General features: G+C 57.5%; 2 protein-coding genes and 1 pseudogene across 6 annotated transcripts; 1 reads left to right on the forward strand and 2 right to left on the reverse strand.

Annotated features, from left to right (window-relative positions):
- Positions 1–546, forward strand: part of LOC149861361 (perilipin-3-like) — an 8,623-nt pseudogene extending 8,077 nt beyond the window's left edge.
- A 9,159-nt stretch (positions 547–9,705) lies between these two features.
- ACKR1 (atypical chemokine receptor 1 (Duffy blood group)) lies at positions 9,706–16,408 on the reverse strand. Its single transcript, XM_090050779.1, has 2 exons — positions 16,270–16,408; positions 9,706–11,330 (listed from the first exon to the last, which is right to left on the reverse strand). Exons 1-2 carry the CDS (start codon positions 16,288–16,290, stop codon positions 10,401–10,403), a joined length of 951 nt encoding a protein of 316 aa, XP_089906905.1. The 5' UTR covers positions 16,291–16,408; the 3' UTR covers positions 9,706–10,400.
- An 18,005-nt stretch (positions 16,409–34,413) lies between these two features.
- Positions 34,414–83,776, reverse strand: CADM3 (cell adhesion molecule 3). Of its 5 annotated transcripts, XM_090050773.1 has the most exons (11): positions 83,596–83,740; positions 55,616–56,737; positions 48,098–48,238; positions 47,594–47,746; positions 47,015–47,152; positions 46,306–46,476; positions 45,462–45,552; positions 44,989–45,158; positions 41,159–41,281; positions 38,933–39,058; positions 34,414–37,874 (listed from the first exon to the last, which is right to left on the reverse strand). In XM_090050773.1, the coding sequence occupies exons 2-11, from the start codon at positions 55,692–55,694 to the stop codon at positions 37,756–37,758; spliced, it is 1,311 nt and encodes a 436-aa protein (XP_089906899.1). In that variant the 5' UTR covers positions 55,695–56,737; positions 83,596–83,740; the 3' UTR covers positions 34,414–37,755. The 5 variants fall into 5 exon arrangements, with proteins under 5 accessions (XP_089906899.1, XP_089906900.1, XP_089906901.1 ...); XM_090050774.1 differs by lacking the exon at positions 55,616–56,737 and having other exon boundaries at positions 83,596–83,776; XM_090050775.1 differs by lacking the exon at positions 41,159–41,281 and having other exon boundaries at positions 83,596–83,741.
- Positions 83,777–140,031: the final 56,255 nt, after the last annotated feature.

Genomic DNA, 140,031 nt, shown 5'->3' on the forward strand with positions numbered 1-140,031 from the left:
TTTTAATAAAGTTTGCTTTTGCACTCAGTCTGCTGAAGGACTTGCTTTGGTGGGAACAGGAGCTGTCCACATTTCCAAAATTCGTTTGTTCGTTGGTTCATTTATTCATTCATTCGAGTTATATGTTATTGCTCAGGTCTGCCTCAGCCTGCATTTTGAGGGGAGGCTTCAGAAAAGCAATTCAACCATTTCTGGAATAGGCACAGGGGCACTCCCTACACCTCCTCCACACACACACTCCCTGGATGGGCTCTCTCATGCAACTCCAGCATTACACCATCTCTGACGCCAGCCCAGGAGAAGCTGGTGCAGTAGATGAGACCCTGGCCCCTGGTTGCAGAGCCAGGTCAAACAAAGAGAGCACTAACCCATCCTTTCCCAGTGTACAAGAAAGTCATGGAAATGGAGGCATCCAAACTTTATTATAAAACAGGCACGTTTATCCCAGAAACACTGCAAAACAACTGCAGGCCTGTTACACTTGCCAATGTTAATTTTATCCCCCAGGCCCTGAGTGAAAATGTCGACCACCTCCGGGCAGTGTGAGGGGCCCTGGAACCTGACAGAACCAGGTCCCAGATGAGGGAGATACCTTTTGTTTCCCAGTGAAACTCCAGGCTGCTTTGGCCAAGGCTGATGCCCCTGGCAGCTGACTTCCACATGCTTCGTGGTGCTTGCTGAAGACTTGTTCCTGGGATCTTTGACTGCTGTCTGCATTGGAGTTGTTGGTTGTAGCTGTGTGGTCTAAGGACATAGGCAGGCAAGGTTCTTTAGGTAAATGTGATATCTTTTATTAGACCAACTAAATAGTTGGAAAAAAAATGTTCTTTATAAGCTTTCAGGTACAAGCAAACTTTCCCATGCCTGAAGAAGGGTCTTTGTAACTGAAAGCTTTCAAAGAACAATTTTTTCCAGGTATTTAGTTGGTCTAATAAAAGATATCACATTTACCTAAAGAACCTTGTGTAACCTGGGCGGTACTCCAAGAGGTACCCCCTCTCCAATTGAAGGGAATCAAAGCAGGGGCACAAGCGCTGTGGGAGGTGTAGGGACTCACCTCCCCCTATAGAGCAGAGCCTGGCCGGTCTCTTTAGGTGACTTGAACTGGCTGCAGTCCTGAGGGAGGGGGGAACCTGCTCCCTCTGCCTACAGGACTTGCATCAATTACCTGGGTGGGGGGTTTCTACCAGGGGAGCTGGAAACTGCCTGGTAACAGGTGATGTATTTCAAATTGGTTGGCTGACAGCCAACTGGGGCTGACCTCCACTGGCCCAGGTGAATGAGGTCACAGGGGCTATATAAGTTGGGCGGTGGGGGGGGAGAGGAGGCTCTCTCTCTTCGGCCATGAGGTGAAGCAGCAGCCAAGCAGGGGAGACAGAGAAGCCTTACCATCTGGACCTAGCTCTCTCTCTCACCCCCAGACTCCAGAGGGGAAACGGAAGAACTCTGGAAGATGCTTGTGAGGAAGCTACTCAATCGAATTAGATATCTAGCTGGCAGTAACACAGATGCGTAATCAAAAGGCTACCACAGCCACACTGTTTGCTCTCTAGGATTTCTAAGATATTACACAACCCTGTACCCTAGTTTCCCCTACCCCCTGTAATCAATAAAGTTCTCCTTTTTGAACGGTGTGGGAGACTTATTGAGGGGTGGGTCTAAATTACGCCAGAGAGACCCCTTAGGTCTGCGGACTAAGGGAGACTTTACTTTTTGCCCCCTGACTTGGGGAAGTGCCCCAAGTGCCTGTACTGGGTCAAGTACCCGTCGGACTATTAGGCCTGTGTTTCCCTGAGGACGCAGGGCCGAGACAGTCCCTTTTCGGGGTGGTGGCGGCACGTTACCCCCAGACTAGCAAGTGTGCTCTGGGAGAGGGGTCAGCCAAGCATAAGGCGCCCCTAGGGAGGCATTTGGAGTCTGGAAGGTGGTCGGGCGCAGGGAGGTGGGCAGCTCAACGCAGGAGCGCCCCCTACTGGCCCACCACATGTGGTGGGAGAGGTGGGATACAAATACCCAGCTGTTCTACCTAGGTGGGATCCCTGCACCCACCACATGTGGTGGCAGCGGGTGGGATCCGAATAACCGGCTGCTTTACAGGCATAATTTGGGAAGAGTAATAGAGACACTGAAATCCCTTGAGCAAACAATTTCTAATTTGGCATCGGGTCGACTGGATAGTGTAGATAGCCAGGATGGCTACACCGAAAAGACCGTGCCTGAACTGAAAGAGCTGGCGAAAGAGAGAGGCCTTCATGTGAAGAAAGGGCTAAAGAAGGAGGAACTGGTTAAACTCCTGTGTGACAATGACTCAGCCATAGAGCAACCTTCACACTCGCCAACTCCTGAGTCCTCCCCAGAATCACAGCGCTGCATGCCAGACCAAGTGGAAGGAGGCCCCTGATTGAACCAAATGTCCCAATTTGGAAAAGAGGGGGTGCTATAACTGCGGGGAGCCGGGCCACATCAAGCCCAACTGCCCAAAGTTAAGCAACAAACCCAAGCCCGTCAGACATGCAACAGCTGTACGCAGTGAGGGGGAAGGCCCGAGCCCCTCTGAGGGGCATGCCTGTTGCTACAGGATCACAAACCCGGAGGAGGTGATGGCCCCCCACCGGACCAAGATAACGGTCAATGGGAGAACCCTTATTGGGGAACTGGACACGGGGTCCAGCGTGACATTAATTGATGCCAACCTAGTTTCACCTGCAGATATAATCCCCGGGAAGACCCTTACCATTCAAGGGGTGGGGTCTCCACCATTTGAGATACCGGTAACCCGGTCACCCATCGAGTGGAGAGGCTGCTCGATGCATGTAGAAATGGGTGTGATGGAAGGGGCTCCAGCTCCCATCCTGGTGGGACGGGATATACTTAATTGAGAACTCCTGCACAGAGAGATGGACCAGGCCCCAGAGCTAGAGCCCTACCGCATTAACGCGGTGACTCGTCTGCAGAGCAAAAAGGCTAGGTGGGGAGGGTTAGAAACTCCCCAAGAGACAGCCACGCCATTGGCTGCACTGGGAGAGGCCCCAGTGGAGGGTGATTGCACACCAATTCCCGAGGGAACTAGCAACCCCGAGGGTGGGCTAAGTGACAGTCCCAGGGAAGTGTCTGTTCCATCAGTGGCAGAGGAAGGAGAGACTCTCAGGGAGGAGTCCAGCGAAGTCCCTGAGGGCGAAGGTGCACTGCTTGCAGGAGCCCCCGAACTCTCTGCTGATAGCTTAGCCGGGCGAGAGGAGTTCAGACAGGAGGTTCTGGAGGACCCCAGCTTGGAGGACCTCCGGCAGATAGCTCAGGAGCAGGAGAGTGAGTTTACCCCAGAGAAGAGGGAACAGGTGGTCTGGGATAAGGGACTTCTCTATCGGTTGTGGGTGCCCAGGAACTGCACCCAGACCTGGGAACCCCATCGCCAGATCATAGTACCTCACAAATACAGACAACGATTGCTCTCCATGGCTCACGATCTACCGTGTGCTGGTCACATGGGCAGGGAACGGACACACCAGTGGCTGCAGGCAAACTTTTATTGGCCCCGAATTGCCGAGAATGTGACGGACTATTGCAGATCTTGCGAGATATGCCAGCGGAAGGGCAAAAGTGGGGACAAGAGAAAGGCTCCCCTACAGCCCCTCCCTGCTCCCTTGTGGGACAAGATCGAGGCCATTAAGGACTGGCCGCCTCCACAAACCAAGAAGCAAGTCAGAGCCTTCCTTGGCCTGGCTGGATATTACAGACGGTTTGTCCCGGGATTCGGGGCGACGGCGGCACCCCTACACGAACTGACCAAGAAGGGAAGCCCTGATCCAGTGGTCTGGAGGCTGGGGTGCCAAGAAGCATTCGACACCCTAAAGGCCGCCCTGGTCAAACAACCGATCCTGAAGGCACCGCTCTTTGATGAACCCTTCTACGTCGCCACGGACACCTCTGACGCGGGACTAGGAGCCGTACTCCTACAAGAGCACCAAGGGACGCGACACCCCGTGGTGTACCTCAGCCACACTGTTTGCTCTCTAGGATTTCTAAGATATTGCTCAACCCTGTACCCTAGTTTCCCCTACCCCCTGTAATCAATAAAGTTCTCCTTTTTGAACGGTGTGGGAGACTTATTGAGGGGTGGGTCTAAATTACGCCAGAGAGACCCCTTAGGTCTGCGGACTAAGGGAGACTTTACTTTTTGCCCCCGGACTTGGGGAAGTGCCCAAGTGCCGGTACGGGGTCGAGTACCTGTCGGACTATTAGGCCTGTGTTTCCCTGAGGACACAGGGCCGAGGCAGTCCCTTCTTGGGGTGGTGGCAGCATGTTACCCCCTGACTAGCGAGTGTGCTCCGGGAGAGGGGTCGGGCAAGCATAAGGCGCCCCTAGGGAGGCATTCCGAGTCTGGAAAGTGGTCGGGCGCAGGGAGGTGGGCGGCTCAACGCAGGAGCGCCCCCTACTGGCCCGCCACTGGGCCTTAACCATATACTTTTTAATACTGGGAAAGTGACAGGCATAAATCAGGGGGTGTAGTGGACACTACAGTGCCCTGAGGGGGCAGGATTCAACAAAGGTCAGACACTTACAATCACTGACAAAACAAGGTTAACAAAATATAAAACTCAAACAGCAGAACAAACAATACGGGCTGGTGAAATATAAAAAAGGCACAAAATGTGAAATGTCAAGGAAATATAAGGCCTAGGTACCTGGAGGGGGAGAAAGAGGGAAACACAATGGCCCCTTTCCACTGCAAGATTTGCTTCTTGTCATCTCACTCACCCCAAATCACTTCAGCTGGGACTTGAACTCAGACCTCCCATGTGGTGGATAGGAACACTGCCACACAGCCACCCCCAGGGCCACTGCTCTGGTCTGCCAGGGGTCTTGACCTTCCCAGAGCCCCAGCCTCACATCGAGCTGCCTGGCCTCTCCCAGGGGATCCTGGAGCCAGTGGGGAGCCTCTCCTGCCAGCCACACGCTGCGCTGCTGAGGGTCCCACTGCTGCCTTCAAGTCCTGCTCTTTCAGGCTGTTTTCCACTAACTCAACTCTGTGAACATCCCCCCCCCCCCCCATTGTCCTTCCCTGGTCTCTCCCCTGAGTCACCCCACACTGCCCCTTTTATCCCCTCCAGGTGACCCAAGGGGCCAATCTGATCGGTGCAGAAAGGGAATCCCAGCTCCTCCAATCATCTTTTACCCCTTCAAAACCCCTGGGCCAAATCATTACCAGATTGGTGAGGAAAGGGAATCCCAAGTCCTCCAATCATCTTTTGCCCTTTCAAAACCCCTGGGCCAGGTCACTGCCAGCCCGTCACACTTGTCTGCATTGGGCATGCTCTAGCCCAGCCAACTTCCCACGTGCAGGAAGCCTACTCTGGGCACGCTTGCTGCGGCCAGGGCTGGAGTCCCAGGTGGGCTGCAAGTCTTGGCGCAAGGCCCACTGCGGTCCAGGAGACAGGGTGTGGGCTGGGAGCTGGGGGTACCCCTCCAGGTGCAGCTGGTGCCAATCAGTCTGCACACATCGCAGTTTTCCAGCGTGAACCCAGGTCTGCACGCCCAGCTCCCATGGCAGCCCGCAGTGGTAGCATGCAGCCTGAAGAGTGGAGCTCATCTCCAACATGGCACAGCTGGTTCTTCTTCGCTCTGCTTCCCCGGGGCCTGGGGATCCGGCATGATGACCTGCCCATGCCCATGCTGTACCGCAGGGCTGACCTCAGTGCTCCTAGCGGTGAAGACAAGGTCAGTGGGATGGAGTGGAAGGGTGGATAGCTCTTTCCCCGTGCCAGGGGTGCACATGCTGTCCATTCCTGGGCTTCTAGCAGGTCACAGCTCATGCCTGGGGATGAGTATCCCCCACCTGTCCAATTGCTGTCGCTCTTTACCCTGCCATGAGTGAGTGGTACCCTTCGTCCAGGTGCCATGTCTTGCCTTGGAGTATGAAGCAGGGACCCATGTGGCCTCTGGTGCTTGCTGCCCCATAGTCACTGAGAAATGCCAAGAGATGGGAGGTCCAGAGAAGTGGCCCATGGAAGTGGAGGAAGCTCTGTGCTTGCCATCAGGGTTCATCTGTGGTAGAGGAAGCTGCTTGCATCTCCCCATGAGATGGTGCTGGGTGGCTGGGCTGGGCTGGAAAGGGCTCACAGCCGGTGAATGTCTCAGAGTGCAGTTCAGGGCTAGGAACAGACATTACACATACACAGGTTTAAGTGATCAGAAACTGGCTTAAACCTGTAACAGAACAGATGTTCAGTGCACATAAACCAGTCTGAAAATGGCTGAAATCAGTTTAAGTTAAACCTGGTTGAATGTAGTATCAGACTTAACTGATTTGGGTCAAGCCAGTTTATGCAATGTCTGTCAGACTAACCTGCAAAGATTGAGTCAATTCAGGCTCTGGCTTTTTGAACGTCTGTCCCTAGCCTAGGCCTCCCAGGGCAGAGGCGCCCTCATGACAACTCTCAGGTGAGCTCGCTGGCTCTGGAGCGCAGGCAGCGGGAGCACAACGAGGCAGCCCCAGAGTCTTGGCAGCTGAGGGTTCAGGCCGGGCCCTGGCAGAGCCAGGTCTCCCCTGTGGGTCAGGGGTGGGTGCTGTCTGGGGTGATGGGGCTCTGGCAGGTCCTGCCTCCAGGCCTGCACATGTCTCTGGGCACAGAAGCTGCAGTCTGTGCCTTTCCTTATCCAATAGCTGTAACTGCTGTGGCACCATCTCATGGGCTCTCACCTACCATTGTTCCCCCTTCTCCCCTGGGCAGGGCAGAGCCAGCACTTACATGGGGCAGGACTCCCTGGGGAAATGCCAATGGGTCACTAAGCATTATTATTATCATTTAGATCTATATCCTAATGAACCCTGGAGTGCACCGTTGCTCCCACCTGCCCCCCCCTGCCTGTTGCCTAAGCGGTGAGTGTGTCCTGTCAGGGGGTGCACTGGCACTCTCAGGGGGTGCATGTGCACCCCCATGCACCCCCTACACATCGCCACTGCCTGAAACAGATCCTGTGTCCCAGCTGCACAGCCATGCCTTGCATCCCAACTATGGAAAATACCGGGACCTGTGTGCTCCAGTCGTGCACCCTGCTTGGGGCAGTCCTGGGTGCCCTTGTTCCATCCAGACCAGCATGAGGGTGGGTTGCAGTTGCATGGAGCATGCCTGCCCTGCTCTTGCCAGCAGCAGTTTTGAGGGCACAGACTGGGACAGCTGGGACTCTGGCTTTGTGTCCCCTGTGGTAACTGCCACCATCACATCCTGTGGCCCAGGCACTATAGGGCTCTGAGTGCGCTGCCTGCCCCTGGGCCTGGCTCTCTGTGTCTCCCAGGTCTGCCCTGCCAGCCCCATTCTGCAGTCAAATCCCAGCTCTTCTCATTGGGACCAGGACTGAACTCCTCCTCCTGAATTCAGACATCTCCATGGGGTGACTCAGGGTAGTACTTGCCCTTCTCAGAGAGCCAGCCCAGGCTGCACCAGCACCAGCTGACTCCTGGCATGGCAGCAAGGATGCCCTAGTCACAGAGAGCACCAGCCATAGCAGAGGAGCAGGCAGAGCTGAGGTGTGTCAGAAAGGCCACTACTAGCCTCCTGACCAGACAGCCAGGATGGGTTCAGCACTGGGGAAATGCAGTGTGGCACAGACAAAGTCAGGAGCAGCAGGTGCCCGGGGCATTGGACATGCCCAGAGGGCACATGGCAGCACCAGGGTGAGGAACTGGTCCCGCTCTACGCACACACCCCCTCAGTAGAGCTGTCTGACGTGGGTGCAGTGCTGGGACACAGCTGGCCACAGTGAGTTTGCATGGGCTACGTTGTGCCATGCTGGTGGACCCAGGTGACCAGGGCTAAGAGCAGCTCTAGGAGCACCTGTGTAGCGCAGGAGACAGGGCGACATCATGTCCCAGTGCACCGGGCAGGTGCCTGGTGCAGGGCTGCCAGGCTGCAAGGTTGAGGGGTATGGATGGGGGTAGCTAGCTGGAGCACGTCCCTCCACCAGGCCTATCACCAGTCCCCAGTCTAATGCTGCCCTTCCCTATGCCACGAGCCATCTCTTCCCCAAATGGTGCATGGGAGGATGTATTGTGGTAGAGGAGGCACGTTTTCCACTCTACCCATCCCAAAAATGCCACCTGTTAGCAAAGCTGTTTAGCCTTTATCTGCAGGGATCCTGGTTTTCTCTGATTTTAAAAAATCCCCAATTTTTGTTTAAAAAAAGTAACCCCAAATCCAAAATGTCCCACGGTTTAAAGGAAACGCCACTACTCTCTCTCTTTCTCTCTCTCCCCCTCCTTCTTTCTCTCTCTATATATTTATATATATAGTGATGTTTCATTTTAATCATGGATAAAATGTGGATTTGGAATGACTTCTTTTAAATTGAAAATTGAGGATTTTTTAAAATCAGAGAAAACCAGGATCCCTGCTTATCAGCAACCGCAAGGGGCAGACCCTGGTTTTATCAGTGACGTGCCCAAGCCAAGGTCAAGGATGGCACTGCCTGTGTGGTGCTGGCCTGTGCTCAGGCAGTGGCACGGGGCTGTGTCTGGGCAGCAGCTTGGGTAGGTGGGGTTGCTGCCAAAGGCCATTTCCATGGTGGTCCGGTGCCCCAAATTCCAGCAGCCCGTCAGTCTGTCAGGGGCCAGTGGACGTGGTTCTGCGGGCAGGACCTGGCCCCTGGGGTGTACGTTTGAAACCCCTGGGATAAAACATGGGCTTAGCAAGGGAACTCATTCACTGCTGGCTCAGGCGTTGTGTCGCCTCTTAATAAGCGTGTCTTATAGAGGGAAACGCTTGTCTCCTTGTGTGGCTCAATCCTGCCCACGCCTTAGACACACGTGTTTGGGCAACACCCCTGCACCCCACCCTGTCCTGGCCCAGATCCTGGCTATCAGAAAGCAGCAGCAGAATTGGCTCTGGTGAGCTGGTCCAAACTCAGCACCTGGGCCGCAGAGCAGAAAGCAAGGTAGCAGATGTGTGCTTGCCTCGTGCTGCCAGCCGTTTGCCTGCAGAGGCTACGTTGCCAGCTGGTAGACATGCCCTGTGCTGGGCAGGCAGCCCCAGCTCAGGGAGCAGCAGCAGCCCCCTGCCCTTTGCCTAGAGAGCACAGGGGGCACCAGTGACACAAAACAGAGGGCAACAGAAGGCATAAGGGCAAGGGCACTAGGCGGGCAGAGCTGGCACAGTGGGGGGAGTAGCTGAACTGGGGTCTGTCCACTAGCTTACACTGCACCGGGGTCCTTGGAGAGGTCTGGTGAGGAAGTGTCCCTTCTCTCATCTCCGCTTGTGGCCGTGCCCCTGCCAGCTGGGCTGTAGCGAACAGTGGGAGAGGGGGGAGCTCCTGGGCTCCACAGCTCCCTCCCAGGCTGACCGGCCCTACTGGCCCCCTCCAACTCACGCTGCCTCCAGCATCTCTTGCCCCTGCCCATCTCTCCAGCCTCTGGTTTGTGGGGGAAAAGGCCTGGATTCCTGGGGACATGCGCAGAACTGGGAGTCTGGGTGTGGGGCTCTTGGGATCCCCACGCTTTCCCTATGCCTGGGCACCAAGCAAGCCCCGAATCCCTCCGCAGGAGGCAGGAGCCCATCCGTCCCCACTCCCCTCCACAGAGCACATGAAGGGCTCCAAGGCCGGCATGGATCCCTGGGCTCCACCACAAATCATGCTCCTCTCACCACAGTGGCTTTTATTTGTATTACACCAGGCCTTGATCAGGTCCAGAGCACCCTCATACCTGCGACCGGGTGCACCAGGAGAGGGCTCTGCCCCATGAGGACAATGTCCCAGGAGCAGTGGAGGATGCAGACTGGAAGAGCAGGTGCCGGGTGACAGAGATGACCAGGAACAGGACAAGGGGCAGTCACAGCTGCCCACGGCCAGGCCTGCAGGGAGCATGGAGTAGCTGGGGGGAAGGAGAGGCTGAAAGGCAGCAGTTGCAGCAGCTTTGCCAGAGGTGTACAAAAGCTGCTCAGCCCTGCTGCATATCCGATGGGGGCAGGGGTGCGAAGGTGCCTCTGGGAAGGTCTGGCTCTTGGCAGGGCAATGGTCGAGGGCTGGGGACCAGGCCGGAGCTATTGGTCAGTGCAGCTTAGCTGTGCAGGCTGGAAGAGCAATAGCACATAGTGCAACCTGCTGCAGGGCAAGGGGAAGGGGAAGACCGGGGCAAGGACCTGGGGGTGGTCGCAGCAGCAGCAATTTAGGGGGAAGAAGGGCAGCCCTTGCCATCATGTGTGAGGGCTGTGACAGGAGCCGGCTGGAGCTGGGCCTAACCTCCATGGAGAGCAATGGGACTGGGATGGGCTGGAGGCAGGAGCAACCCTTAAGTCAGAGCTGGGGGCAGGGCTGCAGGGGCCCCGGCCCTTCCCAGGGCAGGCTGCACAGCCCAGTCCCCAGGACAGGCCCCCCAGCCTGCTCACGTGCCCCAGTGGCACATGGCAGTGTCACACCCGCTGGCAGAGCCCTGCCCCCAGCAGCAGCAGGGGCCCCAGGCAGCAGTGCAGCACCCCCAGGCCCTGGGACGCTCCCAGGAAGTAGTTCAGGCCCTCCCGGAAGGCGCAGGTGGGTGTCAGCAGCTGCCTGTTCAGGAAGAAGTCCAGGAGCAGGCCCACGGTGTAGGGTGCCCAGAGGAGGAAGAACACCCAGGCCAGACTGACCCTCGGCGCCCAGCTGCTCCGGCACCACTTCAGGGCCACCTTGGCCAGGCCCATCATGACCGGGAGCAGGATGAAGATGGCCAAGCAGGTGGTGACATGGGCCACGTACAGCGGGGATGGATTGTTGGTTCGAAGGACACAGGACAGATTCGTGTCCCCCAGCACCTCGCTGAGCATGACGGCTGGTATGGCCAGGAGGAGGGCGGCCAGCCAGAGTACTGTGGCTACTACATTGCTCCAGGCGCCCCGCTTGTCCCACAGGGTACTGGCTGTGCTGCCGGTCACCAGCAGCCCTTGGGCAAAGAGGCTGCTGTGCCACAGCAAGTATGCCAGCTGGCAGAACTTGATGCCGAAGACCCAGCCCTGGCTGATGCCCACGGTGAAGAAGGGCAGCAGGACTGCAAAGATGGCAGTGCTGAATGTCAGCTGGCATGCGAGGGCCCTGTGTCGGGGGTGGCCCCACATCTGAGGGTACATGGCTAGGGCCACCCCTGCAGCCAGGTTGCTCAGCAGGGCCAGGGCAGAGGTGGTGGCGAGGAACGGGGGGGCAGCTCTGCCGAGGAACGGGCAGAAGTAGCTATAGCAGGGCGAGGAGAAATCAGTATAGATCCCGTCGTCCCATGTGTAGTTTTCATAGTCATAATAATAAGAGGGATCTGACAACAGGCTCAGGTTCCTCAGATCAGATGAGCTGATGCTTGTATGGGAGCTGTTACCCTGGAAAAAAGAAGCATGATGAGGAGTTTGCTCTGTGCCCTCTCCAGTGCCCAGCACCCCGTCAGCAGAGCCCCTCAGCTGTTCCCTCTCCAGGCTGGGGTACATTGCACTTGCACATCAGGCCCTGGCTAGGCCATGCTGGTCCCACTGTCATCAGCCCTCCTGCTGGCAGAGTGTTTCCCAGCCGCCGGCTGCACGGCCCAGCCCAGCCCTGTGTCCTGCTGGGTGAGACGGTGGAGGTGACACGGGTGAGTGCCTGGGCGAGGGAGGGGGCTGCGCTCAACAAGTTGCTTGCATCACCCACATGCCCTGCTCTCATGCCCGTGCCCTAGCTGGGCAGGGCCCAGGAGGCCAGAGGGTTTCAGGGGGTGGGCTTTGCCTGCCAGAGCTGAGCGGCGCTTGGGGTTCGAGCCTTGTGGGACAGTCCAAAATGCCCCTTTGGAAATGCCTTTGTGCGGGGTGTCAAACTCACTTGGCTCCCAGGGGGGATCCAGACCCCTGGGCACCTCGTGGGCAGAATACAGCCCCACCTCCAATGGTGAGGAGAGCAGTGGCGGCAGTGAGTGGCAACAAGGAGCCACCAGCACTCATGCTCACCTTGCTGCCACGGACACATGTCGCCATAAGGCTCAGCCCTGCCCCTGCTCTCCCTGCCCCCAAATCCCATCGCCTCCAGGAGCCGCACAGACAGGGCGACACTGCTTCACAGGCTGGATCTGGCCCTGTGTTGGACACCCCTGCCCCAGCATGTTTGCTCTTATGTTGTTATCGCAGATGCATCCCCGGCCAGGGCAGTGAAATGTTGCTTTTCTATTTGTTGCAGTGACCCCAAGCACATGGCTTTAAAACATCTGGACAGTCAAGTCCCTCATCCTGGAGCCATGCATCAGCTCCCGAGAGACATCGGCCGGGAGCCAGATATTCCCTTCTCAGCTGCTGAGTAGGCGTTGTCTCATGGGAGGGTCAGGGACCCGACCCCACAGCCTGGGAAACCACAATGCCCACAGGCTGGCACGGCTGGAAAGAGGCAGAGACCGTGGTGGGTTATCTGGAGCTGGGACTGGGCAGCGACTGCCATAAATGCTCTGGTCCCCTTGGATGTTCCCAAGGGAAAATCACCTTTTTGACAAAGTCCAGATACTCTGCTGGGAAGTTTCTGTTTGCAGGAGCTCTGCTCTTTCACATCCTTCTGATGGGTGATTCCTGACCCGTCTGCTTTGCACAGACCATCCCTGAGCTCGCTGCTGTGGAGCCAGGGTGGCTGCCTCGTCCCACCTGTGCCTGCACAGACCCATCCTGTGCAGCGCGCCCAGTGGTGGGAGAGCATTCTCCGAGCGTGAGGGCAGAGGGCGCTGCTTTCTGGCCAGCAGGGATGGCAGCCAGGCAGCCCCAGGCTTGGGGTGCTGTGTCTGGAGCTGAGGTCAAGGAGTCATCTCCAGATGGGCCAGCAGTGCCCTGAGTCCCATGCCCATGGGCACAGGCAGGGCTCTGCCAGGGAGGGGAGCTGGCACCTAACTCCGGGACAGCACAATGCAATGGACAGTGAATGCTCTGTGTGTGTGACTTGGCTGCTTTTGATGGCCTACTTGATGAAGTCCCATGGCCACCTGACGCAGGCCAAATGTGGCAGCAACCTCGGCTGGCGCCTGGCGGTGCCTTGCCCTAACGACCCACAGTTCACCCGTTCTCTCTGTGGCATCTTTGGGATTCCAGCAAAGGTCCCACATAGGAAAGGTCCTTCCCTGTCTTGCTGCTTCTGTGCCACTGGGATGCTCCTGGTCCGCCCCTCTTAGGCTGCACGGTCCCAGGAGCTGCATCCCTTGGTGCTCAACACTGCCTGGACCTGGGCCTGGGCCTATTCCTGCCCAGGGGAGGCAGAGGCACTTACTGGCAAAGCTGCAAACAAATCTTTACTCAGAGGCAGGGGCAAGAGAAGGGTCTGTGGGCAGGGGCTGGGCAAGGACAAGGGCAGGGACAGGAGCTCCTACTGGCAGCCAAATTTCCAGCTTGTTACAGTCAACTTTGCATTCAGGCTTCTGCCATTCAGGCAAGGGCGCTTGTGCTTGTCTGGATGGGGGCAGGCCTGGCTAGCAAGAGGCAAACGTGTTCTGGACCCCTGGGGCAGGGGGCACCGGCAGTGTGGCACAGCAGGCACTGGGGCGGCCTCCCCATGGCCCACACGAGCAGCTCTCTGCTGTGGACCCAGCTGTGCCGGGGCCCGTGGCCACTGGGCGGAGGAGTTGTGTGTGGCAGACAGGTGTCTCCTGGGCTGTGGACCCTGGCATGACTTGTGCCACATTGGCGTGGCAGGAGTTTGGCCTTGACTTTATCCTTTCCCTGGCCAGGGCTCGTGGCATGCAGCAGGACCCCGGCTGTGCCATCTCTCTGGTCCCCAGCCACGCTCAGAGGAGGCTGCAGCTCGCATGTGTCCAGCCCCCACCTCGCACTGCCACACGCCTCCGGTTACTCAGCTGGGCCCACTGCCCCGGGCACCACCTGGGACCCCTCTTCTACCTGGTGAGTGGGGTAGGCACTGCCTGAGCTGTGGGAGGGACCGTGCCCTTGTGTCCTGCCTACTGCAAGAAGCTGGGGACAGGATGTGGCCCAGGGAGTCTCTGCCCCCGGACTTCCCCCCTCACATATGTGAGTGCTGGCCCCTGGGCCAGGATGCACCAGGCTGGGAAGAGCTCAGGGCTGGTCCCTGGTGGTGGGGCAGTGACCCCCATCTGCAGGGCACCACAGGGGCTGCGGGAGGCTTTCAGGGGGTGCAGGGAGCATGGGGAGGAGGAAGGACTGTGGTCAGTGTGCAGAGTGGGGGAGCGTAAGCTGCTGAGACCACTGAGCTGTGCTGGGCAGGGGTAGGGGCTCGCTCTAGACAGCACACTTGTGACCTGGAGGAGTGCAGTGGGGCAGTGCTGGGCTGTGCGCTGTGCCCGGCCATCACGGCTGTGACTGGGACCAGCCGGACCGCGTGCACTCCGCTGCCTGCGCGGGAGGGGTGGGCTTTGTTTGCAGCATCCTCTGCCTTAGCGAGCAGAAATCGCTTTCTGGAAAGGCCACGTCCAGACGGCTTCTGGCGGCGGCAGGGGCCTCCCACCTGTGACAAGGGCCAGACTCTCCTTTAGTTTACAATGAAATCTCACTGCAGCCACAGCCCAGGCACCCCCCAGCCAGGCAGGCAGGCAGGCAGGCAGGGCAGGGCAGCTCAAGCGCCATCTGGGAGCTCACAAGCCAGGCGCGAGCCTGCCAGGCAGACTATCAGAGAGCTGGAGCGTAGCAGAGGGCTGGAGCACATCAGGGGCTGGCAGCCTCCAGGCAATCAGAAATTCTCTTGGGGGAATTGTCTTTGGAAGAAGTGCTGGGATCCTGATGCAAACAATGGCCTGGCAAGGCCTCCCTCATTACACACTGTCTAAACAACAAGCTGCACTTCCAGCACGAAGCAGGCCCTCGGTCTTGCCCGGACGCTGGGCTGTGCGGGCAGGGAGAGAGAGGATGAGGCGGGGGCTGAAGACAAAATAATCCAGGGACAGTGAAGGGCCTGGCGGGCAGTCAGAGCTCCCTGCTCCCGGGGAGCCAAGGCCTAGGGGCGGAGGCAGGAGCGTCAGGCCGTGGGACGCAGGGTGCTGGGAAATTCCTGCTTCAGGGAGATTAAAGGCTCCTGTGTCCCTTCTCCCGTGGCAGAGCGACCGCAGCCAAACACAACCTCTGCAAGCCGCGCTGGCAGGACAGGGAGGTGGTGGACTCTCCATCACTGGGGGTGTTCAAGAAGAGACTGGGGATGACCTAGGTGCAGCGATGCCTGTGTTCTGCCTCGAGGATTTCCCAGGCTTTGGGCTTTGCTGGCTGCCAGATGGGGCTGAGGGGGTATCCCTACCCTGCTACCCTGCTATTACATGTCAGGGGTTTTTGAAGCCTTCCTTAGAGGCACTAGGTACTGGCAGGGACTTTGACTGAGCTGTGCCAATGCACCTGCTGAGACCTGAAGCTGGAGGTTCCTGGCCAGAGGGTCTCGCTCCTCTGCTCAGAGTCCCACCAATGCCGTTTGGGGACAGGAAGGCATTTTACCCCATGGTCAATTTGGTACAGACTCAGGGGGAGGATTGCCTTCCTCTGTAGTAGGGGTGAGGTATGGCCCTCTACCTGGGACCTCTCAAATGTATACTAGCAACTTTTGCAGGAGGATGTGGTCCCCTTACTTTACCTGAGGCAGGTTCGGATGTGCTGTGTTGTATCAGGGCTGACAGCAGTCTTCTGTAAAGTCTGGATTATAGTTGTATGGGATGGTTTGGATAGGGATGATGCTGCCTCAGGCAGGGGTTGGATTAGACGAGCTCTGGAGGTCCCTTCTAGCCCCCTTCTCTGTGATCCTATGATTCCTACGACATAAAGCCCAGGCAGACCCCCCTCAACCCTGCCTATGAAGCGCCAGCTCCCCATGGCCACAGCACGTGAACTTGGTCCTACTGCTGCTGCTGGCACGTGCCCGAGGGACGAGGCAAGAGGCCCTGCAGCACAGAGCCCAGCCCCTCTACTCCAGCATGCTGGGCACAGGGGGCTGCACACAGTGGCCACAGGGTGGGCAGGAACCTGAGCGCTCCAGCTCCCGCTGCCCAGGGGGAGTCGGCTACGCCTGACGCTCTGGAGGAGCAGGAGATGCCACCAGGCAGCCTCGCTCGTGGGCCAGTCACTGCCTGAGGCTGTGAAATGCCTGTAGTGGCAATGCCCTTGCTGGGAGCTTGTGCACGCCTTGCTGGGGTCCCGGGGCTCAGGAAGCAGGAGGGCTGGAGCATGCCCACCACGGCCCAGGGGAGTGCACCTCTCCATGGGGCAGATCCTTGTTGTTAGGGGGGTGAGTGGCTGGGGCAGCCCCTGCCTGTCATGGCCAGCCCCGTGCAGCCCTGCAAGAGGGAGCTGGGGTCGGAGGCCTTGGACTTACCAGAGAGTAGCAGTTCTCCATCCTGTCCACGTGCTGCGGGGGTCTGCGGCAGGCTCAGCTGGGCTGTCTCCCCTCGACGCTGACTGCCCGGGTCCGTGGCAGGCTCAGCCGGGCTGTCCCTGCTCACGGGAGCTGGAGGGCTGCACTTACCAGATAAGAGCGGAGAAGTCACAAATAAGCTGCCTGCTCCTGGTAATCCCCCTCCTAGCCCCTGCGTGAAGGAAGCGGGTGGAGGCAGCCTTCCAGTAAGTGCCTGGCACCCTGCAGGCAGGAAGCCCTCCTGCGGGGAACCCCTCCAGGAAGACCTGACAGTGCCCCTTAGGCAAGGGAGGCCTTTCCTTTCCTGGCTGGTGTCCAGATGCAACACAGCCCTTCCAGGCCAAAGGGCAGCCAGGCCACACCTAGGTCCGAGGGTGCCACCTCAGCTCCGTGACAGCAGCCCCACGCTGGCCTCAGATACAGGCTTGCAAGCCTCTCCCCTCCCTGAGCCGCCCTGTCCTCCTGCCCCTTCACTCCTCTGTCATCCTCACCTCTCTGGGCTGGGAGGCTTGGGATCGGTTTGCTTCATGCGTTCAGACCGTCAGGAAGGACACTGGCCCTGGACTGAGGAAGGACTTCCAGAGCATCTGGTCCCTGCAAGTATGTTTCTAACAGAGACACCTTTTCTCCTGGGAGTCCATTAGGCATTTAGGTTGAGACAGGTATTAGCAGAAGTAAGGATGACCAGCGCACTTCAAGCAGGCTGACTCCAGATCCTTCCCAGCCCCTCGATATCCCTTCCCAGGTGGGCAGAGCATGCAGCAAAAAATGTGAGAGAGAAACGCTCAGGCATTTACTGTGGAGGTCACCAGGGAGCAGTGAGCTGAGGCCGACAGCGCTGGCCCCTCTGCAGGCCGGGCTGCCGTTACCTTGCTGCACAGCGTCTGCCGCGTGTCGGGAGGCTGCTCCCAAGTTACTTATCAGCCCCCTCATGCTGCAAGGGGCCGGGCTGCTTTTCTGCAGCCATGTGAAGACAGCTCAGTAGACGTGTAGGCGCCACAGCTGGGCTGAGCCAAAGAGGCTGAAGTTGGTTCCTTGTTCTTTGTTCCTTTTTCAAAGCTTTTCCAAACACGGGATGCATCTACGTATGAAATTAGCCTGGCTGAATAAACTCCAGTGCAGTTTGCACCCAAGTTTATTGCTCCTGTGTGCAACATCTTCATGTACACCTGGGACTGCAGCACGTTGTGCTAGGGTGGAGTAGTCCTGGCTGGCAGGGCCCCGGGGGTCAGCCTGCCAGCCCAGGGCTGCCCCAGCCTGGCTCACCGCGCTGCAGAGGGGCTGGCCAGGGCATGAGGGTGCTCCAGTGCAGGGCCAGCTGGCAGGCAGCCCCCACACTGGAGCACCCTCGTGCCCCAGCCAGCCCTAGGCGGTGTCTACACATGTGTTGCAACAGAGTTAATGACTCCGCGGTACGCCAGTACTTGTACCAAGCAGTACCAAATTACAGCGGAGTTAATTCATTACTCCTGTCTAATAGCTTTGGATGGGTGGACAGAGACAATTTACTGTGGAATTAATTAGGTAACTCTACAGTTAGCGCCTTGTGTAGATGTGCCCAAGCTGTCTTTGGGCGCCATGTGGGAGACCCAGGTCCTATTCCCGGATATGTGCATAACGGCAGCCATTGAGGCACCAAATGTCTGGACTTGGTCTGGTTTTTGGATACGGTCTAACGGGTGGGGGGTTGGTGGAAGGTCGGCACTGGCAGCCTCCTCTCCTCCATGCGCCAACCTAGGCGTGCGTACATGCAGATAGTCATAGTGACTTCTCATGCATAGTACACCAAGATCCAGGACAAAGGCAATGAATTAGAAATGCTGAAGAATCGAAAAAGAAACCAGAAACTTGGAATAAGCAACTAACTTCAGCTTTGTGTTGAGCTGCAGGGTTCAGCTACCCTTTATTTTGCAGATCAGCAGGTGTTTCGAACCCCCCTGAGGAGCCCCTGCTGCTGTCCCCACCCAGGCTCCCAGGAGCAGGCTGCAATAGTTGCATGCTCCCCTCCCCGCCCCCCTGCTTTCTGCTACATGTCAGGATTTTTTATTTAAGCCATCATTAGAGGCATTGGGTTGTGACTGGGCTGTGCCAATGCTCCTGCTGGGACTTAAACAAAGAGGTTTCTGGCTACAGGATCTTGCCTCGCTGCTCAGGATGAAACCACTCCTTATATTTGGGGTCAGGAAGGAATTTTACCCCCTGGTCAGATCGGTACCAACCGGGGGAGGGGGGAGGGGGCAGGGAGGGGAGTTGCCATCCTCTGTAGCGGGGGGATCTCTGCCTGGGATCTCTGGAGCATATTTTGACAACTTTTTACAGTGCCTGCCATGATTCCCCTGCTTTACTTGGGGCAGGTTCAGGTGTGATGTCTGTGCTGTGTCAGAGCTGACAGTAATTTTACTAAGAGGCGAGACAATGGATTGTACAGGGTGGTTTGGACAAGGATGACCCTGCCTCAGGCAGGGAATTGGAGTAGATGGAAGTCCCTTCCAGTCCAACTACTCTATGATTTTGATGACCTGCTCATGCGCTCACCGGCATTGGAGCTGGCCGGCCTGGGCCTCTCAACAAGCAGTAAAACCCCAAGACAGGCCCTGAGGGACAGCAGCACCTGGCAAGGGGGTGGCCAGCTGGGAGGGAAATGCTGAGCTGGCTGTGGGCAGACACTGGCCCTTTCTCTGCTCTCAGGCCCTTGCTGCCCCAGTGACTGGCTGGGTGCATCCCCATGCCCCTGGGCCGGCTGCTGGAGCTGCCCAGCGCCCTTTGGGCATCAGGCCTATTCTCCAATCCTGCCTGCGGAGCATATAATCATTTTATATGCTCTCCCTGGACATGATGCAGAGGCCCATCTGCCACCTTCTGCTGGGTTTTAGAGAAGGAGAAATGCCGTTTTAGCTGGGAATCCAGTGGCCGATGAGACCCAGTGCCCATTCATCCTGGGCTCTCAGGAAGCCCTTTGCCATTGTGCTCAGTGCTGTTACGGGGCATCTGCCCTGCAAGGTCTGCGTGTGTGTGCGTACAGGAGAGGTGTGAACGTGCAGTTGGAAGCAGAAACCCAAATGTGGACTTGGGGGAGGGGGGAAGGGAGAGGGGGCTGCCAACCTTACTTCCCTAGAACCACTTAGTTACGTTTAATTACTGCTACCACATGACACGAGGATGTCATATTCCCCGGAGGCTGGTAAGAATCACTTCAGATTAATAAATAGATTTGGAGAATTAGCAAGACACTTGACAGCAATGCAAACACTCAGGTGGAGGGCAACACTTGATGCCCAGGGTGTCCCCTCTACTTCCCCTGCGGCGGCAACCCCCCTCCCCACCACCTCCCAGGGAGGCACAAAAAGCCCGGTGCTTCTTTTACCAAACCACTCCCCTCCCTAGGCGCCTACCCAGGGCGCTGGGGCAGGGGGCACTGGGCAGCTCCCAGGGTCCTTATTACTGACTGCCAGCCCCATGTCCAAGAAGCGAAGCAAAGACTTGACCAGGTCAGTTGCAATAACATTTAATTATTACACACAAATAACGGGATTATTTTGAAATCATTTTGTTTCATGCACTAAATGATGGACTCTTTAATTAGCAGAGAACACTAAATATTCCACTCTGTGCCATTTAAAGGAACGACTGCCCCTGACAGTGCACCAGTCCAAGCATAAAGAAACCTGCTTATAAGAAAGTGAATTATTAATTCCCAATTATCGTTAGATTTCAGCGGTTCGCTGCGTGCAATAAAATCGTAGCCATGAGACAGGAGCCTGACAGACGTCCCCATCTCCAGCACCTGATCCCATGATATATTTATGACACAGACAAGAAGGCAGCGAAGCTTTTACAGTCAAGTGCTCTCCAGTGAGGCAGTGCCAGCGCGAGGGCACCCAGGTCGCCTCAGTGCTGCGTTGGCGCATGTCAGCACTAACCTGGATTGTTCCCGGTAACCCACGGGGATTTTGCAGAGGCAGAGGTAGAATCCCTTGGGCCCGTGTCCTAGTCCAGTATCTGCCACAGAAGAATGTCCTTTGTCTTCTTACCATCCCCTGTCACTTCCCCCACCTGCCCTGCACATCGAGGCAGGGATCCGGGGAAGGAGGAGTCTGTGGCTCTATGGTCAAGGACGGTAATGAAATGCAGAAGCACTGTGCAGGCTGGTGGGAAGCAGGCCCTAGAGCTCATGGTCTCTCCCAGCGTCACGTGTCTTCTTGCAGTGGCTCATGCTGTACCTTGTCCCCAGGAAGAGCTCAGGCTCTGTCCAAGCAGTTTGGGCAGAGGAAGGGTAGTGGCTCTGGAAAGTCCCGGTGCTGGCATCCTGCCTGCGAGGCTCAGAGAGATTGCAGCCCCATGAACACCGCTGCCACGTGAACATTGTCAGAGCTTGCAGCTCACCCCTGCTGGCTGGACTCCCAGGGGGGCAGTGACAGGCACCTCCAGCCTGTGGCTAGCCAGGCCCAGCCCCTGTCCCATGCATCTGCTCCCCCTTCTAGAGCTCTTCAGATCGCATTCATTAGCATTAGGCAGTGATTAAACTTGCCCCTGCCTCATGGCGGATGGGATTGTTGTCACAGAGCCCTTGGCCAGGGCAGGATCTGGAAGTCCCCGTCTCACCCCACGCGAGTACCGGAGCGGATCCCTCTATGAGCTGCAGCATGAACTATGTTTGCCAGAGGACAGCAGCGGAGCATGGTGACGGGCGACTTACAAGGGACAGCGTCAGCAGCTGTGAGCTACAGGCCTCCTGCTAGCCGGCCTGCTGCGACACCCTGCAACTGCCCTGCTGCCGAGCTGAGGATCTGTGCAGGCTTGTAGCAGCTCCCACAGTAGCAGACCCTCTGCACACGTGGCAGGGAGAAACCAGGCAGGTGCGGGGAAATGCAGCTGAGCTCTGCCTGCTGCATCACCCTGACCGCTGGCTCCCTCCTCTCTGCCCAGCCTTTCACAGAAGCCCCCTCCCTTTGATGCATGGCCCTGGGGAGGGAGAGAAGGGCTGGAATGGTGTCGAGCTGGTGCTCTCACCTGCTGCAGGGTGGGGGAGTCTATCAGTGACCCGCAGGTGTGGAGGGAGCAGAGTATGGGGCCATGGGAGTGAGCAGGGACTGGACTGCATGGGGCTGTGGAGGCCAAGGTGAGCCCAGAGCACGTGGTTCTGCGGGGAATGGGGATGAGCACGGGGCAAGGGGCTGTGGGGACGTGCAGGGAGTGGTGGGAGACACACGGCTCAGGGGGTCAAGGCGTGTGATGACCTCTGTGGGGCTGGGGTAGGGGCAGCAGAGGCTGTGGGCACATGTGGGTGAATGGACAAAGCAGGTAGTCACTGATTCCTGGAGCTGCTTTGAGGCGCGCAAGGTGGGGTTGGACATCCCATCCTGCCGGGTGCAGCATGGACCAGCTCCCCGTGACACGTCCTTGGGGCTGAAACGGGAAGTCAGGCCAGGGAGTGGGACTGGTGCAACCTTGCAGTACCTGTCTAGGGGCCAGGATCTCTCTGAGACCACAGAAATAACTTGTGCCCTGGCCTGGCATCACAGCTTTGGGGCCAGTGATGGGCTGGAGAGCCCCAGGTGCAGACAGGTGGGAGGGGAGCTGCTGCCTCCTGACAAGAGAGGGGCACATGCCCATTCGCCTGGCAGCTGCAGGGTGGGTTTTGGAAGCTCCTGGGTGGGTGAGAACTTGTAGCAGGAGGTGCAGGGTCCCCTGGCTTTGTTGCAGGGCTGAGGTCCAGGCTGGCACATGCCTGGCAGCATACATTGCCACATACACGTATGCCAGGCACCAGCCTGCCCCACCTGGGGATGAGTCTAATGCCTTCCTTGCTCACAGAGGGAGAGGATGCGCCCTGTCCTCTCACCATGGAGAGAACTGGAGAAACACGACAGCCCCTCGCAAGGGCGCACAGCTGGAATTCATGCCCCCTTCCCAGCTGTGGCCAGGACCTGAGCTCCACCTGCGGCCAGTTGTGCCTGGGAGCAGGAGGGGCAGCGCCAGCTCCCCAGAGCCAGCCCCCGGCCCCTGCACCAGCTCAGCAGTGCTGGCACCCACCCCTGCACCAGGCACTTCCCCCCTACAAGTGGCCCCCGAAGCAGTGCTGGAGCAGCACAGCTGGGGTATGCCCCCCCCCCCCCGGCTGGACTGGGGGGGCACGTCACAGTCTGTGTCCCCATTCTGCAGGGAGCACGTTTCCTTTATGCGGGCAGGGCCCCCTGCGAAGCCCTTAGGAGGCCAAACAGCTCCTGCCCTTGGGTCTGGCGGGGGCTGCAGCGTGGCCACAGCAGCCTCTGCTGCCAGTGCCATTCCCAGCTCTGTTTCACCTGCCAGGGGTCGGTGAAAACAGGCAGCTGTAGCCGCAGCTGTGAGAAAGCAGGTCTGTAGGCGATGAGGTTACCACTAGGCCATGCAGTACCTGCCTGGACACAGGGGCATGTGCCTGATCACTGGGGTGCTGTTCTTTGTGCCTGGCACAGCCCCACGTCCCTGCCTGTGACCCGAGTGCTTGAGCCGGGCAGGTTGAGTGTCTTGTCCTCCGTGTGCATGTGTAACCTGGCCCCAGCCATCACCCCCTCCTACTTGGCCTTGACAGGACACAGTCCCCTGGGCTCATGCCCTGAGCTGGGCTGGCTCCAAGGAGAGGCAGCCTCTCTTCCCTCCCTGGGCTGGGTCCTGCCGCCCTGGCTGCCCAAGGTTTCTCAGGGAGGGCCCCTGGAAGCTGCCAGTGGCCCCAGGAGCCGGAGCCGCGGGGCAGAGCGCGGGGGTGGAAGAGGTGCTGAGCCGTGAGACGGGCAACTGCTTACGGTGCCCAGGCCCTGCCCCTCCTGTGCAGCCAGTCTCAGCATGACCCCTGGCTCTGCTGCCGGCAGGGGCAATGTGTGGCTGGGCTGCAGGGGCCAAGGGCAGCTGTGCAGGGGCAGTCTGGGTCCCCTGTTGCCTTTGATAATGGTCTGGCAGGGAGGGGCCATTCCCAGAGCTGCTACTCCTTACCCAGGGGTCAGCCCTGCATGCAGGCAGCACATCATTCCCTCTGAAAGCAATAATCCCATCAGAAGACCGTGCCCTTCAGAAGCCGCCTGCACTCACCAGGAGATTGATGGCCCCGGCACTGCCGAACGGCTGCCCATCACTCATGGCCACGCACTTCATCCTCAGGGTGGCAGGGGACACTCTGTCATCGTCCTCATCAGGCGGAGACAGGGGCTTCGTGTAGGAGCCAGAAGTAGGTGTATATGCAGGCCTTGGCGCTGCAGTCACCGTAGGGAGGAGTGGCTGGCACCCCACACTGGTCTTGGGGGCCAGCTGTGGCTCAGTGCCGTGACAGCCCCTCTCAACTGCTGTACAGGATACAGGACCCTGCTATGTCTGGGCACAGCAGGGTACAGGGGGGCAGTCGCTGTATAAAGGGGGTGCATCAGGAAGTGGGAGAAGGTCTGTTCACCAGGGCACCCCAAGGGAAGACACGGTCTAATGGTCACAAACTGCTGGAAAACCGTTTTAGACTGGACGTAAGGAAAAACTTCTTTACCATCCGAGTCAGGAATAGACTCCCCCCAGAAGTAGTGCACGCACCTGCTCTGGATACCTTTAAGAAACACTTGGATGCTTATCTTGCTGGGGTGATCTGACCCCAGCTGAACTCCCGGCCCTTGGGCAGGAGATGATCTAATGAGGTCCCTTCCAGCCCTACTGTCTATGAAAGCAATGAAGCTCCCCACCACCAGATGCTGGGTCCCAGCTGCAGCACCAGACAAAAGTGTCCTTTCCAGAGCATCAGTTGGTGGGGAAAGGGGGGTTGGCACCAGCCCTGTTGGGGATGGGCTGTGGGGGAGTGGGTCTGGGTGGACTGGGATCACTGAGCAGAGCTGTGCATGGCCCGGCCAACAGGAGCCCGGGATCCCTGCCGACTGTCTTGGGAGCAGGAGCTGGGAAGGGGCTGCCTAGGCCGGGAGAGGTGTCAGCATCACCCAGAGATGGTGCATCACTTGCACACACCACTCGCCCTGCTGGCAGGGGCCTCATGGGGACACCGGCCCTGCCCCTACCTGTGCTGCGTGCAGGGCCGTGCGGCAGCTACAACCATTGCTCAGGGTCTCTGATGAAGGATCTTTCTCCTTGTACTGCCCTGTGCCTGCCATGGGTCAGTCCTTTCACCAGCTCCAAGGCTGGGCCTGTCCTCCACCCCCTGGGAACCAGCCTAGGGATGTGGATTGGCCTTTGGCCCTCCTGCCTGCTACCAATGCAAAGGCACTGGTCCCTACACAGAGCAGGGGGCCTGGGACCAGGGTCCTGGGCTTGCCCCCCTCACCCATGGCTGGTGGACCATGCAGGGAGCCCTGTGTCATAGGGCACTGCCCATGCGAGCCAGTCCCAGGGGCTGCCCTGCTGCTGGGAATAGCTGGTGTGTAGGGCAGGCACACAGTTGTTGGACACAAATTGTGGTGTGTCCCGCTGCCCCTGCCCTGGCAGGGAGGGTGGGGAGCTCCCAGGAGCCCTGGCCTGGTCGTAGAGCCAGCTTAGAGGAAATGGTGCCTTGGGCAAACCTGGCAGCAGCAACACTCACCTCAGACCTTCTCTGAAGGGAGTGATATCAGTGCCACCCCCAGCCCCTGAGCACACCTGGAGCAGCCCACGGTGGGGACAGCTGCTGTCCTGCCCTGTCCTGCTCCTGCTTGGGGACGCGTTTTTTTTTAAAAGGAAATTTTTCATGTCCCAAGCCAAATCAGCTGAATCAAGTCCAAATCCATGAGTCAGTCCAGAACCATAACTGGCCCTATAACCGGCAAACATCCTCCACCCCCACCAGGGGCTTCAGATGTTTCCAAGGTCTTTGGCCGGCATCCTATGTGCAGGCTCAAGCCCGAAGGCTTGGGGTTCAGATGCCCCAAAGTTTTGCTTGCCCTCAGCCATATGGCTGTAGGAGCAAACTAGGGAGGAGCTTCCCATTTCCATAAAGCGGGCTTAAAGCCCCAAAATCTCGGCGGGTACTAAACCACACCAGAAGAGCAGTTATCCCCAGGCACACTTAAGGAAAACTCTCTTCATGGACCCAGATACATGGTGTTTCCCCTGCCTGGGGATGCTGCAAGGCCATGCAGACTGCCAGAGCCTGATGAGGCTGGGGATGCACAAGCAGAGACCATGCCCCACTCCCTCCTCCCTGCAGTGCCTGGGGGATCCTGGTAAGCCCCTCCTCACACACCGTTGGACACGATTACCCTGGTGTGCACGTCTGCGTGATGCTTCCCTGGAGCCACTGCAGAAGTGGTCCCGGCACGTCTCCAGTGGGGCCATGAGGATGCGGGTGTGCTGCAGGCACTGCTCCACCTCCACCAAGCCGGTCAGTCAGTGCCAGTCAGGCCAGGCCAGGCCTCCCCACCACTGTGGGCAGGGCAGGGCTGGGTGGACCCTTGTAGACCAGCTCATCCAGAAAGCCTCAGAGGACACCCCCTGCAGAAGCTATGTCCTCTCCGAACCTGCTGGTTGTGGAGATTTACCCCCAACCCCAGCCTCCACTTGCACTGCCGGCCGTCCAGCCCCAGTCTCCTGTCCCAGGACACTCTCCCCAGGCCTGCCCACATGGCAGGGGCCATGCCCACCCTGTGACGGCCCAAGCACGGGCTCCCTCCTGCCCTGGCAGATGGTCTGCCCAGACCCGCAGAACTGGGGGAAATGGCAATCCGCTGACCACGGCACTCTGGGTAGTTGTCCACCCCTAAGGCCAGCTCTGCCTGGCAGCAGAAGAGTCCTAGTCCTCTGGCACCTTGGGCTACAATGGCCCCGTGCTAACCCCGAGCCTGCGGCACTGCGCAGTGCTGCACACGTCTGCTCCCCCACGTGTGTGGCAGCACCTGATGTATGGGAGGCCATGTCTGGGTGCCCCAGCAGAGACACAAGGTTTGGCTCGAGCTGCCGGCAGTGACATCTTTCTGCCTCCCCAGGGGCCCCGCACAGGGCACTGGCCCCTTAGCTCCCAGCAAACTCCCACTGGGGACTGAATGGGGGGTAGGGGCTTCCAGGGGATCGCGGGGGACGGTGGGAGCTGAGCACCTGCCGCAGTTGGGCTTCAGGGAGCTCCCTGGCTGCAGAGCCCGTGACCACTCGCCCCGGCCGGCCTACGGCATCAGTGAAGCTGCCCCAGTTCCTGGCTCCCTGGGGCAGGGGCAGCCTCTGCGTCCACCAGAGCCCCGGGCCTGACCGAGCGGGTTGGCTGGACAAGGGGTGGCTGCTCCCAGCCTGGACTGTCCCCATGTGCTGGTCTGCAGAGCCGTTGGGCGACCCCAGCCGTTGCCCCGTTCTGTGGGTGGACAGGGGTCCTGTGGCACCTGTGGGCACGGGGATGCATGGCCACGCAGGTCCTCCAGTCCACTGAGCCGGTGCACAGCATCCCCTTGGCCTGGGCCTGGCGCTGTCTGCAGGGCCTGGAGAGGCACCCTTCACAGGGAGCAATGCCGGGCCTGTCCAGGCAGGGCAGGCAGGACTGGCAAAGTCCAGCCTCACTGGGGGAAGGTGGGGAGCACCCCCAGGAGCTAGGGCAGGAAATCCTGGAGCAAAGCAGGAGCGGGATGGTAGAGGCTGCATGAATGCGATGTCAGAGGTGTTTTGTACCACAAGCCGCTGGGGGCTGAAGTGACGGGGCGGGGGGGAGACATCAGACATCCCTGTCTTGTCCACATCTCAGGGCCAGCCCTGAGCTCAGTGACATGGCTGGGGTGCCGCCACCACCCACATCTGGAGGAGCAGAAAGGGGAGTACTGCAGTGGCGGTGGGGGGGCAGCCAGATGTGAGGGGCAGAGCCAGGGCCCTTGCACAGGAACGTCCCTGGGGAGGGAAGCTCCCAGTCCCCCGCTGCCACTCTTGCCCTCCTCCAGGAGATGGTGGCTCCAGCCACGGGTGCAAGTGAGGATGCAGCCAGCAGGATCATCGGACCACCGGACCCCAGAGGCCTGCCAGCCGCTGCATAGGCTGGGAGCTGGCACGGCTGAAGATGCAGGAGATCCAGGGCCCTACAGCAGCACCTCTCCTGCCAGCGCTGCCCGCTCCCCAGTGGTGGCTGCTTCAGAGGAGCAGGCAAGGAAGAACTGGGAGAAGAGCAGAGCAGAGCTCGGGGCTGGCCTGCCCACAGACCAGAGGGAGCATGGCCCTGCCACAGCCCAGGGCCAGCGCTCTGCTCTGGAAAAATGGTGAGATCAGGCTGAGTTTCCAAGGCTTCGGAGGGGAGCAAAGGCCCCGGGCACAGGAGACAGAGCTGGCACCCGGGCAGCAGGAAGGCACAGGCGGAGGGAGCAGGACGCCAGCAGGGGGCACTCAAGGCCCAGCCGCGGCCCGTGGCCTCCCAGCAGCCGGTCCTGGAGGCTCAGACACCTGCCACGTGGCTGCCAGTCCTGCAGAGTGGGGGCCCTGGCCCTTGGACCCCGGCCTGCCGCTGTGTTACCTGCACCCGGAGGCTCAGGGTTTCAGGCCAGGGCAGGAGGGAGGGAAATGGCTCTGCAGCAACGAGACACTCGGGAGCGAAGACCAGGTGCTGGGGCTGCTCGGCCGGGGCTCAGCCGGGGCCTGCGGGCAGGGGTGTCCCCCACACTGGGGGACCCTGATCTTCTCTCCACTGCCCAGGCTGGCTTTAGCCAGGGCGCTCACTCCTTCAGCAGCTGAGCCAGGGGCTGCCACAGAGACGCCTGCCCAGTGTGGGTGCCATGGTCTGCCCTGCCAGCTGCAGCTCCCGACGCTGGCTTGGTGCAGAGCCACGTGGAGTGGCCAGGCCCGGGCACTGCCACTGCAGCATGGTCCACAACCATGCACGGCTGCTCAACAGCCTTTGCAGAGAGCTTGGGGCAGGAAGGGGCTTGCCAGTGGCTCTGCCCCAGGTGGATGGGGCTTGAGACAGGGAGGAGAGCAGTGCAGGACACGGGGAACCCTGGGCATGGCAGTAGGCCGATGGGCTGCAGTGGAGGCATGGGAAGGGCCGAGCAGGGGTATGATGCTGGCAAGTGGCAGTGGTGTGGCTGGGCAGGAGGGAGGCAGCCGTTAAATCCCATTCCCCTGGTGATGTCCAGTTCTCTTCCTGAGCTCTGGTAGCAGGAGCAAGCAAACCGGCTGTGGAAGGCCAGTCCCGTGCCCTGCGATGGTCTGTGCACATTCACGTGCACACACACACATGCATGTGCACCCCCCCCCCCCGCCCCATGCAAACACCTGCTTGCTCACCCAGGCGCACACACTCACACGTATGCAAACCTGTTCTCACATATTCACAGCCAGGCACACAAACACACGTGCTCACAGATGCATGTGAATGCAGACTGCCATGCAGGGGGATGTGCACACTTTCTCCCACAAGTGGTGCCCAAAGCCCAACCCCTGTCTGCGCGCACATCTCCAGTGCCAGGTCCACAATATCTCAAGCCCAGCTGCCTGGCCTGGCTGGGGACGTGGGAGGCAGCCTGGGAGCTGCTGCGGCTGCTCAGACTGGTGCTGCCATGACCTCCCTGGACCATGGCGGTTGAACATGGGTGGGAGAGGGGGTGCAACCATTGGCTCAGCCCACTGCCTGGTGCCCACAGCTCCTGCACGCAGGCAGAGCCCCGCATGCGCTGCGTGGGCCGTGGGGAACAGGGCTCCAGCACTGCCGTGCCCTGAGCAGCTTGGAGCCTCAAGCCCCTGTGCTGCTGGGCTGCGTAGGACAGGCAGGCGGCAGGGACCGTGGCCGGGAGAGCGCAGGGGCGCGTTGCTGGCTGTCATGATGCATCTTCCCTGCCTCTGGCTGGAGTCTTTTACTCCCTGCTGTATTTGTGCTTCTGCTTCACTAGGACTTGCAGGCGCCCGAATGGGCAGTAATGGATTTCACGGCCTTTTATAGCCCAGCTGTCACCAAGGCAGAGCACTGATACTGCGCCGGCGGCTGGCAGAGGCGCTTGGAAATAAAAATTACCTTCCCATTTAATAAAAGGACACGGTATGCAAATGAGGCACTGCGCATTTTCACCATGCAAATCAGGTCAGTGCCTCATTTGCATACCCTCTCCAGATGACTGCACCTTCAGCCCGTGCAGCTGAGTGGCCCTCACGGGGAAGGAGAGATGTGGCTGTGTGGATATTAGACCTGCTTCAGGAGCAAGCTCTGGGATGTCCTCTGGAGCTGAGGAGGGGCTGGGAGGGCCTGGCTGCAGGGGCGGGGAAGGGAAGAGAGCAGAGAGGGAAGAGAGGAGGCCCGGGCAAGCCTGGCAGGGACGCTGGAAGATGTGGTGCTACCAGCGCAGAGGGCTGCTCAGGAGGGGAGCGAGGGGTGAAGACTTGCAGGCGGTGTCTTGGGTGTAGGCTTGCTGCTCAGACTCTGTCCAGATTTCAGCTCCCTCCAGATTTTCAGGGAACTCCTGCTGCCAGATTCGGAGCTGCTTTTTACCAACCAAGGAGCAAGCGCTCTGCCGATCCATGGCTGTCAGGAAGCGACTTCTCTGCTGATTCGTGGTCCCCATGTGCTGGGGAAAGGATCCCCTGCTGATGCGTGGCCGTGACCTGGGGAGTGAGCTCTGTGCACGAGCGAGCAAGCTTCCCTGCTGATCTGTGGCTGTGCCCTGGGGGGCAGATTCCCTGCGGATCAGTGGCCTGGTGCCAGGGAGGGCATCCCCTGCTGATCCAGGGCCATGCACCGGGGGGGCAAATTCCCTGCTGATCCGTGGCCACGTGCCGGGAAACGAGCTCTCTGCCGATCCGTGGCTGTGCGCTGGGAAGCGAGCGCTCTGCTCTGTGGCTGTGCGGGGGGAGTGCGTTCCCTGCGGGTCCGTGGTCGCACACAGGGGGGCATGGGCTGGCGGTCTCCCTCGGGCTATGGCAGACGTTGGGCAGGCGAGAAGGGACCACTGAGGAGTGGGGCTGTCTGGCTGCGGGGCCACTTCCTGCACTGCCATGTCATGAATTTCAGGCCACTCCTGGATCGGTGCCACTCCGGCTGTGTGGAGCTTGGTGCGCACCTGGGCCACTCTCTGCAGGGGCTGTGCCCTGGGCTGCTGCTCACCCTGCCCTAGCAACAACCTCCGTGTCTGCAGGGGTGTGCAACACACCCGTCCGTGAACAACCCCTATGGCAGAGGGAGACGGCTCATGAGAAAGCAGTCGTGCAAACGGGATTGGGGGCAGAGTGGGGGGACCTGGGTGTGTGCCTGAGTGTGCCAGGGAGCCTGGGCTGTTCCTAGGGAGCAGGATGGGGAGGACAGAGCCATGTGGGGGCAGTGCCCAGGTGTGTGCATGTTGCAGGGGCTGTGGGGCGTGGGCCGGGTGGGAAGCAGAGCCGCAGGCAGGTGACACGTGTAATCCATTTATATTTGTAGGATTATTCTCCAGGTGCTCACAGGCTATAAGAAAGGTTATAAAGTCACGCTGACATGTGGCCGCCCCGTTATGTACAGACAAGAACACAGCACAACAATCACAGGCCGCCTCGCTGTCCCCCGCCCCCCCGACCATGCCCTGCGCCAGGACGATATGGCTTTCGTGGACATGGAGCGTCCGGTGCCTCTGGCAGGGCGCAGGGCCTTCCCGGAGGGTCGCCAGCTGCCAAGTCCCGGGCACCTGGGCCAGTCTCCCTGGGGCTCCTGCCTTGGGCCGGGTGGGTCTCATGAGCGCGGGCAGGATCCAGGCCAGCGTGCGACTGGCATGGGCAATGCTGCTGTCATGCCCTGCTATGGCCGGCACTGGCGTGGCCCACGCCTCCCTGGCACCACGGCCCTAGCAGCTGAAGGGTCTGTGCTCACCCCAGTGCCCTGCCCCATCCCTGCCTCCTGCTCCTCCCTTTGCCAGGCTGGTCGCCCCTCGCGCTGGGTCTGCACCCAGGGCCTGGCTGCGCGGGGGGGCTGCTGCCGGGGTTCCCAGCCTGTTTGCACAAGGCCGGCACACTCGTCTCTCGCCATGACTCTGCAAGGAAGCTGCCTGCCCCTCAGATGCTGCTCGGCCCCAATACTTGCTGCCTCACAACCTGCCCTCTGCCTTGAGCCGTGCCTTGAGCCGGACTGCGCTGGTACGGGACGGCTGAAAAAGTGAGGGGCACAAAGGTGGAAGGCAAGGGGGCTTGAGGCTGGTCTCAGCTGCGAGCAGGGCTGCAAGAGGCAGGCTGGGGTGCCAGCGAGCCCCATGCCCCTGTCCCAGCCCCAGCCTGGATGCCAGGGCGCTGGCTGGCCACAGCACTCAGGGACGGGGCTGGGGCTGGCCTGGGCCTTCCCTCACTGGTGCTGGGAGGGAACGTCAAAGGTCCTGGCTTTGTCAAAAGTCCCGGCTTTGCTCCCAAGGCAAAATAAGCATCAGACCCTCAAACGTCCTGCTGTAAACTGGACCTTCGGCTTTCCCACAGCTCTGTCCCTGCACCTGCCGTACCCCTGCTTCGAGGCTGGGGAGGGTGAAAACTAGGCTCCTCCCTGGGCACTAGCGGCAGCCTTCACAGCACGTGGCTGCACAGCCTGCTGCATCTGGCCAGGCCTGGCCACTAGGCTCTGGATGCTGGCTAGAGGCCTCGCCTGCCCCTGGGGCTACGGCCCTGGCTGCAGCCCTGGGGCTGGTGGCTTGCTGCCATGTGGTAGGCATGAGCAGGAAAGGAGTGGCTGGGGACCGAGTGGCACAGAGGAGCAGGCTCACTAGTGCCATGTCCCCGGTGCCGGTCTCATGGAGGGAAGCCGCTTACTTGCCCACGCCACAGGGCATGTGGCAGCTCAGGGCAGGGCCGGAGGCCATGCAGTGGTGGGGGTTCAGGTGGCTCAGGATGCACGGTGGCCCCCATACAGCTGTTGTTACCCTGGCAGGGCTTGAGCAGGACTCTGGGTGCCAACCAGGGGCTCTTCCCATGTGCCCTTGGTCGCTCCCAGTCCCACTGTAGTGGTCTTGCAGGGAAGGTGATGGCCCCAGGGTGCAGCATGTCCCATGTGGAGCCTGGCCCCCAAAGCCCCTGGCAGCACAGCAGCACATGTGGACCCTCCATCAGCCGCATGGAGCTGGCGTGAGCAGGGGAGCAGAGAAAGGCTGGGCTCAGCTATTGGGGAACTCACAGTGCTGGCAGGAAGAGCAGGTGCTTCACCAAGGCAGCGGCTCCTGCAGTACCCAAACTTGCCAGCCCTGTGCTGGCCCATAGGGGTTGACTGGGGACATGTGAGTGCCCCCCAGGAGTGGCTGGCTCCAGAGCAGGAGATAAACTCCTGTGCCAGTGATTCTGACCCTGGGAGGGCCTCCTAGCTGGTGGGGACATGCAGGGTCAGAGATGGAGGAGAGATGCCATGATCCAACCTTTGATGTGATCCAACCTTTCCCCCTGGTTTCTGATGCCGGTGGTGGCCCAGCCTGTAGCAGCAGGAGCAGCGAGGGGACAGGAAGTGGCAGGGAGCCGGAAGGACGCAAGGGAGCAGCAGGGGCACTGAATAGGATGAGCTGCACCAAGCACCCCATGCACCGGCAGCTGCTGCACCTCCTCCCAGGCCCTTTGCATGTGTGGCATCAGGAAGCTGCCTGGGGACCAGCAACATGGGGGAGGACGGGGGAGAGAGGGGAAGCCTCACTGGGAGGAGGAGGATGGGGCAACGTAGGTCCTCCCTCCAAGGGTTCACTCGCCAGGGCTGCTCTTTTCTCCAGCTGCGCCTCCAGGAGCCCCCCAGGCCAAGAGGATCACTTGAGACAGGTTCGTGCCACCCTCAGCACCTCCCAGCCCCTCTCCAGATCCCACTGTCACAAGCACTGCCTCCAACCCCCGCAGAGCACACAGACAGACACAAGCTGGCCCATCCCACCTGCACACCCCGGATCCAGTGCAGCCCATCATTCATGCACGCTTGAGACACAGTCCTGGCACTCGCATGCCTGAGACCTGGCCAGAGCCATGCTCCACGTGCTCAAGGCACAGCGTCCCATCCCTTGCACACGTGCCTGCCATGGCTGCCCATGGAGGGGATGATGTGTCCCGCTGCGCCTGCACACTCAGTGCACCGGGTATCACTCGCGTGCCTGCCCTTGGGTGTGGTGCGCCTTGTCCCTGCTGCACGCGCCAGACCAGGGGTGTCCCATACTTTTGAGGCAACAGGTATCCTGTGCTCCCCTGCTCCCATGTGCACACAGGTGATAGGATTTTGTACGGCAGGCCCTATCTTTTCTGCTGCCCCAGGTGGTGAAGGAAGCAAACGCTTGCTCCTCCGTTTCAGAGCACTCTCCTGCAATATGCAGAGATGGTGGCTTCCCCGTGGCTTCCCGGTGGCCGTCTCAAAGGGAAGGTGCTCTCTGGGGGTTGCCAAGGATATTGCTGTGGCAACAGGCCACACTGGTGTCTGGCTGACAGGGTTGGGCATGTGGACACACATTCAACTTGGTGAGGTCTTCAGGGACAGGGCTGCCACTCATCTCTGGATGGTGACTTCTGCACTGTAGAATTGGCATTATGGGAACTTTTAGCTTGGTTGCTCAGGATCCCAGCTGGGCAGCTGGCCCCAGCTAAGGTTAGGGAGGGCACCCAGCACCAAGACGCAGGCAGGCAGGCCCTCTGGCCTCTGCCCCAGGCTCCTGAGTGGGGCACGGACTAGGGAGGAGCCGGTGTTGCCTCCCTCACCTTTGGCGGAGTCCAGAGTCCTCTGGGCTGATGCAAAGCCCTTATTCTCCCCCTTCCCCGGTGTCATTTTCCTTCCCCCCCCCCCCCCCCCGTATCTCTGTCCTAGCCTGTCATTTGTCCACATGTCACCGCAGGGCCAGGAAATCAAGATGCAGATGCTGGGCCAGGGCCCTTCTGTGTGCCACTGCACAACAACTTGGAAAAATCAAGTGGAGCGCTGCTCATGTGCGGCCACTAGCACCATCCCCTTAGCCTGGGGCTGGGGGAGGTGAAAGGCTCTGGGCTGGCCTGGGACTTTGAGAGGCCTCCCACTCTCCCTCCTTCTCCTCCTCCCTCCCTTCCTGTTTTCTTACAAAGATGTGGACTTGCACTCAGCGTTAGCACTGGACACCACTGTTGCTGCCTGCCAGGAGCTGCCTCTCTCCACAGAGATGTGCAAAGTGACATCCCCAGACTTTGGGAAGTGGAGGAGCATGTGCCCAACTGGGCCCCCTTCAGTCACTGGAGGCCTCTGGATCAGCTTTGTAATGAAATGAAATGGAGTTGTATTGTAAAACATGTCCTTAATGATTTTATTGTAAGGAATTATATCTATTCAGTACTGGATGTTAAAGATCTTCATAACAGCATCATCATCTCTCCATTCATACACACTCTGATGAGCAGTGACATTGTTAACAGTGGTGACATTTAAAATATAATCTCTGGCATCAGGGTTAGCATCCTTTGAAATGAATGGGGCAGTTCACGCATCAGAGCTACTGTGTCAGGCTCTCTGCAAACTCACACGCACATCCATCTGCACTGGTCACACGTGGGTCACGCTACCGGGATTCTCATTGCATGGATAACACTGACTCTTCCAAAAATGAAAATGAAATGGAGAACAACTGAGAGACCTGCCTGCCCCCTGCATCCGTCACACCACACTGCCAGCGTGCCCGTCCCCCACGGGGCCAGCACACACGCAATGCCCCACTACAAGTGTATGCAGCTGGATGGGAAGGGAAGAAGGGGGATTGCTACAGTCAAAGCTTGGCTTGCATTTCTCCTGTATAACCCGGTGCCTCCCACCCTGCCTGCATGGCTCATACCTTCATGCGTGCCCACTCCACCAAGATGGATCCCCCGGCATGTGCAGGCACAAGGCACGTGCACACTCAGTGCACTGGGCGCCCCTTGTTCCCACATGGCACGGACGTGAGCGCTGCTGCCACGCCAGGACACTGGGACGTGTCGTATCCCTCGCTTGTGCACACTTAGGTATGGAACAGCCTGTCACTCATGCCTGCATACTCAAGACTGCAGCATGCTTCAGTCCTAGTGTGTCCTGTGAACTGCCATATCCTGGACCAGCCTGGGGTCCTGCCTCACACTGCAGCAGTGAGGATGCTGAGGGGAGTGTGAACAGGGCCTGCCAAGAGCCTTTTACTCACGTCTGCAGCCCTAAGAAGTGGGGCACCCCTGCACATGTGCACAGGAGAGCTACGCCACACCCCGTCACACATGCACACACTCGAGTTGCGGCATGCCCATCCCATCGCTCACAGACACTCCTGCCTCCTGCACAGCAGCCCAGGGCAGAGGTCCCACTTCTCCCAGACCCTCCCCATGACACTGCCCAGAGCCCAGCTGGGTCTCTGCTGGTCCTGGTGACAGCAGCATGGTTCCATGGAAAGGGACTACTCGTAACCTCTGTGCCCCGAGGCCTAGAGTCTCCCCCAGACCCTGGCTGGGAATTCAACAGGACCTTCCCTCCTGCCTGAAGCTCGGGGCACCGCTCTTCACTGACACCTCTGGGGAACCAGATCCTGCCCTTGCATTCGGGGCTGCCTGAAGCCCATGATCCTTGGGCACTTTCCAGAGACCCCTAGAGCCTAGCCCCCTCCATAACCGGCTGCACTGAACAGAGAAACCCCGGTGCTGCTCATGGGTGAGGCCCTGGAGCCCTGCAGGGCCAACGCAGCAGGGTCCTTAGGCACTGGCAACCCAGAACTGGGGCATTTGGCACAGACTGGGGTCTTCTCCATGGCAGCCAACGGGTGCTGCCCTGCTTGCTCTGACTGGGTGGGCACGTGCACAATGCAGCCCTGACACAGTCCCCAGCCAGAGCTGGGGCACCTGGGATGAGTCAAGGTGGGAGGAAGCCAGGCACGGGCTTGGAGGGGGGACAAGAGTGCTCCTGGCTCACACCTGTGTGGGAGGAGAGGGACCATGCCCCGCTGCCTCATGGCTCCCCAGGCAGGTGGACACCACCACTGCCACCCAGAGCGCCTTGTCCCCACCTGCACGCTCGCCTGCTCCAGCCACCCCCATCCCCTCCTGCAGCTACCAGGAGGCAGCCCAGGCTGGCGCCTGCAGGCAGCACGGGAGGGTGCCTCGGTCAGGCACCACTGAGCTTCCCCTCTCCTGCCCCAGTGCTACAGCCCAGCCCAGCCCCTCTCTTGCCTCCATGCTAGAGTCCAGGCCCCCCCCGGCCCCATGCTAGACCCCAGCCCCTTGCCTACCCCATGCAAGACCCCAGCCCCTCCCCATGCCCAATGCTACGACCCAGCTCCACCCCTGCTCCATGCTAGAGCCCAGCCCCCCTCCTTCCAGTGACAGAGCCCATGCTGCAGCCCAGTGGTGCTGGCTGCTGGCCTGGCCTAGCCCATGGCTGGTGGTTTTGCTGGGCTGGTAGCTAGTGAGGACCGTCCCCTTGGCCAGCAGACTGGAAGTGCAGCAGGACCCCCTGCTGCGGTGCAGAGGGAGGAGACCCCAGGCCTGCTGCGACCCTGTGCTAGGACGGGGGGCTGGCACGCACACAGGGCATGACAGCAGCATGGAGCTCAGCCCCTGCTTGGCTCGGTGCTCCCCACGCAGCACGGCACCTACATGGGGCGTCTCCAGCCACGGCTTGTTCTTGCAGCACCAGTGTACAGCTGGGAACAGCCCCTTGCCCCCCCCAACACCCTCCCCCCACCCCAGGCCAGCGGCACATGCGAGCTGCAGGCCCTCTGGAGTGAGCAGGTCCTGGCGCCCACCTGGCAGCTGGCGCCCCTTCACACAACATCACACAAGGACACGTCTCCCCCCACGAGCACCGCTCAACAAGACTCTCCAAGGATAAAATCAGCACAGCCCCGTCACGGGCCCGCTCCAAGAGGCTGGACTTGCCAGGCAAAGGTACTGCCCTCTCTCTGGGAAGGAGCTGAGCACTGCTCATTCCCCTGGGGGGAAGGGCTGGGCTGGTTTGTCTCTGCTGTGGGGCATGGAAAGGCCCCATGTCACCCCTATGCCCAGCCGAGGCTCTTTCCCACAGGGTCGGCTTGGGACATCATGCAAAAGCCGAGGTTGGGGAATAAATTGGAATCGTGGCCCCAGTTCTTGGGAGGAGGTGCCAGGCAAAAGCATCGTGTTAGCAACAGAAAGGCCCTGTGCTGGCCAGGGCATCTCCAGCAGGCTACCCGCCGGGCCGACTTTATCCTTGGATGTCAAAGGAACCAACATGGAGAGAAGCAAAGGAAAGCACTACGTCCCCACCCGCCGTCCAAGCCAAGGAGGCAAAGCAAAGAGCATCCACCGAACCAAAGCAAAGGGGCCAAAGGAAGAAGGAAAGTGCCGCTCACTCACGGGTTCATCGGGTGTTTAGTGCGAGCGTCAGTCGCGGGGGTGGAGGTACAAGCAAGCGAACGGGGCCGGGGCTGTCGCTGTTCTTAGTAACAATGTTTTGTACAAGTTCAAGAAGAAGCATCATGAGTCAGGCCGGTCACTCTCTGGTCTCTGTCCCGCCATCCCTCTGTCCGTCCGTCCGTCCCGGGCGCGAGAGAAAAATCTGTTGGGTTGAGTTGGGTTTGTGGTCTGGTTTCCGTTTCCATCCAGGTTGGTTGGCTCCATTTCTCCTGTCTCCCCCCGGCACCCCTAGATGAAGTATTCTTTTTTGTCGTCGCTGCTGGCCTGCCCGCCCTCCGCGTTGATGATGGCAGTGTCTGCATCCGGGGCATCATCTGAGCCCTTGGCCTCGTGCGTCAGATAAGTTCCTGGGTGGGAGAGAGCACTTGTCACGGGATGCCTACGGGTGTCTGTGCCTACGGGACCTCTGCAGACTCCCCATGGCCATGCTGCCGGGGGGCTGGTGCCTGCGGGGCTGGAGGAAAGTGCAGCCTCCACCCTGCCAAAGCTGTGGAGAGCTGGGGAAAATGTCCTGCCGGGGGCGAGACAAACTGGGAAACGCCAGCATCATTTATGGGATGCAACATCCAAGGGCCCTTGTGCGGGCAGAATGGGAATGGGCTGCCTTGCCTGGGAGCTGCCCTTCTGCAGTTAGGCAAACTGCCCCCATGGACCCACGGCCTCGGCCCAGCTCGGCTCGCTGCCTGCCTGCCTGGGTCTGGGAGCGCTGCAGCAGCAGCTCAAGCCAAACCAGGGACCAGCTGGGCTGGCACAGGACCTTTGTCCCCTGCCTGCATCTCCTGGCTCTTCCGTCCGAGTGGTGCTAACCCTGGCACCCTTGCCCCAGGTGAGTGGTCACCCATGGTCCCGAAGGAACCTGGGCTACTGACTTACACGTCACCTGTGGAGCCAGCCTGGGCACTCTCCTGATGCCTCACATGTGCTACATGTCTGCTGGGCAGGGGACAGGCTGAGGGCAGGCAGTGACAACGGGTGGGCAATGGAGGGAGTGTGTTGGCAGAAGATATAGGCCCGAGGAGACCTCTTGGCACTTGGTCGGAGAGAGGAAGACGAGGGCATGGGAGAGTGCTGGGTGGGGGGAGAGCTGCGTGGTTAGGGGGTGAACATGGTAGTGAATAACAGAACAGAGGCTGGAGGACACTGGCCAGAGGGGGAAGAGATGTGTGAGACAGTGACAGACAGGGAGGGATCTCTGCCCACTGCGCTGGCTGCTGCAGGGCCTGGGGGCACTTGCCCACGGGACCCCATGCAGCCTGGCATGGAGTTGGGCTGCTGATCCTTGGGGCAGCGCTTTTATCCTGTCTGCTGCCCTTTGCCCTGGCCTGCCTGGATGGGGTCTCTCCCCATCTGGGGGCAGGAGCCCAGGAGCTGAGCAGCAGGTGGGCAGGAGCTGCTCAGGCCTTACCTTTGTGCCTGATTAGGTAGTGTCCCAGGAAGATGAGCAGGATGAGCAGCAGAAAGACAATGACTGCGACCACTCCGCCAATCACGGCATGGTACGTGCCGGGGCTGGAAGGCACCGGGCTGGCATCTGGCCACGGGTTGGGGAGGGGAGGAGAGAAAGACAGAGAGAGAGGGCAGGAGAGAGACAGAGGGAGGGAGAGAGCGTGAGAGAGAAAAGTGTTTACAGGCCTTCTGCATCTTGGCAGAAAAGTGCTCCGGGCTGGAGCAGGGGCTTAGCCTGGCAGTGCCCATCCTGCTCGCTGCCCCTCCGGTGCCTACACCAGGTCAGCGCAGCTCCCTGCACAGAGGCCTTCAGACCGGGGCAGCGCCCAGGCTGGAAATGGAGGGACAGAAGCAGAGGCAGAGGGAGAGAAGAGGCAGCTGGGGCAGGTGCCACGTGGGCAGTGAGAGGAGCTGCCGAGAGGGCACCGGCCTCTGGGCAGGGAGGCCGGAGACAGAGGAGGGAGCCGGGGGCAGGGGGGGCAGAGGAGGAAGCCACAGAGAGTCCAGGGAGGCTCTAAGAGGAGCACGGTCAGGTACCAGTTGGGAAGGGGATCGCAGGGATGAGCCCTGGCGCAGCAGCGATACCTCCACCAGGGCCAGGGCTGCCGCGGTGGTGGGACGAGCATGCAGCGCTCATGAAGGTGAGAAATGAGCCGTGCTGGCCAGGAGCTCCTTGCCACTGTGCATGGCTCAGCCACCAGGGCCCATGCCCTGCAGCCCCTGCACTCCAGCCCCAGCCCCCTCCTCCCAATCCATGCTGGCGACCCCCGTTCCACCACGCCCGGGGCTGCTCGGGAGTCTCCTCTGCCATCCCAGCCCCTCCCTCACCTTGCAGAGCCTCAGTGACAGCGTCCGGCTGTCCTGGGGCATCAGCAGAGCTGGGCAGGCAGCTCCACACATCTGTGCTTGTCCAGTCACTCCGACCCCACAGGCTGGTCCATGCTGGGGACATCCTTCCTGGCCTAGGGGCATGCTTCGAGGCATGTCAAACCCCCAAAGCACATCACACCTCTTGCCCCAGGCACAAGACAGCACCTCCTGGCCCTGGCCACCACGTCTCAGCCTGGACCAAGGCTACCATCACCCCAGCCTCCCTCTGTGCACTGCAGCACCCATGCTGTGGGGACGGGGCCTCACGTCTATGCTGGAGACCAGAGTCCTCTGCTGTACTGCGGGACAATGGCTCGTGTCCACACCATGGGAAAGTGGTGCATCGTGTCCATGCCGGGAAAGCGTTGCCTCACATTCACCGGGGAAAAGGCGTCTGGGCTGGAGGGCGTGGGGCCTTGCGGCTGCCCAGAAGAGAAGTGTCTTGCATCCAGGCCAAGGAAACCAGTGTCTCCCAGCTGTGCTTGGGAGCAGGCTGTACTGCCCCTGCTTTAGTCCTGCGCACGGTCGGCTGGCTCAGCCATGGGAATGATTGCAGAAGTGAAGTGCTCGGAGAGGGAGCGGGAGCTCAGACGGAGAGTGTGGAAAGGAGAAGAGTGACAGAAGGGATGGCAGAGGGTGATAAACAAGGAAGGGGGAAGGGAGCCAGGTGGACTCCAAGGTACCCTGCCCCTTCACACAAGAAGAAGGGGCACTTGAACGAAAAAGCAACGCTACACAGACACAAGCACTTTGCAGCGGACGGTCAGCACAAAGCAGCGTTATGGCAGAGTTTAGTCATGTCAGTATGCTGCTCAGACAGATACGGGCAGCAGGAGCCCCTGCCATGGTGCTTGCTGGGCACCACGGCTCAGGATGCGGGGGTGAGAAAGGTGGTTCCCAGCTGGAGCCGGGAAGAGCGTCCCCTCGCGGCACGGGGCTGCAGGGGAAGCCACTGCTGGGGTCTGTGACCTCAGCCGTGGTCGCTGGCATTAGGGGTCAGTGCTGGCTGGGCAAAGGAGGGCCTGGGCTGGCGGGACCAATGGTCTGTTCCTGGAGCACCAGGAGATGGCACGGGCCACTGGAGGCGATGCAGTCTCTTCATCTACAGTGATCCTGCACAGCTCAGCCAGGCGGGCTCTGGGCGGGAGACAGGGCTGCAGGGACCGGACACGGGAACGAGGAAGCCGAGGCTAGGAAGATGCCCTCGAGCTTGCTGCGGGACTCAGGGCCCAGCCTGGGGACCAGCCAGCCATCCTCCTGCCACCTGCGCCGAGCTCCCAGGGTCCGTAAAGAAAAGAAAAGGAGCTTACAGTACCTTGGACAGCGGCTGGAGAGAAGGATGAAGCGGTGGTCATGGAAACATGAGTGATGGGCTGGGAAGGGCCTGGCGGAGGGGCTGGAGTGGAGTGAACGTGTGGGGTGGGGAGCTGGGACAGATCTGGGGAGGACGACAGAAAAAGAGGGAGACCAGTCAAACCTGGGCGCTGGCAGGGGGTGCGACGCCCCTGAGCCCATGCTCCCAGTCCTGGCCTGTGGCACCCCTGCTCCCTGGCCCCGGGCTTGGCACAGCGTTGGGGCAGCAGCCAGCCCCACGCGCCCTGGCTACAGATCCACTGTGGTGCAGAGGAGCCCATGGTCATTCGGGGCAGGCTTTCTCCCAGCCCCGCTGCTCCCATCTCACTGCCCCATGGCTTCTCGGGGTGGGCCGGAGGCCTCCTCCTCACTGCTTCTCCATGGGCCACACGAGCTCCTACAGAGATGCCTCTTCTTCTGCCAGAGCCAAATGATCAACTGCTTCCTGGCAGCAGCTGGAGCGCTGCAAGCAGCCCACCCATGCCCTCGCCTGCCCCTGCCTCGATGCTCCCCACCCAGCCCTGCATAGCCTGCCTGCATCCCCTCCCGGCCCGTGCCGGCCTATCCCCTGCTGCACTGGGATCCTGGGGGGGGGGGGGGCATGCACAGCCCCTCGCCACTGGGCAGCTGCAGCCACGACAGCTAAGGGGCTCTGGACTGGGGCCACGAACCTTGAGGCAGCAGTGCCTGGGGAGCCCACACGGCATGGGTTGCAGCTGCTCTCATCCTGCCTTGGGCGGCCACAGATTGCACCTCCTAGGCTCTGTTTTGCCCTGCCCCTCCTCTCTGTCCCTGCCCTGTGCCCAGAGCAGTCTAGGCTGCGCGCTCAGGCACGCCCTGGGGAGCCACTGCAAAGGTCCGGGTGAGGGAGCATCTGAGTGTCTGCGGGGGCAACGGGAGGGGGTTGAAAGGGAAATAAGGCCACCGTTGCTGGCCCTTCTTGATGCTGTGCTGTGCCAGGGGCAGCTGTCGGGGCCTCTGCACTGTCGCCAGGAGCACTCGTCCCCTGTACTCCTCTCCAGCCAGGGCTCCCTGCCTACTGGCCGTGGCCCTGCCTCTGGCTGGACTTCACTACTGCTCCCCCTCGTGTGCCCAGCAGCGCTCTCCAGAGCTCCTGGGGCTGCGCCGCACCTGGGCCAGAGCTGTCCACAGACAGAGGGAGCATTTCCAGGCAAGGCTGGTGAAGGTTGCACGGTAGGGCATGGAGAGCAGGGGAGCAAGAGCCTTTCTGGATGAGAAGAGGAGCCCATGGAGGGGAGTGAGGGCTGGCTGAGACCCCTCCAAGTTGGCTGGGTGCTGGTGCCTGCTTCTCTGGCTGCTTTGGGTGCTGGGCAGAGCTTACAGCAGGCACAAGAGCTCTCCCAGCCCCAGCCTGCTGGCAGTGAGGCACAGCATGCCCATGCTGATGAGGGAGCCCCAGGGCTGAGCCCAGGACAAGCCTTGATCCAGCACTGCTGGGCTCAAACCAGGGCAAGCGTTGATCTGAGCTGGGAGCAGGGTGCACCCTGAGCAATACTGGGAGATGATGTGGGCAGTCAGCCCCCACTCAGCCCCAGACACTGTCCAAAGGAGCCATCCTGGGGTGAGTGCAGCATGGACTGGCCTGAGCTGACCTATGGGGCAGTGCTGGGCCTGCAGGAGGGAGGCAGGGGCTTGTGCCCAGCAGGGCTGGGGAGCACCGGGCAGGCTGGTGTGGGATGGATGCTGGAAGAGTGAACAGTGGCAGTGGGGGAGGAGTATGTGGAGCTGCCAGGAGCGGGAGGGCTCAGCTGTGCAATCCTGGGGTGAATGCGCCATGGCCTGTGGCAGGACACTTGCACTGCAAGTGCCAGGAGAGACTGAGGGGAAGGAGACAAGCTGCCTGCTAGCAGCAGCAGCCAGACTCCAGCCAGGCTTCTTGGGAGAAGAGGGGAGGCACGCACGCTGTGTGTGGTCGGGAGCATCACAGCAAACCCAGGGAAGCAGAGGGCTAAGGGGTGACAGAGACTGCACAGCCGTGGGCACTATATAGAGACCTCTATATAGTGAGGTGAGTGGGGCAGATGAGGGTAGGAGGGAGCTGGCTGCCCGGGATGCCGGGAGGCACGACAAGTACACTGCACATCAGACAGGGGCACCCCAGCCCCACTGCAGCACAGCACAGGACCGTCAGGGGAGGTCAGCTTCCAAGCATGGCAGGAAAGCACCCTGCCAAGTTCCCGACAGGCTTGGGGGTGTCCAGGCGGTTAGTGTGGTAGCTCTAGCCCTGCTTCATGCGCAGGACGGGGCAGCAAGGAGAAAGCCGCCAATCTGCACTTGGAGCCAGAAGCAGCATGGGGTGGGGGGGGCAGACAACACAGGGATAGAGACAGACGTGGCTTCATTTTTACATCTAGAATTACAGCCAGGGCGGCAGCCGGGAGATGGCCCTGGAGGCACGAGGCCCCTTGGGCCCAGCTCCCTGCCACAGGGAGCCCGGACTTGCCTGCTCCCCCAGACTGCTGGCATGGACACCGGACACGGCTGAAAACCGACTGACACGCTTAAGAAGACGAACCGAACCAAACCAACCCCCTCCCGCAGCAATGCGGTGGGGGCATGCTGGCATGGCTGGACAGATGGCTGGACAGATGGACGGATGGAAGCGTGGATGGACGGGAAGCTTTTAGAAAAGGCCGATTTCCAGAAGCGTTTGGTCAGCACCTAGAACTGGGGCCAGGTTCCTGAAGAGCCCCGCAGGCCGAGCTGCCAGGATTGAAGCGCTCACGCGGACGTGTCCCTGTTGACCTGTGAGGGGCAGTGCAGCCCCCAGATCCACAAAAAATCCCGAGACTGGGAGCAGCTGCAAACATCGGCATGGGCTGAGAAATAATCCCACCGCAGCAAGAGATTAGAGAGCTCATAATAATAGCCCTGAATAATACATAGCCCTGCTCCCTGGGCAAAACACATTAACTAATTAAATGCAGGCAGGAGCAGCGGCAGAGCAGCTTGGCAAAGGCGGCATGTACGGCACTGGAGAACCGCAGCAGCTCTGACAGCTACAGGAAGAGTCCAGGATGGGGCAGCACTGGGCTACAGCGGGCGCAGGCCTCGGCCCCTCTTTGCAGTCAGGCCCCAGAAGCGAGGGGCCAAGTGAAGGGAGCTGAAATCCTCAGGAGCTAGGAAGAGCTGGGGATGCCTTCTCCAAGTGCTTGGGCATCTCTGTGGGGAAGGGTGCGCTGTTGTGCTCTGCTTCCTGTGGGAGCTGAGCTCCACCGACCATCTGACCCTCCCTGAACAGACCTGCCCAGCTGGGCTGGTGGATGCCTTTCCCAGGGAGGGGTGGTGTGGGGTCAGCCTGCACGTGCCCCCGGCACCCGGACAGCACGGAAGGGAGTATATCAGTGCTCCTGCTGGGGAAGAAACCCCTGGCAGGGAGGCAGAGCCACATGTAGGGACCTTGGAAAACCAGCCTGGGCAAGACCTTGGTGCTGTGCTGCCCCTGGGGAGGATCCTGCTCCCTGCAAGGCCTGGATGCCTAGAGCAGCCCCAAGCCACTCTGCCTGCTGGCACACGTGGAGGGAGGGGGGTCACACAATCCACACGGAGCCACTTCTCCAGGAGGTGGGTCACACACCACGTGGTGGCTCCTCATGCACAGGCATGGTGGGGGGCGGCTGCTCCGGGCAGGGGCGCGTACCTGGGGCTGGCTCCCTACATGTGGCAGGTTGCTGCGAGGCCCCACGTAACTGGCATGGTGCCGGGCAGCGGTGCCCGCCTAGGGGCAGCTGGCAGCAGGCTCTGGCTGCGCTGGCGGGGCCCAGGGCTTACCATTCACATCCAGGTTGTACTTAGCTATGACGCTGCCCATGGAGCTGGTGGCCGTGCAGACGTAGGTGCCGCTGTCGCTCTTGTTGAGGAACGGAAACACGAGGACGCTCTCCGAGTTCATCTGCAGCGGGGTGTCACTGCCCTCCTTCTCCCACAGGAACTCCTGCGGCCTGGGGGGACAGGGCTCGTCAGGCCGGGGCAGAGGGGGAGCTGCCATCCAGGGGAGCGCGGAGGGGCAGCCGAGACCGCCTGTTAGAGGGCCGAGCCTCAGGCCAGCTGGGCCCATGGGCAGCGGCTCCGCTCCGAGAGGGCCGCTTGTGGGCTGGGGCATGGGACTCTCCAGCTGCCCGTGCTGCCCTGCCCTGGTGCCGGAGACGGCCTGGCCGCTCTTCCACAGGGCGCAGGGGCAGTCCTGGCGGGGAGGGATGGGGGACGGGAGTTTCCGGGGGAGCAGGCAAGGCCGACGTCCTTACACAGGGTTGCCCTGCCCCTCGCACTGCAGGCGCAGCTTCTCGCCCTCCCGGGGGTACTGGGGGTTCGGCTCGATCTTGGCTGTTGGCTTATCTGGAAACAGAGGAGAGAGATGGGGATGAACCTCAGGCCTGGGTAGGCTCAGCATCACCCCCTGCCCTCTGTCAGCCACCCGCACCCCTCCACTGCCAGACCCATTCCCCCACCAGAGCCCCTGCCCTTCCCTGCTGCCCCCCATGCCCCTCAGCCCCCAAGCACCCCCATAAATCAGCTACCTGCCCCCCCACCTGCTGCTTGCACCCCCCAGTCCCTGCTGGTATACAGCAGGGACCTCCCTCCCTTCAGCATGCACACGTGATGTGTCCCAGCCTCCATGACACGGCTGCCCCCTCCTGCCCTGCCATGCCATACCCGTCCCCCACAACCCCAGCTGCAGCATGACGCCTTCCTCTGCCTGCACCTGCACAGTGGCACGGGGGACCTGCCCCCACCACACCCCAACTGGCCCCTGCCAGCCTTTGCAGTGTGCACTGTAGGTGTGTGCATGGGGGAGTGCACTGCAGCACGCTGCACTCATACTGGGGCGATGGCTTGTTGCGGGGGGGCGAACTAGGTAGCCTCAGGTGGGCAGGCTGGTTTGGGGGTGCAGGGAATCCAGGACAGTGTGTGCCTGCATGCACACATCAGGGAAGCTGCTAGCCCCAGGTTGCATGTGGCTCCACGTGTACTTTTTTTGGGTGGGGGCTGGCAGGGGTCGGGGGGGTCTGCTGGCAGCCCCTTCAGCCCCCTCCAGTACCCACGCCCAGCATGGCCCTGGCTGTATCTCAGGCCGCCCCCCGCACGTACAGTAGACCTGGAGTTTCTGGGTGACGGATCTCTCCGTGTTCTGCAGCGACTCGTGATCCACCGTGCAGGTCACCTCCACGTCGTTGTCCTCCTTGGTGACGTGGAACTCCACGCGGCTGCTCACCGTGAACGTCTTCCCATTGGCGTCCTCCATCACATCAGTGCCCTCGTCTGGGGGAGCAGAGGCTGTAGTTAGCTCCTGTCTCCCCGCAGGCAGGGCTGGGACGCTGCGAAGGGACAGCCTGCCCCAGCTGTGCCCTGTTCCCTGCAGCGGGCTCTGTGCATAGGGTGCATTCAGGGCATGGGTGCTGGGATCCTGTGCCAGCTCCCTGCTCACTCCTTCCCTCCCTCACTCACAGCCTAGGCTGCCTGTGCCCACCTTGCAGAGATCATGCTGCAGCTCTGTGCCCTGCCAGTCTCCCCAGGGCTCACATGGTGCCTCCCTGCTCTGCCCTCCCCAGAGCCCTGCCGTGCTGCTGGCCATGCTGTCTTGGCTGTCAGGCTGCAGGCTCTGTCCTAGGGAAGCATCTTCCCTATGGTGACACTCACCAGGAGCTGCCAGCGAGGATCCCGGAGGCTCTGGTTGCAGTGCAGAGCACAGGGCAGGCCAGGGAGGGAAGCCGGGGTCTCCCCCAGGGTGGCTGGTCCCCGTGCTCTCCCCAGGCAAGACATGGTGCTCTGCACCCTGCAAACTGGGGCCAGCACCTACCCTTCAGGTCCTTGGTTCCCTTCTTCCATCGGAGCTTGGCCGCTGGCTTGCTGCCCGAGGACCTGCACGTCAACCGTGCCATCTCCTCCTCCCGGATGGGCATCTCGTAGCCAGAGATCTGGGGTTTCTGGGGGATTCCTAGCAGGAAGAGCACAACAGACTGAGCAGCCTCATCCCTCTGCCAGTGGGACAGATTGATGGGATTGATGCTGACGCACAGGAACAAGGCACTGGCCCATGCAGGGACCCATGGACCCAGGGGGGTGGACGTGAAAAGACCAAGGTGCCCAGTGGGGCAGGGATGTGCACAGCCTGGCTACAGGGCTCTGCCCAGTGACAAGGACTCCCAGCGTGGCACAGGCTAGGAGTGGCAGGCCCTGCTCCTGCTGGGCTGGGAGGAGCGTGGGGAGCTCTGGGCCAGCTGTCAAGCTCCCAGCTTTCCTGCGTAACAGTGCACACCCCTCCACTCCCATGGCAGAGTCCATGCTGACCCCGGGCACTGGAAGGCTGGGGCTGGGGCTGGGGCAGCGCGTGATGCTGCTGGACTGCGGTCATGCTAGGGCAGCAGCGCCAGCTCACCTAGCACGGTGACAAGGGCCTTGGCAGTCCGCACAGGCATGGTGAAGATGGAGCAGGTGTACTCGCCCTCATCTGACAGCACCACGTTGCTGATGCTGATGGTCAGCTCGTTGGGTGTGGACCGCTTCAGCTGGATCCGGTTGTCCCGCAGGGCTGTGGGAGAGAGCCAGGGACCAGTGAGAGCAGCTGAGCAGGGTGGGAGGGCACATGAGGCTGCAGGAGCCCTGGGTCCCACCCAACCAGCAGCAATACTCCCCACTCCTTGACTCTACTCCCTCGACCTCCCCCCTTCCAGCACAGCCCTCCACCCCATCCCCCGGGACTTGCTCCCTACTGGGGTACCAGTCCTGCACCCTCCGCCTGCTCCCTGCCCTGCATCTGTGCCCTCTCCCTGAGTGCCATCCCCCCACCCCACACTCTTGAGCTTGCCCCCTCAGCACCCCCCCATCCCACCCCCGAGGCCTTCTCCCAAGGGGGTTGCAGCTGGAGCCCCAGAGCTGGTACCTCGCTTCTCCCCGAAGTACAGGGTCTGCTGGGCTGGGTTGGACCACTGCAGCGAGGAGTTGTCCGGGTCCTCCACCAGGCACTTGAGCATCACGGTGCCGCCTGCCACCACCGTCTCGTCTGACGTCGTGGGCTGGCTCCCTGCCACACAGAGGGGCAGGAGGGGGGTCAGCACAGGTGGCCTCCCCGGCTCCACAGCCCCCCAACCCACTGGCAGCCCCACACCTCCTTGTGGCCAGCCCCACTCCAACACTTCCCCAGCCCCTGGCACTCCAGCACCGCCAGCCCTGCCCTGACCAGGCCCACATGGGGCTGAAGACAGAGGCAGGAAGCATGTCCGTATGACCTGCACTGCAGCAGGGCCTTGGGAAGTGCACTCCAGCAGCCACATCTCCCAAAGTCGCAGGCCTGCGTTCCTGTCCTACCTCTGCCCACTTGCCAGCCAACGGCTGGCCCACGTCCCCCCACAGTGCAGAGCCCCTGGCTGGCTGCAGGCAGGCCTGCTCCCACCCGTTGCACAAAGAGCCCATTCTGCCCGGCCTGTGTTGCTCCCACCCGCTTGTAGCCAACGGGCTGGAATGTGACCTGGTGGGAATGTGCCCCTCGGCCACGGCGTGCACCATGCACCGTCAGCACTGGCAGGCTCGTAGCACGGGACAGGCCAGCACAGCCAGGGCACCCTGCATGGAGGAGAGTGAGGCTGGGCTGGCTGGGAAGCTCAGCGTGGTCAACATCCCCCACCGGGAAGAGACTGCACCGAAACCCTGCAGCAAGGAGTGCAGCAGCTACAGGTGCTGCATGGGGGCAGGTCTCCATTACCTCTCCAGGAGGGAGAGCCCTGTGAGAGGCACATGTGTAAAGGCATGGGTGCATCTGTGTGCGCAACTGTGCACATTCGCACACATGCAGGCCAGGCCACGTGTCTGTACTAGTCCCACTGGATGCAGGCCACAGGTGTGCATGCAGGCAGGGTGGTGGGCATGTGTGTGGACAGCATGTGTGCCTAGGAGCGGCAGCATATCAGGCTCTAGGTCAGAACCACAGCTAGATAACAGGCCAGAGCTGCCCGCTGCTGCCCCCTTGCATCCCATAGGCTCAGGGAGGTGTAGGCAGTGCTGGTTTGGCAGAGATGCAGGCCCTGGGGAGCACCCAGGCCCAGGCACTGTCACGGCTGAGTCTCCCAACCTCCCAGCCATGTGTCCATGGCTGCCATTCACACAGCCCCGGGGGCAGCAAACACCACAAGCATTTGCAGTGCTGGTGATGTGCTGGCCCCTGCCGAGTGCCACCTCCCGTGCCCTGCAACCTGCCCTGCCCACCCTGGCCAGCAGAAGCCAGAGAGGGCACCCACAGCTGTGCAGTGCTGCTCCCCCTCCCTGTCCTGGGGCACATGGTGAGGGAGCCTGACTGAGCCCCCTTCCCAAAACAAGGCAGGTTGCAGCCCCTGAGCTGGCTCATGGCCAGCCCAGGCCTGTGGACATGGCCCAAGGGAGCCCATTCACCTGGCCTGGGAACAGGTATTGCCCCCAGCCTGGTGGTGCTCAGGGCAACCTCTGGAAGAGCAGCGGGAGGGGCCAGGGCCTGAGCCAAGGCATGCAGGCCAGGCGGAGGGGAGCCTGTGCCCACCACCTAGCCTCAGAGGGGCTGAGACAAGCTGGATCTGCTGGACGCTGGCTGGGTCCAGCTCCCAAGGGGGGCAGGTGAGTGAGGCCCTAAGGACAGGGCAGTGCCAGAGGACAGGATGCAGTAGGGATTCTGCAGGTTTGGGCACAGGACACGGGAACATGCTGCTCCTTCCTACACAGGTCTGAGGGCCTGGGGAGGGGCCAGGCAGCACAACAGCACCAGGTAGCCAGGGTGGCCACCCCAGCCCCAGCAGAGCCCCAAGCCCCTCCATGGAGATGCCACTCTGCAGAGCCCCACTGCATCCCGAGCCCTCCCTCCAAGCCTCAGTGCCACGGCCACAGTCAGCCTCACCCCCAGCCACTGCCTGTGCCTCCCGCTGACTGCAGCTGCTGACAATCTCCCACTGCCGCCACCCTCACACACCACTACCATGGCCACAGCTGGTGGCACTCACACAGCCTCTTCCACTGCCACAGCTGCCACTCCCATGCAAGTCCTCCCCCCGTCACAGCCACCCCTGCTCAAGGGCCACTGCCTACACCCCAAAGCCCATAGCAGCCACAGCCGTGGCTCCTGCCACGGTCATAGCTGTGCACAGCTTCACCCCTGAGGCAGCTGCCTCCGCCAGGGCTCACCAGCCCCATTGCCATGGCCAGCCAGCTTCACATGCACCACCACAGCCACGGCTCTCCGGGGAGGTGATGGCAGACCATGTAAGTGGTCTCTGGGGAGGATGGTCTGGCTGAGGCAGTGTGAGGGAGGGGTGGGTGTGGGGCTAAGCACAGCAGGGGCAGTGCCACCATGCAGCCCCAGGGCCTGCTGCCCCAGCACACAGCAGGATCTGGGCACAGTGCAGGGGCTCAGGGCTGTGTCTGTAGTGAAGGCCCATCACTGCCCGCAGCAGGGAGCCACAGAGGTGGAGAAAGCAGAGCGGGACAAAGCAGCCAGGTAGTCGCAGCCCCCAGCACTGCACCCCTTAGAGCCCACTACTGACCCCAACTTGCCCCAGCCCTTTGCCCTCTGTCCCCCAGCACCTGCCCTAGCTCTGCAGCCCAAATGACCCATCAAGAGGCAAGAGCCAGGCACTGGGGAGTGAGGGACTGGTGGTGGAGGAAGGGCTTGGGCTGGGTCTTGTCCAGTAGGCCAGGGCTAGGTTTGCCCCATGGCAGAGCCTGTCACGAGGCTGCGGGCTCCCCCTTAGTGCACGGCATTGGGCAACTCCCCAGGTGGCTCCGCACCAGCGTTCCCGTCGTTCTCCAGGATGGGGAAAGGAAGTCACCATAGCTTGCAGAGACCGCTGCCACGTGCTGGACACCTCGAAATCAGCTCAAGGGGGTTGCTGGTTGTTGCATGGGGCTGGGAGGGAACTGCCCCCCCCCACTCCCTCTTCTACTACATGCACCGGGGGAATTTTTTAAAGCCTTCCTCAGAGGCGCTGGGTGTTGTCGGCAGCTGATGCTGGGGATGGGGACTGGCTGTGCCAGGGCTCCTGCTGGGACTTAAACTTGGGGGCTTCTGGCTAAAGGGTCTTGCCCCTCTACTCAGGGTCAGGACCAATGCTGCATTCGGGGTCAAGAAGGAATTTTACCCCATGGTCAGACTGGTGCAGACTGTGGGGGTTTTTGCCTTCCTCCGTAGTGGACTCGTGGCCTCTACCTGATCCCTTGACTGTATCCTGACATTTGATAAAAGCAGGACATTAACTGCTGTGGTCCCCTGCTTTGCCTGTGGCAGGGTCAGGTATGATGCCCGGTGTTGTGTCGGGATTGACTGTGTAGTTTTGCTAAGAGGTTGAACAATGGAGTTGTCTGGGCTAGTTTGGACAGGGATGATCCTGCCCCAGGCAGGGGACTGAGCCCTGGAGCCCCCTCCCAGACCCACTGCTCTGGGATCCTATGAAACTGGCCCGATGCAAGTGAAGAGGTTTCTTGGGAAAGGCGCCTGGTCATAACCTGCCCACCACAGAACCTGCCTCACAAGTGGCAGTCCTCTTCACACTACACACACCCAGGTACACCATGTCCCTTGCACGCACTCCTACATACTCAGTGCACACACTGCAAATGCCCCTGCCACCCCTGGCCAAGAGCTCCTGGACAAACATGTGATACACACATGCACATGAATGCAAATGCACATGCCTCCCCAGCCTCCCCTGTAAACAGGCTGCGTAGGGGCATGCAGCTGGCACTACATGTCCACGGGAAGCTTGTGACAGGACCCCCCCTGCAAGCAGTGCTTTGCCTGTGGGGGCTGCAGGGACTTGAGCTCAGCAGACAGCAGCTGCAGCCTCTGTCCCACATGCTGTGGGGAGGGGATGGGAGGGAAAGGGGAAAGGCTAGAGCAGCTCCAAGCTCAGCCCCTGAGGCTGCACCTGCAGGTGGCTGGAGCAGGCACTGCTGGTGCTCGTGTGGGGCAAATAGCTCGGAAGCCGCCCGGGGGCTTAGGGCAAGGGCAGGGGTGGCAGGACTGCCCATGGAGGAGGCCCCTGCTCACCCTGCACAGGGTGCCCAGCGGCTCTAGCACGTAGGTAGGGCAGGGACCAGGGATACCCAGGGCCGGTAGACAGAGGATGCATTCAGGGCAGATCCTAGCCACTGCCTGCACAGCAGGTTCCTCGAGTCCCCACCAGCTCCAAGGCTGAGCCCTGGGAAGGCTAGGCTAGGAGCCCCAGCTGGCGGAGAGCATGGGGAACGGGCCTGCATACCTGACGGGTCTACACAAAGCGGGGGCAGGTGAACAGGACAGTACACAGGGCCCAGGGCTGACTCCTGCAGCCTGCTTTGCCTACGCCTGCATCTGGACACCCCGGCCAGCCCACCCGGCACACCTGGGTTGCTACGGGGCGGCAGGGGCTTCTGCCCACCCCACTCTGCTGCAGCCAGCTGTCAGCCACTGCCACCACTGCCAGTGCCAACACGAACGCCCCCGGGCATCCACCTGCTGTCACAGCTGCATCGGGGAGCCCTGGAGGAGCTGGCACCAGGGAGAAAGTGGCCAAAGACTTCAAAAGGCAGCAGGGAATGGGGGTGGGTCCCAGACCTGCGGAGCGGGGGGGCGGGGGCTGGTCTGCATGGGGTGAAACTTGGGGACTAGTCTGTGGGCGGGGGGTGGGATTGGGGGCTGGTCTGAGAGCTCCCCTGGCCCCACAGAGAGAGGCTCTGGCTCTGAGGCTCGGTCCTGCCCGTCTCCTCTCCTTCTCCCATCACGTGCTCTCCCCATGCATGTGCCCAGCTCCAGCCATCCCCTACCCCACTGGCCTTCTCTGCCGGCTGGGGTCTTGGCTGTCCGTGCTCACCCAGAGGGGCTGCTGTGGGGTGTGAACATGTTGTAAGCCCACAGAAAGGTGCAGCACGACCCCGGCTGGGCTCTGCAGTGCTCTGAGCCAGCCCCAGCCCCTTTCTCACACTTGCTGCCAGGAAGGACCCTGGCCTCAGGTCCCCCACTCACAGGCACCCATCTGGTCAGGTTCCTTAGCCAGTACATTGCCCCCATACAGTTTGACCAAGTGACCCCCTCAGGGCCGGACTGCAGCCCATCCCCTGCACTGTGATTAACGCAACTTTCCAAAGGCTTGATTGCACCCACCTCGCTTAGCCAGGACCCTTACACTCTCCAGTGGTGGGGAAAGGGCAGCGGATGGCAGGGGAACATCAGGGAGCAGCTCCCTCCACCAAGCAAGGCAAGGCATTGAGGCCCGGGGAAGCCAGGGAAGGCCCAGCAGTGGGGTGCAGTGCACCAGCCGCTCCTAACGGACCCCTACTCTCATTGAACAAGCAACCCCAACACGCGGAGGTGGCAGAGCCAGGAGCTGAAAGCATCTTAGGGGCTTTGTTAGGAACGGACTGGGACATGGGGCGAGCGCAGTGTCAGCATCCAGCTTCCCCAGTGACGGGGGTGGGGGGAGCAGGGGCATGGTGTATTGCAGCAATGCCTGGGCACGATGCCATGAACCCTACACTCCCACTGGGCTGGGTTGTGAAAGCTGCCCTGGGCAACAGACCTTGCCTGGGGCACCACGCACACCACTGAGTGCCAAAGGGAGTGGAGGGTCAGGCCTGGGCCGGTGCCCTCGGCACGGCAGGGCCCTGGGAGACCCGGGGATACTGACCTGGGAGGCTGCACCCCAGGCAGACAGGGTGAAACCCCACTGTGGGAGGAGGGCGTGGGCAGCCCCCTCGACAAGGCCCGTGGTCCCTGGACTGGGAAGGCCTCTGCTGCTGTCCTGGGCTCTGAGAGCTGCACGCACCCAGAGAGACTCGCTGAGGAGGACTGATTCCAAGAGCAGCACTGGATAATTAGTGCTAAAAAATAGTTAAGAATGCATGTGCACATGCACACAGGAACATGTGTGAGGCACCTGCCTCTTCCCTGCCACAGCTAGAGCTAAAGTCCCAAGGGCCAGCCAGGAGCTTTGTGAATGCAATGACTGGTCTCCGAGAATTGGCACTGAACAGGTCTGAAGTGCACTTGCCAGCATGTCTCCTGGATACTGCGTGCCTGTGCCTGTGCACCCCGTGTGCATGCCTGTCCCTTGTGTGTGCATGTGCATGTCTTCCTGAGCACTAGGGTGTGCTTCCATTTACACCGCTGCATGTGCACATGTGTACAGGCATGTTCACATGTTAATGTGCAGACGTGTGCCACAAATTAGCCCCAGCCCCTTTCCGAGTACCACTCTGATCCCTTTTCTCTACCTGATCTGCTGCCCTGCCCAAGCTGCTGCTCTGCTTTCTGTTCCCTCCTGAAGGCTGCCATGCTCCCTGGGGCACCCGTACCGCAGGTGCGGATTGAGCTCGTCTCTAAGGCTTGCTAGAGCAGTGGGAAGGCTCTTCTTTCTGCTGCCCTTCCCTGGTCCTGGGACACGACACAGGGGATGCAGTGGGGGATGGAGGAGTCTGGGCCAAGGCTACAGAGGGCAAGGCCATGGTGGGAGGCACAGCAGGGGCAGGGGCAGGGGCAGGCAGAAGGCTCTCTCCTCCCTTGGGATGTTCTCTGTTGCCTATGTCCTGCCCGGGCTGCTCTGCATGAGGGACCCCCCTGCCCCCAGGCCCAGCCTTGCGCCTCTGTTGCCATGCCCAGGGACATCTCGGGATCCTGGCTGGGCCTCAGAAAGAACAGCAGAGTGGCGACTACAGGAGGCCAGTGCGGTTTCACCTAGAGCCCTGCCCTGGGCACACGCTCTCCTGGGTCCTTCAGGCCCCTACTCCTGGGCCCCCTGCCCTGGCAGCCCTTACCTTTGGCCCTGGTGCTCTGCCCCAAGCCATTGGGCTGTATTCCAGGTAACCTCGCTTGCCCAGTCCCATCACTGGCAGGGACACCTGCAGGGCAGAGACCTACCAGATGGACAGACGTCACTGCGTCCAGTGACAGCACTGGATCCCACTGGCCCTGGACACAATGCAACACCCCCCTTCACAGACGTGCTGCACGCATCCAACATGTGTACAGCGCCAGACACAATATCCCTATAGACAGCCGTGCCATACACAGCCTCCCCACAGTGCTGCAGCAGCTTCCCATACCCAGTCATGCTACACCCAGCAGCACCTTCTGTACCACAGCCCTGCACTTGGTGACCCGGTGCCCTGCACACAGCAGTGCTACCTCCAGAAAGCCCCTTGTTCAGCTGGGCATCCTTTTTCTTGCAGCAACTGGCACAATGCAAGACAGGTCTGTCTCTGCATGCTGCCCGGGCCTGCCTGTAAGGGCCACAGCACCAGTCCCTCCCACCCTGCACCCCCCACCGCCAGCCCTGAGCATGCAGAGGAGCCCGGGCAGCTTCCACCCATCCCCTGTCCTAGGCCCAACAGTGGCCACCTCAGACGCCACAGCAGGGGGGCAGGGGAGGCACATGTGGAGTTGCCTGCCCTGCAGGGGCCTTGTCCCAACCTCTGGGAGTTCGTGGCCAGCTTGAACCCAGATGCTGATGCTTCAGATCCTTCCAGCATGTTTTAGCCTTTAATGCCATAGTTCAGGACAGTCTTCAGATGCGGCCCAAGACCCAATCCCTTGGGATCTTGTTAAGTCCTTGGTCTCAATGGCTTTCCGCAGAGACGGTCCACGGTCAGAGGAGACACTTATGGGAACCCTTCCTGTGTCCCTGGATGTTCCCGGATCCTGTACTGTGAGATGAGAGGGGTGGCGGGGCGTGAGCTCCGGATCTACCGTATCCGCGCCATCTGTCAGGCTGTGCAAAGCCTGCAGCCCCTGCCAGTGGTTACAGCCACTCAGCAGGCTTTCCACTACAAGGTTTGCTGCTGTAACACCCTGTTCTCGTGCTTGTAACTCAGTTGGATTTTAATTGTTTGGGCTGAAATTTCACACCTGGGTACCTGCCTCCGGCTCAATTTTCTCCCTTTGTTTTTTCCTTTCTTTCCAATTTCAGCATTGTGGTTTCTTAGCAGGGGTTAGAGGAAAACAACTGAGGATCTCTGCCACAGGGACTTGAAATTGGGCTCTGCCGTTGGGGATGTGCTGTCACCTCAGTGAAAATCTGCCTGTATCTGGCCCAGTGATGAGCCTCCGGGAGACCTCTGCCAGCTTAGCTTTGGGCGGCTCTGCTTTGGGATAGCTCCACCTGTACTGAGCATGCCCCCTCTGTGTCCGGCGCCCGTGGGCTGTCTAGACGAGGCTGGGAATGACCCGTACTGAGCTGGCTGCAGAGGGGAGCAGGGCTTCCCAGCAATCGCTTCTCCTGCCTGCTGGGAGCTGCCGTGGAGCCAGCTAGTCAGGGTGGCAAGAAGTAGGACGAAGGTCTATAGCCACTAGATAATGCACCGCTCCAAAAAATGCACCAAAGAGTGAAGTGGGGGTGCTGCTCCCCTCAAGGGATGGATGGTAACAGCCCATGCTGCTGCTGCCGGCTGGGCTCGCAGACCAAATGGAGTCTCAGGGTCCCAGTGCTGCCCACTGGGGATCAACGTGGCCCCTCGTGGTGGCATTTCCTCATTTCTCATTTGACATCCAGGCTGCCAGATGGCCATGTGGGAATTTCTGCACCAGGTCCAAGAGCTGTGGTGAAGCAAGAGCAGGTCTGTTAGGAAACCATCCAGCCTCCAGCGGCGGGTGGGGAATGCACCAGACCCCTCAGGGGGCTGTTGCCATTGCTGCTGTGAACCGTCCATGTCTAATGCTTGCTGTTCAGTTCCTGCCTTATTTCTACCCTGAATCTGCCCAGCTTCTGCTGTCTGCCACTGGATCTTCACTTATTGGACCAAACAGCCCCTAGCATCACAGAGCAGTGGGGCTGGAGGGGACCCCCAGAGATTGCATCTAGTCCAACCCCAGCCTGAGGCAGGACCAGCCCTGTCCATACCATCCTAAACACATCCACTGTCTAGCTGCTTAGTTCAACTACTGTCAACCCTAACACAACACAGGACATCACACCCAAATCTGCTACAGGTAAAGCAGGGGGACCACAGCAGCCAACGTCTTGCTGCGATGAAAGGTTGTTAATATAATCTGATCAAGTGATCCCAGGTAGAGGCCATGCCTCCCGCTACAGAGGAAGGCAACCCTCCCTCCCAGTCTAGTCCACACCTTCTGACCAGGGGGTAAAATACCTTCCTGAGCCCAAATAGGGTGTCAGTCTGACCCTAAGCACAGGACAAGACCCTCTAGCCAGGAAGCTCTGGCTTGGGTCCCAGCAGCGACATTAGCACAGCTCAGTCACAACCGGAGCCTTGGAAGCTCATTTATATCTTTTGTTCCTTGGTGCAGAGCAGGGTGTCAAATATACGGCCCACGGAGAGGTGCCACCTGGCCCGCAGGGCTCCTGGGGCTGGGAATTCAGGGGCAAGGGCAGACCACCACCAACCAACCAACATCCAGGGCACGGAGCCCCATTAAAGATGTGCATTGGCAGTGACAGCTGCACTAAGCCCTGTGGCTCCCTGAGGCTGCTTGTCCTGCCACTGCAGATGGGTCTGGATCCTGCCCAGGGGCCCCAGTGAGCTTGACCCCCCGCCCTAGGACATCTGGCTGCACGGAAAGGCATCTTTATGCTCATGCCAGGTTTACCAACCATCTTGATCGCTCCATATCAGAGCCCTGCCCCCTCCCTCATTTACCACTCACTGTAAACTCCATCTGAGAAGGCTTTATGTTTCCTTTCAGGTCGCCGATAAAACCTGCAACGATTACAGAACCCACAATGAATCTCCGCAGGACCCTGTTAGAAACACGCCCACTCTATCATGAGTCTCTGTTCATAATTAAGTTTGAGACCTGCCAGGTAGCCAGTGATTAATCCATTTAATGGAAGCTATAATGATATCCTATCCGTTTAGATGCTTAAATCAGATACTGTGGAACCCGGTCAAATGCCTGGCAGAGTCTAAATCCTCAGACTCCTGCTAAGGGGATGATCCCCGTGTCAGCGCACACATGGCATCCACCTGAATCAGGCCCTTCCATCAACACCATGGCCCCTGGCAAGCCAAACTGGCAGCGGTGGGGGTGGGGGGTGACTCTCCCAGGTTAGGAGTGACAGTTGTGCAGGGGGAGCGATCCCCCCACTCCATTAGGGGTAAAAGTTGTCAAGATGAGTGAGCTGTCTGGGGTGAGGGGCTAGGACTGTGCCAGCGTATGCAAGATCCCCAGGGCCAGTTGTGAGGGATGTGTCAGTGTGCGATGACACCTGGGAGACGTGTGTGGGTTTTCTCAGAGTGTGTCACCACCCTGGCTTAGGTGTGAGGCCTGTGTCAGGGTGGCAGCCCTGACTTTGGTACAAGGTGGGTGCCAGCACAATGCCAGGAGGTGCGAGGGCTGTGTCTGTGGTGAGGTGTCTCAGCTGTGTGTGTGTGTGTGTGTGAGAGGTGTCTCAGCTGTGTGTGTGTGTGTGTGAGGTGTCTCAGCTGGGGGGGTGGGGTGTGCGCGCGCGCATGCAGCGGTGTCAGTGTGAGGTTTGTTTCATGCTCCGGTGGGGGTTGTGTTCTGCGCACTGCTTGAGCCTGGTCCCAGCTGGAGGTGTGTTGAGCTGCGAGCACCACGGCGGTGCACGAGTCCCTAGGGCTGGCACTACAGCAGCCAGCTGAGGGTGGGGTGTGCACTGTGTTCACGCCTGGCATCGCTGTCCCTGGCTAGTTGACCACTGGCCGGCCAGGCCAGGAATGTGCCTGGTGCCCAGCAAAGCAGGGCTGATGTTTCTGAGGCCGCAAGACCTAGCAGAGGTGCCACTGGCACAGACTGTTCAAGGACTGCCCTCTGCCCCCTGAGGAAGAGAGCAGGGGCGGTGAGGAAAAAAGCAGATCGAGCAACAACGAGGACAGTGCCGATGATGGAGACAACAGCGACAGTGAAATGGATTAAATGCTAAGGAGCAGAGACGAAGGAAGAGAAGAGGGTAGAGGCTCCCAAACTCTCTTATCGTGCACCCCATCCAAAACTACTGCCTGCCCCTGTACCCATACCCGCATATGTTTGGTATTTTAATTCCTTAAATGCCAATTATTATTATAATGAAAATTCAACCCAATATTACACAATTTCTCCGGTGTACCCGAGACGTCTTGCGTACTCCCAAGGGCCCGTGTACCACAGTTTAGGAACCCCTGGAACAGAGGAACGGGGAAACTGTAACAGTGAAGGGAATGAGGACAGGTGCACACACGGGTATGAGCTTTGTAACAGGTGTGCGAGAGCGTGTATTGTAACAGGTGTGTGGCGCTGTAACTGTGTATGTGTGTTTTGAAGACTGGCAGGGTTGTAGTGTATATATTTTTGCAAAAAGCTCCTGTGGCTTTTAGTTCAGGCATAAAGGAAAAGATGGACTGCCCCAGCCTTGCGGAGCAGAGCCATCGCGTGGACAGCCGGGCTAGTAACCACAGCCTCTAAGATTGCTGGGAGCCTCATCCAAAACACGGCCCTAAACATCCTCACCTCTTTCCCGCCTGCTCGCAGCTCCCACGCAACCAGCTCCTGAAACGGCACCTGCAAATATCCGACTGCCACTGCCAGCTCTCGCCCTGCTCCCACAAAGCCCCAACAATGCTCAGACCCACGCAGTGCTCCCCCAACAGCCGTGCCACCGCACAGCCCCTGCCCTCACGATGGGGCACGCTGCAGACCCCCTCCGCTAGCTGGGGAGCGGGGACCAACCGCTGGAGCTTGGGGAAAAGGGGGTGACCCCAGAGCCCCGTCTGCTAACAGGGCCTGCAGCCTGGCCAGCTCTGCCTCCCAGGCCTTGGCCTCTCCATTTCCTTGGGCGCTCTGGCTCCTGCTGCCCCTCACGTGGCTGCGCAGCTCTTGGCAGAGCGGCTGGGCAGTTCCCCGTGGCGGCGATGCCCGGAGGAAGCCGCCCTCAATTAGAGGTTCAAAGCGCGCTGTGCTGAGATGCTGCTGGCAGGGAGGCTGTCCCCCGCCCACACCAGCCCCGCGCCACGGCTGAGTCACCGGCTCCTGCGCAGGCCCCAAAAGAAGCAGCTCTCAGAAGTTCGCGTGCTGGATTGATCAGGCCGGCCCCCGATGAGCCTTTCAGCCAGCAAGCTCCATGCCGGGCCACTTCCCCCATGCCACAGCACTGCCCCTGCCATGCCTGCCCCGCCGCTCAGCCAGGCACCCCTGGATGCCATGCCAGCTCCGACCCCAGCCCCAGCACTGGGGACAGCAGCCCTGGCTCTCAGCGCCCCGGAGAGCCGCACCCCAGCAGCTCCTTGCAGCGCTGCCTTCCAGCTCAGTCTGGCTCCTGGGAACCGGGAAACACCAGGCCTGGTGTGTGGTACGGGAGAGCTGGGGGAGGAGGCCTCCTTGCGGGGTGGGATCTGGGCGCGCGGCCTGGCAGGGGTGAGTTTGGGGAAATCTTTGTGCTACCAAAGGGTCACGTGAGGCTGGGGTAGGGCAGGGGGTGGGATGGGGCATGGGTTGGGACACCAGGGAGACTGGGCTGGGTGCGAGTGGGGGCTGGGAGGCAATTGTGGGGTGGGAGGCTGGGCCATGGGGGGACTGGGGGACTGGTGGGTGAGAGCTGGGGTCAGGGCAGGGCTGTGGGTGGGGTACCATGGGGTGGGGACAGGGCTGCAGGAGGCTTTAGAAGCTGGGAGACAGTCAAGTGAAGACCCCCCCCCCCATCCGCAGGGCTAGACTTGCTCCCCGCAACCCCCCTCCAATTACTTGTACTACAGGTCCCAGGGGGAGGACCTCAGTGCCCCTAAGCCTTGGCTGCTCAGACCTAGCAGGGATCCTGGCTCATGCCCTGGGCTCAGCATGCCATGACCGGGGAGGGCCTGATGGAGAGGCTGGGAGGGACGTGGGGCAGAGACAGCGTATGGCACATGCCAGCCAGACGATGAGGGGGATCATGGAAGGGCCCCTCTGCCTCACTTGCAGGCTGCTCCAGCTCCACCACTGCAAGGGCCAGGGCTGGGTACGGCTGGAGTTGGTGGGAGGTCTGGGCCCGTGGACAGAGCGGGGCCTGGCCTGGCCTCACCGTGGACTCTGGGTGCCGGGGGAACCACAGTGCAGACCACAACCCACCCTGGAGCTGCTCAGTCTCATGGACATTACCTATGGAGATGGGGGCCTGGGACCCACACGCCTGTGCTGGACGCAGGCTGGAGCCAGGCCTGGGATTGGGACTGGGGGCAGCCAAGGCTGTGAGGTGCAGAAATGGGACGGATGAAGCTGCCGGGAGGTCAGCTGGGACTGGCACCTGCTCCCAGGGCTGCAGGCCCCCCGAGAACCCCTTCCTTTCTGCCACACGCACCCAGGGAGTGAGCTCCCAGCCTGGATCTCCCAGTCAGCACCAGTCCCGAGGTCCTCAAGTGCTAGCTGGGGTCCTGCTGGGGTGTCCTGGCAGCGCTGCGGGGCGACCGCTGGCTCTGGGGAGCATGGGCTCGTGCTGCGGGCAGCAGGCCATGGGCCGAGGCTGTCACAGCTCTATTCCTCTGATGGCAGGCATCTCTAATCAGCGCAACGCAGGCACTGCCGCCCTCCCCCCCTGACCTAAATATGAGCTGGTCTCCGCACTCACACGGCCGGCAGCTTTAAATAACAGATGGGCATGGCGGGGACATGGTGCCAGGGCCAGCCTCATTTAATTAAAAGCCACTGCGGCTGTAACCTGCTGGCCCTTGACAGAATAAGGGCGCACAGCCACCCAGGGACAGTGCAGCCCCATCCTGTGGAACCAGCACGTCGTGCTGTGCCCGCTGGGCTCAGCGGGAGGGCAGGGATGAGCTGTGTGGCAGCCGGCACAACAGTCCCTGCCGAGCAAGTAGACAGCAATACCCAGCCAGGCCAGCACGGTTGACACCCTGGGGCTGGCTAAGACCCCCCTGGCCAGAGCCGCCCATAGCAGGGAGCATGGCTGGAGAGCTGTCCCCTGCCTCCACCACATCCCAGCCCCCTCAGGGAGCAGGTTCAGCTCCTGCCCCTGCCTTGCCCCCATTCAAGCTGCCTGGGCTGTGTCAGCTCTGTGGCCCGCCATCAATCACCTCCACTCATTGCTGCTGCTCCTCTTCGACCTCCCTCCAGTGCACTGCCATGGCAGCAAGGCCTGAAGGGCTAAGGCCTGCCAACATATGTATGGGTCACCCCAGAGCCATCGTGGAAGACAGCTGAGCTTGTATCATGTTTGCACGGGCCCCAAGAGAGGCAGGATGTGCGAAAGCAGCATGACGGGAGCATGGGCGCAGGGGCAGAGGGTGCAGGGAAGACAGCTCTGTTGCTCAGCGCGGTGTGGAGAGGGAGGAAGCCCCTCGGCCTGGCACGCACCCAGGGAAGCCACAGCTTCCCCATCCTAGTGCAGAGGAGCCACGGGATCACCCTGGCCCAGAGCCAAGGCAGCGGGGGCACTCCCAGGGACTGTGCTTTGCTCGGAGGCACGCCTGGCTCATGTTGCTCTTGGATCATCCAGCTTTGCTACTGCAAATGCCAACCCAGTGGACATGGACACCTGGTGCTGGTATCCAACAGGAATCAAAGAGCCAGCGCTCCTACCCTCTGCTCTGCGCCCACACTGTAGCGGCATCCTGAGGCTCAGGCTCTACCCTTGGAAAGCCTGTGCCTGTCCATCGGCTTTGCTGGGCATGGAGCCTGGTTAGCATGCTCTATACCTGGCGAGACCAGCTGCAGCACTCCACCATGGTACTGACAGGCTTGGGTACAGATCAAGACAAAGAGCGGTGACTAAGGGGACCCTGTACCATTAGCTTGGGAATTCAGGTCTAGCCTCATCTACGTTCCCCTCCAAGCACTTGCCCCAGCTGCTGTGAAGTCTTGCAGTGTGCTGCAAGGACATACTCCGCCCAACAAGAGGCTGTATTTCAAATGCAATCACACCTCTCCCTTCCACGAACACCTCCCATACCAGAGCCATGCCTGGAGGAGGCCGCCAGGGCTGGGCAGTCAAGGATTTAGATGCCAGAAGCACCATAAATCGAGGCAGCCACGGAAGCTGAACTCTGCCACGAGCACAGGGTGCTGCATGCAGCTCCAGCTCAGACCAGGGGCAACTTGGTCCTGCAGCACTGATGGCTGCGCTGAGGTCTCTATAGCTGCTTGGGGCCGGAGGAGGCTGCTGTCTCCCGGCAGCTGGCCGCCAGCGTGCAGGTCACAGGGTGCACACCTGCACGGGCAGCTCTGCTGCAGAGGCCCCAGTCGAGCCTGGAGTCTCCCAGATGAGCGGTGTAGGTAAGAGGCTGAGCCAGGGCCTGCTAGCAGGAAGGCTGATTGTGGGACCCCTCAGAGAGGCAACAGTCCTTGCTGCATAACACAACCAGTGGAGAGAAAAGGCAAGCCTAAAAATTAGTGGCCGCCTGGCCTGAGGCTGGGGCACCTCCACGCAGGCCAACGGCCGTCACAGCACTGGGGGGCCGGGGAGTCGTGGGGGTGTAGTGGTTTGGTCTGTGCTGTCCTGGGGAGACGCCACTGCCTGCTTCCACTCACTCTCCAACCCCAGGCCATTTCCCGGGGGCACCTCCCTGGCTGCAGGGTGATCCCCCCCTCCCCCTCGTGCAGGCCACTGCCCCGCTGCACAGCGCAGCTGCAGTTCACAGAGGCGTTCCCTGCCCGAGCGCAGGGCTCCCGCATGCTGAGGAGCTGCCGGTCTCTGCTGGGAGGCAGGAGCAGAGGCTCGTCCCGTGAGCTGCACAGCGAGAGCTGGGAGAGCAGAGTACGATGCAGTCTTTCAGGGCGCCCTGGCACACCCCTCTGTGAGCACATGCCCTGCTCCAGCACCCGTGGCCCTGACTCCTCTGCAACAGACAGCAGAGGGCTCAGCTGGCAGCACTACCCAGGTGCTGCTACAGCAGGAAGAGTCCCATCCCCTGGGAACGGCAGCTGGAAGCCTGTGTTCCCGCGCGGGGAGGCAGGGGACGGGGGACAGGAACCTCGTTAGCTCTGAAACAGCCTCCCAGGACAGCTGCGGATGCAGCAGGGCATGGTCAGGCCCTCGTGGCACTGAGCACATGCACAGCTCCTTTGCCTCCCCTCTCCTTGGAGACCTGGCCCAGCCTTGCAGCACCTGACGGATGGATATGGGGGACCAATCTTTGCCAACCGCAGCAGGACGGGGAGCTGAGTCGCAGCTCTACCAGCTGAGCCACCAGCAGCTGGCACCTCGAGAGCATCTCACACTTGCTCCTCCCAGTGATAGGATCTGCCGGGCAGGCAGCTGCTGGCAGGGACCGAGCAGCAGGGACAGTCACATCATTATTTCTGGCTGCTGCCCGTGTCTGCAACCCTAGGCCACTTACAGGCGGGCAGTCTGGCCACAGGCCGCGGGAGCTGCCATGCTAGAAGAGTCAAGGGGCTGGGCAGAAACACAAGCAGCCAGAGCGCCTGACCCCAGCAGCAGGCTCGAGAGCGCCTGGGGCAGGCACAGCGACGGTGGGAAGGAGCCGACTTGGGCCAGCACAGCCCCCAGAAAAGCACTGCTGGGCCAAGGACCTCGAAATCAGTGGGGTGTAACCAGCCTGTGTGCCACAGCATCTGGACACTGGCCAACTCCCGGGCAGACGCCTGCCGCGCCTGTGCTGAGGTTCCTCGGGCCTCCCACGCCGAGTGGCTCCTGCTCTGCCCCCGCCGCCTCCTTCCACAGCCAGGAAAGGGACTGGATAGTCAGGGACGGAGGTCTCCAGCAGACACCCCTGCCACAGCCAGCCTCAGAGCAACGCTGGCTGGGGGCTGCTGCCGTCCGTGGCTGAGCTGACGACCCTAAACTGGTGCTGAATCTCCCCCAACCCCTTCCACACAGGGTGCCACGCTTGGCACTGCCTGTGCTTGGGGCGACTGCAACTGGGCCCCGTGGACGGCTCTGAGCCTGGCCCTGCTATGATTGCGGCAGGCGTTGCCATTTTCTCTCTCCCTGCCAAGAGGACGCTGGCACGGGTGGGTGGATCTAAATATAATGGGCTGTTTTGCAGCTTGTGCTGCAAACAAGCTGCGCGGTGCCCTGGCAAGGAGCACGCTGGCACGGGGAGCAGCACTGACAGCAGAGCTGAGCTCCCCCAGTGCACAGGCACAGGCCACCGACCCCAGGGCTGGCCTCAGTCTGCAGCCCATTCACATGTACCCCAGAGAGCAGAGGGCACTGCTGCCCACCCTCCCCCTTCTCCTGGGACGGCCCCTCCCTGCCAGTGCCGATGCCTCCTTGGGGAGGTTCCTTCCACAGCCTTTGCTGCCTCCCGCTTTGCCAGGCCAGCCCTTCCCTTCCCCAGTGCCAGCCCCGCTGCCCCGTGCTGCCTGTCCTCTCACTGGCCCTGGAGGCGGTGCAAGCCCTGGTGCCTTGTCCCCTCCAATGCTGCAGCTTTGTAGAGGCCTCCAGCGGCTGACGGTGCCTGCTCCCAAGCCCGAGCACCACAGCCCAATTAGAGCAGCCACACACTCCACAAAAATCAATATTTTCTTAATTAAACCTTTACACTTTTGCAGGGGCCATGTGAATATTTATAAGGCAAGAGCGATTTCCATGGCGATGCATGGCCATCCAGCCAGTGCTGTCTACCCACAGCCCAGCTTCAGGGAAGCCTGCAGCCCCTGAACTGTGCCCTGAAGCCACACTGCATCTCTTCTGCTGCTTCCTTGTCCTGCTCCCCCTCCACCGCGTCCCCTCACCAAATCCCCGATCTAGGAGCCTCCTGCACTAAGAAGCAGCCTCCTCCTTTCTGCACACAGCTCTCAGCAGCCTCAAGCAAAGAGACCCAGTGGAGTCTCACATCCTTTAGAGCAGTGTCAGGCAGGGCGTCCTCTGGGGAAGCTAAGCACCGGCATATGCTTTCAGAGCCTCCTGCAGAGAGCACTGCAGCCGCTCTCCCCATGCCATTGCTGGTCTGACTAGCTGGTGTCACCTCCCTTAGCATGTCAGCACGTAGGGCACAGCACACTGGTGCAGCTGGCTGGGCATTAGCAATACCCCAGGCCAGCAGGGAGCAATCTCAGGATCACAAATGGTCTCCAGGAGCCCCTCTAGCCACTTCTCAGCCCTGCGATGGAGGGAGCTGCAGGACAGATGGGAGAAGCCTCTTCGACTTGGAGCAAGGGCTCTACCATCAGGGCATGCAGCAGGGGAGAGGGAACCAGGGTAGACCCAGGCTCTGGTGTTCATGCACAGCAAAAGCCCCAATAACACCTGTGGTCCTGGCCCCTCCAGCTGCACACAGATGCCCCAGGCACGTGATCCCACCCCTGGGTCTGTACCCAGCCCATCACCTTGGACCCACCCAGCATCATTCAGCTCAGCCATGCCTAGCTGCCCCAGCTGGGGAGTGCTCCAGGACCCCATGGCTGGCAGGGGATCTGCCCTCAGCTCATCAGCAGGGCAACACTCCTCAGTGCTCCCTGGTCAGACCAACCAGCTGGCTCCTCAGCAGGACGGGCTGGGGCACGACCAGCAGCCTGACGTGGCCCTGGGGCTCCACAGAAGCTGACGGTGCTGGTGGGACTCAAGGGCGCTGCAGGCAGAGCATGTCCTGCTGGCTGCAGGGCAGTGCTGGGCCCCAGTTGGCAATGCTGCCACATGGCCCCGGGGCAGCGGCAGCCACAGGTCAGGCTCTGTCAAGTGCATGGCCAAGCAGGCAGGAGCTGCACTCTGGTGCCCAAGTGCAGGGTGCAGCTGGGTTACCATGTCCAGCATGTGCCAGGGTCCGCAGGCTCCAGATCAGCAGCTTGCCCCTGCAGCAGCCAATTCACCGCTATGTGCTGACGGAGCACGTGGGGACTATGGCGGCAGGGGCAGATGTGTGTTGACAGGTGGAGAGTAAGGAGGGAAGGGCAATGCCCCAGGGAGGCTGCAAGGTGCTTGTTGCACTGAGCTGCCATCGGTCCTGAAAGGAGTCCAAGGCAGAGGCCCTCGCCCCCCATGGGCCCCTTGCCCTCCATGCAGCTCTGTCCTGTGCATGGGCAGGACCAGCTGGTTCCCCTGGATGGGCAGCTCATGACATGCAGAAGGCTCGGGAGCCTCCCCCACCTCACAGGATGCCTCTGCATGCCGCAGCAAGGCTGGGCCAGGGCAGGCAGCAGGCACCGTCCATCCTCCCAGCTCTGGAGAACGGGTGCCCCTACTTACCCGCAGAGCACGTTTGCCAGCTGAAGCAGAACAGCCCAATCCCACAGCAGAGAAGATGTGGTCCGGGGCCACCAAGCCAGGGCACAGACCAGAGGAAGAGCCCCGGAGCCCCCAGTACCACAGTGCAGAGGCAGGACCTCGGCTTTGCCTGCTTAGGCCCTGGTGTGTAGGAAACGCAGCACCCCCAAGCACAGCACAGCCAGGCCAGCCCCACAGCGTCCAGACCCACCCCAGTGGCTACCTGAGACAAGGGGGTCAGCCTCTGCTGCTGCTCCGAGATCCCTGCACTGCAGCCTGGTAATAGGCCTGGGGTCTCCCTCGGCCCCTGCTTAGGGGGCGAGCCAGGCAGAGCTGGGCGCTAGTGCCTCCAGCCCAGCAGGCAGAGGGCACGGGCTGGCTGGAGCTGTGGGCACTCCTGCCCTCACAGCAGCCGTGGGAGCGGGGGGCTCCCCGCAGGGCCCGTGGAGGGACAAAGGCTGCAGGCATCATCCATCCTCCAGGAGCCGTCCCACCACAGCCTGCCCACCCTCGGGAACGCGCTAGAAATGCCTGGGGGTCCTGGGGAGAGAGGCGGCACAGAGCTCCTACCTGATGAGGGAGGGAGCACATGGGGGAAAATCCCGTCTCTCCTCTTAGGGCCTGGACCCCTGGGGACCTTGCCCTGAATGCTGCACTTGGCTCTCTACTGGGCAGATACCTGGGGGCTGTAGGTACCGGGATGGATGCAGCACCTCCCTCCCAGTGACAACAGGCAATGGCTGTGGGGCAACCCCCCAAGGAGAAGGGACAGCCATGGCCTCCAGCAGGGACAGCCCAAGCAGGGGAGGGCACCGGGAGCAGGCATTGCCACGGAGGGGATTCGCAGAGAAAGGCCAGTGGGACAGGACAGAGGTGGCTCGGGCGAGCACAGGAAGGAGCAGAGGGACCTGAACTGGAGAACAAGGGGCCACAGGGTCAAGCACAGGGCAGCAAATTTAGGCCAGTGCAAGGCAAACACTTCCCCCTGTGACAGTCAAGACCAGCAGCCACGGGGTGGGGAACTGCAGCGGTCTCGATCATGCCGCAGCCATTCTTTGGCGCCGGCCACAAGGAGCAGAGGGCTAATCAGGCCCTGGGCTGCACAACCGGACAGACCTCTGGAGCGGAGAAAGGTAGCACCTAACCCCAAGATTTGCTCAGAATTGCATTTCTGCCTTGTTGCAGCAGCCCAGGTCACAGGCCAGCACCCTCTGCGCTAGGTGCTGTACAAACAGTCTTCCTACTGGTCTGTCACTCACTGAGGACAGGACACCATGGCTGGCATGAAGGGGCCAGGGTGCTCAAGGGCTGGGCCCTAGGGTCACTGCTGCACCTCTGGCATGCCCTGGAGGTGGCGGGTGTGCTGGGCGCACGGTCCAACGCAGCCCCGGTGGAAGCGAGCGCTGCCTTTGCTGCGAGATACTGCTGACACGCAAGCTCACAGCCTCATGGCCTGACTGTACTGCAGGTGACAGGAACGGCCCAGGCTATGATTTCACATGGCGTGTGGCTGGAGCCGTCCCCAATGCATCCACAATGCGGCCTCCGATTACACCGCCCCGCCCGCCACAAGCCAGCCAGTGCAGGAGCAGCGTGTGCCCGGTGCAGACACCAGCGCAGCCGCTTGGCACGTCTCACGTTCTCTTCTACTTAGCCTGGTTTCATCATCATAACGATCAGTTTATTTTTATTGACACAGGCATTTTCTCAGGCAAGTGCTTTTCTCTCCACGGACTATATTTTAATAATTCAGTCAGCAACCATGTACTGTAAAGCTACATTCCAACCCACGGGCAGCCTCCTGATTTGCAATTCAGGGCGAAGGCAGTTAAGTAGGCAGCTGGAGCTGGGTGTCTGAATTCAATGGGCCTCACACATCAGCCCTCTGAGCTGAGCCAAGGCATCCACCTCTGCTGACGGGTCAGCCCTTGTCGCCATCAATGTGCAGCACCATGCACATGGGTACTAGTGCCCTCTCTGCATGGAGCAGGTTTGGATGGAGACGCAGCTACAGCTGCAGTTGTAGGGCTGTGCCCAGCCAGGCAGCACTGCATTGGCAGCTCATCCCCTCCTTACTCTATACCTCAAGTGGCAGCTGCGCCCCTGCCTCTGGCTGCTCACTGCCCACTCTGGCCCTAGGAGAGATGTCGGGGCCTGGGGCACGGGCAGCGATGGAGGCCTCCCCACGGGCCCAGGCTCCTGCTAGGCCTTCCCAACAGCTGTGGGGAGAGGAGCCGGGGGCCTGGGGTCTTTTCTGCCCACTGCCCCTCTGGCCCCACTTCATGGGGAGCCACAAAGCAGGGTGCAGCAGTGATGAAAGGTGCAGGGGGCTGCGGAGCAGAATCAAATGCAGCTGGCTGGCAAGGCTTGAATGCAGAGCTGCACGAGCCTGCCCTGAGCTCTAGCCCACCCCACAGAGTAAAGTAAGGTGGCGGGGACTGTTCTCCACAGCCAAGGGAGGCCACCGGCTGCTGCATCAGGGGAAGCCCTAAGGGGATTTGTTCGGCTGGGTTCCCTTAGCTGCTTGTTATCAGTGCGCCAGTCACTGGGATATCTGCACAGAACAGCATGGGGGAGGAGGCAGCAGGCAGCAAGCTCCAAGCACAGGACCCCTGCTGCCTTCCAGCACCCAGGTGGACTCCACGGGCAGAGCAGAAGCTGTAATGCCATGTTGTTATGTTGCATAACACGGCACGCCGCACCAGGGAGGCTGGGACCTCGTCCCCAAGCACAGGCACCTGTCACCTCCTGCTCCAGGGAGGGACATGGCTCAGGCTGTACTGAGCGCTTCTGCCCGAGGCAGCTGTGGCCAGAGGGTGCTGGGGCCCAGGGCAGACAGCCCCTCCGGCATGCTGCAGGGCTGGCTAATTTTCTGGTCTAGTGGCAGTGAGTGAGCACGCTGCAATCTCGACTGCTGCTGGAAGCCTTTACTGAGCGCTCATGCATGGGAGGCAGGGGACAGGTGTGGGTGGGGCAGGGAGAGCGGCAGGTGGGGGGACATGCAGGGGAGCTGCAGGGAACGAGGGAGGGCCAGGCTCAAAGCACAGCCCAGCTCCATGTGAGCCCATCAGGAGGGGGAAGGGAAGGCTTGGGGAACAGGTGCCGGTTGCAGCTCTGGCTTGGCCTGAAAGGGGAGCACCTGGCTTCAGGACCCTTGGTTGACAGAACCAGGAACAACTCGGAGCTGAGACCGGGCCCTCAGCACAGAGCGCACGTGGGGCTGACGTGACAGGGGCTCCAGGCCCCAGGGCAAGGCTGCAAGGTAGCTCAGCCCACACCTGGAGCCTGCCACGCCTGCGCTCCGTGGGGCTGCAGGGCAGGGCCCCCCCTGCTCCTGGTAGAGAAGCTAAAACTCCCCTGTTTCCTGTGGGCGCTGCTAGACTCCAAGCAACCCAAAAAGCATGGCGGTATGACCAGCGTGGTCAGACCTGCTGGAGCATGCAGACAGCCTGGTGCAACAGGATGGATGGGGACCTCCCCGTTGACCTCCTTGGCCCTCCCAGACCACAGCAGCTGTTCTTGGCATGGCAGTGGGGTACAGAAAGTGGGGGGTTTCCAGATGGCTGAACTGCAGCATTGTGAAGTTGGTGGTTACCTAAACAAGACCCTGCTTGGCAGCCCTGTGATCCTCAGGCTCTGGGCACCTGCAACAGTCACAGGAGCCTGCTCCACCAGAGTCAGCTGGGAGAATGACCCCCCCCCCCCCCCCCACCAGGACTGCTTTCCTGGGGTCCTGCTCTCATTTTTCACTAAACACCTGCAGAAGCTCCCAACACAGCCTGATGCAAAAATGGGAAACCACAGAAATCCCTGAAGGACGGGAAGGTGCTGCATGCCCAGCCCCAGCTCTATGGCACCATGCAGCTCAGCCCTGGGAACAGTTGGGGGGGGGGGGGGGGGGGGAGAACCACACAGGTCCATTTTATCCCATGACCCCAAATGTTCCTGCTGTCCATTTGCGATTGCCCAGTCTGCTGCTCCCTGCTCCTCCCAGCCCTGCAGACAACACCCTGCTTCCTCTGTGCATGCAAGCCGGTCTGGGCTCCAGAGCTGAAGAGGAGAAAGCAGAGTGGCACAAGGGTCTGGTCCTTGAGGGCAATGACAGAGGGGCAGCAGGCCAACACGGGCACCGCTCCCAGCTGGAGGGGGCAAGGCTCCTGTGCCAGACCACCCTGGGACCTTGAGTACAGGCCTTGCCACAGCTTCTCCTGCCAGCCCGGTGTGGCCCAGGGCTTCACCCATATTCTCCGGCCAGCCACAGCTGAAGTCTGTGGCACCCAGGGCCTGGCCGTGGCTGCTGCAGACACCCCAACCGGCCTGCTTGGGGATTTCTGCAGGCTCACCAACATGCTGCTCAGCCCACCCCTGACCCCAAGGCTTCACCATAGGCTCCAACCTGCTGCGCTCCAGCCCCCAGGAGCCCACACCCTGCCACAAGCTCTGCAGCTGACTGCACAGGACTTCCCCCGAAAGCCAGGCGTTACGGGGCTTCACCAGCGTGCTGCAGGACCCAGGATCTCACCGCAGACTCGCCAACCTGGCGCACCCGTGATCTCCGATGCTGGGCACTGCCACAGACGCCAGTAGCCTGCCACTCCACAATGCGCGACCTTCCCATTCACTCTCTGGCCAGACCCCAGCAGCGCCCCAGGATCCACATGCACAGAGCACACGGAGCCCCGGCAGTCGACAGTACTGGGAGGTGCAATGCCCCTTTCTTTGCTGGGGGAGAAGGGAGGAGGCTGTGGCCAGCCACTAGTCACAGAGAAGTGACAGCCCCACATGCCCTGGGTCTTCACAGGGACAGGAGCTGGCTCAAGCTGCTTGCTAGAGTTGTGAAGTGGGGAGCTAGAGGGGAAAGAAACCAGCCTTGAGCTCAGCACAGCCTCCAATGGGGCCCTCTTGCCTCCCCCAGGGGCACAGCTGGCCCAGGGGCCTGTCACTCCAGACAGGCAGCATGCCAGGGGCTGGGGACCACTTGGCCCCCGGCCCCAGACATACCTGGCTGTGCCAGGGGCTCAGCCCCCAGCCTCAGCTGTGCCCACACAGCCCGAGGGCGGGCGCGACGCAGGTGAGCGGCTGTAGCAGGGAGGTGGGTGGGAAAACCACCCTGGCAGCAGCAGCAGCAGCAGCAGCAGCTTGTGCCTATGGCGCTGGCAGGCAGACAGACATGGGCTGCCGCTGGCTGTGCTTCCCCGCCGTATTTACACATTTATGCCACAGCGGCGGCCAATTAGCTCAGCAAGACATGGCAATGTGGTCAGGGAATCCCAGTGCAGGCCAGGGCAGCACCATCCCTCTCCTTTCTTGCCATTGCTCCTCTCGTACTGCCAGGGTGCCTCACTTTTCCCCCCAGTTGAGACTCCCTGCAGAATCGTCCCAAGCGCCCTCCCAGGAGGTCTCTGCAGGGAGCCCCACAGCTGGGAAGGGAGGGCTCCTGTCCAGGGCTGGGAGGGCTGCGTGTGGCACTGTGGACACAGCTGCGCTCCTTGGCATGCCTATGACACCCCAACTCATATGTCACGACATCACCCCCAGGGCAGCAGTGTTCATTAGGAGCCTGGGCCCCAAGGGTGTAATGGGCAACTCCACCCAATGCTGGCAGGCACATTCCTCAGACTGGCAGAAAGACAAGCCCCAGGCTCCCGATCCTTCTGGGAGGCAACAGGAGGCCACGAGAACCCAGCTAGCATCGGCCTGCACGAGGGAAGCGTGGCCTTCTGCTCTGCTGCGGGGAGGAGCCCGGGCTCTCAGCTGCACGCCTGGGGCTTCCCAGGGGAAGAGACACGAGCAAACCAGCTTGAGCAGGGGTGGCGCAGGCAGGGCTTTCCTCCCACTTTGTGCCTGGTCTAACAGAGGCACTTGACTTCTGGCTTGGAGCGGCTCATGCCTGCAGGACCCCCCAGGGCAGGGCAGCAGGGAGAGTGGAGCCCCTCAGACACGTCAGGCTTTCAAGACCAGCTGCCCTCACGTGGGTGCTGAAATAAGGGGCCACACTTGGAGCACTCAGCAGGGTGCCAAGTATCACATCCTGTTCTTCCCCCCACCCCGATGCCTGGACACGGTGCCCATCAGGGAAGAACGGGCTGTTCTCCTGCCATGTGCTTCCATGGAAATCCTCTAAACTATTCCCAATTGACACCAGTTTACAAGACGGGGCTTAGGGCAATACGCCCACCTCACCAGCCAGCTCACCCGAGTCCACACATGCCCACGCACGCTACCATGCAGCGGGGCAGCGGTGTGCTCCTGGAGGCTTGTAGAGCATCTGCTAGTCTGTGCCCAGTCGTGGGACAGGCTGGTGCTACTCGTCACGCCCTGGAAGCAGCAGGGAATTGGGATCCCTCTCTCCAATCCCCAGTCAGTGGGGAGGGCTCTGGGGCGAGGGACCCCAGCACAGGCTCCATGCGCCCAGGCCATCCCCGTCTATGTAGGTGCTTTTAAAAGCCTCCCTGATGGGACTTGACTGTCCTTTGGGGACCACTCCAGGGCTGATCCTTTTGGCTGGATTTTTGCTGCCAGCAAAGCTGGCTTCTCCCAGCCCCACCCTCGTCCTCAGCCTCACTCTGCTGGAAGTTGGTCACCGTGTCCACCATTGCTCTTCTCTTAAAAAAACCCAATTCTGTCAGCTGTTCCCCCATGATCGAGGCCTCCATCTATTCTTGTTGTTCTCTGGACTTTCCCCCATTTGTCTGCATCTTAACAGTGTTGTGCCCACGTCCTCCCAGCCGAGGCCTCCCCAGTACCGCCTGCACATCGGTGCAGCACTGTGGGGCCGACCCTCCCACCTCCAGCCAAGACCCTGCCCTGCACTACGGCTACCTCGCCAGGCATTCACCACGCCCTACCCCTGCACTCGACTCTGTGCGGCCAAGGGCAGCAAGTGCAGTTCTCCCTCGGGAAGTCCACCACACTGATTTGGGGTCATCTCCCCAGTTCATCACCATTGCGAATGCGGGCCTTGCCCTCCAAAGTGCCTGGAGCCCCTCGGGGCTGATGCCCGCCCCTGCCTTGGCGCCGTGTTTTCAGCTCCATCAGACAAGAGGAGCAGACCAGCCCTGGCTGGCCCCCGGGGGCTGCAAGCGATGCCCTCAGGGTTTCCCCGGATAAATGCTCCTTGAGCGCATGTGCTTCACTCCCATCCAAGCCTGCCTCCAACATGGCTGTTGCCAAGGAGACCGGCAGTTTGGGCTGGCAGCCCTCCACCTGGGGGCTCGTGCTGCCCGGCAGCGAGGGCTCGGGGAGCGTCGCCGCAGCAGCGCCCGTCTCTGCCTCGCAGGCCTGCGAGTGCGACGGGAAGCTCTGCACGCGCGGCTCTCCAGAGCCCTGGCAACCAGGGAGACCACCCAAAAATATGGATCGTGTGTTTTTCCATGAGAGCGGCAAGACGATATAAACAATAGAGGGCTAGGAGTGGCAGCCCTGCCCCCCACCCCCTTCCCGAGGCTAGGGCAGGATGGGCCCCATGGGATGCTCTCTCTGGTTTCCCCAGGCTGACTTTGTTACAAGTCCATGCACCGAGCCTCACGCCACTTCCCATGGGAGACAGCCATCTGGGCTCCCGAGCAAGGTCCCACTCACAGAGAGCTCGCTGGCCTGGCACCATGCACCAATCTCCTCCTGGTCCCAAGCCGGTGGGAAAAAAGGCTGGGTCTGGCTCTCTCAGGTGAGATCCAGCTCTCGGGCAGGGAGATGTGTGCTGTGACCGAATCCAGGAAGGAGTTACCAGCCAGAAGTCGTGCAGGGAGGTGTCGCAGGTTCACGCGATGATGCCCAGCAGTTTTTCTAGTGCCATTAACTATTACACACAGAGCCATCCCCAAGTGGGGAGCAGGTCCTTCCAGTCTAGGGGTCCTTGCAGTGCAGCCCCCCATGCTATGCACAGAGATATGCGGTTGGCACACGGGTCTCAGGGAGGCGAGAAGCAGCACCCACAAGGACAGCACCAGTGGGGCCCGTACTGCAGTGCCTGGCATTCAGGTGCTTGGGGTGAAAGGCAGCGAGCACGTCCTGCAGGGTTCACTGCTCTGAACCGTCCCGGGCCGCGAGCACAGCTGCTGGCAGCGAGAGGGCAGCTACCCTTTCACATGGTTAGACCTCTCCGGTGCCAGCACTGTTGCCAGAGGGGCAGCTCAGCCAGGAGGCACTGCAGAGCTCCCCAAGAGCAGGCTCTTGGCTGCCAGCAGGGCTGCAGACTCAGGTCCTTTAAAGCAAGAGAGGACTTCAGCAAAGCAATAGGGAGGGCAGTAGACCCGTCCCACCCTGTGCCCGTAACAGCCTGGCATGGAAGGTGGAACAGGTGCCCTGCCTCTGAAGTGGGCTCTCCCTGCTGGGTGCAGCAGGTTGGGGGGTGGCTGGGTTCCCCCTGCATTCACAGATTTCGGGCTCATTGGGTTCATTTTGCACCCAGTCTTTACCAAGGTGGATCACATTCTCAGCACCATGGGCAGGCAGCAGCTGTATGGGGCACAGGACCTGCCACATGCAGCTGCTTGCAGTCAGCCCATCTAGTCTTAGAGCTGTATCGGTGCAGCTTGGGACCAGCTCTTGCCGCCAAGCCCCGTCAGAGGGGTGTTTGTAGTGGTGCGAGCCGGACTTCTAGGAGTTCCCAAGGGCAGGAGCCTACAGCAGCATTTGTCTGGCTCATCACTGCATGTGGAAGAGGTTGCAAACTGCATGCAGCATGGCCACGTATGCATTTATGTGGCTGCTGAGCACATGCAGCAGGCTGTGCACTGGCCAGACCGGCACATGGCTCCATACACGTCACAAAACCGTACCCCTCAAACATGCATAACTAAGGCCTGTCAGAGGAGGCGGCCCCTCCCCAACAGGCACTCACCTAGAAAGCAGGAGACCCACATCTTAAGTCCACATCACCTGCTTCCTAGCATAGTGCACCAAGCCTCAGCCCCCTTGGCAGCCAAGTGGGGGAGGGTTTGGGAGGGAAAGACCAAGCTGGAGAGCACTGGCTCAGCGTGATGGAGGGGGCCCTGGTTCTACCATAGGCACCTGCCCCCAGAAGGGCAACAACTCCCCCCTCCTCTTCACCCATCTCGCCCAACGATTAGGAAATACAAGGTGCAGTAGCTCAGCATCAAGAGGAGGCTGGAGAAGGGGCTGGGCTATGTTTGCAGCGGGGCCAGGCAGTTGGAGTGCTGTGCTGGGGTATCCAAGAGAAGCTTGTTCAAACCCGGGGGGGTGAACCTGGGTCTCCTGCTCCCAATACAATTGCTCTGACCATGCGGTCTTTGGGCCAAAACATGAAGGCCCTCCTCCTCTGCCTTCACCTTGCCAAGAGGCAACTGCAGGAAGTTTGCCAAGGTGCACCTGGGTGGAGTGGCAGGCTGCCTAGCTGGAGCACAGCTGGCCGATATTTGGGTACACACGCACCCACACACGCCAGTAACGTGGGTGCAGAACTGCCCTGTGAGCAGGCAAAGTGAACTGGGATTCTGCTCAGAGCAAACCCAACCAAGTCCCCACAGGAGGGTTAGACTGAACTAAGCAGTGTCCACATGGGGTTTGGTTTCAGCACTGCCCAGGCTTTGCAGCCGATGGCCGCAAAGTGACTGGGATGGAGATGGAGCCACTCAAGCTGCAAGGGGAAGCTGCTTGGAAGGAGGACAAGAGCAGGGCAGGTCAGTCTCACACGGGGCTAAAGGGGTGGGTGGGGGACCAGGCAGCACTGAAGCTCATTTCCCTTCCAGCCTCTTGCTTGGTTTCTGTTGCTCCCAAGCACCTGGGCTACATGCACTTGAACAAGCCTGTGGGGTGAGCACACTGGAGGTGTGCAAGGCTCCTGGGAGCACAAGCCAGGGGTTCATGGAGCCAGAATGGCAGAGGGAGCACAGATTCATGGAAGTAGGGTCAGAAGGGACTTAAGTAGATCATCAAGTCCAACCCCCTGCCCTGGGCAGGAATGAATACTGGGCTCATATGGCCCCTGGTAGGTTTGATCTCAAATGATCCCAGCTAGGTAATTATCAAACCTCCTCTTAAAGACCCCCAGGGTAGGAGAAGCACCACTTCCCTTGGAAGTTGGTTCCAGATCCTAGCCGCCCTGACCGTGAAGTCGTGCCTCCTGATGTCTAGTCTGAACCTGCTCTCTAGCAGCTTATGGCCGTTATTCCTTGTTCCCCTGAGCACCTCCTGGAGTAACAAGGTTTCTCCCAAACCCCATTGCCCACCCCAGCCCAGTAAGTTTATAGATGGCCACCAGGTCCCCCCTCAGCCTTCTCTTGTGGAGGCTGAACAGGTTCAGGTCCCGTAGCCTCTCCTCGGAGGGCCTGCCCTGCTGCCCCCAGATCATGCGAGAGGGTCCAGAGGAGGCCACTCAATGCTGTGCACATCCCTCCTGAAGTGCGGTGCCCAGAACTGGACGCAGTACTCCAGCTGCGGCCTGACTAGTGCCACATAGAGGGGGAGGATCACCTCCCTGGACCTGCTCGCGATGCATCTGTGGATGCACGACAAGGTACGGTTGGCCTTCCTGACTGCATCCCCACACTGCCGGCCCATGTTCATCTTGGAGTCAATGACTCCAAGATCTCTTTCTGCCACCGTGCTTGTGAGAAGGGAGTTCCCAGCCTGTAGGTATGGTGCTGGTTCCTACTTCAAAAGGTAGCACCCTGCATTTGTCAGTATTGAATCCCATCCTATTCTCATTTGCCCACCCCCATCCAGGTCCTGCTGTAATCTGTCCTTCCCTTCTAGCATGCTCACAATCACCCCAAATCTTGGTGTCATCTGCAAATTTAAACAGGCTGCTTTTCACCCCCTCATCCAAGTCACTAATAAAAATATTAAACAGAGCAGGCCCGAGGACCGAGCCCTGGGGGACCCCACTGCCCACATCCCTCCAGGTCGAAAATGGCCTGTCCACCACCGCTTTGAGTGCAGCCCCTCAGTCAATTTGCAACCCATCTGACTGTGTAGGCATCAATGCCAGTCACCTAGCTTTTTAAAAAAGAATGGGGTGGAAGACTAATGCCACAGTAAAAAGAGCTGCGCCCTCACTGAGGTGGGCAAGGGATGGCTTTCTGCTCCAGGGGCAGCAGGTTCTTCTTTCCTTTGCCAGATGTTACAGAAGGCCAAGGATTTTCCAGTCTCCTGCAGATGAGGTTGAGGGTCACAGATCAGAGGCTCTGCAGCAAACAGCTCCTCGCTGAGGGCCGGGGCCACTCCAGAATCCTGCGATTGCCACCATCTCGGCACAGGAGGCAGCCGTGACAGGACGGTGACGCCTGCCCCACTGAGAAGAGCCATTCCCTCTGCCATGAGCAGAGCCTGGCTTCTGGCATGGAGTGGGTCAGGCTGCCTGGCTCCCCCAGCTTATTCAAGCCCCAAAGCCACTCCAGACCTGGGGGACCAGGTGCTCACAAGCAGGGCTACACATCATGTGGCGCTGCTCTTTGAAGCGGTTGGGGCGCATTCGTCTCTTGCCCTCCAGCTGCCAGCCATGACCTCCTCTTTCCTATTGCATGTGTGGGATGTTTGTGTAGTGGCTCAGAGCGCCACGTGCAGCTGGCACCACACGCCGTGCAGTGCTGGCCCCCCCTCGCCTCCAACCAGGGGACAATGTCTCAGGCAAGCCAGAACCTTTCAGCCTCCTTCCATGTTTGTGCAGTGCCGAGCACGGCTGGGCCACGTCCCTGCTGGGCTTCCAGGCACCACGAGAATATTAATAAGCAGCTTCCGTCTCCGGAAGGCAGAGCTGCCTCTGCGCTGGAAGGAGATGGTTTGCCTTTGCCCAGCAGTGAGGGACCTGGGTCTGCAGCCATGCTCCAGACCCATGAGCTGGAGAGCTCGAAGGCTCTTTAAAAATGGGATATGGGGGGGGGAGCAAAAGCTTTCTCCCCCCCACCCCTCTCACAGCACAAGCAGCAGCAGGGAGCGCAGAGGGACTGCTCCACAGTCCAAGTGCAAGGACAGTCTCTTGGATTACACTGCCAGGCCACAGGGGCCCACCCACAAGGCCATGGGGGCCTCTTGCCAGCTCAGGCCTTCCTAGGGAGCAACGGACATGGGAGCAAGTGGCACCCCGCCATGCCCAAAGTGGCAGGTCCCCTGGGGTCTTCTGGCACAGGTCAGAGAAACAAATGGCAGACCAGATGGCTCTAGCTGCACTGACCCAGCAATGCAAAGACACCAGATGTCTGAGCACTGCTCAGAACAAAACCTTGCTGAGACGTGCTCAAGCAAAGCAGTTCTTCCAGCAGGGTCTTTGCCACAGGAGTGAAAAATCAGCTCCTTCAGCCTCTGCTGCACAGGAGGGCATAGACAGCACTATCCCTGCAAGGGCCAGCTTCCTACAGTGGGCGAGGTACTGCAAGGCACACGGGTGCTGGTGTGGGTCAGAGAGGCAGGCCCCGGGAGTGTCCCAGAGGGCAGGAAGCAGCTATTAGAAGAGCAAGGGCCCCTCAGCTAGTGAGAGGGAGGCTCCAGGCTGAAGAGAGGCTGCTGGGGCTGGGGCGGAGCATATGGCAGGACCAGGCAGAGCTGTGTTTTGCAAGCCCAGATGCTTCTGGGCCACTTCTGCTAATGCTGAAGCAAGAGCCAGCCTGCTCTACATCCTGCATCCCGGGGGCAGGAGCTCTCCATGACCACCTAGTCACATCCACAATGGATGAGAAGCGGGTGTCAGGGTATAGCAAGGGGCTCCTTAACTTGGGCTGCCTGGATGTGGTTGCCAGGCTCATCTCTGCTCTTCCCACAGAGGTCTCCAGCAGGTGCCACCCCTAGAAGCCTTCGCCCAGGGCAAGCTAGTTCCTGTGGGAGAGAGTCAGGGAAGGCAACTCTCCAGCAGGCCTTTGTGGCACTGCAATCCCCCCCACCCCCCGCAACAGCACATGTGCTGGGAGCCCTCCAGCACCCCGGGCTCAGGCATTGTGCTGCATCCGGCATTGCTTGCTGATCCTAATGCATCCTGCCAGACCGCTGAGTGGCCAGTTTACATGCTCCCGATTCCAGCTACTCTGCTGCTTCGGGCAGAGCGTGCCCTGCCCTGCCCTGCCGGGGGGACGCGCCATTCACTGGCAGTGCAGGAGAACATGCACAGCTGCCGGGCCTTCCTGGAAGGGCCCGCATCCCCTCAGCAGCCACCAAAGCTAGCAGGGGAGGTTTATTTTTGTTTTAAGTGATTCATAAAGGCTGCATCTCGCGCACCTCCTCCTCTTGCTGGATGGCACAAGCTCATCAGGGATGTCACAGCTTCCCCATCCAGGGGAAGGTGACAGGGGCATGTGCTGGTGCTAGAACAAGTTGGCAGCATCTGCCAAGCCTTCCTGATGCCTGTGAAGTCAGCAGGCGCCGTTGCACTTGTACACAGCGTGCCATTCCCCGTGCCTGAGGAGTGCTGGCAAGGACTGCACACCTCCCAGTGTGTGCTCGGTTCTTCGCATCTCAGCCAGGCAGGGTAGTTCTCAGCAGCACGATGGGGCGAACGTGCCACTGCCAGCCCGGCCCAGCCCAGGGGATCTGCCTGGCAGCCCCACCAAGGCACCAGGGGCTCCTGTGAAGGAAGCAGTAGCTGTGCTGATCGTTGTTCACTCCCTTGGCACAAGTCCTGCACGTCAAATCCCCGCTCCCCCCAGCGCAATCCGGGATGACAGACCCCGGGCTGACCCAGCGGACTGCAGGCTGCCAGGTAGCTTGCCCGACAGCGGACGCACCGCTCAGGAACGCACGTCAGGAGCACTGACAGAGCTGCATCATCTGCCTGCTCATGGCTGGGTGTGACTGGAGTTAAACGGCCGCAACCTTAGAGCCAAATGAAGCAGATTTAAAGTTCCCATGGTTTATCTCCACTTATTTCACTATAGGAGTGGACAGATACAAACAGCTGCCTTGGTTTAGTGTGACCTGCAGCAAGCCAGTATAAATTGTAGCTGTTAGAAGTGTGTTTTCTGTCCACGCTCTCCCTCTCACAATTGGAGATAATGATAGACAGCAGTCCCTGATTTTCCCCCAAGGCCACACAACAAGCCTGTGAGCAGCCAAAGGCACCACTCCTGCCAACTCCCAGGTCAATGCAGTATGCCCAGTGCTCAAGGCTTTCTCTAGGTAGCTACCTGCTCTCTGACTCTTTCAACTGCAGGGGCATGCGCACGCAGCCTGGGGAGCAATGAACTCTGCCTCTCAGATAAGCCTGGCAGCAAGACTCTCCCCTGCCATGCAGGAATAATGTCCCAGCCCAAACACAGAAATGTGCTGACCTCAGCCATTAGTCAGCCAAGTGCACAGACTAAACTATGGTGCACCACAGCTCTGCCCAGAGCCCAGCTGCCCGCTGGTCATTACAGCCTCATTACAGCAAAGCACTAGGATGTTCCAGGCCTCAGAAAGTAAAGGAGGAGACACTTTCCAAGGGGAGGCATCAGCTGGGCAAGCCTACCCTCGTCTGATCACAGGAGGGGGGGCACGCTCCCCAGCACAACTGCCAGCACAGCCCTTGTGCCAAGATGAGCGTCAGGGCCCCCTGCCTGGGCTGGGCAGCAGGTTTTCAGGACAAATGACAGAGGAGACCATTCCTGCAGTCTCTCATGCCATCCACCCACTGAAGGCACAGCAGCCTGGCACTTCCTTCGGAGGGGTTTCTCAGCCAGCAGTTGCCAGCACAGTCAGTGTTTCCGACTGGCTCGCACAGAGCTTCTGGCACCACATCCACATTTTGCTTGCATGTTTATGCTTGGCTTGCGGGCCACAGAGCAAAGGAGACACTGGTCACAGCAATTCTTCCTCTTGATCCAGATCAATAGAGAAGCCCCAGGGCCAGTCTGCCATGCCTCCTTCCACCAGCCCCGGATCTGCCACCCAAGCACACCTGCATCTGCAAAAACTAGTTGGGAAATGTCCCCATCCTGCCTGGGCTACGGTTCTGTCACTCTGCGTTAAGAGGCACGGGAAGGCAACACTTTGCACAGCCATTTTGATACAGAATCACAACAAAGGCAGTATCAGGCATCCCCATGGGACCTCGCCTTGAGATGGCATGACAGCCACACTAGGCATGACAGCCCCCAGCGCTCAGACAGGCCGGTGCCATTCTAAGGCTTCGGGCTGGGTGTGGTCATGTCCCACACCACCTCCTGCAACGCTGCATCCTCTAGCTTGGGACGAGATGCAAGATAGGAGCTTCCCTCCTGTGAAAGGCTGACGGGGATTCGGCCTTAGCTCAACAGGCAGAGCCGCTTCTCTTCGACCATCTCCACGGTGCCAGTCTGGAAATCCTGGCTCCGGTTTCTCATGCTCCCCACCCCTGCCTCAGGGATGCAATAATTCCTCTTCCATTGTCTCACTCTACAAGTCCCTCCAGCTTGAAGGCAATTTTACCCCAGTAAATATTGTCACATTTTCTTCCTATGCCATGAAACCTGGCAGTGACATCGCTCTGGCACACGGCTCCCTCTTCCTCTCGGTGCCAGCACCTGCCCTGCACACGGAGGGAGGAGCTCGTTTAGGACCCAACTGGATGAAACGCAGCAGCAGACCTAGCCCAAGGGATCCCGAAACCCGAGCTGGCAACACACGATGCTCTCGGCTGCGAGCACCCACCACACGCCAGTCCCATCACAGGGTGTTGGGCCAGTACCGCCGGGTCAAATCCAGGCCCCGCAGGACCACAATCAGATCATCACGCTCCCTCCTGGCTCAGAAATCTGCAAGCCCCGCTCCGAGGCAGCGACATCCTGACTCAGTGCAGCTGCCTCCTTCTTCGGCTCACCCCCAGCATCTACCTCTACGGCACCAACCGTGCCCAACTGGCCAGCGCCGCCAAGGCTGCGAGCACCTGCCCACCTGCTCCGAGCCTGCCCAGCGCTGCTCGGCTACGGCTTCACCCTGCAGCAGAACGGCGACGGAAAATGAGCCCCTGCCACGTCCGAGTCCTTCCCAAAATTATATTTGCTCTGTGGCACTTCATTAAAGGCCGTTTTGTCAGGCAGCGCTCGGCCCGGCGTTATACATCATGGGTAAACACCCTTTGTCTCGAGGGTTATGAAGCTAGCGAGCGGCTCCATGCCTCCTGCATAATAAACAACCTGTATATCAAGTGCTGGGAGGATTTATGAGCCCCTTGGACAATGCGAGACGCGGCTTTCTCTGGGAGGGGCCGGGGCGGCTGCGGGGCGCCCGGCCCAGCCGAGCGCAGCACCAGGGCCAGGCTCGGGGACAGGCAGGCGGCACTGCGCGGCGGGGCGCTCGCGGCCGCGCCCCGGGGCAGGGGCAGGGGCACCCCGGAGCCGCGTGACCTTGGGGCAGGGCCCCCGCCGCCTCGAGCCGGCCACGCCCGCCCCCCCCGCGGCGCTGACCTACATAGCGGCGCAGCCCCCCCGCGCCCGCTCACCGTCGTGCGAGAGGTTTGCCCTGCCGGCCACGAAGCAGCCGAGGAGGACGAGCAGGCTGCCGGCGGGGCGCAGCATGGTGGCTGCGCGGCCTGGCGGGCGGGCGGGGCGCTGCTGCGGGCGGCGGGCGGGGATGCTCCAGCGCCCGAAGCCGGGGCTGCGGCAGGAGCGCGGGCTAAATAGCGCTTGGACCGCACCATCCGCGGCGGCGGGGGGGAGCGGGGCGGGGCGGGGCGGGGCGGGGGTGCCGCGGCCCGCCGCCTCCGCCCCCCCGCGCCGTGGTGCGCTCCGGGCTGCGCCCCGCGGCACCGGCAGCGGCAGCGGGGCGGGCAGGGCAGGGCGGCGCGGCGCTGCGGTGCGGTGCTGGAGGCCGCCTCCCCCGGGATGCCCCCCCCAGCGGGGCCCGGACCCCGCGTGTCCCGGGCGCCCCTGCGCGGGGCAGGCCACAGGGGCTCCCTTGGCAGCGCGGGGCAGAGCCGTGGGCGCAGGACGCCTCTCCGCGCTCGTCTGTGGGGTCCCCGCGGGCCCGGGAGACTCGCCCGGGTCTGCGCCAAGCCCCGGGGCCCGGCGGGCCCTGCAGAGACGGGGCGCCGGGCGGGGGTCCCTGGGGCTTCAGCGGGGCACCTCTGGTCCCGCACCTGTGCGGTGGCGCCTCGGAGGGGCGGTGTCTGCGGGCCGTGGACGGGGGCTTCTGTGTCCGTGCCTGTGGGCTGGGCGGCGTGGCGTGGCGGGGCGGCTGGCGTCTCAGGCAGGCGGAGGCATACCGGGCCCAGCCCCTCTGGGCTGGGGGTGTCTGGGCGTCAGCGGCCCTGGGGCGGGGGCTGCATGCGGCAGAGGCAGGTGCTGCTGCGGGCGTCAAGAAGCTGCCGCCAGCGCGTGTGGAGCAGGGATTTAAAGCCCAAATTCTGCAGCAAAAATAAGGAGCTTCCCCTGCCCCAGCCCCAGCCCCTGCTGCTCTGCCCTCCCTGCCTGCCTCCCCCCAGCGCCACGCCTGGTTTCTGGGGCGCAGCGTGGAAGGTGGAGGTGGGAGGCGGGCGGGAGGGTGAGGCCGAGGCAGCCCACCCCTAGCTACACCACCATGCTGCGAGCGGGGTCTGCGCGGTAGGGTCTCCCGGTGGAGGCAGGGCTCGGGGCGGAGGTGCTGCTGCAAGGGGTGCGTTGCTGTCTGTGGGGGCGATCTCTGTGAGCCGTGATCTCCGAAGCGGGGTCACTGTGGGTTGGGGTGACAGTGAGGCAGGCCGTTGGTGGGCTGGGGTCTCTGCGGGTGTGGGCATCTGCTGGGGAAGGAGGACCCCGCTGGGCAGACTTCCCATGAGACGGGCATTTCTGGGAGGTGCGCCTGTGGCCGAGGCCGGGGTGGGGTGGGGAGAAACTTCATGAGTGAGACCTCTCACTGGCAGGGTCTCCATGTGGTCGGTGGCTTTGTGAGTGGGCGTTGGTGAAGCAGGTGTCTCCGTGGATCAGGGACCCCTGCAGTTGGGCGCCCCTGGGCTGCAGGTGGTTCCTGCTGCCTGTAGTCTCTGATTGGAAGAGCCTGGGAGCGCAGGGTGCCACTGAGCTGGGGCACCAGCCCACGAAGCAGATCTCTCCGGTGCTGGGCGCCGTTGTGGCTCTCTGCTGTGCAGCCAGCCCTGGGCATGGCCCTCAAGTGTCCCCTCTTCATGGGGCTAGAGCTAGTCTGCCTCTTGCCTGCTCTGCTCATGAATCCTGCCCTCTGGGGCTGCACAGCAGCCCAGACCCAAGTGCAGGTGAGGTAGGGGTGGTCAGACAGTGCACTGCCCTGGGAAAAAGCAGGAGACATGCTCGGATCTCCTCTGGCTGCGGGCAGTCTAGAGCCCGTGTGTCAGTTCCTGGAGGAGTGCTCCAACCGCAAGGCTATTTTACAACAGGCGGGTGCCATCGCGCACTGAGCACTGGACCAATGAGTCTGTCGAGCAGCAAATCAGTCTAGAAATGGGAACCTATGAACCGCTGTGGGAGGCTGTGCAAGGAAGAAAGCTGCAGTGGTTTGGACACATCACGAGTAGGCCGGACACCCTTGCCAACACCATCATGCAGGGCGCTGTGGAGGGAAAAAGAAAAAGAGATCCAAGAAGAGCTGGGAACCAAGATAGAGGACTGGACGCGGCTTCAACTGGCAGAATATACAAAGCTAGCCGAGGACTGGGAGGAGTGGAGGAAAGTTGTTACAGCATCTAAGGTGCCCCATGGTCGCAGTGGCCTCAGGACTGACTTGATTTGACTTGGATGCCATCACCCCTGAATGGCAGGGACTGTCTGCGCTGAATTTGGTGCTGTCAGTGCAAGCGGGTGCAAGGCCTGTCCTGGGGGGACCTGGTGGAGAGGTTGGGCAGGTATAAGGTCATTTCTGAGCATTGTCAGAAGCCTGTAGTAAGCCCAGGAGCCAAAGAAGCTTTTAGGTCACAGCTGGGGGGAGAAGGGGTGCTGTTGTGGTGACTGTTGGAGTGTGGTCAACCTGGATTGTATTTTGTGACTTGGGCACCTGCCTAAGGCCTGCGCAGGTTCGGAAAAAACAATTTGGATCTGGCCAAGGAGGCTGGCCCCCTTTGGCTCTTTGCTGCTGTGTAGTCCACAGGCATTGTGGGGGACATGGGATAGTCGCAGAATCCTAGAGCCAGTGGCAATGCGTCAGGGATGCACAGGGGTGCATGTGCACCCCCTGAGAGTGCCAGTGTACCCCCGACCGCTTAGGCAATGGGCTAGGGGGACAAGCAGGAGTGCCGGTGCCCCCTTTGTAAGTGATGCCTGGGGAGCGGAGCACTATGGTGCTCCCAGAAGTGGGTGCAGCGATCGGCCATGGGGGGGGGACCCCCTCCCTGGTCGCTAACTGGTCACTGGGGGGGTATCCGCCTCCTCAACTAAGGTGGCACCAGTCGTCCATGCCTAGAGCAGCGGGGCTGAAACGGACCTCCCGAGGGTACAACTCGTCCAACCCCTGCCTGAGGCAGGATCAGCCATGCCCAAACTATCCTGTACAAATCCATCATCTAAACTCCTGGTAAAATTACTGTCAACCCTGACACAACGCCAGACATAACACCTGAGCCTGCCACAGGTAAAGCAGGGGCACCACACTGCTTCTGTAAAAGGTTGTCTTTTTCACACATGCTGACATCCCTCAGTTAACCTTAGTCACCTTTCAGCAGTAGGGGCCTTAGTTTAGAATGGAAAATCGAAGCTCATGCGCACGTCTATGCTGGCAGCGCTGTCTGCTTCTCCAAGGCATAGCCTCTGGGACCTATTACTCTCTTCCTCGGGAAGTTTCCAGTTGTAGCAGCACTGGTTCCACATCTGCTGCTTCCCTTGGCTGACAGTTACTGATATTAAAAGTGGATGTCTAGTCCTTCGTCTTCAATTGTGTTCCAGGCAGTTAACTCCATTCACGTTGGCAGTCCTTGAGGGTTCACTCATGCCATCCCAGACAGGCCTGTTGCCCACCTGGTGACTCCTCCATCACCTGCTTCAAAGGAAAAATTAACCCCTTCAGTGTTAGGATGTCACAATCCAAAGTGAGTGGGTAAACTGAGGCAGCAGGGTATTTTAATGAAAGCAATACTGAAATTCTACACATTCTCTCTGTGGGGTTATCCCTGCAGTGGGTGGACACAGAATCTCTGAGGTTTGGGCATCTCCAGAAAAAGGATGTCACTGTCAGTCCATCTCTAGGAAAGGGTGTCCAGGAAATTGTTGTTGCTGCGTGTTGGGGTCCCTACAAGTCAGGAGCCCAGTCAGAGGGGTGTCTCTGTTGGTCAGGCCACTGTGGGAAGGGCTGATGATGGGTGGTTATCATGAGTCAGAAAATTAGTTATTTGTGGTGTTGCCGTACACTCACCTACAGACCTGTTTGTAAGGTGTTTGAAGAGGGCTGGGTTTCCAGTGCTGCCCATGGCTTGTTCCCATTCGCTCTGGCCGTCAAGTCATGGTGAGCCATGCCTCTTCTCAGTCCAGTGCTCCCAGACATGGTCACACACAAGGCTTCTAGGATGCAGTCTCTATGAGGCAAGGGTCTTTGGGTGCAGTGCCTGTCATATGAGTAGGTGGGCCAGGCAGGGCAGCCATGGGGGATCTGGGAGAGCAGGCGGGGGTCAGGGGGTGCTTGTGGGGGCTGGGGGAGGAAGCAGGGGATGGGGTCTGGCAGGCCCCTCCCCCATGATCCCCTCCCTCCTCCTCCAGCTCCCCCTCCTCCACCCCCTACTTACCAGCATGGAGTCCAGGTCCAGCTCGCTGCTGCAGAGAGCAGGGGCTGCCTAAATCCCTGAAGCTCTCCGAATCTTTTCCAAATCAATTTGAAGAACTTCAAGTTGACTTGGACCTCTTTAATTAGTCTCCTGATTCGATTCGGAGATTCGGCCACCAAAATGGGCCAAATCTCCCGCAAATCAAATCAGCACCCAAAGCTTCACACAGCCCTAGTGGAAAACATGGTTTTCTGCCAGGGGTATTCTCACTGTTGGATAGAGGGCATTAGTATGCCCGTGAATGTCACAGGCACAGGGTGGACACGTGGCTCTCTGGGAGGACCAAGAAGGGCTTCGGTTTGAGAAGAGCAGCACCACTGGAGGGGCTGTTCATCTCAGAAGAGCCCGAGCACACCCCCAGGCCTGCTCAGCCAGGCCAGGATACCTGGCACCCTTGCACAGAGCTGGGGGGTCATTTGCTCCCTGAGGCATTTTAACTCTGTCTTGCCCCTTGCAGGTGGCTCCACTGAGCCCTTTGCAGAGAGGCTCCCTGACCTGCTGTGTCCATACTCGTGGAAGCGGCCCAGCCCTCCCCATCGGCCCCCCACACTTTCATGGCTGTGACTCAGCCTGCCAGGGGTAGGTGGGCTCTGGAGGCAGTCAGCAGGCAGAACTCTTTGGCGTCCAGCAGGTGCTGAGGCAGAGCTCGCCACAACAAACCCCAGTGATTCAGCTCGAGAGCATCTGCTGTCACTGGGAAAAGAACATAACAAACAGCAGTAAATAGCCCAAGAGATTCCAGCATCCTCCTCTGACACGGCCTCTGCTGAAAGGATTCGCACCGTGCCTGGCCCTGGCAGACCTGAGGCACCTCTGCAGAGATGCATGCTTCCACCCATGCCTGGGAGAGGATCGGACACCTGGCCTTCGCGCAGTAGAAGCACAAGAGCAAAGGCACTCAGAGGAAGCTATTTATCCTGCTCTCTCCAAGCACTATTCCCAGGCAGCTACAGTGCCAAGAGGAGGACGGCTCTCCTGCAAGGTTATTCCACCTCCACGTTTCAGACCGGACGGTCTCTGACCTTGCACCATAGGGCTCCTGTTTGCCAAGCCTACGCTTCATTTACAGAAAGTATTCTGATCTGGCAGCACTACTCACAGTGTCCTCTTGGCCTGGTGCCAGTCAAGGTGCCCCCTCTCAGCTGTGCTGCCTACCATGCAGCGCCCCAAATGAAAGATGAGCACCCTGAATCCATCCCTCCTGCTTGTACCGCTCTGGTGGTTTAGAAACAGAGGGTTGCCAGAGTAGCTCAGACCAAGGCCCATGTCGCCCAATGCTCTGTCTCCCAGGGCCCAGGGTGAGATGCAACAGAGGGAGATGTCAGCCTTGGCAGGAGAAGACATGGTACAATCTTTCCTATGTTATATTCCCCCCAGCCTCTACCAGGTATGGCTTGGCTTGAGCCCTGAGATAGGAGGGTTAAAGTGTCTGTTACAATCTGGGTTAGCAATAACAGGTCGAACTCTGGATCTTCCTCTTACCCATATAATGTCCAAACTCTTCCCGGGCTGCGCTGAGCACTTGGCCTTGATGCTCTCCTGTGATGATGAGTTCCACAGTTCAGTCATATGTTATCTGAAAAAGCATTTCCTTGCATAGGTTTCCAATTTCCAGCCTTCAATTATGCAGGCTATTTTCTTGTTCTTGGGTTAGGGGATGAGGAGAGTAGATGCCCCCATTTATCTTCTCTAGACCAACCAGTATTTGATGTTCTTTTATCACATCCCCCTTCTTTATATCTGCTCTATGATAACAATCCCAATCTTTTCAATCTCTCTTCCTGTGAGACCTTTTCCCGGGCCCCAATCATTCATATTGCTCTTACCAGAACCCCTCTAACACTGCCCTGTCCTTTCTAAGATGGGATGACCAGCGTCATACACATTGTCCACCTGAGGCCACACCGCTGATTGATTTCAAGGCCTCATACTATTTTCTGTTCTTCTCCCCAGCCCTTACTCAATTCTTTCCATCATTTTGTTTGCTTTTAGCAGAAGTCTCCACTGAGCTGTCTTTGTGATGTTGCCCAGTCACTTCACTTACTTATGTGACTGACATTCCTTGCGGTCCCTTCTGTTCTTGACTAACCTAATAATGTGGTGTGATTTGCAATTTTGCCTCTGTGCTGCACACCCCGCTTTCCAAATCATTAAGAGACTTGTACAAAACCTTGTGACCTCATACAAAAGCAGGATGCCACAATTAGCAAGCCACCACCATGCAAATGGACCATTTAATCGCACCTTCTGTCTCAGCAGCACAGGGCTGGAAAGGCCTCCTGGGCCAGTGATCCCAGTCCTCTGGGTTTTCAGACAACTGTTAATCCAAATAATCCCCAAATTACAACTAGCCAGCTTGTGATCCGCTACAGCACTTCGCCTCTTGGCCCTATAAATATTTAGTTAGTTTAGTAGCCTATTGTGTGGGACCTTGCCCCAGGCCTCTCGAAAGTCTGAATAAATTGCGTAAATCAGTCCTCACTTCTCCACTGTGTTGACACGCGCTCAAAATTGTTGAGAGATCAGTGAGACACAATTTTCCTTGGTAGAAACTGGGTGGCTTAGGCCCTCTCAGGCTGTGATCCTCCAAGTGCTTTATGATTTAATTTCAAATGATCAGTGCAGCCAGTTGGCAGCTGCAGATGTAAAGCTGTTTGACCTTTCATTCCCCCATTAGCCCCTAAAGGCTTTTTTAAAGCATAGATGCAAAATGTTACCACTTCCATTTGTCTGCGATACAAGCTGTTCTTAATGGGAGATTGAAAAATTTTGTTCCTAGCTCAACTACCTCATACCGAAGCTCCTTCTGAGATCTTGAACGCATTATCTGGGCCTGGGCCTGGGACTTCTTGTCTTTTAAACAATGTTTCTGCCAGCACCTTCAGCGCCTCTAGACTCTGATAGTATCTCATCTTTTTTTTTTTTACCCAGAAAGTTGTTGACATGATGCAGGGATCTCTTGAGCATCCTCAGCCAGGCAGACAAAAGGAAAGAGTTTCTCACGCTTGCAGCAAGGTCTCCATATCCCTTATTTGCCATCTTTTCCCCCTGATGACCCAGAGAAGATCTGCAGCCTTCCTGCTTTCACCCTCTTCTGAGAATCACTGGTCGGCTGGTTTTGTATCCTTACCTGTTTGCCCCTTTGAGAGCACTTTGGCCCGTCTGGTTGTCCTCTGTCTGAGTGATAGCTGGATTCTGTACTCCTGGTACAGGCTTCACTTTCCGTACGCAAAAGGATTTCTGCTCCGCTCACAGACTGACTGCCAGGCAGGCTGGAGAAGCTGTCTGCCCTTTCTGGTTCCCTTTCTGCTCAGCACATCAGAAAACCCTTCTCAGACTCTGCTGTTGTTTTTTAAGCAATCTCTGTGCTGCCCCTAATGATTTTCTGCCGTTAGATTTTGGGGCCTCGGGGCTCAGGGCTCACCTTCTCACTGAATTTAAGCCGCTCAAAAGCCAGGAGTCACTAGCCCCTGCCAGGATGAAGCTGAGTGCACTGGAGTTGATGTCACGTAATGATTTTACCATTATTTCCTCTTGAAGTAGGGCCTGCATGCACTTTCATACTATGCTGAGGATGGCTTCTCCTCCCGTGGGACAGCTAGCACGATTCGTGTGAAGTGTGGCGCTGTTTCTCTAAGTTCAGCCCCATTGCTCTGTGCAAGCAGGTTGTGTGGGGGCACTTGCAGTCCTCCGTGGTCCTCGTGCGTTAGATCCTGCTGTCTCTTCGATCTCCCTGTGTAGCGCTCGCAGTTTTCTTTCTTGTTGTAGCGCATGGTGGGCTAGTCCTAATGATGATCTATTGCTGGGCTTACAGTTTGGGATTTGTACCCATAAAGACTCAGCTGCATAGTCCTGACCACTCAGACTGTATATCTTGCCAGCTTCTTTTGAGTCCTGTAGAAGAAGCGCTGCGCCCCACCCCAGCAGCACAGGCTCACTCTCCTGTATAGTTTATAGCCAGGTATTACTGTATCCCATTGATTTTTGTCATTCCACCATGCTTCCATCATTTCTGTTATATCAAGGTCAATGGCTATTCAATCTAGCTCACCTGTTTTTACCTTTAAACCTCCTGTGTTTGGATAATAGGCACTTATAGTTTTTATTCTTAACCGAGTGCCTGTTTTTATTTAACTCCTTATTCTGATGGTTTCACAGAACTTTCCTCTGTGAACATATCATCCTGGCTTGCTGTTCTTCAGCTCAGGCTTCAGCAGTTGCTCCTGAGTTTGCACCAATGACAGTCGCATCTTGTGGGCGCCCTGTCACAGGCCAGCTGGGCACTGTGAGTATATCATTTAGTTGCTGACTGACTGAGCACTGCAACTTTATTACCCACTGGGCTATTTTGGTTCGGGATCGAAGAGGGGATGTTGGGAGGGAAAGTAATGGCAATTTTTACTTATAAAAAGAATGAATTTTACTTGTGATAGCAAAAGATATAGTTTGTACATATGACAGTTAGTAAAAAGGTTAAGCTAATAAACAGACAACATAACAATACAAATTAAAATGGATAGTGATAATAAAACAGATAAAGAAATCAACCGCTTGGTTAGTAACTTATTGATAGTCCTTCAGTTAAAAGATGCACGTCAAGCTGATTCAGCGAAGTCAGACGTCTCTGAACTGGGCCGTTGGAAAGATCATGGGGGGGAGCCCCTCAGTCAGGATCCGGTCCTCGCTCTCACAGGGCGTAAGAGAGAGCTGTGGGGTACGGGACAGCAATGACCCTTCTGTCCTTCCCAAGGGTTATTTTGACGTGTGTGTTCTTTTATATCCTATTTATGCTAATTTTTTGGTTATATAGCCATTGATAGTGTTACTTTATAACTGTTATCCTATGGGGTTAAAAGGTGTTAGAAATTATTATAGTAAGTCACTGCCCAGGCTTGGGTTTACCCAATAAGCAAATTACACTACATCACTTTGGGGTCTGAGATTCACATGTCCCCACCTAAGTTCAACTCTCTATGTCAATTATGTCTTATGATGACATTCGTTAGTTTTTTACTGTTTCTAAGCAAAATTTTATAAATCAGCTATGTCTGGGATTGTAACTTTCAGTTCTGCTTTTTAAAGTCCATGCTGTCTAGAGATTAATACAAAAAGCTATATATAAATCTATATAGGGAACTGCTTCATCAGCCACTTTGCAGATATCTCAGAAAGCAAAATTTTTCTGGTTAAAGCTGCCCATTTGACCTTTCTGGTTCTGGCCATCACAGCACCCCTGTTTGTACAGATAACAGAAAGGGCTAGGTGGGAGACTGGCAGGGAGCAGTCACCCATCCCACTTGCAGGGTGGAGAGTCCAGATGTGTTCATAGGGTACATCTTAACACATGTTCTCCTAGCCTCAGGATGCCCCAGGGTACCAGGCTGCCCCCCCAGCTGCTCAGTCTGGATTCCACACTGACAAATTGTGTTTGGCCATTAAATGGGGGGGGGGCTTGGCAGCAGATTAGCACATGGATCTAAGGGTAAACAAGCCTGCCTGGGCCCTCACAAAATTTAGCCTCCTGCCAGTGGTGTTTTGCTGGTGGCCCCATCATTGTAAAATGAATTAAAAAAATTCCCCCTTTTTTAAAATCATATAAAATTAGAGTTGGAAGGGATCTCGGGAGGACACATCTAGTCCAACCCTCTGCTCAGAACAGGGCCAGCCCCAACTAGATCATCCCAGCCGGGGCTTTGTCTATCTGGGTCTTCAAAACCTCCAAGGATGGAGATTTCACCACCTCTCTGGGTAACCTGTTCCAGTGCTTTGCTACCCTTCTAGTGAGAAAATTCTTCCTAATAGCTAACCTGAACTTCCCTTGCTGCAGCTTGATACCATTGCTGCTTGTTCTGTTATCTTCTTTACAAAGAATGTGGAGGAGCTTGAGAGGGTGCAGAGAAGAGCCACGTGCATGATCAGAGGGCAGGAGAACAGGCCTTATGACAAGAGAAAAAGCGCAGGCTGGAAAAGCGCAGGCTCAGGGAGGACCTGGTGGCTGTCTATAAGGAGTGCTCATCAGGACCTGGGGGGACGCCGGTTCACCAGAGCACCCTGAAGGACGACAAGGTCAAATGGTCATGAATTCCTCCAAGACCATTTCAGGCTGGACATAAAGAAGAACTTTTTTACCGTCCGAGCTCCCAAGGCCTGGAACAGACTGTCGCCGGAGGTGGTGCAAGCACCTACTCTGGACTCCTTTAAGAGACATTTGGACATTTATCTTGGTGGGATCCTTTGAACCCAACTGACTTCCTGCCCCTGGGGCTGGACTCAATGATCCTCCAAGGTCCCTTCCAGCCCTAATGTCTATGAAATTTATGCAATCTGTCACCCCTGAGAATAGTCCAGCTCCATTGTCTTTCGAACCCCCACCCCCTTCAGGTAGTTCAAGACTGCTATTAAATCCCCCCTCAGTCTCCTCTTCTCTAGACTATGTAAGCCCAGTTCCCTCAGCCTGTCCTCATAAGTCATGTCCCCTAACTCCCTCACCAATTTGTTGCCCTCCATTGGACTGTCTCCAATTTCTCCACATCCTTTCTGTAGTGGGCGCCCAAAACTGGACACAGGACTCCAGATGTGACCTCACCAGTGCTGAATGGAGGGGAACAATCACTTCCCTTGACCCACTAGCAACACTCCTACCGCTGCAGCACAGTGTCATTAGCCTTCTTGGCAACAAGGGCACACTGCTGGCTCATTTAGCTTACTGTCCACTGTCCCCCCCAGGTCCTTTCCTGCAGACCTGCTGCCCAGCCCATCAGCCCCAGCTTGTCCCGGTGCATGGGATCGTCCTGTCCTAAGTGCAGGACTTTGCACTTGTCCTTGTTGAACCTCATGAGATTTCTTTTGGCCCAATCCTCCAAGTTGTCTAGGTCACTCTAAATCCTACCCCTACCCTCCACCATATCTACTGCTCCCCCAGCTTGGTGTCATCTGCAAACTTGCTTAGAGTGCACTCAATGCCAACTTCCAGGTTGTTGATGAAGGCATTGAACAAAACCAGCCCCAGGACTGACCCCTGGGGACTCCACTTGATACCAGCTAACAACTAGACATCGAGCCATTGATTACTACTCTGTGAACCTGTTGCTCCAGCCTTGTCTATCAACCTTACAGTCTGTTTATCCAGCCCAGACTTCCTTTGCTTGCCTGTGAGAATGCTGTGGGAAACCATATCAAAAGCCTTACTAAAATCAAGGTACACTAGTACACCCATCCACCAGTCTCCTCACATCCACAGAGCCAGTCACCTCATCGTAAAAGGCATTCAGGTTGGTCAGGCATGACTCGCCCCTGGTGAATCCCTGCTACCTGATCCTAATCACCTCTTTCTTCTCCAAGTGCTTGGAAATGGATTCCTTGAGGCTCTGCTCCATGATTTTTCCAGGGACTGAGGTGAGGCTGACTGGTCTGTAGTTCCCTGGATCCTCCCTTTTCCCTTTCTTAAACATGAGCACTATGTTTGCTCTTTTCCAGTCATCTGGGACCTCTTCTGATTACCATGAATTTTCAAAGATTATGACCAGTGGCTCTGCACTCACCTCAGCCAACTCCCTCGGCACCCTTGGGTACATCCCCAGGCTTGTACACATCCAGCTTCTCTAAATAGTCCCTAACTTGTTCTTTTGCCACCGTTGGCTGCTTACCTCCTCCCCAAACTGTGCTGCCTGGTGCAGTAGTCTGGGAGACTGAGGCAAGATCAGCATTGAGCACTTCAGCCTTTTTTGCATCCTTTGTCACAAGATTGCCTCCGCCATTCAGCCCACGCATTCCCCAATCCTCCTCTTGCTACCGACATGCTTACAGAAACCCTTCATGTTAGCCTTCACATCCCTTCCTAGCTGCAATTCCAACTGTGCTTTGGCCTTTTAAATTAGTTTTATCAAGTTGCTGTCCTTCCAGGTGTGAGGACAGCCTTCTGAATGGATGCGCCTACAGTGCCAGGCTCCTCAGTCAGCTGGCAGCTCTGAGAGGGGTGAGCTGCTTGCATCTACTACAAATGCCATCAGGACGCTGAATTCATCATCACCTTTCACTGGTGTTCCCTGTAGCACCAGGCCTGGGTACTCTGGGATCTGGGTCTGGCATGGGGTGAAGCAGAATCAGGTCCTGCTTCTTCTTCAGCACAGTACCTGTTGCTGGGTCTGTGGGTCTCAGAGCTGTTCTTCTTTATGTTAAGGGCCTTGAGCCATCATGCCAGGGTGGGACCCACTGGAGGAGGTGTTGCACAGAGTGAGGCATTCCCAAAGGGCCCACACCAGCCTGACACAGGACAGGTAGTGTTGGAAGGGACCAGAGAGGATGAAGTGAGCGCCAGCTCGTAATGGGGCCCTGTTTCAACCCGACAGGCTAAATCTTTATCCCCCAGTGCCCTGGATCCACCTGCTGTAGGGCACTGCCCATCACTGCTGGCCAGAAAGTGGACAAGGTGTCACAGAGCCCTGGTGGGGCTCCCCTACCCGGGCACTCAGCAGGTGCTTGTGTTTGAGTCCCACCACGCTTGGCCCATGTGCTGTAAACTCCTGTTGGTCTGATCAGGCTGCATCGCTGGCTGTCTTCTGGGTTCACCTACCACATTTCCTGGGCGCAGGCTCCCTGTGGCTGCACAACAATGGACTGTGGCTCTGTTTGTGGCTTTGCTGGCCTCAGTTCCCAAGACCAGTGCTCCCTGCCAACTCCTCCGTAGGTTAATGACTCCCTTCCCCAGAGCTCCAGCCTCCGGGGTGCTCTGGGTTTACAGCTCCCTCTTGAAGCACAGGCAAATGGACACAGAGCGTAAGAGTGCTTTGCCTTGGCTGGCACATGAAATACCCAGATCCTGAGAAAGCAATAGGCACCTGAGGGCAGGCCCCTGCCTCAGTTTCCTCCAGCCTGTGGGGAATCCTAGCAGTTCAGGGTGCCCCTCCTGAGCGTGGCTTGTCCTCTCGAGCCTGGAGTCTTTTCCCAGCTCCTTGCTGCTCTCTGCTCTTCTCTGCAGGGATTGAAGGAAGACCCTCTGTTTTATACCTTCCCATTCTCTGTTTCAATGGCCTCTTGAGCAGTCTCACCAGGTGCCAGGGGGTCTAGTTACCTTCTCCAGGAGTTCAAGTTTGGTGGGGTTTGGTTTGCCCTGGGTGGTGGCACAAACACCATGAGTGCTCCCCTCCACACACACACACACACACACACACACACACACACACACAGTGAGTCCCTGATGTTAGACAAGTTCATGGTGTTGCACACCAGAGCAGGAATTGTGCGCGCAGTTGAGTTGGCAGTGGAGATTTGGGCTGTGGACAGTTGCAGAGAAGATTTTGGCTGAGGGGTGAGCCAAGGGCCTTGTGTTTCAAAGAATCCCAGGCTTCAGATATCATACCCCTGCCCCTGTCTGTAGGCAGGAAACATCAGTGACTAATAGGTTACCAAAGAAAGTGGGTGGCCCGGGTGTGGCTGTAGGAGCTGTCAGTTCTGGGCTCACTTCAGCAGCTGCTGTAAACACCAGTCTAGTGGACAGGCTTGGAGCAGTATCTAGGGTTACTTTAGGGCATCCAAAATGGCAATTGAAAACTGAGACCACTTTGCTGTGCTTCCTTTGGGAGAATCTGATATTGCAAACACAGCTCCCATTGACGAGGGCAGTGCATCGCAGGCTCTGCTGCGGTGCAGGCCCCACTTCCATGCACTCTGTAACCAAGAGTTTTGTTACTCTGGGGAGCAGAGAAGCGGAAATGCGGGATCTGAACAGCCCCAGATCCTGAAGGACCGGAGGCAAAAAGGGATGCCTTGTAGCTACAGTGGACATTACCCTCTGAAGGCAGAATGGTTTCTCCTCCCTTGCTGCTTGTGAGCGTCAAGCAGGCAGTGGGATTTGGAATCGGCGCTGGGAATGAAGTCCCATTACCACAAGCTGTTAACTGGTCTGGCAGAGCCTTCTGGTGGGGTGCTGAGGTCTCTCTGAAGGGCAATCCCAATCTTCCCAAGTACTTTAACGGAGCTCTGATTTATGCACTTACTGGTGAATCTCCTTAGGTTTTGCTTTCAGAAAGGTTTTTAAAATAAAAATGGAAGCAATCACTTGGAAGATTGTACTTCTGTAAACCATAATTCTCTCTAAATGAGTTATGCATGGACTGTAAATACAGAAGTAGTGTTAAAACAGTGCATTTAGGCGGTTACAAGCAGGACATCATAACCCACCAGGCGCAGAACCTGTACTGACGGACGAGCCTGGGAATGAACAGAAGACAAAGGTAATGAGCCACGTCCAGAGGAAGCTCGAGGACCCAGAGCAGACAGCATAGGAGGGAAAGACCGGCCTCAGCGTCTTTCCTCACTCCTATCTGGGAACTGGGGAGTTTCAAGAGTGACATCTGTGACATCATGCGATTTTATATGGGCTGCTCTGGACTAGTCAGCTGCTGGAAATGATACTTCAACCCTTTTTTTAACTGAGGAGATAGCCACAGGTAAGGACCTGGGGTTTGCCTCCGGTGTGAAGAGAAACCGATGATCTTCTTAAGCCGAGGGCGGTAGTCACACATGTATGAGAACGGAAAGGGTGTTAGCTGTGGCCACATCCATGGCAAGAGAGTTGCTGGTGCCAGAGCCGGCATCAGGGAAAACGGCACCCTGGGTGAGCTTGCAAACTTGTGTTTTGGTGCCCCCCTCATTTCACCATACCATCCTGCTGCGCCAGGATCTTAGGCTGATGGGGGAGGCAGGGGTGGTGCCCTGCATGGCCGAGCTGGGGGTGCAGGAGGGGATGCCATGGGGCGGGGGGTGGCATCTGGGCTCAGCTGGACCCTGGTGGCCTGGGGTGAGCTGGCCTGGGCACCACTCCTCCTGCCTGGGGTGGAGCTGGCAGGATGTTTGGTGCCCCCTTGGCCATGGTGCCCTGGATGGTCGCTCACATCGCCCACCCTTAAAACCAGCTGTGGCCGGCACCCAGAAAACAACGGTGGTTGGTAGCCAAAAAAACCAACCCACCTTGTGAATGCCAGTTAACACTGTTTCCTGGAAAACAGGTCTTATCACTCAAATTTTCATACTGTCATTTGATTAGATGATAAATGTGATTGACAAATCAGCTGTACCGGCATAATATATCTGAAACCTCTGTGAGGCCTTTGCCTGGTTCCTCCATGACATTCTGATTAGAAAATTAACACCATACAACATCAATATTAAATAAATTAAACATTGATTTAATTGCTAGGTCTCAAAACATCACTGTGAATGAGGACCCTCAGACTATCAGAATATTTGTGGAGGAGCTCTATGGGGTCTGTTCTTGGCCCAACGGTAGTCAATACCTTTATCGTTCATCTGTGACAAAATATGAAATCATACTAGTGCGGACTGTAGATGAGAGAAAAATTGGCGGAGCAGTAAATAGTGGTGAGGATAGGTCAGTTATAAGAAAAATCTGTATAGATTGGTAAACTGGGCTTCTTTGAACAGCGCGTGTGCATTTTAATACATCCAAATGCAAGGTCGCATGTCTGAGAACACAGATTGGAGGTGACACTTCCAGGAGGGGGACGTGTCTGGGAATGGGTAGACTTGAAAAGGAGTTTAAGGGTGCTTGAGGATAAACAAGTGAACGTGCGCGTGAAGTCTGATGCAGTGGCTACGAGGGCTAAGATAAGAGAGATGCAAAGTAATGTTGAGTAGCGCAAGGCAGGAATATCACCTCCGGTCATCCCAAGGGTAGTTCTCCAGAGCCAGACAACGAGTGCCTGGTCCTGGGGTCCATACTTCAAAAAAACTGCCAGCAAATTGGAAAGGTTTCAGAAAAGAGCCTCAAGAATAATTCAAAGTTGAGAAAACCTGCCTTGCAGTGAAAGATTTAAGAGCTCAATCTACCTGTCTTATAATAAAAGGATTGACTAAACCATAGTCTGTAGGTATCTGTGTGAGAAGATTTCTGTCAGTGGAAGCCTCCAATCTAGCAGACAAAGACAGAACAAGGTCTAATGGTTGAAGCTGAAGTTAAACAAATTAAAACAGAAAAATAAGGAGCGATTTTTTAGCAGCGAGGGGACCTGAGCATTGGAAAAGCTGGCCGGGGTTGTGGAGGGTGCTCTGCCACTGTCAGTTCTTTAATCCGGATTGGGTTTTGTTTCTAAAAGATCTGCTTCATCTCAGTCAGGAGTTCTGGGTGCAAGAGCCTCTCGATGCAGGAGTCTTTGGCTTGCGAGGATGCTTGGAGGCCCCTAGCATCTCTGTGTCTCGCAAGCCGCCAGGAGAGACAGGTCTTTGTCATATGCACGAGAATGGCTGACCTCTGCAGTGCTGGGTTCGATTCCCGGCTCTCTCAGGCCCCCGGCAGGGTCGGGTGCCTACCTCCTTCTGGTCCTGCGGGAGATTCTGGGCTGAGCCACCAGCACATCAAAACTTTCTGGAATCAGTGGTAAACGGCCAGCCGATAAATCCCTGAGGGTTTCCACACTGGATCAGTTCTGAGAAATGGTCTTAGAAAACCAATCCCTCTTTTCAGTCCCCTGCATCAGCTCATCTGTGCCTGGGATGACAGGAGAGTCAGGCTGGAAGGGCTCTCGGGAAGTCACATCTAGCCTAACTCCCTGTCCAAGCCAACCTAGAGATGTGTTTGTCCGGTGTGGTCTTAAACCTGCAGGAGCAGCCCCCACCCTCAAGCGCCAGGCATGGAGCTGGAGAGCATGAGGAACACCCCGGCCTGCCCCAGGTACAGCCAGGGCCCTGCTCCTGCAGGGACAAGCAGCAGGATGGTTGAATTCACGGGACACCCAAGGAAGAAGCCTTTCACATGTTGCCAGAGAGCCGCTCTTGCCACAGATAACGCGTGTGAAATTCAAGCGCAAAGGCTTTCTCTGAGGAATGGAGGGTGTGAAATCAGTCTTATAATGGAAAGCGAGTGACGGCCTTCACTGTGGAGTCCTTGCTGTAGCGTAGGAGGCCACTAATCCCGGGTCAACTCTGGAGATAACAGGCCTGGGGAGGCTGGCCCACTCCTGGCACAGGTGAGTGGATTGCCTGTTTCCTCCCTGGCGCTGGAGGACTAGATTCATTGGTTTACTTCTAATCAGATCCCAGCTCATGCACATACCCTGTGTGCCCTGCGTTAGAAACAGCTCCATGCCGAGCTGCCCTGCTTCCCTTTTCCCCAGACTGGCAGTGAGGGCCATGAACCAGCACTGGCAGGAGTAAGCATCCCCCAGAGCTGGGGACAAGCAGGGGCCATCCTCACCAGGCCTCTATGTGCTGGGCAGCTGCTTTGGGAACATGCTCCTTTCTCACTGGTCTCCATGCTATGGCTCTCCCTTCCCCATGTGAGATCAGTCTCTGCCTGTCTGACACGAGGGGCAACAACCCACCGGACTGGCTGCATCGCTGCACCATGCTGGGCTCCCCTTTCCAGAGCCCTAAAAGGCAGCTCCGTGATCTGCCTGGGCCCGTGCAGCACTAGTTTGTTTGCAGGGATGCGACACCCTCAGCAGCAGTTTTACCCATAAGAAAGTGAGTCCGAGAGACAGGCAGGCAGGATTGGCTCCACTGGGGCCATGCTTAGCAGCTAGGAAACACTGCACCACAGCTGACACCAGGCATTGCCTTCGACACAGCTGGGGAGGGCCATTGCCTCTGAACTCTCCCTAGGAAGGAAGCATGTCCTGGGCTATTGAGTCTCTGTCCCTGGCCTGTCAATGCCACTGATGCCCTCCTCCCTGTCAGTAAGGAGGATGTTACTGCAGCCCCTGCAAGTCCCACTAAACCCCATCTCAAAAGCTGGCCCAGGTGACTATAAGCAACCTTGCCAGCTTGCCCAGTCCTGAGTGCCACTAGCTGGCACACACCATGGGTCAGGTAGGGATAAGATGAGATTCTTGGAGAGGGACAAGAAACTAGTTAGGCTACAAGCCAGGGCCACATTATGGCTCTGTGTCTGCACAGCGCCCATTGCAAAGGCATCTTTGCCATGATCTGGAGGCGCCTACATCCCACGGCAGCGACTACTGCTGCACTCGTGTTCCAGTTCTGAATCATCCCGGTGACACACACCACATGCGAGGCCAAATTAGAGATTAGGCAGTCATCTGTGGAAAAGGGCAGAGGTGTGCGGGGAAGTCAAGGGGGCACACGTGAAGCTGGGGCCTCCATCACGACATACATGTTGCACGTACGCATGAAGCAGAGCGAGTTTCCAAGGAGGCTTGCACAGGAAGGTGACACCCCCAGGTTTTGTTTAAAAAGTGATGCACGAAGGTTTTGAATGCAGCTGGAGATGCTGTGGTGGCTGGTATGAGTTATGTGGGAGCGTCCGTCCCCTGGCTCATTGTGTGGGGCTGTTAAAGGGCAGTTGGCCACTGCGGGGGCCTGCATTTGGTAATGCATAAGGCTGGCAGAGGAGCCGGTCTTCTGGCCTGTGCCTGAGCAGGGAGAGCTGGGAAGGGAGGGAGCAGCAGCCATGCATGCTTCACTTTACTGTCTTCTTGTGACTCCACAGCTCCTCCTGTTCTGGGAATGAAAGGGGAATTGTTTTTGTGGTTTGCTTTCTGGGGAGTGGCCTGCACTGCCCAGCTTGAATCCAGGGCTCCTGTCCCCATGAGCGAATGCCGCTCTGCCCACGTGCTGGCTGAATACTGCAGCTGGTGACCATGCGTGTGGATGCCCCTTTGATTTCACCAGCTGCGGGCAGGACCTTTGTCACAAGATGGGCACCCCAGCCCCAGCCCTTCTGTCTGCACCTGCCCATGCAATCAGCACCCATCTCTGAAATGGCCCTCACTTCTCAGAAGAGACTCCAGCAGCTGCCTCTCCTGCTCTCATCCCTTCTGCTGTCCAAAATCCAGCCATAACCACTAAGGCATCAAGGACAAAGGCAGAGTTATGAGTCCACTCCGGCACAGAGATAAGACTCGGTATAATTAGAAACTTTTTATGTGATGGAATGAATCAAAGCTTCTTCTACTCCTGGGACACTTTAACTCTTTGCAGCATTCGTTATTATGTGAAGAACGATTTCTCTCGGTTTCAGCCTTGATAAGCCTGAAATCAGAGGGAAACTCAGACTGTGCTGGCCCTGTCGAGCTTAACAAACCAGTCTGGTGTGTGGACGGGGTGCAATCTCACAGGCCTGGCTCAGCTCAGTAGAAAAGCAAGCTGCACTGACACCTGCCATGCCCCCAGGTCTCTGCTGAAGTTGTCACAGCACTAAAGAAAAAGGCCAGAGCTGTATTTAGCCTGAAAACCCCAGCCCGAGGCCATGAGGGGCTGCCCTAATCCCACAGCTCTCGAGGTCCCCCTCCAAACTTTTCTGAAGTTAGCAGCAGGGGGGTGCAGGCAGAAGGATGCCGTCCTTTTCCCTGTGCAGAGAAGAGGCCCCTGGTTTGCCTCAATACATGAACCCCAGGCAGTGCCCCTTGCCTACCCAGGGCAGGGGCCAGGGAGGCCTGGGCTGTATCCTGCCTGTGGCGGTGGCATTGCTGGTCTGGGCTCTCAAGCAGGCTGGCAGCAGCAGCTTCGGGACAGTGCCCTGCCAGGCCAGGCAGACACTCCCTGGAAACAAGTGCGTGGGGCAGTCCCACCTGGTGTCGGTGGGGTGGCTTCCTTCGAAGAATCTCATGGGACCCCAGAGGTTTGGGGGACACTGGATGGGATCACCGCCCTAACCAAAGAACGCAAACAAGTCCTTCAGTAAGCAAAGGCGGTGAGAAGGACACACATGTCCCAAGCAAGCGGCTGCTGTTTAGTACAGGCCAGAGCGCCGTGGGCCACCGCCTGCCTTGGGAGCAGCTTGTGAGCCCTGTGATACAAAGCCGCGGCTGTCCTTGTCCTTGCTCCCATTCTGGGTGGGCCTGGTGGATTCCCAACCCCCGTGAAACAAATCTGCCACAGGTATTGTGCAAGCAGCCCCCTGCACACTGCGGTGTGGAGATGCTCCAGCCCAGCCAGCCGCTGCTCTGCCGCCTTGGTCCCAGACACCAGCACAGCACTGCTGCTGCTACGCGGTCCTGTCCCCCGCCCCCTGGTTGCTCCAGTCCTACCCTTCCTCCACTGTGCATGGCCTGCTGATGCCCTGTGGTCCCATGCCACCTCTCCGCCGACCCCTTGGCTCGCTGCCCCTGTCCTATCGGTCACAAGGAGCAAGAGGCCTCTGCTCCCATCCTCCCCCTCCCTGTCAAGGCATGTGATGGAGGAGGGCCTGGCAGCGTGTGCAGCAGGGAGAGGAGGTGCTCACTGTCTGTGATGGGCTGGGCCTCAGCAGCACATGAAATCCATTCGCCGTTTGAAATCCTGCTCTCCCACCCACCTTGTGTCTGCACAAAGCCCCGCCAGACCGCAGCCCCGAGGGCCCCTGCAGCCCAGCCTGGCGGGCTCAAGGGACAGCCGGAGAGAAGCAGCACTGGGGAAAAAGAGCTTCTGTTCTTAACACAGGCGATGGTTCCCCAGGCCCTCCACCCACCCTGGGATGCAACAGCAGGCTCCAGCAGCCATGTCGCACATTAGCACAGCTCCACCAGGTTTGCCCCAGCCAGCGACTGGCAAGGACTGAGCAGCATACCCCTGACAAATCTCCTCCTAGGCCTCCTTCTCAAAGGCCCTGCTGCCCCTGACCTCTCCCACATGTTGGTCACCAGTGCTGCCCACAGGCCTCTCTCTGCCTCTGAATACCGTGAGGAGCACCACCCCGCTTCCCCCCCACAACCACGCTGCTGGTGCCGCAAGTGGCACCAGGGACTGCACGTGCCTGATGTCCCCGCAGCGAGCCACGCAGCCAGCATGGAGCTGCTCCGTACCCAGGACTAAGAGTTGCACACCTTTCAAACCCATCTGTCACAGGGAGACTGTGGAAGACACGTCTGAACAGGGAATAAGGGAAGAACGCCACACATGAAGCAGTGAGGCTGCCCCAAGTCCTGGGGCAGGAGGGATTTCCCTAATGCACCTGCTGCCCTCCCAGTGGTCCTAGAAAAACTGGAAAGAGGGGTCTTGGAGGTCTGGGGAAAATGAATATAGGCCTTAGCTTCAGGACTAGGCACAGGAGGGATGCTGGTAGTTTCCTGCGTTAGAGATGATCACCCTCAGAGCCTCGCCTCTGTCCTCCTTCAATAACGGAGCATGCGCTAGGACAGGGAATTGCTCCGCACCAGAGGGCAATAGGCCAGAAGCAAGAGGTAGCTGGGCTGGTGAAGCGTCAGCTGGGCTGTGACATTAGCAGGGGAAGGACACAGGCCATGTGTCTCGCTCTCATTGTGAGTCTCACCCTAGTAAGAAACAGTGTAGAACGGCATGGCTGGGAGTACTGGGATGGAGACTGGGAAGTGGCCATGGGTCCCTAAGCCACGTGTGGCAATGGCCATCCGCAGGCAGGACAGGGAGAGACTGGGTTGCTCCAGCAGTGGCTGGGTTAAGAGAGGTCTTGTTTAACATCCCCTTTTCCACTCTCTGAGCCACCAGGACCGTGCCTGGCTTGCCCTTGCCGGCACGTTTTAGCTGGGAGCGCTCCTGGCTCCCTGCCCCAACCTCTGCACACTTGCTGCCCTTTCTCTCCTGGCATCCTGCGCTGCCCTTCTCCTGTGCCTGCAGAGACTTCCTTAATGCCTCTTGCTGTTCAAATCCCGTCTCCCCACACACCCTCCCCACAAGCCCCATATTCCCCGCTTTGCCCGCTGCTCTCTCTACCTCTTCTAGCTCAGCCGCTCTGGAAGTCACGGGTTCCTGTGGGACAGCTCGCACTTGAGTAAAGGTCCCTTCCAACCCTAGAAACTATGAAACTATGAGAAAACCCCGAGAGAGCAAGAGTGTCCATGAGGGTGCTGCCCTCACAGCTGTGCCGATCCCTGCGCACTGAGGGCGAGCTCTACAGAAGGGCTGTACTGCATCCAGCATGGGACCACACTAGACACCTGAATGGCAGAATTTAGGCACCTATGTTGCAAGCAGCCCCCAAACCCCTGCAGAGCCTCTTTGGACCGCGAAGACCCGGAGACACCTAACCATGCCCTCCTGAGCAATGCAGCACCCTGCTCCTGCCCTGCCTCTTCTGCAGGCCAAAAACGCATGGGGAGCTTGTGCTCCTGGAGGGACCCCTTCTTGGAGTAGCAGCGCTGAGCTCAGTGCACAGAGCAGGGACCCTTGCTTTCATCAACCAGAGGCAGCGGCGGGGGCAGTGACAGCAGTGCTGCTGTCCGTGTTTTGGGGACAAGCATAGAGGTAGCAGCAGTTGGCCCGGGAGTGAGGGCCCCAAATCCTAGGTCCCCTCAGTCTAGGGGCTTCCTGCATTTTGTATGAGACAGTTGTTGGATAAATCCGGGAGGAGGCACTGGACTACTGACTCTCGCCTGCTGAATTAGTCACTCATACTGCACAATGGTCCAGTTTCCAGGGGCAAGCTGGAAGGTGCCCCAAGACTGTGGTGAAGACACTTCTGGGAAGTGCCTGGATGCCCTCAGGCTGAGGGGCTTAGAGGCAGATCTCTCACTTGAGCACTCAGGTGCTGGCAGGAGGTGTCAGTGGCACCTGGGAGGGAGGGGGTCACACCCACAGACCCACGTTTTTCTGGCCGAGAGAGCTGGGAATGCAGATCCACCCAGGGCTCAGCTCCTTGCACAGCACCTGGGCCCTCTGGGTCACACCGTGGTGGTGCTATCTGCTCACAGCAAAGGTGCCCAATCCCGGCTCTCTGTACCACTCTCTTGGGGGCAAGTGCTTATAAACTGGAGGCACCTAATTGGCACAGATCTTCCCTTCCTGGCTACTCAGCTTCAAAAGGAAGCACTCCGGGCATCATCTGGCTGGTGCCCAGGCAGTTAGAGCCCTTGGCTGGCAATAGGAGAAACAGGTGCAAACCCTCTGCTCTTTGGGGAAGTGCCCCAGGCTCTTGGGCTAGAGGAAGCCTCCAGTGCTGCTTTTCCACATCCAGTAGAGATGTGCATTTGGGTGGGTCCTTACTGCCCCCGGGGAAAATGGCTTCTGAAAGCCATGAAAGCACCATAGCTTGCACGCAGACAGCTGCGTACCTGGCTGTTTAGCCTGCGGAGGAAACTAGGATTTGCCCCGTGCTTTTCTGAGCATCCTTGCAGGCAGAGCATCCTCCCAAGCCCCCATACTATGCCAGCCTTTAGCTCTCCACTGCCAAACCTCCCTTTAGCTTAGAGCGAGATCGCTGGGCTCAGAGCCTAGAAACCTGAGTGCAGTCGTACTTCCCCTGCTAGCCTGGGATAATACCTCTGCGCATTTCGCAGCCCTTATACTGAAGGACTTTGCTCCCATTGGTTAGCTGGAAGGCAGGGGTTATTCCCTTGGGTTTATGGATTGGGCAAGTGGGATATTTTAGAGGGTCCTAGGTCCCCCCCCTCTGATGGGGCAGACCAGGCTCCTGCCTCTCCACTGCTGTTCACAATGGAAGCACCATCCATATGCGCTGGCCGAACCGCTGGTGCCACTTCCCTGATCAGCCTCCCCCCAGGGCAGGAGGAGCACCGGGAACCCTGACCGCGCCGCTCCCTGCAGCCGTGCTCCTGCCCAGGGAGGGTGACAGGTTCCCCGGTCACTCCTTGACTCCAGAGCTAGAAGGCTGGAGCCTCTCTCACGGCCTGAGCTGGGACCTCTCTGGATACAAGCTCGCGGACAATGTTGACTTCATTTTTCTCTCTCAAAACCCAGGACACTTCATTCAACAACAGCCTGTTAAGATCACCTTGAGGTCACTGGGGCAAGCACTCAGAAAACAGAAATGCCAGACCAAGGGGGGCACACACACTACCTCCTCCCCTGAACACAGAGGTCTTAAAGCACAGCCTTTAATGGCACAATGACTTCCTTTTGTCCTAGGGAACCCCTGCCTCTTTCTCTGCAGGTGGTGGCTAATGAAGAGAGAGTACTGTCATGAAAAGCTGCTGTGTTTAGGACCAATGCTTCAGTTAGCGGTGTAAGATGGAACATGTATAATGAACAAAGCAGGGAGCTGCTGGAAGTTAAGAGTTTATCTAGCAGCTGCAGCATAGGAGCAGGACCTGGGATGGCTTGATTATCTCTCTCGCTGTGTCAGAAGGGCGCTGTGAAGTTTCATTCATTCATTAATATTTTGGAGGCTCTGACATCGTAAGTGTCGAATGCAGCGGCAAAATCCACCAGGACGAAGATTTTCGGAGCAGGATTTGGTGGCTACGCAGTAAACAAGGCCTCAGGCCGCACAAGGAGAGATGAAGATATAAAGCAATTCCTGAACAGATGTCTCACTCCGCGAACACTGGCCATCCTGCACGCAGAATGAGGCGAGTTTCCTGCAGAACGCAGCACGGCAGCTGTGTAATTAAAGACAGTCCCGTAACCCGTGTGAACCAGGGCGCTGGCACGCCGGGGCTCTGCAGCCATTACAGCGCTGTTTTCCCATGCCATAGTAGTTAGTGGCTGGAAGAGGGGCAACCATTGCTTCAATAAAATTTGCCCGTTGTTACACTGTGGTGAGCTGGAAGGACCTGCACAGATACGTATATTGTCAGAAGGGGCCCGAAGAGATCACAGACAGGCTCAGTATAACCCCAGGGGATGCTCCTCGGGAAAATGCAGCTGATCTGTCTGGAAGCAAAGGCCAGATTCCTCATGGAGAGCGTACATGTTGAGCCAGGTGCTGTGAGCGGCTGAGCCCCATGGGCAGGGAGAGCTTGTGGCAGAAAGCCACCTTGGTTTCTCCCCAAAATCTCTGCCCTGTGACAATGTGATAAAATCTCGGTGCCGTGACCATTTGAGGAGGGTGGGCTCAGCAAAGGAGACCGCACCCTCAGCCTGTCTCTTTAGGTAACTTGAGCTGGCTGCATCCTGAGGGAGGGGGAACCTGCTCCCTCTGCCCACGGGACTGGCATCAGTTACCTGGTGGGGGGTTTCTACCTGGGGAGCTGGAATCTGCCCGGTAACAGGTGATGCATTTCAAATTGGTTGGCTGACAGCCAACCGGGGCTGGCCTCCACCGGACCAGGTGAATGAGGTCACAGGGGCTATATAAGTTAGGACGGGGAGGAGACGGTCTCTTCGGCCAAGAGGTGAAGCAGCAGCCATGTGGGGGACACAGAGGAGCATGACCATCTAAAATTGGCTCTCTCCCCCAGACTCATGAGCTAGAAACGGCCTGCCTCCAGAGGGAAACTTCACCACCCTCTGGAAGACTCTTGTGAGTAAGCTACTCGAGATCTGATAGATATCTAGCTGGCAGTAACACAGATGCGTGATCAAAAGGCTACCTCAGCCAGACTGTTTGCTCTTTAGGATTTCTAGGGTATTGCTCAATCTTGTACCCTATTTTCACCCTACCCCTGTAACCAGTAAAGTCTTCCTTTGTGACTGGTGTGGGAGACTTATTGAGGGGTGGGTCTAAATTATGCCTAAGAGACCCCTTAGGTCTGCGGACTAAGGGAGACTGTACTTTTTGCCCCCGGACTTGGAGAAGTGCCCAAGTGCCTGTACTGGGTCGAGTACCCGTAGGACATTAGGCCTGTGTTACCCCAAGGACACAGGGCCGGGAGTGAGTCCATTCTTGGGGTGGTGGTGGCAACATTACCCCCAGGCTAGCGAGTGTGCTCCGGGAAGGGGTCAGGCCAAACATAAGGCACCCCAGGGAGGCATCCGGAGCCTGGCAGGTGGTTGGGCGCAGGGAGGTGGGCGGCTCGATGCAGGAGTGCCCCCTACTGGCCCATCACAGAGCTGACAGGCTCCTAGGCTGGGACCGGACGTGTCAGGAGATTGCCAGGTGAGATGGTGGCACTCCCTGTCCCTGTGGTTTGGGGCATTTCTGTCATCAAGGCCCTGAGAACTCAACCCACAGGGGATGCCTTGTCCATTTCTGGGCCTTTCATTACCAGGAAGGCAGTGATATAGTGTGGGGACCAGGGACAGCTCAGGGCTGGGGTGGGGAGGGCTGTCTCTTGGGAAGCTAGAGCCGAACAAGCTCATACGCATGCTTGGCATAAAGGAGCATTTCTGAGCGAGGCCTGAGGACACCCATGCCCAGGTTTATCTGTGGCCTCCAGGACCATGGTGACTCCAACCCTTGCTTTAAGCGTTCCCTGGAGGAGCCAATTTTCTTCCAGTGCCCTAGGCCAGTGTAACAGGGAATCCTAACCCTGTTATTGGGAAGCACATGCGCCCCTTTAAGGCCAGAACTTTCTGGGCATGGAGGGCTGGTGAGGAAGGGGTTAACTGTTGAACCTGGATGGCTAGTCAGCTGACCGGGAGAGGCAGGACTATAAAAACCTGGGGTTGAACAGCAGTAAGGGGTTAGCAGCCGAAGGGGAAGCAGTGTTGCTGAGAGCTCCAGGAAGAAGCTTGGGGCGCTAGCGGCCCACGGCGGGAAGGGGGAATTTATAGAAGCCCCTGAGAGATGGTGGCTGCACCCCAGCCAGGACTGTGGATGATGGTGCAGAGCCGAGGCCCGAAACAGGTTCATGTAAGTTGACCTGCTGCTTAGCTTTATTTATTTATTTATTTATTTTGTGATTATTGAGGAAGACTGCTGGTTTGGGAGAGGCTATTAGGGGATGGAGCAGGCCTCATTTTGGGGACCCACTAAGGAGTGGGAACCCGGCGCCACTGAAGGTGCAGCTTTTTGGGGGGGCACAGGCCCCGGTGCCAGTGAGGGCGCAGCTTTTTTGGGCGATTCAAACCCTGGCGCTCAAAGAACGATCTTAAAAAGGCCAGGGAGGCCTGGTGCCCCTGGGGTGCATCTTTTTCCATTTGGACTGACAAGGTGCGGGGTTCACGGGTTGCACCCTGATTTTGAACCTGTACCTCAGGGCCAGGAAGTGCCAGGCTCTAGAAGGCAGCAGAAAAGAGGGTCATGAGCCTCCAGGCACTGGAAGAAAAAGCTAGAGCCTCAGAGTCAAACCTTGTGTAGTGGGTTTGGACGGGGAGACCTAGCTAGAAAAAAAGGGGGGCAAGCCATCTTAGGGGAGACCCCAACATACCCAACATAATAGGCAGTCTCCCACTTGCATAACAACTTCCATCAAGACGTGGCAGACGAGATTAGGGCGGGACGGAAGAATTCCAAAGAGGGCTTCAAGGGCGCCGCATGTTAAGGTGCGGATGACCAGGAAGATGGCACTGGGGAGGGCAACCTGTTACAGCCAGTCATGAACCAGGTGTCCCCTGGCCCTTGGGCAGTGGCTGGTGCAGGAGCAGGAGGGCATGTAGAGAGCTCCAGGTGCTCCCCTGCTGCAGCTCCCGCCAGCACGCTGCTGGCTGCCAGGCTGCCTCCTATCTGGAGGAGGTGTTCGGCCTGGGCTGACACCCAGCTCTGCCTGCAGCCATTTGCTTCTGATTATCGCTGCAGTTGGCACAACCTGTTGCGAGTGGACGTGCCTGCTGGGCCCAGCACTGCTTCCATGCCAGCTGGGTCGGGGATGAGTCTCATTGTTCACTCTGGTGCTGGGGCCATTGGTCGCACTGGCAGGCTTAGATCTCTTGTGTTACCAGGACGCTTGACCCTGGAGACCCTCGAGAAGCAACTCATCAAAGCCAACGGAAGTCCTGCCCAGCACCCTCCCCTGCCCACAGCTCATCCTGGGAGCCCCCAGCTGGCTTGTGCTTCAGACTGGGAAGAGTCTGTCACTCCCTCCCTCTCCTGTGGCTCCTTCTTACATGTGGCTGTGATCAACCTGGCAGGAGCAGCCCCTCTGTGATGAAGTATCCTGTGCTCTGCTGAGATGCACCTGCCCCAGACAAGCTTGCTCTCATCCTTTGCAAAGCACTCCATGGAGCTGGTCCACAGCTGAGAAACAGCCAGAGCCACACTAGTGCTGGACAGCAGTCTAGAGACTTCATTGTGGGGCTGAGCACCATCCCTGGAAAGGGCATGCCTGGATCACAGGCCGCAAGAGACAGCTTGCTTCTCTAGCCTTGGGGTTAGGCTATGGAGCTGAGACAACAGGGATGTGGGCCCCTGCCCTGCTCTGTGAGCTCCCTGTATATGAGGGCATTTCCAAAAGGAAAGGGCATTTCTAAATAAAGCCATTTTGCGGACAGTGCCCACTTACTGGACTTCTTGACAGTTGTAAACAACAGGCGCGCTTGACAAGGCTGCCATAGTGTTCCCCGCTGCTGTGTAGTTTCCTACTCATTGCACACATTATTGTATCTCAAAATTGTCATAACTGGCTGACACACCCGTGTTTCACACTAGACAGTCACTGAAAGCGGCAGAAGTGATCCTGAGAGCAGGGATGGGAACCCAGCAGCATACCCAACCTGCTCGATTAGAGTTTTGTGGCTATGGAGAAGCCTTGTTTCTATGGGAGGAGTGGAGGGTGCCCCTCCAGGAAGCTGTCTCTGGGCGAGCTTAGAAACCAGACTCTCACCACTGAAGCAATGCTGTAACTCCTAGGCTCTCATCTAAAAGAAAGCTGCCTTCTCCAGCCATGCTCTGGAGTGAAAGTGGCTATGGCTGCTGTTCTTTATCCTGAACTCAGGGCAGTGCTCAGGGCATGTCTAATGGACCGGCCCCTCTCTGGGACTTACTGTTTAGACCCTAGCCCACCTCATGCATAAATTGCAACAGAGCCTGGGGGGCAGTGAGGGGCCTGTTTGCTCAGAGCAAATATAGGTAACCCTGAATCCAAAATGCAGGTACCAAAGTAATATAGGTCCTAATGAGACTACTGGAGCATTCATGTTCTGGGTTGCTTGTTGCCCTGAATGTTACTTGGATGCATTTGAATTTTACCCACACGTTCTTTCTCATGGCTGTGCTGAGTCTCTGCAGAAACACTTTGCTCTTGGAAGTGCTGCCATGCTTTGACTTCTTCATGGCTTAGGGGCAAGCAGAGGAGGAATCTGCTCTTTGTGAATCTCACTGGAATCAGTGGTGGAGGCAGAGTTGTTCCTGAGGCCTGGATGTTTTTGCATTAGACAACATTCCTGAAGGAGCAGGACACAAGAAATCACCAGGGGCAAGAGCTGTGACGAGCAAGACCCTGATGCATATAGCATGTGCCCTAGCTTTTTCTGGTATCACAGCCATACAGGGCAGATCACCCCAAGGGGATCTCCTGTCCATGGAGACACCATCCAAAGAGGACCAGGAGCCAGAACTAGTCCAGCTGGTGACACACACTGTGTCCCCTGGACATCTGGTAGGAACCCACCCTAAATATGCTTCAAATTAATGCCCGGTAAACACAAATAATGGAATAAATATTAAGGGAAAAGATTGGTTAAAATCAGTTATTTCAAGGATAGCAGGCTTCCCTAGAAGAGGATACAGGCTTCCTAATAGCAGATGTTATCCAAGCCAGAGACTTTGGAAGCCAGAAGGGATCATTAGGATTTGTTCCACTTCTAGATAGCGAATTCCACCCAAGGCTTCCTGCACCTCCTATCACCTTAGAAACTAAAACACATTTTTAAACAGACAAACAATCCTGACTTGGAGACCTTGGGCTATGCAGAATCCACCACCTCCCTATGGAAATGGTTAACTGCTCCTGCTGCTAAAAACATGCCTTTATTTCTAACCAGAACTTGTCCAGTCTCAGATGCCTTTGGATCTGGCTCTGCCTTTCTACTAAATGCAAGAGCCCAGGGTCCTTAGTGACCTTCTTTCCATGGTGGGAGACCTCTCATTCCCTTGCATTCAGTTTAGAAATGGGGACACCAGAACTGGACACATTACCCAAATAATCATCTCTGCAATGCCATTCAGGCTTGATATTCACTTCCTCATTCATCCAGGAATTGCACTAGCTCTTGTCACCATGACATCACACCAGCATCAGACAGGAGACAGAGTCCTTTTGAAAATAACTGCTTTTGGGGACACAAGTCCTCCCCTACACAAGACAAATGCACCTTGCTTTTTGCTACTACCTTCTATCCAGCGGCCTGCAAATGCAAATGAGCCCACTTTGCTATGTGGCATATATCTCCCTGTATAGCTTCATTAGTTATCCCACCCATCTCAGTCTCATCTACAGGTTTCATCAGAGCTGACTTATCTTCTTCTAGCTCACTGATAAATATATTTAGCTGCATTGGGTGATTGCCCAATGGGGCAATATTCTTCTGTGACAAATCCTATTGCTATACCTCCACACCAAATGACATCCATTACGTTACGTTACAATATTGTATTGTATCTTGCATCTAATGAAGTGAACTCATGCTTACAAAAGCTCATGCCAGACATCTCTTATTTAGTTACTCTACAAGGTGCAAATCTACCCTGCCCTCTGTCTGACTTCAGATTAACACAGCTACCTACCTCTGTCTATTCATTATATCACTCTCCTTTAATCCCTTACAGGTAACATCCTCTGGCAGCTTCTCCAGCACTGCGCTGGGATCAGTTGTGACATGACCTGTTGACAGGACTCTTCCTCGTGCTCCAGGACTTCCCCTCTATTCAACGAGTCACTCCCATTCCCTACTGATAGATAGCTGGTGCTAACTGGCACAACGGAGTCGATCGTTTGCACCAGCTGAGCGATGCGGTGACCCTGACCCGTTCCCCACTGTGCTGCTCAGCAGTTTGCTCCCATTTGCCATTTAGCTCTAAAATTGCAGGAACAAAATGACTTGACGTCAAGCAAAGCTGCTCGCCGCGTTTGTGCTCCGGCGCTCTCCCTCCCCGCTCTGCACAGAGCCGTCTTTCCCAGGAGAAGTCAGCAGTGGATTTGCTGCGAGAAATTGCTCCCACTTTGGCTTTGCCTACAACCTTCAAAGAGAATCGTTACAAGGAAGGGAGAGCTTTTAGCTTAATCAAACTGTTTATCCCTTCAAAGTGAAAGGGTTCCCCTGAGAAGGGGAGAGGAGCTCACAGGACTCCTTGTGGCACACTGGAATCGTGCCTGCTTATCCCATCAACTGGGGCCTCTAGAGAAAGATGCTCCCTTAGAAGTCCAGGGAGGTTTCAGGGGAGGGATGGCCTCCTCCTGAAGGCTGAGAACCAGAGGGCAAGAGTCCAGGGGATAGATGAGCCGGAGGGATAGCCTGAGAAGAGACACAGGACTGATCCTCTGTGACAGCAGTCGTCTGCTCCCTTGCAGTCTGTACAGGTGCTGGTGTGGGTAGGAAGCAGTCCATGCACTGCCTCCTAGGCCCTGGCCAGCATCCTCCCAGCTCACACTTCCTGTGCACTTCCTTGGCCTTCCCGAGTGCTCCACCCTCTCCACCCCGTCTTGCACAATTCCTGCACAGCCCCGAGACGCTGGCAGCATTACATGTTTTCAGGCCGCAAGTGGGGTGCAGGGTGCTAGGCTGGAGGGGGCAGGTGGCTGAGGCGCAGTTACTTTCAGACAAAAGAAGCATCCTTTGCAGTCAACCATTTGTTCATTTTTCGGTGTAGTTCCCCGTTGACATGCATGCACTTGATCCAGCACAGCTGCAGCTTGGAGATGGCCTTATCCTGCATGTCCAGAAACTCTTCCACTGCTCGGGTCACCTTGGCACTGTCACTGGGACCCTGCTCACAAAGATCTTTCTCAGATGGGGATGGGAAGGAGCCAAACCAGGCTGGATGGGAAAGAAGCTCGCAGCCAAATGGCCGTGGTAGTCACTGCAGCATATGGAAGTTGGCACCCTTGTACGCTCTGGTCTGTCATCAGCCTCTTCTGCCTGGATAAGTCTGTGGTTGGATTGGCCCTCTAGGAGATGTGCTGCATTACCAGAAGGTGCAGGAGCCATGGATCCTCCAACTTCCCAACCACAGGAGGCCACAGCGAGATTTTCCTGTATGGGGATTATGAACTGCATTGGGGCCATCAGTGGCACTCTCACTGCCATGCGTCACCATCCAGCGCGCTGTGGATCAGGGCACATCAACAACACAGACTACTTCTCCTCCGTGCTGAAAGGCATCGTGGGCTACTGAAGACAATTCATACAAGGAGCTGATGAGTGGCCACACAAGGCCCATGATACCACGGTCCCCATAGCTCCTCCCCTTATAATACAGGGATTGTTTGCCTGCAGCAGCCAGCACAGAGCTAGATAGGGTGACTATCCCCCCCTGTTACTGGGAACCCAGTCTACCCACCCCTTATGGGGCTTATGCCGCAATGCAGCAGATGTCTGGATGCCAGGAGGAAGTTGTTTAACTACCAGCACATGGCTGTGGAGTGTGCTTTGATGCCTCTAGGCATGGTACAGGGCACTAGGCATGCACTGGGGCACCCACACGTGGCATCTGCTCTGGAGGGCAATTATGTCTGTTTGCTGCCTCCCATCCTTAAGCCAAGGGTGAGACCTCCCCAAGGCCTGGCAGTGGAGGCCCAGGAGCTGCTACCATACCCTAGAAACCAAGCCTCTCCAGCACTGCAGCCGTCAGGGCATTCCCATGAGGGAGGCCCTGGCAAACTTCGAGCCGTGCCCGACTGCAGGGCAGGACAAGGGTCATAAGGACAAGTCAGTTCAGGGACGGGTTGCTTGTTCCAAATAAAGTACAATTTTTAAGGCAGCCAGGTCCTGGTGCTGAGGATAAGGGTGGGGAGAGTCAGTGGGTCTGCCCTGATACCAGGGACACCTGAGCTGTCCTGTCCTACAGGTGAGTCAGACCCTGGGAAGGAATAACCACCTTGGGCAGGTGGAGGGGTGAGATGCAAAGCACCATGGGGTGCTGGTGGGCTGAGCCACAGCCTTCTCTGCTTAGCACTTCAGAGCTAGCACTCTTTCATCCAGGGCTATTATACATGATTTGGGCTGCTGTGTAGTGCTGCCACACTGTGTCATCCGTCCACTCAGATCTTAGCACTTTGAAGCCACTAAAGGTGGTATAAACATTATGTCTGTCCATACCCCCAAAGTATCAGCGCTTCAGCCTGTGAAACCTGCCAAGAAGAAGAGGCTGGGTGCTTTCTGAACACCCCTGCTCATGCCAAGCATTTCCTGTTGAGAGCTGAGAGGGCAGGGGGAGCTGCTGGGACAAAATGATGTTGGGAGGCAAAAGCTGCAGGGGAGATGATTCAAACCACAGCTGTAGCCAGAATGCAGGCAGGAACAGAGAAGAAAGTGTCACGTGCTTCCACCATGTGACTCCCTGCTGCTTTCCCCAGGCAGGTGCTGGCCCTGAGGATGCAGCTGAGGGTTGGAGGTCCTCTGGGATAATCCTTTTCCTCCTCATCACTCACCGCCTGGCTTCAGGGCATATCTTTAGCAGCATCTGCACAAGGCCCATCACCTTTAGCTTCTCCTGGTTCTTGCTCTGGAGCTCTCTGAAGTGCAGGCAGACATCGGGGAGGTGGTTCTCCCATACCCATGTGACAGAGAGAGGAACTATCAGACCATTTTCAGGCAGGGAATCAAGGCTCTGAGGGACTAGGACTAAACAGGCAAATGTCTGGCAGTTTGTGGAGCTGAGCTGGAGACTGCTTGGGCCACCTCCCCCTTTAATGCCCCTGACTGCATAGACAGCTGAGAGCGCTCCTCAGACCCCAGTGCTCCACTGTCCATGCCTAGAAAATGAGGAGCACATAACTAGCACCCTTTGCACCCTCTGCTTTCATCAGCCACCCAGTACCACACAGGGGACCTGGGCCAGAGCAGGAGCTGAGCCCTGGTTTGCTAACCAGCAGCCTGGGCCTCACCCACCATCAGATCCAAGTGAAGTGTTTTGCATGAACACCAAATTCACCGAGGAACGTGTTTGCCATTGACCTGAAACAATTTGTGAGCTCTGGCTCAAAGTGGCTGTGTAATCTGAGGGCTGGAGTCATAAATATGCCTCTGGGGCTTGTGAGAAGCACCATTTGCTTGGGAACAGCCTTTGCTGCACCTACTGTACTGCTGGGAGATGGCAGATGAGCTCTCAGGCACAGAGTGCCCTTCCTTGGTCTGGGAAGGAGCAGACGTAGCCTTAGCTGTGCACTGAGTTGAACATGCTCCCGTTTAACAATGTAAATAAAAGTCACCGCTTACAAGAGAAGGAGGGCGGTAAACCCAGGGGGCAAAGAGGAGTTCTCAGAAGCAGCTACAGGCCAAGGAAAGAGCCATGAAAACAGGCAAACCAAGTACATTGAAGAAGACCGTTCCCAAGGCAGAGGGCTCTTATCACCCACAGGGTGCAGAGGACAGCAGAGAAAGCAGGTCTGTGCTAAGGAGCCATAGCACCATCAGACTCTGTGCTTGGTGTCCAATACAACTAGGACCTTTGTCCCCAGGCTCGTCCTGTGTAGCTGTCCCTTGAGATCTCCCGCCAGTCCAGCTGGATGCAGGGTTTGGATCTAGACCGCACAAAGGACCCGTCTTTGTCTGGAGTGGTGTCTACAAACTCCCTATCTTAGGGTATAGCAACTGCCCCAGTGGTGACCTGGATATCACTGCCTGGGAGCCACAAGGAAGCACAGGATCCATCTGGATCCAGCAGCCATTCGTTCTGCCTGGGGTGTAACTTAGACAGTACCTGCATCTTTCCCAGCCCTGACACTTTGCCTCCAAAAGCTCGTCCAACAGCCCTGCCAGCTGCACACCTGGTCCGGTGAGATACTTTGGTTCCTATCAAGCCTTGCTTGTCCCCTAGTTCTGGATAATCAGGATTACAGCAGCAATCTGGTCCTACTATGGTATGAAGCTACTCCAGTCTCTGGAGAGTGCCCCAACTGCTGGGCTCCAGGGCCCTGCAGAGTGTGCAAGAGTGATTGTGAAGGGCCTGCTCAGGCTCTCCTCCTGGCACGGCTTTGCTCTGTATGCATGACAGACCTTCCTAGGCAGGTGTCCGTCCCCACTACCTGTCATGCTGGGTTGTCTCCCCTTGGTCTTTGCCGTAATAAATATTTCAGTACTTTGTGCCAGGAAGGACAGATCCAAAGAGAGGGACTGACGGAGCCCACTACCGACTCCCCAGTATCCCCATCATGGTGAGGACACTCACCTCGGCGTAGGATACCTGGGCTCCAGTCCTTGCTCCAATGAATATTCAGTTGTTTGTATAAAGCAGATGTGTTTCCTGAGGAGAGATGGAGAGAGACCCTCCCGTCACACGCTCCACAAGAGCCAATAGTCGGTGGTGGGGATATCAGTCTGGGGGCACTTTCACATCCCCTCATGCACAGGAGAGAAGTGGGTCCAGGGCCCCCATATCTTGGGAATATGCTCTAAGCACTGACTTGTGTTAAAGGGACTTCTCCTCCAGCAGTGTGGGGAGCCCAGCCCTTCATTTCCCTGTACTTGCAAGTCCCTCGACCAAAAACCTTTCATCATGGGAGAGAACAAACATGTCAGAAGGTGCTGAGGGGCAAAATGAGCATGTCTGAATTCAGCTCAATCCGGGCCAAGTCTTGTTTCAGGTTTTCGGCCTGCCTGCTGAGCCCCCACACTAACTCATCTCTTCCCTCTGGTCAGGACGCATCTCACTGTTAACAAGACATCAGCGCCTCCTGCCTCTTCCACTCCTGATAACATGCCCCGCACCAAGAGTAATGGGGCTATGCAATTAAAGGCAGCGTCACAGTGTCTAAATGGCCAACAACTTTGTTGCCACCAACTTTCTTTGTGGCACTTCCCAACCTTTAAGCACTTCACCTGGGCTGTTCTTTTAACATATTCCTGTATAAAATGTCCTTGCTCTTTGTATGTATTTATTAAACTGAAAAAGAAACCCAAAGCTGCACAAAAGGGCCCATCACATCTAACAGCAACAAAGCCCCACATAGACCAGCAGCAGGGGTGGAAGCTTTTACATTCATAACTAAAGCCAAAATTTTGTCCCTATGAGTTAAAAGAACAAGGCCTACCTCCAAGAGGCTTGTGTCTGCTGTGTGAAGCAGCCCGGAGACTTGGCTGCAAGACAGCCCTTGCTAGGGGACTATGTGGCTGCTTGACAGACCACAACAGAGCCGTGGCTATTGTGAGTACTGGTCCTACCCCTGGATGGAGGGGTGATAGTGAGGCCTGCCGTGGTTGTGGCAGGAAGTTCTCATGGACTATACTGGCCGTGTCCTTTCTGAAAGATGGTGTGACTAGGAAGAAAGACTTGGCTCTGCTGTCTGAGGAAGACGGTGTCAAGGGTGAGCACCAGATAAGACACAAGATCCGGAGCCAGTCTGAGAAGCAGCGGTATTGGATCAGAAACCTTGCTGAAGGATCAGATGGCCCATCAGGCCACAGGCGCATGGGGGTGACTCAGCCTAGGGCAGGTGAGTCCTTACCTGCAGGCTGGGGTAAGTCATGCACAGCGAGGGTGAGTCATGGCAGATGATGCATCTTCCCACTTCTCTGGAGTGTCCTTGCACAGGCCGACTGGCAGGAAAGCGTGAATCATGCCTCCCTGGCTCCTGGCTGGGACTACAGGGGTTTCCTTTGCAAACAGCTGATCTATTTAATACCTGAGCTGAGAAAAATGACGTAAGCAGGTGTTACAGCTACAGGCTTTGCCCTCTGTCTGTTATGGTGCCATGCATTTCTCATTCCACCCTTCAGGTCCCTTACCCCCTATTTCCATGGCCCTGCTAGGAGGGTGGGCAGGCTGCCATGCGTGCTGACTAGCTTACACATGCAAAGCACCTGCATCTTGGTTTTTCACATCCAACGCCAGAGGGACAGCAGAAAGCGGGGGTGGAGAGAGGCTAGGAGAAAGGCACACATTGAAGAAGGCAGGGCTCCAGCAGGAAACAGCACCATTTGCTTAAGCAGCATTTCTTTATTTTTAGTACCTTGCTAGAGCCTGAACAACTGAGGCTGCAGCGGCAAAGACTTTGAGTGAAATTCTGCCCTCAGCTCCTTGCACAGTACTGCGCTCGTTGGGGTAGTAGGTCAAAAGTGCCTGATGCACAGGATCAGCACTGTGCTCCTCTGGTGAACAGGAACCGGGTTCAGTGACTACCCCCCCAGATGTGGCCTGCAGGCCATGGATCACCTGAGAGAAACACCGGATGGGACAATACAGATGAATGCTGGCCAGAAGAAAAGCACCCTCAACACAGAGGCCAGCTTGGAGGTGGAGAGTGAACCCTGAAACAGGCTTGCCTGGGATGTCACCTCATCGCCAGGGGGAAAGTGGCAGCTGATACTGCCTCACATACAAAGTGGCCACGTAGGCAGTAAGAAAGGTACGCCGAAGGACTGTTCTGGGCAAAGATGATTGCTCAGGCAGTGGATGTGGTTACTCACTGTCATGCCTGAAACTGCTTCTAACAAGTGCAGAGGAGCTACCGCAGAGCCCCACTGCCCCAAAAGGACCATGGCAGCGCTGGCATGCAGAGGCCGCCCGCTTGAGTATGGGAAAGACACTGCATTCAATACTGCACAAGCACGGAGAGATCCGGCCAATTCACACAACCAGGAGCAATGGTCTCGAGCTGCAGCAAGGGAGGTTTAAGTTGGATATTAGGAAAAATCTTTCTCACTAGGAGGGGGGTGAAGCACTGGAACAGGTTACCCAGAGAGGTGGTGCAGTCTCCATCCTGGGAAGTTTTTAGGCCCAGCTTTACAAAGCCCTGGCTGGAGTGATCTACTTGGGGCTGGTCCTGCTTTAAGCAGGAGGTTGGACTAGATGTGATCTGAGGTCCCCTCCAGCCCTCATTGTCTATGACTTTATGATTCTCCACACCGACACAGAATTGTGGTCATCCCACCCCCGGCGCCTTGCATGGGGCTGGATGCTGGAGGATCTGACTGGATCTCCAGTTTCATTCATGGAACCTGAGCAGTTTATTATCAGACCAACTGGAGCATTTGCAAATGCAGGGCCCCAGATTGCTCTCTGGATAGTGGCGAACCTCTTAAGACAATGACAGTTGACAAGAAAGATCCATACCTTCTCCTCCTGCATCTTGGAACCACACTAATAAAAGGGCTGGACTCTCTCCAATTTGTCCACATCCTTTCTGTAGTGGGGGGCCCAAAACTGAACACAGTACTCCAGATGTGGCCTCACCAGGGCAGAATAGAGGGGAAGAATCGGTTCCCTTAATCTGCTGGCAATGCTCCTACTAATGGGAAGATGGGTGAGGCCTTCAATTTCCACCAGAGCTCAGTACTTCAAAGCCAGCACAGACTGCTATTCCCACATGGAGATGATCATCAGGACAGGCAAGGAGAAGAATCTGGCTTCCTTACAGGTAACAATGGTGCTGGGATTTGCAGTATTGTAAATACCCAGGACTTTCCAGATATATGAAGACATGCAAGAAAGACAGGGCAACTTGATTCTCTGAGGACTAGTCCAAAGCTGCATTGGGTCAGCAGCTGGCAAGTTCAAACTGCACATGGCTGGGATTTGATCCCACCTAGGTATGAGAGGACTGTGTCCTGGCCCAGATAAGAGCGGTCCTGGCCGTGCACATGGGAACTGGAGGAGAACTGGAGAGCAGAAGAGATTCAGACTTTGTGAAGGAGTGAGAAGCAGAAGGAAGCTGCCAGGTGCCTCTGGGACCCCCAACCAGGCCACGGTCATCCGGGGGAGAGAAGAAAGAGGGAGAAACAGGAATAAAAACTGTCTGTGGGAAAGAAAGGAGGAAAGGAGTCCAGCAGACCAGAGAAGATCAGTTTGGCTAGACATGTGGGAGCACGTGTGTGAGTGCCCCTGGCTGTGCGGGCAGAGGGTTGGCAGTGAAAATTAGGAAGGGCTCACAGCTCGCCTATCCACCGCTGTGAGCTTCCAAAACCCAGCCCGCTCTGTGACAAGGACGCATTGCCTGCCCTGCGGTGACACTGCCCAAGTGCTCCAGCCAGAGTTGCTGATACAGGTCTTGCAACCGAATCCTGTATATTAGCTGCCTTGCTGTTTTGCTGCCCGTGAAAAATGACTGTGCTGGATGTACGCTAGTCACAAGGCATATTACCAGCCAGGCCCAGTATTTCAGACCCATGTAGCTCAAGGGCTAAACCTGTCAGAGGACGACCTGCCATGTTCCCACTGATTTACCAGTGTAATTTATTACTTGTTCTGTGTAGAAGCCCAGCCCTGACCCAGGACCTCATCAGAGTAAGTTTTGTACAAATGAACAAACACAGGCTCATCCCCATGAGGCATCTGCAGTCCAGGTCAGGATTCAGAGGCTCTGCTTGCCCATTTCTGCAAAGTTTCTCCTCTCCTCCTGCTCTGCAGAGTTGCTGCCTCTTACACTGACTGTACAGATCATTAACACAAATGTGTTGGTCAAATTTCTGTGATGAAAGAAAATTCACATTTTATTCCTCCCTCTGGTACAGTAAAAAGTTATAGACCCCATGTCCAGCCTCCACAGCCAAAGCACATCGCTGCTCCCAGTTTCACCTGGGCAGCCCTCTGGGAGTTCCCAGAAGGAGGGGCATTCATGCCATTCAATTCTTACTTGATTTATAAATCTCCTATTCACACACAAACTCTTAGGCAGACACCTAGCTCATCCGGGAGAGCAGCGCAGGCAAAAACTTTCCTACCCCAACTTACTCTGCGGATTTTGCGACTCTCTTTGGGCTTGTCTGTTTTAGGGAAAAGCTTCAATTTGCAATACGCCCCTTGATGAAGATGCTGACCAGAGCAGATGCATTGGTCACGGGACCAAAACTATTCTACATTTCCAGCGGGTTCCTTGCAGAAGAGTTTCAGCTCATGGCCATGCTCAAGGTAAGGAGGTGTTACATAGAAGGCAGCTACTGAGTGCTGAAGCCTGTCTCTGTGCTGGGTGCAGTATGCTTGGCTGGACAGGGCATCCTCTGTAGTGCTGAAGCAGGGCGAGAGTTTACTGTAACCCAACCAGCAGAGCCACAGTCTACAATCCTGCATTTACAGGCCACCCAGTTAACTGCCTTGCCTGTGACCATCAGGGTTTGAATCTGGTGTGCCATCAGCCAGGGTCCCCACAAAGACAAGGCAGTGGCCAGTGACACGGGATCTGAAGTATCTGGCTGGGGATGAGAGGGATCCAGAATTTGGCTCTGGCCGGCTGTCAGCAGTGAGCTTGTCCATTGCCTGCACCTGGAAGGCTGTCCTGGGATGCTGCAGATCACATCACCTCCCCTCCATTTAGGGGCTGGGGGAGTTAACTCATGGTGAGCTCTGTGCTCGCACAGCCAGCAGGCAGCTGTGCCTGAAAAAGCTCATTTATGGCTGTGTCTTTACCCTACTAGCAGCATCATATCCTCCTACCTGCACTAAGCTATAGGCACTGAGTCTTCATCAAAAGGCCCCTTTGCTTGGGCACTGCCTCTTGTCTTATTGACACTGGTTTTATCTCACTGGCCAGTGCTGGTGCAGCAGAATCCCTCCCCATGCACATTCTCCACCAGTTTGGGATGAGGCCCAGGTCCAGCCTGGATCAGGTGAGATGATGACACAACACTGGTGCAGCTCGCACAGTGATAGCCGCACAGCCTGTGGCATGTCAGTGTCTGCGGTGGACTCATATCATTGCAGATTAGATGGCCTGACCTTGCAGGACTACGTGGGGAGGGAAGAGGAGCCAACAGCCCTACTCTCAGGTAGGAGCAGAGCCAGTTGCAAAGCCCCAAGCACCTGCCATCACACCTTGCCTTGTGATCCACAGGACTGAATGCCACTATCAAGCAACAGATCCTTCAGCATTGCCGTCCAAAGGAGAGAGGGTGGTACCGGACTGGATGCCATTTCCCAAATCACCCATGAGTGGTCAAGTATAAGACCTGAAGGGAGTGCTGTGAATGCTTACTCTGGCCTCCTGTATAGCTCAGGCCCTGAATCCACTGCTGCCGGAGCTGGAGCAGGCATTGTTTCTGCCATGCCATCTCTGCCGTGACTGCTGCTCTAAGTTACCGAGCCTGGACACTCACCACTGCAGCCACAGGGGCAAAGAGCTCAGCACAGGCTCACTACCCAGGTCAGACATAGCTTTTGGGGCTGGTCCCAGGTTTTGACCCCAAATCATAGTGTTGAAGAGTCCGTCACAACTCTTGGGTAAAGCTCTGCTGTTTCATTCAATCAATGCAAAATATGTGCTTCACATCTGGCTCAGATTGGGCTGACTTCAGGTGCCAGCACATGCTCTTGTTACGTCTTTGTGTGCTCAGTTGAAGGTCTCTCCTGCTATCATATGTCTGTTTCTCAGCCATCTCCTTGTCAGGTCACAGGACTGCTCAGGCCCTCAGCCATCAGCAAAGAGCACCTGGCCTGCTTTATTATATGGCAGATTTTCCAATCTTTTATTGTCTTGTGGCTCTTCTCTGAACCTTCCCCATTCTCAACATCCTTTCTGAAGCACAGACATGAGACCTGGATGCAGCGTGTGGCAGGAACCCACCTTTGTTTCTCCCCAAAATCTCTGTGCTGTAACAATGTGATGAGGATGGGCCCAGTAGAGGAGACACCCCTTTACCCTGTCTCTTTAGGTAACCTGAGCTGGCTGCATTCCTGAGGGAGTGGGGAACCTGCTCCCTCTGCCGACGTGACTGGTATCAGCTACCTGGGTGAGGGGCTCTTACCTGGTGGCTAGAGTCTGCCCGGCAACTAGTGATGTATTTCAAATTGGTTGTCCGACAGCCAACCGGAGCTGGCCTCCACTGGACCAGGTGAACGAGGTCACAGGGGCTACATAGGGTAAGACTGCCCAGGAGGAGGGGGCAGCAGCCATGCGGGGGACTCAGACTTAGAGAGCAGTTTTACCATCTGACACTGGCTCTCTCCCCCATAGCTCATGAGCGAGGAGCGGCCTGCCTCCAGAGGGGATCTCCAACAGCCTCGGGATGATGCTTGTGAGGAAGCTACTTGAGATCTGGTTAGATATCTAGCTGGCAGTAACTCAGATGCATGATCAAAAGGCTACCTCAGCCAGACTGTTTTGCTCGATGGGATTTCTGTGATATTGCTCTATCTTGTACCCTGTTTTCACCCTACCCCTGTAATCAATACAGTTCTCCTTTGTGACCGGTGTAGGAGACTTATTGAGGGGTGGGTCTAAATTATGCCTAGGAGGCCCCTTAGGTCTGCAGACTAAGGGAGACTTTCCTTTTTGGCCCCCGACTGGGGAAAGTGCCCCAAATGCCTGTACTGGGTCGCGTACCCGTAGGACTATTAGGCCTGTGTTTCCCCGAGGACACAGGGCCGAGAGAGTCCCTTCTCGGGGTGGTGGCAGCACACGTTACCCCCAGGCTAGTGAGTGTGCTCCAGGAAGGAGTCGGCCGGATGTGAGGCGCCCCAGGGAGGCATCCGGAGCCAGGAAGGTGGTCGGGTGCAGGGAGGTGGGTGGCTCAACACAGGAGCGCCCCCTACTGGCCCGCCACACAGCGTCCTGGGAGGGGGGTCCCCACGGCCATGAGCAGAGTGACAGAACCTGCCTGTGCTCATCCTGGGGACTTTCGCTGGCAGCCAAGGAACTGATTAGACCTTCTGAGCACAGTGTCATACTTGGAGCTCATGTACAATTGACTTCCCACCACGATCCCCAAATCCTCCTCAGAATCACTTCGTCCCAGGATAGAATAACCCGTCCTGTGAGGGCAACCTGCATTGTTTGCTCCTGAGAACATAAGCATGGCATCCCAGGGGTCTGTCTGGCCAAGTACCACATCTCTGGCAGTGGCAGAAGTGGATACTATAGAGGGCGAGCATTGAACTGGATATATCTAGAGTGATATATCCCTGATTCAGTGCCCTCTCTGATATCCATCATTATAGGTTTAGAGATGCCAAAGGAAACATTTTCAACCATTCTGTTCAATAACTATTAAATCTGTCATCCATGAATGTATCCAGTCCCTTGTTGACCCTGCCCATGCTATCTGCTTCCGCCACCTCCTGTGGCAATGAATGCCACAAGTAAACTATGCATTGTATAAAAAAGTGCTTTCTCTTGTTAGCTTTAAACCTGTCACCTACTCGTTTCAGCGGGTCCCCCAGGTCCTAGTGGGGCTTGGAGAACAACAGGTCTCTATTCACTTGGTCCACACCCATCATGATTTTATAGATTTCTATCATATCCCCACTCAGCCTTCTCCTTTCCAAACTGAAGAGTCCTACCCTTTTTAGTCTCTCCTAGTATGGAAATTGCTTCAGGCCCCTGCTCATTTTAGTTACCCTTCTCTGTAGCTTTTCTAATTTTATTGCATCCTTTTGAAGATGTGGGGACCAGAACTGCGCATGCTGTTCAAGATGCGGGTGCACCATGGATTCATATAATGGCAGGATGATGTTCTCTGGTTTGTTTTCAGTTCCCTCTTACATGTGTAACTTCATGTTTGAGTGCATTAAAACTCATATAGTTTCTCTGCATTCAGCTACCCAAGCAGTCCACACCCTGCTTTGTATCACGGCCCCTGCTCATCAGTATTTACTTCTCTCTCAAAATATTTTTCTGTTCCAATGCTGTTATTGATTGCATGGTTTTTTTTTCCAAGTTATTGATAGCAGTGTTGAATAATTGATAAAAAGTGGGGAGGGCAGTGGAGGCAAACCATGTTTGGCCACAGATTATCTCCACACCCTCCCCAGGTGGCACTCCTATCCCCTTCCCCTGCCTGATCCACTACTCTGTTCTCTGCTCCCTGCCTGATCTGCTGTGCTGCTTTCTGATCCTTGCCCTATGCTTCCTGCCTGATCTTCTGCTCTGCTTTTTGCTCCCTGCCCTATTTGCTGCAGTGCTGCCTGCCTCCTCCCTGCTCTGCCTACTGCCACACCCAGAGGCTACCCATGCCACCTGTGGCAACCATGCCATAGGCTGGCCAGCCCTGGTGTAGGGCAAGGAGCTAAACCCTATCCAGCCCCTCTAAGAACGCATCTGCCTGCTCTTGTTTCCCAGTTTACGGTTATAAAATGACACCTGTCTTTTAGCCAGCACGTAATTGGCTTAATGTGCACCATGTTGTTTTTGTATCATGCTGGTGTTTTAATTAATGCATCTGCAGTCCCAAGTCAAATGCGTTACAGGTATCTAAGTATATTACACCAACACTGTCACCTTTATCATCCGAACTTGTAATTTCATCAAAGAAGATATCAAGTTATTTGGACAAGGTCTGTTTTCCATAAGCCCACATTGATTGGTGCTCATTCTATTACGCTGCCTGAATTCTTGATTAAGCAGGTCTCGTACCAGCCAGTCCATGCCAGGCTGACAGGCTTATAATTGCCCAGGACTTCTCATTTACCCTTTTTAAACCTTGGCATGGCATTCACTTTATTTTCCAGTCCTCTGGAACTACTTGCTGTGCTGTAGTCCCTGGAGTAGGGCTGGGTTACTGTGCCTTCGCGTAGCAGCTTTTGCCAGTAGCAGGCTCGGATGTTCTGCAGTCAGAGAACAAAGATACTGAGACTATCCAGTGCTTCCTCTTGCAGCTGGGGCTTGCTCTCCTGCCCTTCCTATCTTTGCTCTCCAGCTCTACGGTGCAGGATATGATTTCTGTGCACTGGGCTGTGAGCTGCCGTAAATTATAGGGGTGATCAAAGAGGCTAAATAAGTTGAGTGCTGGCCTGGTGGTCTTGCCAGGAGAACTTTGTGGGGTATGGTGTGACCCCCACCTTTGCTGTAAATCATAGGATCATTGCAGGATCATAGGAAAGTAGGGCAGGAAGGGACTTCATGAGGTTATCAGGTCCAGCACCCTGCTCAAGACAGGACCATCCCTGACTAAACCATCCCGGCCAAGTGTCCGTCCAACCTGTTTTAGAAAGTTTCCAAGCATGAAGATGTTACAGCTTCTCTAAGTGCCTGTTCCAGTGCCTGACCACTCTCATAGTTAGAAAGTTCCTCTAATTTCTAGCCTAAATTTCCCCTGCTGCAGCTTGAAGCCATTGCTCCTAGTCCTGTCCCCCACAACCGCACAGAAAAACCCAGCTCCATTCTCTCTATCATCAACCTTCAAGTATTTGAAGACTTGTTATCAGTGGTGACCAAACTTTTTTGGCCAGTCTACCACATATTAGCCCCGTACCCTCTGCAAGTGCCACTCTGATCCCCTTCTGCTGCCTGATCTGTCACTCTGCTTTCTGCTCCCTGCCCTATCTGCCACTGTGCTGCCTGTCTCCTTCCTGGTCTGCCGCGTGGTACACTGAGGCTGCCCGTGCCACTTGCGGGATTGTACTCCAGGTCGGCCCCTGCAGTGCATCATTCGACAAGGAGGATCTCTAGATGCCCTTTCCACTCCAGGGGAAGATGCCAGTCTGGGCCTGGCAGCAGGCCCTGGAGACTGCTACTGGATGGGCTCCTGCTGATGATAGGTTTCACTCAGCTGGATGAGTGTTAGTCCCCAGGTTAATACTGTAGTTTTGTAACTGTGTGGCTGACTGCCTAAGGGGAAGAGGAGAGGCTTTGAGGGACCTGGGGCGAAAGCAGGAGCCGGAGGGAGGACAGGGAAGGTTTGGGGCACAATAAAGACAGCAAATTCATTGAAGCAGAGCTGTCTGCTGTGATGTGAGCGATGTCACTTTGAAGTGGAAAGCAGCACCTTCCTGGGAGCGGAGCAAAAAAGCCGCTGTCCAAGGTGCGATGCTGTGGATCACCAGGGAAGCCCGGGACAGAGAAGCGCCAGGGTCTGGAAGCCAGAGGGGTGCTCGGCTCAAAGTCATGCCAGGTCTGGCTGCCAGGTCCTTCAGGAGGAAGACCAGGCCAGGCTTTTTTCTGGGGATTCCCTGGGCAGAGCTCCCCCTGGAAAGTGGAGTGATCTGTGACAACAGGCAGCGAGTGCCTGAAGTGAAGGAGACAACAGGCCTCTTTCTGCTATGGTCTCACAGCTGCCGGGAAGTCATTCCTCAAGCCTCTGCACTAGCAGCGGAAGTGCATTACCTGAGTGGATGGTGTCACAAGGGACCTGGGGAGCCCTCACCTACTGCTGCCTCTTGTGCTTATGAGTGTTGTCGCACTGAACCTGCCTCAGTTTCTCTTGTGAGCACCATTAGCCCTTTAATTGTTTGGTCATGATTTCTCCACTTGTACCTTGTCATCCTCTTTCCCAGGCTCCTGGGTGCTTCCCTGAGAACCTATTGCTAAGGGAAGCATCTCCTTATGTCTTCCTCCACTCTTCTGTCGAGAGCCATTGCTGGGCCTATGCTTACCAGTGCAGGAGGATACCTTATTTACTCAAATCTCAGATGAGTAGATTAATTAGATTCTATGCATGGACAATGTATGACTTTGTTATAATTTTACAGGTAGTTAATATAATTATTGGAGATTTGCCTTGAATTTGCCACTCCCCTCCACTGCTACAGCAGAGAAAATAAATATGGGTGGTCAGGCACCCTCCTTCCTCCCCTTGCAGCCTTCTCCTGCCCTTCCTTACTGTCAGACCCTGCTCTCTAAGCACATGGAAGCGCGGAGCAAATTTGACAACACTGACCTTAAAATAAACATCATTTACCATATAGGCAAAATACTACAGGTACACAGTCTATTCATCTGCAATTGCTGCATTTCACCTTTTTTGGAACTGCTGCAAGTTTTAGCAAAAATACCCTGCAAATAGATGTTCAGACAGCACTTTTATACTTATTTATACATAGCACAAACTTTTTTTTTGCATATATAAATCTATCTATATAGTTATAGATATATAAATATATAATGCAAAAAACTGTGTGTGTATTTATATATGTCTTCTCCCCATCGTTTCCTTCCATCTTTTTATAGTACAGCCATTGGCGACACATAGGGGGTACACGCAGGTGCACGTGCACCCCCTGAGATTGGTTGCTGATCACCACTTGGTACTCGCCACCCCTCTGCCACTGACACCACCGCGGCCACCTGTGGGCAGTCCCCGGTCCACCCGCCCTCGCCACCAACATCACTGTGGCCACCTGCAGGTGGTCCCTGCTTGCTGCCGCCATGCCCCTGCCACCGCCGCCTGCATGTGGTCGCCGTGCCCCACCAGCCTTGGGAGGCACAAGGCGTTTCTGCGTACAGCTGTAACTCGCTCACTCCCATTCTGACGCAGTCCTCAACTGGGAGGCTCGTGTGGCTGTACACGAGCTGGTCCCTAGTCTTCCACAGGGTGTTTCTGAAGTGGGACATGAACTGATCAAAGGGGGCTGTCAGGGTCCCTAGCTCCTTGGTCAGGTGTCTGAACAGCACCGCCTCTCTGGTCAGGGTTTTGACTCCTGTCACCATCTAAAGGAGTTCACTTACTAGTACTATGCTATACTATAATTTTATAATAAAATACTAGTACTAACATATTATACTATACACTTAGACCCCAGCTGAAAGACTCCCAACACCAAGGGTGTCAATAGAGAGGGAAGGCCTCCTTGGTGAGGACAGCTCACTGTCCTGTTTTGCCAGCATGGGTGACATTTATAATTTCAGTCCCTTGGTTTCAGTGGCTGGATCCCCCAGAGCTGGGGGTGACTCAGGGAGATTGAACTGCCTGGAGAGCTGTGTCCTTGGCTGAGCCCCACCTTGGAAGAGCTAAGGATCGTTCCACCTGGACTGTGGTGACCACACTGCAGCCACTGTTTGCTCTTTAAAAGTAAGCTGACAAGGGCCTTGTTTCTGTGCAAATGAGCTGCAAACTCCAGGGCTGAATAGTGATGGGAGATCAGGAGGATTCAGGCTTTCATCCTCCTTTGCCAGTACTGGCTGTGCCCCGCTAGGCATTGCCCATGCCTACAACAGGTGGGTGGGTTCTGCATGGGATCCCAATGCCATGGCAGGATCTTGTGACAGGTCACACTTCATTGATGGAGGTGTCATCCCTCTGGGAGGCAGCCATTCACTGCTTTGCCCGCAGGCAGCTAAATCCATCCCAAACACAGCCGTCAACAGCACTGGGAAGGAGTCTGCACAGGGCTCTGGGAAGCCTGTAGCCAGCCCTGATCACAAACCTTGGCTCTGGTCCTTGTTCCTGCTCCCCTTTCCTGTGTTCCTGGTGTCTGTCTGGCTCCTTATCCTTTGCTTGTCCCTGATCGTGACTGCTCCCTGATTCTCTACTGGCAAGCATCCAGCAGCCTTTGAGAATATGAACACCCACAGCCTTTCCTTGGGCAAACATGGCCAGTGTGTATTTACATGACAAAGAAAACCTAAGCAGTGCTAAATACAAACCCACCATGAAGAGCTGTACATAGTATCCTGAGTGGCAGGCCCTGGGGGTGTCCTGTGCCTACACAGACACACGTGTGAGAGCGGGCAGCCAGAAACCACCACCAGAGGAAAGGCTTGGGGCAGCGGGGAGGACGGTCTTGTGCAGAGCTCCTTGTTGTTGACTGCAGTGGATGCGGGCACAATGAATGGTGCCAGGAAAATGACCTTATTTTATTATTAAATAAGTAGCTGCTGCAGGGACTCTAGATATTTTTAACAGCTTCCTCAGACAGTGCTGATTCGGAGAGGGCTCACGCATCCTGTGAATGCTAACATGCATCCAAAGAGGTGAAAGCTATGGAAGATTCCTCTTCCATGAAAAGCCACAAAAGACTGAGAAATGTTTTGCTCTAGTTCGTCTCTGGCAGGCAGGGCTCACTTGGGTAGCTGCTGCAGTGAGAGACGATGCAAGTGCCCCTTTAGAAGCTGGGAAGTAACTTCAGGAAGAGTTACACAGGGCCAGGCAAAGCAATGGGCACAGTTAGGGAAGGACACGAATCACAGAATGATAGAAAACGAGGGCTGGAAGGGACCTCAGGAGGTCACATCTAGTCCAGGCCCCTGCTCAAAGCAGGACCATCCTCAGCTGGATCATCCCAGCCAAGGCTTTGTCTAGTCAGGTCTTAAAAGCCTTCAAGGATGGAGAGTGCACAACCTCTTTGGGTAGCCTGTTCCAGTGTTTTATTACCCTCCTAGTGAGAAAATTCTTCCTAATAGAACCAAAATCCCCAAATCAGGGCTCGTCATGCAGTGGAAGGCGCATTGCCAGCCTCTTGCATTGAGCAACGTGGGAAACGTGGAAGTGAAAATGCATGTAACGTGGAAGCGAACACACATTGTTCAGCATTTGGCAAAAGGGCAGAGTTTTTCACAGTGCAACCCTTTTGCAGGTCAGTAGAAGCAGAGGGAAATGGTAGATGCATCAAAGGAAAGCTGTCAGGAGGCTTGGCACACTCATCCTGGGGAACATCTTTCCGCAGGGGATAAAAACTGGTCCATCACATTTCAAACCAACGATGCAGATAGTCCAGTTCATGTCGACGCAGGTGCCAAAATCCCAGTGTTACCTACATGGCTCGGAAAGAATATGATGAGGTCTGGATATATGGTGGGCAGATGCTGCCTCTGACATGTAAGAGAGGAGGAAGCCTACTTTGTCATTGTTGCAGGGGGCACAGCACTTATCCCAGGCCTGGAAACAAGCCAACCAGTGGGATCAATGAACCAGTTATTTACACTTTATTACCACACAACCAGACTTGACTCAGAACACCACAAGGTTAGTGGAAAATATGCAGGGCTGTTCAGAAGATTAGGAGGGTCACCTGAAAGAGAGATGCCCAGTTTGTCACGCAGGCAGCTAGAAATGCCCCTGTGTGCCCCAGAGGCCCTTCAGAAAGAGCACCAGGGCGTCACTGCTGCGTATGTAATGGGAGCAGCAAAGGCAGATACAGGATAAAGATGGTGAATGGGGAGACAAAGCCAGAGCTCTGGGTTTGTGTTCAGAAGCTTGTGGACCGGCAGGAGCTAGCACTGTCATGGCACAGCTGGAATGGCATCCTGGGATGGGCACCGGGCTGTACCAATGCTCCTGCTCAGACTCAAACCTGGCTCCTGGCTAGAGGATCTTGCTCCTCTGCTCAGGGTCAGCCCAGTGCTGCACTGGGGTCAGGAAGGAATTTTACCCCATGGCCAGACGATATGGACTTGGGGGGGGAGGGCAGGGGTTGCCGTCCTCTGTAGTGGGGGGCACGGCCTCTACCCAGCATCTCTTGAGCTTATATTGAGAACACATCATAGATGCAGGATGTTGGCTGCTGTGGTTCCCCTGCTAGGCCTGTGGCCAGCTCGGGTGTGAGGTCTGTGTTGTGTCAGGGTTGACAGCAGTCTGTTGTAGAGTTTAGATTATGGTTGTGTAGGGAGGTTTGGACAGGGCTGATCCTGCCTCAGGCCGGGGGTTGGACTAGATGTGGAGGTCCCTTCCGGCCTAACTTCTTGGTGACTCCATGACACATTTCCACCAGTCTGAATGTGCCAAATGGGTTTGAATGATGCAAACACTTAGGCCTGAGAGGGGCCTCCTGAATCACCAAGTCAAGTTCCCTGGAGGAAGAGCAGGCTGGGTCTAGGACATCAGCCCAGGCTCATCCTTTGGGCTTAGGTTGCCTGGTGCTTCACAACCTGCAGCGGCTGGGCCTCTTCACTTCAGCTTGGCTTCTGCCTGATTCTCCACTCCCACGGCACCCGGTGTGTGTATCTGGGATTCCCGGGATCCTGACTTCTGCCACTGCCTGGGCCACAGACATGGGCATGACTTACTGCCTAGGATGTGGACTTGGATTCGTTGAGTCTGACCCTCCCTTGAAGCCTCAGCCCCTGGTCTTGATCCTGCGCTGGCACAGTTACTTGCTCCTCAACACTGCTTATGACCCAGTCCTTAGAGGGTCCAACACTGCTTCAGAAGGACAGGTCTCGAGAAGAAAAAGCTGGTGCTGCCCCGGATGTCAGCATAAGTGTACTTGCTCCCTGATCCAGGAGGATGACAGCAGTAAATTGAAGCGTATCTGGGTGATGATAAAGGGGAAGAGAGTTGTGGTGGTAGCTGGGTGGTCTAGTCGAGACCACAAGGTCTGAAAAAAGAGGGGGATGAAGCTCTGGTGGGGAATTTTAACTTCCGTAATACCTGCTGGAAGAACAATACTGCAAAAAATCAATACTACAATGAAAAATATAAGCAAGTGTTTCTATAACTATAGACAAAACAGAAAGAGCAAGGATGCTGTGGGTCTACTGGTAAACCTTGGCCTTAACTATTAGTAACAGAAGGTGCCAAGAACGAGGAACTGCTCAACAGCTACTTTACCTTGTTCTTCACAAAAACAGCTGCAACATGATAGAGACAGACAAATAGATCTAGACAAAGAAGGGGAAAGGCTGAGGGCCATGACAGCTAAAGACAGAGTCAGACAGCTTTTGATTAATTTGGGTGAAATCATCAGGGCCCAGGGTGCAGAAGGAACTGGCAAAAGGGATCTCGGTGTTATTGGCAATAATATTTCAAAAGTCTTGGGAAATGGGCGAGGTTCCAGGGGACTGGAAAGGGACCAACATAGTGTCCCTTTTTAAAAAGGCTAAAAGAAGGACTCAGGGAATTATAGACCAGTCAGCCTGACTTCAATACCCAGGAAATTACTGGAACAAATTCTAAAGACATCAATTTGTAAACATCTGGAGGAGGAAAAGCTGATCACAAGCAGCCAGCATGGATTTGCAAAGAACAAATCATGCCAAACCATCTTGATCTCCCCACTGAAAAAGTAACGAGTCGAGTGGATGAAAGGAATGCAGTGGACATATTGTACTTGGACTTCAGTGCGGCTTTTGACAAACTCCCAAATAATGCTCTCATTAGCAAACCAGAGAAATGTGGACTAAATAAAGTGACTGTCAGGTGGCTACGTGATCACAAGACAAGGGTAATTACAGCAGAATCAATGTCAGAGTGAAAGTAGTTTACAAGTGAGGTTGCACAGGGGTCTGTCCCTGGTTCGGTGCTGTGAATGTTTATGCATTACTTGGATGCTGGGATAGAGAGGTTCCTGATCAAATTTGCAGACAACACAAAACCGGGAAAGATTATGAACACATTGCAGGACAGGAGTTGAATTCAGAAGGCTCTGGATAAGTTGGAGACCTGGGCTAGAGTCAGCAAAATGAAATACAGTGGAGACAAGTGCAGGTGCTACAGCTCAGGAAGAATAACCAAATGCAGAAACACAGAATAGGAAAGAACTGGCTGAGCAGTGGCATGGCTGAGAAGGATTTCAGCTCCATGATGCAGCCACAAAAAAGGAAATGTAATTCTGGGCTGCGTCAACAGGAATAGCAGGTATAAGGTAGTGCAAGTAATAGCGCCACTCTATGTTAGGCCTCATCAAGATTATTGTGTGCAGTTCTGGGTTCTGCATTTTAAGAAGGACGTGGAGAAGTTGGAGAAGATCTGGAGGAGGGTGACAGAAATGATAAAGGGCCTGGAAGGAAAGTCGTATGAGGAAACGTAGGTATGTTTAGATTGGCGAATAGGAGATTAAGGGAGTACATGATAGCAGTTTCAAATATTTGAAGGGCTGCCGTAAAAAAGAGGGTGACCTGCTCTCCCTTGCCGCAGAGGGCAGGACACGAACCAATGGTTTTAAATTACAGCAAAGCTGATTTAGATTTGATCTCAGGGAAAAAAAAACAAACTTCCTTGCTGTTTGAACAGCGAAGCAGCGGAATTGACTGCCCAGGGGAGCGGTGGCATCTCTGTCACCGGAGGTTTTCAGGAGGAGGCTGGATGAGCACTGGAGAGGGATAGTTTAGCAGTAGCACTCCCGCGGGCATACAGGGGCTGGCCCCATGACTTGTGCAGTCCCATCCAGCCTGTGATTCTCTGTTTCCATGAGGCCAGGACCCTACTTCCCTTTATTCATCCACACGGCAATTAGGGAGCCTTGCAGTGGCTGTTTTTGGCCCTTTTGCACTTAAGTGAGCCACTGAGCACACTCAGTTAGTTGTCCTCTCCCTGGGCAGGGATGTGTCTATGCATGTGCCTATGTATGTGCCCTTGAATTTTGACTCAGCCAGAAAGAGGAGGCCTGTGGCATGTTTTAGCCCAACAGACTGGTTGTTAGGGCACTCCGTGAGGAAGCAGCAGACCCCGTTTCTAGATCACCCTCACGCAGAGGGAGTTGACCCCATATCTCTGTGACAGTGCTCTAGCTACCAGGTGTAACAGGGGCCAACTGAGAGTTGGAGCCGGGCAGCAGAGATGGGAAGCTGCAGCGCTCCGGATGGCAAGCAGCCGGCAGCTAACTGTCTAAGTCGGTAGCTGGGTAAGGGGCTGCTGAGGCAGCCAGGGGAGAAGACCTGTAGCCTGCCGAGAGGATCCCAGGGCAGGGACTGGAAGGGGGGCAGCTCAGGGCCACAGAAGCACTCAACCTCTGGATGCAGCAAAACTACAACTTTAGGTGTTGGATGCCAGCAAGGGGCGGGATTGTGGCCTCCTGCCTCTCAGACCCCATGTGGTGCACAGGAGCCACGGCACACAGGTCTGTGGCTACCTGAGTGCCACTTGGGCAGGCAAAGGTGAACGAAGCGATGTTGAGCTCTTCTTCTCCACCCTTGCTGTTGGCGGCTTTTCCTGTCTGCCTGGCGGCTCCTTTTCTAGCTGCCGCAGGATGAGAGAGCAGGGGACGAGATGGGGAAGGCAGCGCCGAGCTGCATGGCTCCAGGACGGCAGAGTGAGGCTGCTCTGTGGGCTTCCAGCTGCTGCAACCAAGCCTTCAGCCATGAAGCCGGGCGGGTGCGCTGCGGTGTCCGACACACTGCCTGGCCAGGGGCACAGGCCCACGCAGGCTGTTCAGAGCAGTGCTATTCCCCAGGTCAAGGCAGCACCTGGGAGCCAGCGCTTTCTAAGCAGCAGCAAATCTGGAGGACCTCGCCTCTGCTGGCACCGTGGCTGGGATTCATGGCTGCGTCTCTGCCAGGGGCTGGAGCCATGTCTCTTGTCCCTGATTCCGGGAAGAGGAAGGTGGTTCTGCAGCTGTTCCTTCTTAGGAACTGACAGTCCCAGGAAAGCTGCCAAATCTCCAGCTGATGGATGAGCCCCTCTTGGAGCCTGCAAGCCGTTCCCAGGAAGGGAGAGCTGCAAGCGGAGATGGTGCAGTGATATCCAGATGGGGGGAATGCTTCTCTCTAGAGAAGAGGGGGGGACCTCATCACCGGGGCCATTTAAACCTAGACTAGGGAGAGCACAAGATTCAGGGCACTGCCTGGCCTGCCCCCAGGCAGGTACTGATGTGGGCTAATCCATCTCTGCTACCTCTGAGCCCGCAAAACCTCCCTTTCTGCCCTGCACTCAGGTGGCAGGCCCTAAGACCCCCTCCCAGGTGCCCCCTCCCAGCCCCATGCCCTCATCTGGTGCTGTGTACAGTGCTGTTCTGCACTCAGCCATCTGCACACCCAGGGGCTGGAAAAATGTTTGGTGGAGACAGCTCGACCAGCCTGGGGGGGATACGAATGAGAGGGGCTGAGATAGGAGAAGGGGACACTGCATGCAGGGGTGTGGAGGGGGCTGCGGGAGCCTCTGCCCTCCCAGCACTGCGGCAGGGACAGGGGCTGTCTGATGGCAGCAGAAGACAGAGATTCAAAGCAGAGGAGAGGAAGCATCTCCCCTGTCCTCAGCCTATGATGCCCAGGGCTGCAGGCTGCCACTGGGACTGAGGCTTCCCCTGGGTTCACACCAGGCCTGGGCACATACTTGTGGAACAGGAGTGTGGCTGTCCTTACAGGCTAATGGAGGCCAGAAGAGCGAGGAAGCATTTGGATGGGATCTCAGCCCTTCTCTTGAAGGGCTTTGGCCCCAGCTTCTGCCCTCCACGGCCAGGAGGAGTTTTCCTGTAACCGGCTAGTTCACTGCTGTGGCATTTCTGGTATTTGCCCCTGCAGCAGCTGCCTGTGGCCAGGGTTGGACTCTCCAGGTCCTGCCCTGCCCTTGTCTGACCAGTCCCAGGTGCCTAACCCCAAACCTGAACCCTCCCAAAGGAGGACTGTGTTCTGCCTTGGAGGCAGAGAGCCTGTGACAGGCAGGGTTATCAGGACTCCTGGCTGAACCCCCCCACCCCAAAAACTAACAAAACATTGTATTTCTAGCTCAGCCAAAACAGCTCTGCTCTGGGACGGGACGGGAGCTGTGGTGTTAACCATCTGGAGGGAGCTGAAGACTAAGGGTGGTGATTCGATTCAGAGGGGATTTGGTGGCCGAACCTCCGAATCCAAATCGAATCAGGGGACCGAGCTAAAGGTCCGAATCGATTTAAAGCTCTCCAAATCTTCGGCAAAGATTCCGACAGCTTCGATGATTCGGGCAGTCCCCGACTCTGAGCTGGTAAGTACTAGGGGCAGAGGAGGAGGGAGGAGATCATGGGGGGACCCCTGCCAGCCCCCCCACTCTCCTAGCCCCCCATAGCTGCCCCCACCCTGCCCCAGCTCCCAGTACTTAAAAAAAAAACCCTGGATCAGCAGGTGCTGCTGGGCAGGGGATGATCCCCACTGTCCCCCACTGCCCCATGCTGTGTGGGGGCCTCTGCATGAGCCCCCTGGCCCCCCCACCCTTGCTCCCTTGTCCTTGCCATGGGTGCCTCACCTGGGCCAGCTCCGGGCCTTTAAGGAAAAAAAACACAAAGAAAAGCCCCAGGACTCACTGCTCCTGCAGTCCTCTTGAGACTTTGGGGGCTCATGCAGAGCCCCCCCACATTGTGCGGGGCAGCAGGGGGCAGTGAGGGTGCCCCCCCCCCAGTGGAAGTGGTGAGTCCAGGGGTTTTCTCTCTTTTTTTTTTTAATTAAAAGGCCGGATCTGGCCCAGGCGGGGCATCCATGGAGGGGCTGGGGGATCAGGGGGCTCATGGCAGAGCCCCCCATGCAGTGTGGGGCAGTGGGGGGCAGCAGGGATTACCCCTCGCCTGGCAGCACCTGGTGAGCCGGGGCTTTTTTTCCCTCAAGTGCCGGGAGCTGGGCCGGGCAGGCGGGCAGCCACTGCCGGGCTGGGAGAGGGGCAGGGGATGGACCTAGCCTGACTGATTCAGAGATTCGGCAGCAGCTGAATCTCCAAATCAGATTTGGCCAAATCAAATAGGGACAGTGATTCGAATCACCAAATTGAATCGCTGTGCCCCAAATTGGCCAAATCTGAATCCAAAGCAAATACTAGCTACTTCGCACAGGCCTACTGCAGACACGGGGTTTCATTTTTACATGAAATAACTCTGCAGAACTCAATTAAAGAGGAGACAAGCTAGGAGAAGGCCTGCTGCCAGAGGCCAGGACACACTCCGATGCCCAGATTGCCCGGGGCCTCAGTAGCCAGTGCTGCACACCTCTGCTCCAAAAAATGTGTTCACCCGGTGCCCGTTGTTGCAGCCCTGCCTGCATGGGGAAACCCAGCGTTCCCAGGGCCCGGTGGGGGTGGTGGCACTTCCCCAAACCTGAAAGGCTGTCTGGGAGGCTGAGGTCAGTCGCAGAGCAGCTGTTGTGAGCCAGTTGCATTCAGGTGTGCAGCTCTGGAGCTTAAGGGAGCAAAATCCACGGTGCTTGCTCAGAACTTGACTGCAGCCATAGGAGACTAGGAAAGTCAGTCTGGCAGGCACCTCACACGGTCACTTTTGGTATTTTTACACATGCTCTGGGAGGCATAAGGGGTGCTTTAATTAGTGAGCCGTGTTAATTA

The sequence above is a fragment of the Crocodylus siamensis genome, chromosome 6, assembly GCF_052110815.1.
Source record: "Crocodylus siamensis isolate JL-2025a chromosome 6, ASM5211081v1, whole genome shotgun sequence".
NCBI classification, from domain to species: Eukaryota; Metazoa; Chordata; order Crocodylia; family Crocodylidae; genus Crocodylus; species Crocodylus siamensis.

Excerpts from the sequence above, each read along its gene's own strand:
- ACKR1 (XM_090050779.1), bottom strand. The coding sequence starts at position 16,290 with ATGGAGAACTGCTACTCTCTG. Across the intron at positions 11,331-16,269 it reads TGGAGAACTGCTACTCTCTG|GGTAACAGCTCCCATACAAG; the intron begins GTAAGTCCAAGG and ends TCTTTTTTCCAG.
- CADM3 (XM_090050773.1), bottom strand. The coding sequence starts at position 55,694 with ATGGCATTAAAGGCTAAAACATGCTGGAAGGATCTGAAGCATCAGCAT. Across the intron at positions 46,477-47,014 it reads GGGAACCAAGGACCTGAAGG|ACGAGGGCACTGATGTGATG; the intron begins GTAGGTGCTGGC and ends CTGCTCCCCCAG. Across the intron at positions 45,159-45,461 it reads GAGGGGCAGGGCAACCCTGT|GCCGCAGGAGTTCCTGTGGG; the intron begins GTAAGGACGTCG and ends CTGTCCCCCCAG.